This window comes from Poromitra crassiceps (genome assembly GCF_964638095.1).
Source record: "Poromitra crassiceps genome assembly, chromosome: 8".
NCBI lineage: Eukaryota > Metazoa > Chordata > Actinopteri > Beryciformes > Melamphaidae > Poromitra > Poromitra crassiceps.
The window spans coordinates 14,902,736-15,046,914 of NC_139629.1; the positions used below are offsets into that span (position 1 = coordinate 14,902,736).

Sequence of the window (144,179 nt, forward strand, 5' to 3'; positions counted from 1 at the left end):
GCCATTCCAGCTATTTAGAGTGTGCACGTGCACTGCAAAAACCAAAGCACTTGCTTTGATTCATGGATTGATGATACCATTATTTACCTTGTGGTGGTGAAACACCGTCCCCCGACGTTCAGTGTCAACCAATCAGTGTGAAGCTGACACTTTTCAGGGCCTTCGAGGTCTTCCTGAGGGTCTACAGACAGACACGCGCACACACACGCGCACACGTGCACACACACACACACACACACACACACACACACACACACACACACACACACACACACACACACACACACACACACACACAGAGGAAGACTGTGCAACGTGACTGGACTTTGGGTTTATTCAGAATATGAAGAACATCTAAGGCCATGTTCAGACTAGGAGGCCAAATCTGATTTGTGAACTTTAGTGACCTATTAATGATTCTATCCAGATTGGTTTTATGAGTCTGGACGCTCAAAGTCTGATTTGTGTCTTGTCCCAAACCAGGGGAGGTTTGGTTTTTAAAAGGAAGTTAAGATCCCAGCTGCACTCTCAAACACCAGCAAACACACATTGATGCTCAGGACTACACTTTAACACTACTTGGAATTTTATGTTTTGAATAGTAGTGTCTTTGTAGATAAATTGTTGTCTGCGCAATAGGCCAGCTATATAATTAGCTGACCAAACTATTGTTGTTTTTCTATCCTATTTTGTATCGGTTTTTACTATGTTTTTCTGTGATTTTCCTGTATTGCAATGCATTTAATATTTCTTATCATTTTTGAATATGGTATTTTACTACTGCACTTTACTGTCTACTGTTTACAATTGTTTGTAACGTAATGTGTATTGTGTTTGGACCCCAGGAAGACTAGAGGTCGACGGCTAATGGGGATCCTTTTAAATAAACAATAAACAATAAACATATGGAGGTAGTTTCCAATCTGCTTTCGACTGATGTGACTTCAGTGCGGATGCGCAGATCCACCAAATCTGATTTGAACTGACGCCCACGTCGTTACCATAGCAACCCATGCAGATAGGCTGTTTAGGTCTGGACACACAGATCCGACTTGAGAATCAGATTTGTGGCAGTGCGGACACACTCCCAAATCAGATTTGGATAACCAATCAAGATAATGATGATTACGTAATGACTTTATCAGCAAATCCGATTTGCCTGTAATGTGAACATGGCCTAAGTTAATCTGATCTGAGAAGAACTAAACAAATTCCTTACCTTCAAAGGAATCTCCCTCTGATATGTACAGTACATCATCGTCCCTGCAGTGAGATATACATTTGTCCATGCATCAAACATACAGTATAATAAACTGAACTGAAATAAAGATGTGTTTTTTTCATTGTGATACTATCATTTGGTTTTGGTCTCACCTGATTAATGCTATGTCGTCTATAAGGCCGCCATTCCCATTGTAAACACTAGAGGCTCTTATCCCCAGTTTTGAACTGGCCACAGACAGTAAATCATCCAGAGAGCCATAGACGGCCACCACCTGTATGATAAGAAAGACCAGTCCATCGCTCACATTACATCACCATTGTGCTTAACAAGCTAACTAGCCTTTAGCTGACGACGTTACTAGCCAAACTAGCCATTGTGAGGAGGCTAAAAACCAATGAGTGGAGGGTAACGGTAATAAGCTAGGAATACACACATCTTACTTCGCTGTAGCATACCTTTCCATTTGAGGACGTTCCGTTGACAAAGAGTGTGACTCTTCTCATGGCAGGATTGTATGATCAACTGAATGGTGCTATGACTTGTTTCACATTAAACAACATGCTTTGGCAACAATAGCTTCTCCTTTTCCTTCCTGACATGGATGTGCTTCCTGAACCCAAATGTCTGAAGCGAAACGTCACCGTGCAATTTGCCAATCAGCGATTTAGATTGACAGACAATAACCAATCGGCGAGCAGGATAGGCGGGACTGTTTTTTTTTTTTTACTGGGGTATGTTCAATCTGAAAACGGTGTTCGTTCGTTCTGTCTGTCTGTCTGTCTGTCTGTCTGTCTGTCTGTCTGTCTGTCTGTCTCTCTCTCTCTCTCTCTCTCTCTCTCTCTCTCTCTCTCTCTCTCTCTCTCTCTCTCTCTCTCTCTCTCTCTCTCTCTCTCTCTCTCTCTCTCTCTCTCTCTCTCTCTCTCTCTCTCTCTCTCTCTCACACTCACACACTCACACACTCACACACTCACACACTCACACACTCACACACACACGCAAACTACAAGGAAGTACAAGAAAGTAGGAAAAGTCAGAGTTCAAAATAAAACCGCCAACCGGTTTCAGCCTCGCAGGGCCTTCTTCAGGGCACGATGTAGGGAAAGTATCTGAGTTAAAAAATTAACACCTACATGCATACATATACATGCATAACATACCCGGCCTACATACTTTCCTACATGCCCTGAAGAAGGCCCTGCAAGGCTGAAACTGGTTGGTCGAATTCAATTTTTATGCGACCAGTGAGCACTCGGTGTGTCAGGTTAATTGCTCTGAAGGAACTGTAAGTATAGCATGAGCAATGTCTACAGTAAATGTGTGCAAAACATATGACTGGGCGTTGAGGGGAATGAACAACGTGAGATAGAGGAGACAGTCCTGCGGCCAGATAACGATACTCATTTGATTCTTGCGTTCTGTGTGGGAGAATGTATTCTGCGGCCAAGGCCAACTCAAAAAGATACATTCAACCTGCCCAAACTGACATCTCCACCAAACAGGCGTCGCCAAATCAACGTGACACACTTGCATAATATCCGGCAACTCCATTTGACAGGGGAGGGTCAGAAGAGGTGGAGAAGTTTATAGATAGCACTGCGGCTTCAGGCAAGTGGACTCGGGGGCCATTGGACAGTGTGTTCCTCTATCAGCTAGGCCTATCAGTTGGTAAGCCGGTAAGCCTTACAGACCAAAATTATGTTTTTTTGGTCTGTCTGTCTGTCTGTCTGTCTGTCTGTCTGATCTTTTCCTGTCTCTTCTATACCTGACCAGCAGTGTGGTATTATTTTGATGTGTTTTGTTGCTTTATGTGTTTGTGATTTTGTCATGAAAATGTGGATAGAAAGTACAGTACATCAACAATGTTTGTAACATGGATCAGTTATATAGCACATTATATGCACAAGTGTGCATGGAGTAGATTATTTGAAAATGGATAATTATGTTAGATGCATTACATGAAACATTTTGCTGTGGGGATTTGGGATCCAATCAAAAGAAATACGATTTTGACATTCCTTAGAATTTCCAGGAAGCAAAGTGGGCTGTTAACAACAACAGGTGACTTTAATCAAGTAGCCTAATGCTACTCTTGATAAAAGTAAATAGCATATCACCAGTAGCTATCCACATGTTAACAGGGGATATGGGTCTACTCTAGTTGATATTTGGAGGCTGGTGAATCCATGTGAAAGGGAATAAATACATTTTATTCTAATCGTCATAAGTTCCATTCAAGAATATACTTTTTTCTAATATCAAACTAAACTAGGTAGACTGTAAAAGTAAATGAAAATAGATAAATCACCAGTAGGCCATAAGGTGAACCAAGAAAAAGTGCCTAGAAAGTGATTTTCGTTCCCACTCCCTGGCACTACTTTTTCAATGCATTTTTTCAGAGAGAGCACCCTTATAGACTTTGTGTTAAAAGTTCTCCGCAAAATATCTGGCAGTTTTTTGTCACGGCCCATAATTGTAATGGGCCATGAATTTAAAACTTCAGTGATTGACACCAAGCAAAATAAAACATACACATGGTCAATTTGGAAAAACACAGCTGTATTACACATCAATGTTCAGTTGACACTGTAATCAGAGGAAGGAAATAAAATGGCAAATCCATGAATTATCAAATTTCACCATTGTTTCATTTACAAGAACACTTCAGAGAATGTAAAGATTACTACAATATTTTGATCATATTTGCACTGTCATGTATCAACCTACGACACAGATAGCCATGTAATTCTGGATTCTTAGGGTTAGCCCTAACCTCAGTTGACTGTTGTATGAGGTAGCCTGTCTATCAACTTATCTGCGGACATTGTCTCAACAAAAACCATCTCGCACATGTTGCGATTGCGGGGGGAGTGAAACACCAGCTGGGGAAAATCATGGGCCAGCCTCCTCTTCAATGTATCCTGTCTGCAACATAAAAATATAGTGAAAGATGATCACAAGGGTATGAATCAATATATATATATTCACACTGAAAACCAATTTTACACACATGTATCAGCTTCTACATATATACAGGTTATAAAATATGATTGCTTAAAAAATCCATGACAGGTGACTTCTAAATGGGCTTGGTAGAGACGCACTTTAGGGTCTGAACTAACCCTGTACAATTTCAAAGTAACTGGCCAAGCTGACCAATGGCAGAGTTGATGCCATATTGATATCAAAAGATTGAATTTGTAAAATCATCACCTTTGAAATATTTGTATAAGTATAATAATAATAAGTATAAAGTGCTCCTATATACAAAGTATAAAGTGCTCCTATTAGTCTAGGGAAAATAAGGTTTGACCTTAAACTAATTGCAACAGAATTTATTTTCACATTTTTATGTTTATATTGATGCCCGAAACACTATATTAAAAATCCCAGAAAATCCCATTAGTGGAAATATGTTAAAATTACATTTTTTCAAAATGGCTGCCATTATTAAAATGTTGGCCATATCTTGACTCCAACTAGACCTAGAATTACAAATTTGGTGTCTATTTCCACATTTTTGGGGGCAAGGAATCCACAGAAATGGTTGTTGAGTCTCTAAGTAGAACAGATTTTTATTTTCTCATGTAAGTATGTAGTCGTAATACAACATGTCATTTCTCACAATGTTAGCTACAACTTCGTATTTGTTAATCATACACATTTTGGGTGATACCCATTACCCTTGAGCATATTGAAGTGCTTGCCATTGAAAAAAAAAGTTTGTTGAATTTATTCCCTCACAGTGTCTCTAAAAGTGTCTGGAAATACATCAAAAATGAGCACATCTATCTATCTAAGGGAGCTAGGGCTCTGTTTGTTTGTCTGTTTGTCTGTCCGTCCCACTGATGACATCATCTCGAGCAATTGTGATGCCATCAGTGATGTCACTCGAGCAATTGTGATGTCATCAGTGATGTCATAAATCCTTTCTGGCTCACCCTATATAAGTGGAAGCAGTGCACACGCAAGCATCCAGTCCCATAAAACACCACCAGCAAGCATCCAGTCTGTCCATAAGACGAAAAAGCAGCTCCTGCTGGTATATATCAGTTGTGTGACCCCACAGACCTGCAGCGTAGGACCGAAGAGATACAAACTCCCCAGGTGGCTATTAATCACTCAGCCTCCCTCTCCATCTAACATCAACTCCACCAGTACCTCATCCACTCTACAACAGTGAGGCAACAGGCAAGTAACTACTACTTTTGTTTGTGAATATACTGATTCCTACTTGTATTGTTGTGAGATGCCTCGCAACAAAAAACGGAATCAGATGATGAAAAAGCTACATGCTGCAAAGAAACCTGAACCTGCTTTGAATCCCTTAGTTTTAGCTATGCAATGTTCTAAGCAGACTGGATGGCATGCAGCAGAAGCAGATGATAGAACGCTCATCCATAAGAGACTTGAGACTTGACTTGGACTTGTGACCAAAGACGTGAGACTTGACTTGGAGTATAGCTAAAAGACTTCAGCCTTGACTTGGGGACTCTAGCTCAAAGCCTTGAGACTTGCCCGGCCACGACCCATTGCTGTGCAGCAGCTATAATTGTTTATTTATGTTTGTTTATTGTTTATTTGCACAAAGAAAATGAATAACAACAGATAGTACCTTAGAAAGTATCTTAATTAGCTATTATTAAGCTATACCTATTAGTAAGCTATTAGCTAACTAGTAAGTGCTTATTAAGCTAGCCTACTTTGAATGGTAACACACAAAGACTGTCATTGGTAACAGACGATAAATGGCGGTCAACTTATCCATAACCTTCGGATATGGAGAATACTTAGCCTACCTGTCCACTCGTCTGCATGTTTGAGCTACAACTTGTGCTGTGCCTTGCCAAAATCAAATTGCCTCCAATGCGAAGCAGCTGCTTATGCGAGCTGCAGGGCTAGCTCAGTGAGCTGCAAGGCAGGCGAACTCGCGTAGCGTGCATGATGCCTAGTGGATTAAGATCCTACTTGATATCTTTGAGTTTTGCTATAAGTTGTACCATGTTCATGAGAATCACACACCTGTGGCATTCTCAATCCTCCCATAGGACATGGATGAAAGGCCAGGGGGTCTCTGATTTCGGATATTGATGTGTCCAACGGCTGCTATGTCACAGCTATCAGAGGTACTGGTTTGGCTCTCTGGTGTAACTCCAGCTATAATGCCCATAACATGGAATGTGTTGTGGCCATCAATGGTTCTGATGTTATGGTCCAATAAGTGGGCGGGGGGTGTGTGTGCCACGATTGTGATGTCACGATTGTCATGTATCAGTGATGTCACTCGAGCAATTGTGATGTCATCAGTGATGTCACTCGAGCAATTGTGATGTCATCAGTGATGTCACTCGAGCAATTGTGATGTCATCAGTGATGTAATAAATCCTTCTGTGGCGTTTTATGGCAGTTGGCATCCTTTATGTTGCATTACCGCCTGGCTGAGGCTTTATAAGTGGTTGGAGAAAAGTAGGGAGAAGAGCACAAGTGGTACGCTACATCATCTCCAGAGTAAGTGTTTATTGTTTATTTATGTTTGTTTATTGTTTATTTGCACAAAGAAAATGAATAACAGATAGTACAAGTATCTTAATAAGCTATAAGCTATACCTATTATAGGTAAGTGCTTATTAAGCTAGCCTACTTTGAATGGTAACAGACAATGACTGTCATTGGTAACAGACAATAAATGGCGGTCAACTTACCCATAACCTTCGGATATGGAGACTTACCTGTCCAACCGTCTGCATGTTTGAGCTACAACTTGCGCTGTGCCTTGCCGAAATCAAATTGCCTCCAATGCGAGACTCGTGAATGACATGACTATGAAGTTATGGTTTGCGATGGCTGTCTGAGGGAACAAGATGTGCATGAAAACTCACCCTTTTCCACTAACTATTAGAACATATTAGCCACACTTACATTTTATATGTTTTGTTTTGTTATGTTACAGTATGTTTGTAGGTAGAGCTTTTCCCTAGCCCCACCCCTTTCCTGACCACACCCCCTCCCACCTCCCACATACACTCCCCCCCGATACACCTGTCCATGCCCCCTACCCACCTCTCGAATCCAGACTCTCTACTGACCTTCCTATCCCTAGCAACGGACCCTTTTCCCTAGCCCCGCCCCCTCCATTGAGCCGACCCGGATCAGATCCACTCCAAAATGTAATGGATTCTTCCTTGGCCCAAGCTAGACCCTTCTACCAAGTTTCATGAAAATCGGCCCAGTAGTTTTGCCGTAATCCTCCTGCTAACAGACAAACGGTCAGACAAACGGCACCGAAAACATCACCTCCTTTGTGGAGACAATGCCAATTTTGAGAATGTTCCACTACTGGGATTTTCTGGGATTTTCAGTATGTTAAATTGGCAGGTTTCAAGAGCTGAATACAACACAAATAATTTCTGTTGCAATTTGTTTGAGGTTGGGTCATTTTTTCTCACAGATTCCCTAGACTATATATATACTTATATCTTTATAAAAGGGGCTGTCTGTTCTGTTTACATTTTTGTCCTGCTGATGATGTAATCTTATGCCATCACTGATGGTGTCATAGGCACTGATGATGTCATAGACATTGTGATGTCATCAGTGAGTGGTGTCATCAGTGATGCAAAGTTGAGCAATTGTGTGCTGCGCATGCCAGTAAAGCAGGCGAAGCCACGCAGCAGCGACCGAGCTGGCTGCGTATGTGAGCTGCAGGGCAGGCGAGGCAGTCAATTTGATCATAACAAATAAATATATACATTTCTCCAAGACAAGCGAGGGCATGACAGGGCGATGTCAGTCATTTCTTCAGTCAGTCAGTCAGTCAGTCAGTCAAGGATGAACACAGCCTTAACGAGCACCATGGGACACTACAGAATCTGTGCTTATTTTTCACTTGCAAAATATCCCGAAATGCAAAATCAATATATTTTTTATATTATATTGAATTTTTTTTGAGAAAGAAATACAAATGAAAATTTGTACTGAATAAATATTTTTTCTAGAGCTGCCAAAGAGCCACTATTTAAAATTACCTGTAGTTTGAAGCATCAAGATTTTGATGTTTCTTCACAAGATATAGAAACATCTTTCGTAGCTGGTTCATTCTCAGCACCTCTTGGTTTACGATGATCCTTTCGCGGATGATCCTCTCACAGAAGATCTTGTAGCTGGCATCGAAGGACTCATTTCTGAAAGAAAACATTAAAATGGAAAATATATATTGTTGTGTAGATTGTCTACAGACAGACAATACACAGACTAGTGTCTCAGGGATGTCAAACACATTTTAGTCCATGGGCCACATGGAACCCAATTTGGTCTCAAGTGGGCACTATAACCTTTATAAATAACACCTCCACATTTTAAGAACACATTTTCAAGGGCACCGGAAATAGTTTTGTGATTTACAGATCACGAATACTGTATGCTACTTAATATTCAAATTGATCCTGAAACCTGCCTTACACATTTGATTGAAGGATTCTCAGTGCAATGATGAGCTACACAAAGTCAGCCTATGGGCCAGATTGGACATTCTGGCAGGCTGGTTCTGGGCCCCAGGCCGTAGGTTTTATACCCCTGATGTAGATGGTCAATGCTTTACTTCTTAAATCTGCAATAATGTGAGGCAATTACTAATTGATAATGAAGGAATATAATACTCACTTTTCTACTGAGGTGTCTTGAGTAGTCCTCATCAAGAATCTGGTGTACTGTCGGTAACAATTCTTGTGGTACCGCACCTCCAAGGACACACAGTGTTTGTCTCGAATATGAAGGAGGAGTCTTCCTTCATCTTTCTTCAGCTTTCAGCAACTGACCTTTGAAAAAATACATAACAATTAGGGGCTCTTTTATTACCCTAATGGCCAAAATAATGCCCCCTATTTCCTTACCCTGTTAGTGTGATCCATATACTGTAATATAGGTATGGTAAATCCATTTACAAATCACCCGTTTTTCTTGGTCCTGGCCTAGACCGTGAAGGCCACCAGGATCCCAATAATGTTACTGTAGGCTACTTATTGACAAGATACACAGCCTAGCTGGCTCTGATTGGCTTGGCTTGTCCTGATATTCTTGCCCTAATCCTAGGAGTCTTTACTGTTTATTTGTCTGATAAAACACAACCCAGAAGAACCCAGATTTGACAACTACAATAACATTAAATGTGTTGGGTGTCAACTATTACATACTCAATTGAGAGGCATGTTTTTGCTACCATTGTGCTTTTATATAGACTATTAGATTTTATTTAATATATAGCCTGTCACACATAGCTTCGCATGTTTTCAAAGTAGCTTTCCAAGACTCTGATTGCGTGTGTGTATGTGTGTGTGTGTGTGATTGTTTTACCTACCTGCTGAAAACGTTTCAGCCTGTACCAGATGGTCCTTGTGGTGTTTGTTTGCCTTTTCTCGGCCGCATCCAAACGCTTTTTTTTTTAATCAATGAAGCGTGTGTAGCATGTTGAGTGGAACCCAGCATATTCAGGAACATTCTCAAAGTCGATTTATATGCAATGTTTATATGACTGCTATTTCTGGCTGTCCCCTTGCAAGGCAAGCCACCGTTTGGCAATGTTTCTAAATGTATCCCACCGTGTACTGTTAAAATATTTTACTCTCTCTTTCCTTACTGACACGAGATGCATATAGCATCGTTTCTTGAATTTTTTACGTAGTTTTGAATGCGCTATACTTCTTCTTCTTTAGATTTCCGGCAGACTAGGCACGGGTTGGTGCATTGCTGCCTCACACTGTTAAACTACGTCACTGCACATTACCCTATATCCTCTGATACAGGTCTGTAGCTACAAGGAAGCGAACTACTTCTCTAACACTATTTATTTGTGCCACCCACCCAACAGTGTTTTAAGGGAAAAGCTTTTAACTCCCAGTTTGCCCAGCTCAATAAATAATTCCCTCCTTTCCTCTGCATAGTGTGAAAATTGCAACAGTTACATGCTGCACAGTTTCCAATAGTCCACAATGCTCACACTTGCCATCTTTATGTTTCCCCATGATCATCAGCCCACTTGCCAGCCCACAATGCCCTAATCTAAGCCTGGTCAGTTTAATGTCATCTGACCTAGGCATGCTCACCCTGCTACCAGCTCTCACAGAATGTTGGATACTGAATAGTTTCCTCCCTTTATGATCACCCTCCCACTCCTGCTGCCACTGCCTACTAATCCTCTCGCTAATGATGCTCCGACACTCCATCTTGCCAAGTGCCACCTGCACATCTACCCGACCTCTACCCAAACTGGCCTTAGCCAGCTTATCCGCCTCCTCATTTCCCTCAACTCCTGCATGCGCTGGGACCCACAAAAAACCCACTTTACACCCCTGCCTCTCTAGTTCAGTCAGTTTCATTAAGATCTCCCCAACTATATCTACTCTAGCTCTACCCCCCTCACCTCCCCCCAAAGCCATCAAGGCAGAAAGAGAATCGGAGCACACAACAGCCTGACTGAATCCCCCCTCTTCCACCCACCACAATGCCCACAGTAAAGCGATCAGCTCTGCTGAGAATATTGAGATACCATCAGGCAGTCTCCTACTCTGACTGATTTTGGCATGAGAGACATACATACCAAAACCCACTCTTCTACTCTCAGGGTCTCTTGAGCCATCCGTATAAATGTTGATATAGTTATTCCAGTTATGATGTTCCTCCACACCTAACCGCAACACTTCCTATTCGCTTTTCCTGTATGGCCTCTCTTATTGTTAAGTCCACCTCCGCCTCTGACCACAGCCAACGAGGTACAGGTGGCCAGAACACAGGGGGCCCTACCTTTATTTTATTAAAACCCAGTTCCTCTGAGTACCCCCTTACTGTATTAATATAGCTGCACCTCTTCATCCTGCTAGCACCATTTCCAAACTCCCAGCATTCAGACAGGAAAGAAATTGAAGGAAGTGCTGTTACAGATCCTTTTAGCTTGATCCAATAATTTAGAGCTAGCTTTGCACGTCGCAGCCTCAGTGGAGCCTCCCCCGCTTCCACCAGCAGCGCCGGGACCGGCGTTGTCGGAAATGCCCCAGTGCACAGTCTCAAAGCCCTAGCCTGAACAACATCGAGCAGCCAGTGTAGATTTGGCCGCTGACCCATAAGCCAAACACCCATAATCAAAAATAGCTCTTATCATGGCCTTATAAATAATCAACATTGCACCCCTGTCTGCCGCCCAAGAACAACCAGCCAGGCACCTCATAATGTTAACTATCTTCCCACACCTACCTACCATTTTTCCCACATGCACTCCATATGTCAATCTTTCATCCATCCACACACCCAAAAACTTAAACACTCTAACCTTCTCAAGGGGCTCTCCATACATCATAAGCTCATGCCCAGCCATAGGCTTCTTCCTGCCAAAAACCACATACTTAGACTTTGCTACAGTACCGATAACCTAAAACCCCACTTATCAGCCCAAACCTTCACCATATCCAGGGCTCCCTGCATCTGCTTCATCAAATATCCAACATTGCGCCCTCTTTTCCAGATTGCTCCATCATCTGCAAAAAGAGTTCTACCAAAGCCACCCCCCACTTCATCAAACATACTATTAACCATTACATTAAAGAAGACAGGACTAATAACACTTCCCTGTAGGGTCCCATTATCTATAGTTACAGTGTCAGACAGACTCCCCCCCACTTTCACCTGTATGGTACGAGATCTCAGAAAATCTCTAATCCAGTTTAGCATCCTGCCCCGAACCCCTGCATCATACAACTGTATCACCAGCCCCTCTTTCCACAGCATGTCATAGGCCTTCTCTATGTCTAAGAATACACTTACCACTGCCTCCTTGTTCACTAAAGCTCTCTTAATGTCTCTGTCTAACACAAGAACAGCATCCATAGTTCCTCGGCCTAACCTAAACCCACTTTGGCATGGAGAAAAATACCCTCTTCGCTCTAAACTGTGCACTAACCGATCCGTAACCATTCTCTCCATGACCTTACACATAACTGCTGTAAGCGCCAGGGGCGGTTCTAGGCCTTTTTTGGGTGGGCTTCAGCCCACCCAAAAATAGTCTCAGCCCACCCAAAAAAATAGAGGCAATTTTTTTTTTTTCCCTCTCCAAATCCATGGTGGTCATTAGTAGCAGTTTCTGACTACACTCAATGCGCTGTGTGCGTGTTCCCCCCCCCTCTATGTTCTTAGGGTGGGCTGAGACAAAAATTTAGGGGGGTTCAGCCCACCCGAAAAGTTTCTAGAACCGCGGCTGCGCAGGCGCTCCCTCCTCCATCTATCTGCCTAATCCCACATCACTTCACACAGGTCACACACACAGTACAGCAGCGAAGTGGTCCTACACAGTCCACACAATCGTTCTCCCCACTCATGATCAATGAAACTGTGAGGTGAGCATTGAGCAGTCAGAGTCGTTAGTAGTTACTTAATTAGCGCATATTGATATGCAAATTAGCGCGTAACGTTGTTTCGTAGGCTAAACAAAATAACTTGTCGCTGTGCCTGCCAGACAAACAGGTGGACTGGAGGAAGCGATGTTTTTTGAGAAACATGGGCATAAGTGACAAACATATTTTCAAACGGGTCCCTTGTTATCTGAATGAAATTAAGCCCTTCAGAATCGAAACTCCTGCTTTAGTGCTTACAGTATATTATTATCTTGTCGGAATATTATTCCAGCCAATACGTTAGGAAGTTCCCTTTTGATTTAATTTTACTTTTGTTTTGCCTACAAAGCAAAATGTTACTTTACTTGAAACTCCCCTGAAGTGATTTTGGTATTATTTATGCAAGCATAATTCTACCATATAGTAACCTGTATGCAGAATATATATAGTATATATAGGGAAACAATTATTTTTTCATTGCTGTAAAACCACAGAACGGTAAAGAAGATATTGATGTGCGTAGTTCTTCATAGATCTAGTCTCTTCATTTTGATCTCAAAGTGCGCCAGTTTGATCCATTTTTACTTGAAACTGTACAAAATTTTCTTCCGGGGGGGCATGCCCCCGGACCCCCTTACGGGTTCAGTGGTCCATGACCTTTGGGTGGGCTGAGCCCACCCAAAGCTCTGATGCTAAAACCGCCCCTGGTAAGCGAAATAGGCCTGTATGATCCAGGACTACTGGCTTCCTTCCCAGGTTTCACAATCGGCACAACTACTACATGCTTCCACTCAGCCGGAATAATCCCTTCCTCCCACACTGTATTTATCAACGCTAACATCTCATCCAATGCCAAATCATCCATATGCTTAAACATCTCATATCCCAGGCCATCTCTCCCAGGCGAGGTAGTATTCCCTCGTCCTATTGCCCTCTTCAGCTCTTGCATAGAAAAAAATAGATTTATTACATCACTATTATCAAAGTTTACTTCAAGTTTATATCCTTCTTGCTCAAGCATTAATTGTCTCCTCAGCTGCCCTTCTCTACCCACATTACTTACACTGTGTACTTTCTGAAAGGTCCTGACTAGTAAATCAGCCTTCTCCCTGTTACCTACCACTTCTTTACTCCCTTCCACCAACACAGGAATGGACACTCCCCTTTTGATCCCAGCCATTCTGTGAATCATGCCCCAAACTTGCCCTACAGTTGTCTCTGTACCTACAGTATAGTGCCACAAAACCTGCGCCAACTCTCTCTCTTAGCACCTTTAATAACCTTCCTAGCCTTTGCTCGCAACCTCTTATACTCAATAACATGACTCTCAATTGGACTCCTCCTAAGCTGACGATATGCAATGTTGCGAGCCCTCACTGCCTCATTACACGCCTTATTCCACCATGGTACTATTTTCCTCGGTTTCCTACTCTCCTTAACTTGAATTGCCTTTCCAGCCGCTTCTGACACCACAAAACAAAATGACCTATTCCATTCATCCACACCACCCTCACTCATCACATTTCCCAAATCTGCCGAGAGCTCTTCTGTAAACTTATCCCAGTCTGCTTTTCCATAATTAAACCTTCTCTCAGTGTTTTCCTCTTCCACCTGCAACACTCTAACAAACCGGCTTAAAATGGGAAAATGATCACTCCCCATGGTGTAACGATCCATAAGATCCCATTCCCCACATCTAGCTAACTCAGCTGAAGCAAAAGTTAAATCTAAACATGATAAACTCCCATTGCCAACCTGAAACCTTGTTGGCCTCCCATCATTCAACACCACAAGCATATGTTTATCGAAAAAATCTTCTAATATCCCCCCATTCTTATCTTTATTTTTACTGCCCCACAAAGGATTGTGAGCATTAAAGTCCCCTGCCCACACCACTGGGGGGCGAACTTGACCCATTATATGATCTAACTTCTCCAATTCCAACTGGAGACAAGGGTTATAAAAGTTAACCAGAGAATCTTCCTGCCACACTCCATACCTCTATGGCCACACACTCCAGATCAGAATCTACATTCACATCCCTATACTGTATTCCTTCTCTAATAAACACTGCACACCCTCCCCCAGCAATATTTCGATCTTTCCTTATGCAAGCATACTATTATTAGAGTATTATAAAACTCAAAATAGGCTTTAACCACGTCTCCTGAACACATATTATCTCTGGCCTTTCTTTAAACGCATCCACAAACCTCTTTAACTCTTGTCCATTCGCTATCAAACTCCTAGCATTCCACTGGAGGATATAAAACATTATTAATAATCTAAACATCATCCACATCCTCCCTATGACTCTTTCTCTTCTGTCTTTTGAGAACACCTGGTTATGGAGAGCAGATGGATCCACCTCTCCAATTCCTAGAACCCTCTCAGCAGCCTGCACCACACATCTCACCACATCAGTTATTTTTGGCCTTCTTCATCTCACACATCACTTCCACAATGAACGCCAGGAAATTAACCCTGCTCACCACCACTGAATCCTCTGCTACACATGCAACCTGATGAGGCGCTATTACTGCCTTTTCTCTCATTTCACCTGCCTCACCACATGTTTCAGTTTTTTTAAGAGCCTCAGCATAATACACCCCTTTATTTACCTCCCTGTACTGCTGCACCCTCATAGCCTGCTTATACTGCCCACACTCTCGATTCCCAGCAATGTGCCCTCCACCACAGCTTCCACACTTCAATTTCACTTCCTTACAGTCAAAAATCTCATGTTCACCCCCACACTTCCCACACCTTCTAACTCCTCGACAAGCAGCTGCAATATGGCCATACCTCTGCTCTGACATTTAAAACACCTCAATGGTGGCCTCCTATGCAGATGAACTTTAAAGGACAGACATCCTAGAAACACTCGCAGATGCTCTTCCTGAAAAGACCACAGTGGTTGAATCACGTTTAGCTCCTTCCCTAAACACTCTAATGCGAGACGCCTCAGCGACCCTCGAACCCCCAAGCCCAACATCCCTTACTAGCTCCTCCATGCTGGTTTCAAGTGAAACCCCATATATAACCCCTTTCAAACAAACAGCCCTTCTCCCTGGGATAAAGCTTTCCACTGGCTTTTTCCCTATCGCCGACATTGCAACAGCTTTGGCACCTGTTAACTGAGCTGCAGACCTGCAAAACACCAGCAGTTTCCCATCTGCCAAGATGCTCGCATTTGGAATGTCTCCCAGCATTCCCTTCAATGCTTTAGAAAGCTTAATAGGGTAGGGTTGAAGGAACAAAACCCTGACTGCCCTTCCTTTAATTTAAAGATAACTTTAAACTCAGTCTCTTCTGCCTGGCTGTTTTCCCTTCTCATCATCTTACTAGATTTCCCCCCTTCTGCCCCTCCTTCTGAATCGCTCGAAAGCTTCCTTCCTTTCCCTTTACTTTTCATATTTTCCCCACTCCCCCCACCTTCATCATCTTCTTCCATTAACAAAACAGCAGTTCGCGTCCTTTGTTTAATAGCTATCTCTTAAATTAAACTGAAACCGTGACAGTCCGATTTCCCTCCAAAATTTCCGCTGCGACCCGTCCGGACGTGACGTCGACCCTCCAGCAGCCTGAATGGAATGCGCTCGACATTCCTCTTCTTCCCCGTTCAATGCATGGATGAGGGGGCTGCCATCTTGTCTATTTACTTTGACTCCTCGGAAAAGCGGCCACCCGATTGGTCTAGCGGGAAGCACGTGATACGGATCATTACGCCGAGCCTTGTCACTCATCAACAATGTAACTACGCGAGGGAAGGACTATTGCCGACCGCAAACGTGCCAGATTTCACGTGGAGAACTTTTTTTTCTCACACTCAGAACCAATAGATCTTTCGAATTAAGTAAAAAGTATTTAGTGCCACATGGGTCGGAACGGGATGAAACGAAAAACGGGTTCACCTTGTGGCCTACAGGTGTAGATGGTTTTCCAATTAAATATTATGAAAAATAGAAATACATTAACATAATCTCCCCTATATATTGACCATTCATTTTGACCCGTTGTATACAGAACTCAAATTATGTGCAGAAAACCATAGAAGCTCGTATTGAAAAGGGCTCTGCCCCCCCCCCCAAATAAATACAAAAATAATAATGATAATAATAAGAATTATAATTTGCTGGTTAATGTTGTCGAAGGAAACAAATGTGCCGGCTATTACAATGCATGTTTCCATCTTTACAGAACATTTTTTGAAGTTTACTATCCAGTATATCTTGATTTATTTGGTTCAGAGCAAAATACAAGTTTACCATTCTTTGCTCAGTGTCTAAATAACTGCACTGCAAGCTTAGGGAGAACTGGGCTTGTGAGGAGTGTTTCAGGGCGGGGTGTGTGTGTGCATGCGCGCGCTATACAGTATCCAACAATCTGTGAGAACTGGTAGCAGGGTGAGCATGCCTAGGTCAGATGACATTAAACTGACCAGGCTTAGATTAGGGCATTGTGGGCTGGCAAGTGGGCTGAAGATTATGGGGAAACATAAAGATGGCAAGTGTGAGCATTGTGGACTATTGGAAACTGTGCAGCATGTAACTGTTGCAATGTTCACACTATGCAGAGGAAAGGAGGGAATTATTTATTGAGCTGGGCAAACTGGGAGTTAAAAGCTTTTCCCTTAAAACACTGTTGGGTGATGGGGTGGCACAAATAAATAGTGTTAGAGAAGTAGTTCGCTTCCTTGTAGCTACAGACCTGTATCAGAGGATAATCACGTGCAAACTCTGAATAGGTTTGATGATCAGTTTTCCTCCAGGCTCTAAACCGCTGGCGATATGCCTCCGGTACCAATTCATACGCCTTCAAAACAGCCTTTTTCACCTTGATGTAATTACTAGCATCAGCAGGACTTAAAGAGGAATATGCTTCCTGTGCCTTCCCTGTTAACACACACTGAAGCATCAAAGTGCGCTCTGCATCAGGCCACATCCGTGCATTTGCAACACGCTCAAACAGTGAGAAGAAAGTATCTGGATCCTTCTCATTAAATTTTGGCAACAACCTCAAATTACTGACATGTCAGAATTAGTGGAACCCCCACTCCGACTGGACAGATCAGACAATTTGCCCTCTTTAACCAAATCCAGTTTACACCGTTCCACATCCAACCTCATTTTTTCCAGTTCCAACTTGAGTTCTATGTCTTTTTGCTGCTTCCATTCCTCATGCTGAAGCTGCATTTTCAACAACTCCCTTTGCTGCTCAAAATCTAAACCCACAGAACCCACAAGATGTTCTTTTTCTGCCATCTCAAGGATTCCAGCCTCCACTAATTTTTCCCTTAAAGTGGCTTTAATTGTATCCAATTTTACCCTTTTATCAGCTATTTCAACCTGATAGTGCTCAGCTATCTTCAACAGCTGTTCTTTTGAACACTGATCAAGCAAAAGATCACAAGGAGACTCAACAAACTCCTCAGCAGAAGCCATTCACACAACCAGACAGGCTGACAAGAGAACAAACCAACCAAATAAAAGGCTACCAACACAAAGCCAAGTAGCTAGACTTCAACAAATGTTGACCTTACTGTTGTGAACTACCAGACCAGGATAACCCAAACCACATAAGGAGAACCCCAAAACAAATATAAAATCTTCATGCAGTTTGGCGTTGGGCTTTTTGAACACTGCTCCACTAAGAGCCCTTTACACAGAGTACTAAGAACTCTGCACAGAGAAACAGGAAGGCCCCCAGCTATGCTGATAACCCCCCTGGAGCTCTGGGTGTGTCCCCGAGACCCCCCGTGGGTCTTTCTTGCTGCCCTGCACAAAAACAACAAACTAAAACAATAAACAACAAACAAACAAAACGGGGAATAACTCAGAAACTAAAGATTATCCCACCCAGCATTCACAACTGTAAATCAACATACAAACCTAGATTACTCACCAAGAGTAACACTACCAACCTGGGACCAAATGCACTCTCCTCAATCCACCACAAACCAACAACCTACAAAGAAATACACGTGTGAATCTCCCCCAACAATGCCTCAATGCAATACACAGACAGAGTAACAATTGCCACCTTACCACTCTGCAAAAGACAAAGGCATCAATACAACAAAACTAAGTTGTTAATCACAACTAATGAGCCAAACTCCACAAGATCTCATAAAGACGAGCCCCCAGATGTAACAGCCCAGGCTCAGTGGACTGTACAAATGAGGGGAGACCACACATGTTTTAAAGTCATAACAAAAAGTATTTATTATAAACTAAATTAATTAATCAAAAGATAAGATTAGATGTGTCAGTCAGTAACGTCAGTAGTGAATGCAGTGTGTGGATGAGTGAGAAGTGTAGTGTAGATGTTTGAGATGTATGAAAGTAAGATCCAAAAGAGCCTGAGCTCAAAGCAAACCAACAAGGTGGAGAGAGGAGGAGAGAGAGAATGAGAGTGAGCAGCCAGCTCAAATAGGGAGCATCCAGGTGCTCCAGATCAGCTAATCAAGCAGCCCCAGCTTCTGCCCAGCCAGGACCTGCAGACTGAAACAACCAATCAGTACAGTGAACCCACAGCACATAGTGAGGGCTGCCACAGAAGTTATGGTTTGCGATGGCTGTCTGAGGGAACAAGATGTGCATGAAAACTCACCCTTTTCCACTAACTATTAGAACATATTAGCCACACTTACATTTTTTATGTTTTGTTTTGTTTTGTTATGTTACAGTATGTTTGGTAGAGCTTTTCCCTAGCCCCACCCCTTTCCTGACCACACCCCCTCCCACCTCCCACATACACTCCCCCCCGATACACCTGTCCATGCCCCCTACCCACCTCTCGAATCCAGACTCTCTACGACCTTCCTATTCATAGCTTTCAAGGGGCGTTACGTGCTGCCGGGAACGCCCACCTGGCGGTCAAAAAAAAACTTGTTCGTTCCGTTGCCTGCGAGCACACGTCTTTGCTCTTTGCGGCCAACATTTCATCAAAGGTAAGCTCAAGTAACGTTAACGGGGTATTAATCATTATTGTAACGTTACTTGAGCTTACCTTTGATGAAATGTTGGCCGCAAAGACGTGTATACTTTGATGGTAGAAAAAAAAGCAAATTTTTTCCCCCTGCCCAGCGACTGAACCACGTCGCACAAATCCACAACCTTCTCCTTTCTTTCTCCGACGGGATTCTGTGAAAGCACAAGCCAGGCGTGTCTCCTCGTCGGTTTAGTGCAACCGATAGCACAACAGGTAGGCTATGCGGCACTTTGGCTGAACAAACAGCGTGAGTCGACTTGCAGGCAACGGAATCAACAAGTTTTTTTTTGAACGCCAGGTGGGCGTTCCCGGCAGCACGTAACGCCCCTTGAAAGCTATGAATCCCTAGCAACGGACCCTTTTCTCTAGCCCCGCCCCCTCCATTGAGCCGACCCTGATCGGATCCGCCCCAAAATGTAATGGGTTCTTCCTTGGCCCAAGCTACACCCTTCCACCAAGTTTCATGAAAATCGGCCCAGTAGTTTTGCCGTAATCCTCCTGCTAACAGACAAACGGCACCGAAAACATCACCTCCTTTGTGGAGACAATGCCAATTTTGAGAATGTTCCACTACTGGGATTTTCTGGGATTTTCAGTATGTTAAATTGGAAGGTTTCAAGAACTGAATACAACACAAATAATTTCTGTTGCAATTAGTTTAAGGTTGGGTCATTTTTCTCACAGATTCCCTAGACTACTCCCCTCTCTAGGCCATGAGGTTGAAGAGAATACTGAAGATTACTCTGGGGGTTGGTGTCCTCCTTGTCCTCATCCTCGCCACTCGGACCATCCAGATGGGACACTTCCAGATTGCCAGATGGACTGGCAGTGGGAAGACTGGTGAGGGATTATTATTTTTATTTGTATTTATCATTATCATTATTATTATTATTAGTGTTATTGTTAGTATTTGCTGCTGTTGTTATTATTATTAGTGGCCGGGCCAGCGAAGCGGCCCGGCCACTTCAAATTAATAACTCATTAACTCAAATCAACTCTCAATAACTGTCAAACTAGATTAATGATGAATAGTTTGACAGTTATTGAGAGTTGATTTGAGTTAATGAGTTATTAATTTGAGTGGACCAGTGTCACTGGTCCACACTTTAACACTCAATAACTGTCAAATGAAATGACAGACTTCAAAACAGTTTACAGTTTTCTGATATACTACTGATGTTCTAATGATACAAAGCTGGTTGAAAATGGGCGGAGTGTTCCTTTAAGGTACTTTGAAAATCAGCTTTATTGTCCATCTTTTGTAAACAATTTGCCATGACAATTTGCAGGGATGCATAGGAGTGAACACAGTATATCCGCAGCCACATTCAGACACTGTTTCACAAAGTCACCACATGAAAAAGCGTGTCCACCCTTTGCAATCAGTGCAGATATCTGATAATTTGCCAGAGTTGCATTCTGGATTAAAAAAATCGGGGGGGGGGGGGAAGATTTTTTTTTAATCCGTGGCGGGCCAAAACAAACAGAGCGCGGGCCCCGCGGGCCTCAAATTGGGCACCACTGTTATAGAGCTTGTAGGCTCTATATGCCAAGAACCACATATGTATGAGTTAATAGTGTTGTGCCTCACAAAGTGACTATATACTTATGTATTAATTAATAGTTATGTGCCACAGATATAAGTCACGACATACTTATGTATTAATTAATAGTTATGTGCCACAGATAGTAAAGTCACGACATACTTATGTATTAATTAATAGTTATGTGCCACAGATAGTAAAGTCACGACATACTTATGTATTAATTAATAGTTGTGTGCGACAGAAATTAAAGTCATGACATAATGATATCCTCACAAATCATTAGCTAATGCAGATGCTGATCATGAAATCACTTTTAGACAGTATAGCAATAAAAATGCATGCATTCCAGTCATGACTTGAGAACCAATTCAAAATATATATTTATCAGTGAAGACCATCATTGGAGTTATAAAAGCACGTTTATTTATCAAGTTTGTGAACATATCCCCAAACTCTTCCCTGGAGCAAGGACTCGCTCTCCGGTGCCCCTGAGTTTTGTCTGTACCAGCTGGGGGGAAACAGTCTCCCCTAACGGGTGAAGTGCGAGGGCCTATCCCCTCTCCTCCCCACGGCCCACGTTGCTCTCTCCATCGGGTCCTCCTCCAACTTCCAGCTCTCGTCCTTCTTCTTTTTCACTTGTGTTGCTCTTCAGTTCCCGAACCAATGTGACTGTAGCGACACGTCTCCACGCACACACAACAAACGCCACGGATCAACGGAAGCTAGCTAAGTTGCTCATGCTAAATTGCTACCGCTAGCTACCTGAAACTAACAAACCCGCTCGTTCCTCTTGCGATTGGTATCCATCCGACACTGCCACCACTGTAACCGACTCTTTAGGCTTTGCAGTTTGTACTCTTCGTAGAATAGGAACACGGAGGCTGCTGTTGATGTTGGGGCCGGTTGGGGCAAGACAAGACCACCACGTTCTGCAAACCAGCTATCTGCTAGACCACGAGAATTAAGTGTCAAGAAAGACATGGCACACGAACAATTACTTCCGTTGTCTGCCATCAAAAATAAAAGCACGCAGAGCTCAGTACTGCGTAGCTGGTTACAACATGAATTTTGACTTTTATTCTGAAAGTCTTGACCGGAAACCATATGTTTTCTCGTGGCTACCTTGACAGTGGCCTAGGCGTGCAGCCCAGGCCAGCCCCCCTACCACCACCCATCCACCACCCAGCCCAGGTGCCTCTCTCCCGGCCGCCAGACACCCAGGGTGCCAGACTGGGCAAGCCCATGGGCAAGCCTCTTTTAGGCTACTGTCAGTTTGAGTTTACCCGGTGCGCATCAATCACTCGATCAGCCTGAGCCACGAGAGGAACCTCCATAAAAACGCTAGTAACAGTAATCAGAATGATACTGATAGACTACAGCACAGCTGCTGAAATAGCCGTAGCCGGCTGGGGAGCGCATACCCCCACTGAACCCAGTTAGCGAGGCGCCCATACACACACGCTTCCCAGTCATACATAGCACCAGTGTCCACGCCAGGCCACTACCACTGACAAACTACCGTAAACAGCAGAGGCGACTCCGCTGCACCCCAAACGCCTCTCTGTTAGGGCTGTGAATCTTCACTGGCCTCCCGATTCGATTCGATTACGATTCATCTGTCAACGATTCGATTCGATTCGATTAAACGATGCATCACGATGCATCGCGATGCATCTTAAATCGATGCATCACTTTTTCCGCAATACATGATTTATTTTTTCTCACTTTCTTTTTTCTCACTGTGTGGCTACTTTTAAAATAAAAGTGCATTTGGAATTGCATTGTATTATGATCCATAATTAAAATAAACAACTGCATGTACTTACATTCTATTTTATTTGATTATAAAATTTTTTTTTTTTTTTTTTTTTTTTTTTTTTTTTTTTTTTTTAATAATCGATTTTTGATATTTGTTAATCGATGCAGAATCGTGCACGTCCGCATCGCGATGCATCGTATAATCGATTATTTTTGACACCCCTACTCTCTGTACAGCCAGCTAGGCACCGGTCTAACAAAGAGAACTCTCTTTCCCCGAAGTCGAGTATGTTTCCCATATGTAGCGCATCCCGTCTTCGTTATGCAACGGGGGAAACTCACTCGATTTCCCAGTTGCAGGTGACTGGAAGTTGATAGTGGCAATTAACACATGAATTGCGGTATTAATTAATACTAGGTGCTGATGATGAATTAATCCATGATGATATACGCATAGCCTACTTAATTAATAGTAATTCATATATGACTCAGTCTGTTCATTATACCTTTCATTAGTTGATGATGCGGTAAGCATCAATTAATGGCTTAATTCATCATGAGTTAAGCATAAATTCATGCACGTGTGCACCAGTATTGTAAAGTGTTACCACATTTACTTACTAAACAAACAAACAGACTATATTGTATAACAAGACCTCAACCACAGCCGACCACACACAGTTGAAAAACTTTGTGGCTTCCCAGTTGCTGATTCGCTCATGCCATGCACCTGTGACCCACCTATGTAGATTAATGTGAAGGTGATTACCTAGGTGCCCATGCCCTCTAGTGTACAGGTGAATCAACTACAGCAAAGTTGACCCCTGACACCAATATCCATACCACACACATGCACAACATATAGCACACATCAAAATTGGCTACATCATCTTGAAAAAGTCTGAGTTGAACAAATAGTGCAATGGGGCTTTGTAACTATTATGTCTTGGTTACACTTTCCTCTGTTGAAATTAGTGCAATTATGGAGTGTCTCTGTTCTTTGTTGTTGACTGTTTGTATGTGGTCTGTTTGTTAAGCTGGGATGTGGCTATATGCACTTTTTGCCCAAGACAAATTTCCCCCAGGGGACAATAAAGTTGATCTCATCACTCATCACTATCACTATCACTATCACTATCACTATCACTATCACTATCACTATTGCGCTCTCCATCTTCATTCGCAGAACTTCCTGGACCATATGAGATCATAATCATCATTTGGTCCAGGACGTTCTCTGAATGAACGGGAGCTCTCGGTCCAGACAAGTGAAACATTGATCATTATATGAGTGATTTTGTGATACAACGCTGGTTGAAAATCAGCAAAGTGGCCCTGTAATCCCAAATGGGCTGGGAAACCAACCTGTACAAAACGTCTTGATCTACACACATCTTTGTATGGATCTTTGTATGCTGAATTAGGCGGGAGCCCCCTGACCCCCCAGGCTGGACAGGCAGAGCCACCCAGGGCGGTGGAGCCTGCCAAGCCCAAGCCCGTGGCGCCGGCCCGGATTCCACAGAGGTAACACACAGCAGGGCTGCAACTTACAATTATTTTCATTCTCCATTAATCTGTCGATTATTTTCTCGATTAATCAATTATTTGTCTGGTCTGACTCCTTCTTGTTGTTCTCTCCTTAGGCCATGTGCTTGTGCTAACCCCTGTATTACAGACCTGTGGCTGTCAGACTGGTTTAGCCAACGTTACAATCCTCAACAAACATTCCTCCTCAACACAACCAGCAAGTTAACTGGCGATGTTTTGAAATGGTGGCTGGTAAGGAAAGCACTGACGATTAGTAATACTGTATTGTTGCAGAGAGAGCGAGAGGGAGACATCGCGCGCACGCCAATAGGGCAGGCAAGGCAGTAGCCGAGCTGTGGGCGAAGGCCGTGCAGTTGCCGAGCTGCGTAATGCAAGCTGCAGGGCGTGCGATATCGTGCACGTCCAAATTTCTTTGGGCGGGGCCCTTGCGGGCCCCACCGAGAGTCCCTTCCTCCCAGCACCCCCTGCTTAAAATGACTTCCAGCGGCCCTGTCAGTGATGTCCCTTAATAGTTTAACACCGCCCCCAAATTGTGACTAACACCGCACGCCCGCCCGCCCGCAAAAACGATGAATGAGTCATGATGATGATGAGGGCCACTTGGTTCAAATAATATATATATATATATATATATATATATATATATATATATATATATATATATATATATATATATATATATATATATATATATATATTCTTTTTTTTTTTTGTGGTCAAATAAATATTTGGGAGCAGCTGCCAGTGTGCGGACTCTATTTTTATTACCCACTTGGTTCAAATGCCTATCCTTATATAGTAGATAGGAGTTACGTATAAGACCATTGTCACATCTTGGGGAAACACAAAATGCTCAGCTTTGGAAGTTTCATCAGCTATTCAAACCTAAAGCTTATTTTGCCTGCATGTCCACGCTCCTTCCTCTTTTAATGATTATGTTGTAAGACACCAGCAGACCAGTAGAATTAACACACAGGCTTCTACAAACGGAGACTGTCGTGTCCCGATGTGTAAAACCTTGTTTGGACAATCAGTTTTCTCTGTTAAAGGAGCAAAACTATGGAACAGTCTACCTACTGAGCTGGAAACACAACACGATGTTAATGTTTTTAACAGGGGTATTAAGTCATGGTTAAAAGAGAAACAACTGTGTTCTCACACTTAATACCCTTGTAGACCTCTGGTGGTACTTTGTGTATTATGTCTGTATTGTGTGTACATTGTGTGTACTGTATTGTGTGTACATCCTTGAATATTTGTATGTATAGCTTTGCTCATGTGCTTTTATATTTGATTATGTTTATTTTCGTCCTCTGGGGTGTATTTTAGTGACTTTTTTTGTGACTTTCTTGTCAATACATTTATATGTATAGGTTTAGGATTGTGGTTTTACATTTGATTGTTTCTTTTCGGGTATGTCCTTTTGGGTTGTATTTTAATGTAAAAGTCACCTGTGGACAGGTGTTGAAAATTAACGTTCCGCTATAAACACTTAACACTGTGTATCTGGTTACTGTGCATACATGTATGTTACATCTCCAATGCTCTGTGATGTCCATATCAAATAAACTTAACCTAACCTAAGGTATATTTATAATATTATACCTTATACTGCCCCCCTCCCCCCCCCCCCCACCTCCAGTACCTCCAGTTGCCCAGAGACGAGCTGCCTATGGAGGAAGTGATATCGCAGATGTTCAGGATCATCTCCCCCCCGACCGTGGACTTCAAGCCCCTCCCCTCTCGTTGCCGTCGTTGTGCAGTGGTTGGCAACTCAGGCAACCTGCTACAGTCCAGATACGGCAGACTGATCGACTCCCATGATGTTGTGATCCGGTACACACACACACACACACACACACACACACACACACACACACACACACACACACACACACACACACACACACACACACAACACACACACACACAGAGTACCCAGTATCTAATGGTTTCTTTGTATGGGGATTTCGGTTCAATGTCTGAAATAAAGTCTGTGGTTAACAAAGGTTTATGGTGAACTTTGTGTTCAGCAAGATCATTTCACAAATGAGGACCACTTTGATGAGCTCTGAAGCGTTTTCTGAAAATCACGATTTTCCCATTTACGCTTAAATTAAAACTGGTCCTCATTTGTGAATATTATCTTGCTGAACACAAACCTTAACCTTATTTCAGGCATTTTTTTAATTATTATTTTTTCAGATTTCTCACCCATTTTCTTCCCAATGTACTTGGCCAATTTGCCCCTGCTGCCCCGGTCGCTGCTCCACCCCCTCTGCCGATCTGGGGAGAGGCGTAGCTTTGCTATCCACTTTTCTTCACCTGACAGCGGGGAGCTTCACTGGCAGGACGTAGCACGTGGGCGGATCACACTAATTCCCACCAGTTCCCTTCCGCCCCGAACAGGCACCCCCGACCCCTTATTTCAGGCTTTTAACCGAAATTCCATACAAAAATCCCATTGACGTTGAGACGAAGGGAACCGGAAGTGCATGGACTTCTGGGTTGGCCTACAAAAATACCTCTTCCCTGCGGTATTCTATTGTCTCTGATAAATATGATGATGTCACCCTCATCCTCAGTATGAACAGGGCGGTGACGCGAGGTTTTGAGGAGGATGTTGGCAATCGGACTACACATCACTTCCTGTACCCGGAGAGTGCGGTGGATCTTGAGCAGGGCGTCCGCCTCGTGCTGCTGCCCTACAAACTGAGAGACCTACGGTGGCTGACCAGTGCACTGTCCACCGGAAGCATCACAATGTAATGTATTATCTGGGAATATATCATTTATGTATATGTACATACAGAAATATATTTGGATATCTGACCCATAAATATATGTGTACGCAATATGCAGGGTTATGCTAAATATAGTACAAATAGAAGAAATTTCACACTACAAACTACAAAGCGCTGATGTCTGTGGAAAAGTCTGTGAGAGTGCATGTGTATAATAGGGTGTGTGTGAAGCCATGCATGATGAGGTTGTGTATATGAAAGTAGTAAAGTAAATAATGACAATAATTGTCAGAAATGCAAGTGGAAGAATGTGTCCTTCACTGCCAGGATTCTGGGCCAAAAACACTCATTCTGAAAGAATGGAAGTCCCCCTCTTCACCTTCTTTCCAACTGCCCAGAAACTCCGCTGTTGCATACTCCTCTACTTGTTTAATTGTTGTTATTGAGTCTATTTCTGCAAAAACTGGACTTTATGGCTGTTTAAACTAGACGAACGCTGACATTACGCCTCGGGGGCGGACAGGCAAGGAGGCGGCCATTACCGTTTTGCTAGTGACATTCCTGATTGGCCGGTTACGATGTCAGCTACGAGGCGGGTCGCTGATTGGCTCGTCCACTTTGCAGTCTCTGCAGAAAGCCCTCCCAGAATTGAGGCCAGACGGTCTGGTAGAACAAAATGAAATGCAAGTTCACGTGGCTGGCTGGTTTACCAGGCTATTGCGTTTTGGCTGTTAGCTTTGTTTTCTCCCATCTGTCGTGTCGTGCCAAAAAGAGATTGCCTGTCAGAGGTGGACAATACTCAACTGTACTACTCAAGTACAACTACTTGAGTAGTTTTTTTTTTACTTAACTTAACTAGCTTAACCTAACTACTTGTAGTTTTTTTTAAGGATTTGTACTTTCTAAGTATTTTTATAATGCTATACTTTTACTCTTACTTGAGTAATTGTAATAATAGATATTGTACTTGAGTACTTTTAAATGTGTGAGTAATAGTGATGGGCGGGTCAGGGTTTTTTAACGCCCGCACCAACCCAACCCGTCATCGGAGCCAGTCCGCCCCGCCCGCCCCGTTAAAACATCTGAAAACCCAGAACCCAACCCAACCCAGCAGCCCGCAAACAGCCAATTTAATGTAATATGTCTCTGGATTCACGATGAGCGCAGCAGAGCTCTCCAAGGTATCCAAACTCGTCTCTTCTCTCTCACAGACAGACAGACACACACACACACACACACACACACACAGAGATGGGCAGTATTTGAAATACTTGTATTTGAAATACGTATTTCAACTACTTTTTTGTATTTTGTAATTTGTATTTGGCTGGGCAGAGAAAAATGAGATGTAATTTGTATCAAGATACTTTCAGATCTTGTATTTTGTGTATTTCAAATACATAAAATACATTTTTCTTTTTATTCTCAAATTGACACATGTAAACATTGACACAGGTTTAAACTAAAGATGGAGAAATTAGTTGTACTAAAAACAACTAAGTGAACTAAACTGAAACCTGATATGAATAAACAGAGAAATTACTTGTACTAAAAAACAACTAACTGAACTGAACTGAAACATGATTTGAATAGGAGAAATTAGTTGTACTAAAAACAACTAAGTGAACTTAACTGAAACCTGATATGAATAGATGGAGAAATAAGTTGAAAAAACAACTAACTGAACTAAACTGAAACCTGATATGATTCAGAATAGATAGAGAAATAACTTGTACTGAAAAACAACTAACTGAACTAAACTGAAAGCTGATATGATTCAGAATAGATTGAGAAAGAAGTTGTATTGAAAAACTAACTAACTGAACTAAACTGAAACCTGATGTGAATAGCTGAAGAAATAAGTTGTACTGGGAAAAAAACAACTAACTGAACTATACTAAAACCTGATATGAATAGATTGAGAAATAAGTTGTACTGAAAAAAAACCTAACTGAACTAAACTGAAACCTGATTTGAATAGGAGAAATTAGTTGTACTGAAAAACAACTAACTGTCATAAACCTGATTTGAATAGATGGAGAAATTAGTTATACTGAAAAACTATAACTGAACACCAAAGTACCCTAATGAAAATCAAAAATGTATTTCTGTTGCTACAAGGATGTCTGAGCTTCACTGTGCATAATGATGGCTATGCAGATTTTGACACTAGAATGGTGTTACCACTGCTGATAGTGGAAAGTTGTATTCAGTGAGTGATTGTTCTTTAGTAATTATGTTCTAGATAGCCAGGTTGTTTTGGATTTTGTTTATGAAGCAGAAGGAGGGGAAGTCATTTTAAGGATGTAAGGATTTGAACAAGAGTCCAATTTCATGGAAGGCCTTTTTTGTTTGAGATGCAGTTTCTCATCGTTCCTCTCACCGATTCACAATTTCACAACCTTAGACAGGATGTGCATCAGGGCATTCAATTCCTGAAATGTAACCTTTTCTAGTTGTATAAATATGTTTGCACGTTAAATAAATACTGTGACGACAAGTTACTGACATGGTGGTGAATGTGAAGTTGTTTAAAGGGGACCTACTATGCCTTTTACCTATTTCAGTTATTTATATATTGTGTTATGATGTCAGATATCTATGGCTAAACATAGTCAAAGTTCCAAAACTTGAGGTTAACATGCAGAAATGCTGCCTTTAAGTCAAAAGCCCTCACAGAAGGTGATTAACAGCTGAGCTGAAGGAGAAATGAGTTCTACTGAAAAACAACTAAAACTAAAATGGAAGAACTGCAGTGTGTTAGGGAGTACACATACTGTGACAGAGGACTAAAGAGAGGATTTACTGTCTAAGGAAACCAGAAAATTTCACTTTTGAATAGCTGAAATCAGAGAATTAGGACATTTTCCTTAAAGAAATGTCTCTAAATGATTAATAGATCATCAAAATAGGCAATTAATTTAATATTTGGCAATTCATCTATGAATTGACTAATCGTTGCAGCTCTTTATAAGTTTTTATAAAATGTATTTTCATGTATTTTCAAAATACAAAATACGTATTTGTATCTCAAATACATTTTCAGACAGGTATTTTGTATTTGTATTGTGATACATTTTTTGAGCAAGTATTTGTAATTTGTATCAAAATACTTTATGATGTATTTTCGCCCATCTCTGCACACACACACACACACACACACACACACACACACACATGGCCGTAGCTAGCTATGAGGACGGGGAGGTCCGGACCTCCCCTAATATTTCAGAGAAAAAAATAAAACAATCTGCATGGAAAAGCATGAAAAACACGGGATCTCTTTTATTTTGAAACGAAAGGCAGGTCAGGCAGGAAGTCATCTGACGCCGCGTCCGCGGTAACTTGATTCTGAGAGAGCAGCAGCATGGTGGTGAGTGATGACTCTCTGTCTGCCTGGCGAGATAATTGAAGGTGAGCGAGTGAACGACAGACAGTGAGTGACACTGACAGATTTTTTAGCAACAACCAAGAAAGTAAGTGTCTAGTCTGTCTCTTAAGTAATGTTACCTGTGTGACACGTTGGGATGCTACTGGCTAATCATGCATGATGCCAATTGCCAAGCTCCCGAAGTCAGGTATGCAGGTGGCTATATGCATGGTTTCAGTTTCATGACCCAATAAGTAACAAAAAGAGGTGGTGTAAAGTTAAAAACAACATAATATATTTTATTTTATTTTTCAATCGTTCCTATCAGGAATAAATAAATGTCCCTCTGTATGTTTTTTTTTATTATCGATGATGACTTTGTGTGTTGTGTACGGCTTGGGTTGTGTACCTGTGTTTGTAGGTGTCATTTTGATATGAATTTGGCTAAAACAGTTTGTGTTTGTTAGTTACAATTATGTTGACAGGAGAGCTGAGCAGGTGGTGACATGAAAGAGAATATACTGAATAATGACATCACAACAGTATAATCCTAATGTTGATTTAAAATGATATATTACTCTAAATATGGCTAAAAAAGGGGGAAAAAAACCCTCAAATTTTTTTCGGTGGCGCCCCGCCTCCCCTTGCTGGACCTCCCCTATTTCGGAACCCTGGCTGCCAGTGCGAGACTGGACAACAGTTTTTGTAGAAAAGGCTCCAAAGTTGGAGTGTAAATATTATTGCCAGGTGTTTTATATGTAGCCTATGTATGTCTGATTATGTCTAATCTGTTATTGCTTTTATAATTTGATAGGCTGAGCCGACCCACGTGACGGGCTTTTGATCTTGCTTAATTGGCATCACGAGTTGTACAAATTACAGTAGTGTGAGCCTGTCAGTCCAGCGCAGTCAATTTGGGTCGTCGTCGTCAAAGTTGGGCAGTCATTTCGTCTGTATTTTCATCACAAGTCAAGTTGTGCGTGCATGAAAAGTGAGTACTTGCCCGTGGTGTTGCTTTTTCGTTGTGTTGATGCTGTTATGTGTTTGATATGAGGGGAAAGTGGGAGTTTTGGTGCGCGTCATCGGACCACCGGTCAGCGCTGATCATGGCCGGTTCGTGCACACTAATTGGCGGTCCTCCCGTCCTCTCGCCTGACAGTCCCCCGGCGACGCAGCACGTCGGTTGAGTGTGTCGTGTCGAGTCCTCGGCATGTTCTTATGTTGTATTGTTCATTGCCTGTTGTTGCTATTGTGTGGAGTGATGTTCTGTGATGGAGCGAGCCTCCCGAGGTTATTACTGATGCCTGCGTTATATCGAGGTTAAGCTCGAATAGTTAACTGCAACAGGAAGTGTGGGTTTTCAGAATAAAGGTCTCACCAGTAAAACGGGAGATATAAGGACCAGTAGCTAATGTGTTTGTGGAAACCTATTAATAAGTCAATGTTGTTTATTCTGGCTCTGTAGTAATAAGGGGAGTAATAGTATTTTATGCAGATGGGGATATTAACTCATTGAGTGCCAGCCACTTTTGGAGAACGGACGCTCCCAGTGCCAGAGTTTCAGAGCGTTTTCAGTGATTTCTCGAGGCCCACAGAATATTGTGTGATATTACTATGTAAACACCGAACACGCACAAAGAACCATGAGACTCTCTTCTATCATATGCAAAAAAAAGTTTATTGATACCATTTTCCATTCTTTAGTTATGAGCCGGAGAAGATAGGTTGTTTTGAGCAAAAAGACACGTTTCAATTTAGAATCTGAGATATTCAGCCTTTTGTCAAAGGAAGCATTTCAAGCACATCATTGACTCTGAAGCTAATATTTTCTGATGTAATGACACCTCAAAAATAATTTCCTTCAATAAAAGAAAAACAAAGGAATTTTGTTTGGCCAAATAATATTTTTTAGCTGCAACCAGCAGCGCTGGCCCCTGCGTGCGCAGGCCCTACACCTTCTTGCTGGTCTTGATTTACTGCTGGTGGGCATCAGATAGCCTATTCTAGCTTGTTTGCCTGTCTCTGTGCATCGAGCCTGCTGCTGCCTGGGTCTGTTTACTGTCAATGGTTGTATGCTGTAGTGCCCTGCGTGCCCCACCCCCCTCCTCCTCCTCCTCCGTGGTGGGAGGAGTGTCTCTCTGGGGCTCTGCTGCGAGTGCGTTTGCTCTGCGTGTGCTCTGCACTGAAAAGTCCGCTGCACCCCGCTTTTTCACAGCCTGTCGCCGGGTCCCAGCTGAGAATAATGTAACTTTTCAGAAAGACACTGGTGTCGGCAACTAAATCATATGGAGGGGCTATCGCAGCGGACACGGATGGGGCTCAATTGTGGCAGCAGATGACTGCTGTTCACAGGCACAGCTAACGTTATGCTTCATGCATATCGATGCGATTTCCGTTTCCCCATTACTTCTTCTCTCTTTTTTCCTCGCCTTTCTCTAATCTGGAGAGCACTGTCGCCACCTAATGGGTCCCTAAAATAGCTTTTACACATTCAACAGCCACCATACTTTCACAGGAGATGGATCTGGCTTTGATGCACGTCCCACTGTCAAAAAACGCAATTGACGAACATACTCGTCCTTGGCACTCTACGTTACTAAACCAATTGACGAACATACTCGTCCATGGCACTCAATGAGTTAATGGGATTTATTTATATTTGGTATCACTCATTGTATTTTTTGTTATTCTTTCTTTATAGAAAACCACAACTGTTCACAACTGTTCAAAGATATCCCTGACTCACCACCAATATCTGTTGTTGCAAATACCAGTAAAGAAGGACTGAAACAGCATTCTCTCTCAGCTCTTTCTTAATCATACCCGGAGGCTTTAAGTGGTGTCCTGGCCGGCACCCCGGCGTGAACTTGGTTACCAAAACCCTGACTAGCACCTATAGTCCCTTGTTCTCTCCACTACAGTTTTACTGCTCTGGATGTGTTGCGCGGCGGCATGCTTTCATGTCGTCGAGTTCTTTCTGCTTCGTCGGCTACACACTCTGCTATTATCGATCTTTCCTCAATTAATCCAAGGTCTCAAAATGGAGGTAGCAGGTAGAGGAGGTAGGCTACAGAAACACTTCTTATTCCTTTCCATTTCTTTTAATTACCTCATGCGCTCCCAATTGGTCACGTAGCCTACTCACGTTGCAGTAAAATTGACAAATAGATCACAGTCGAGTCCACACAGAAAATCTGCGGTGGCATTATTTTTATGGACACTTCAAATAATAATTGCAGCGAATAATCCTTCCAAAATGTTTGTTCTGAGAGCACATAGGCTACCTCATTTGAAGCGTTTCTTTACTAGTGCAGCAGGTGCACTGCTGACTGATTGTGTGCACCTGTGTGAGAGAGTTCACATCTTAATAAAGGGTTACTCTGCGCCAGGAATGTTGTTGTTGGTTGTTATGGCAACCATGTGACGTGAACGTCATTGCCTTTCTGTTATGCTATTGGTCGTGTAACCATGTGTCTGAGTTGTTGGTCGGCCATTTTGCCTGTCTGTATTCCCTCCGTGTTTGTCTTTCACTAAACACAGTTACTGCTGCACACAGTTGCATTTTGTGATTCATTGATAAGTATCCACCTAAACTGGCGTGGTGGCAGCGTTTACCATACTCACGTGGAAACCCGAAGACGGATTACACTCGGAGTTCAGTGGATATTCCTTCACTCTGTGGATTTTATTCTACTGTCAGAACGCGACTGGATTAAGTGAGCAGTATGGCGAGTTCACACAGAGCCCCGAAGCAGTGGTGCTTAACCAAAATTGAGACTGTGAATTCCTTTGAAAACTGGCGTCAGAATCTTCTGTATACGCTGGCGCTCGACCAGGAGTTTGCCCCGTTCCTGATTGACGGTGTGGTTTGGGAGAAGAAGTCTAGAGCATCTCCACACAGGGGCTTCACTAATGATGGTGAGGCCGTCGCCGCTGCACGGCGCCGCACAAGGGAACAGAAGGTGAGCATGTTGGAGCTAATGCTGGGACAAATAGCCAATTATTGTCCCGTGATCTCCCGTCACAGCATAGTGAGGAACTCCACATCCATTGACATTATATGGCAGTCTATCCGCCTGCACTATGGCTTTCAGTGCACAGGTGCCCATTTCATTGACTTTGCTGCTATTAAGTTGGAGCCTAATGAGAGACCAGAGGATTTGTATCAGCGTCTAATGGCCTTCATGGAGGACAATTTACTGAGCAAAGATGCTGGCATCAGCCACATGGGGGCTACTGTGACTGAGGATGAGGAGTTAGCACCCTCTTTGGAGAACTTTGTTGTGCTCACGTGGCTCCGCCTCATACATGCTGAGTTACCAAAACTCATCAAACAGCGATACGGCACGGAGCTGCGGTCCCGCACGTTAGCATCCATTAAGCCGGAAATCTCACAGGCTCTTGGATCGTTACTGGATGAACTGCAGACCTCAGAGGATGCCAGGGCTATGCGTGCGGCCGTGTCTGTGCTCCCTAAGTCAAAGCAAGCGTATCCCGCCTGGCAGGCGTATCCCGCCCGGACGAGGAAGTCGTGCCCCCTCTGTAAGGGAGCTGGGAGGCCAGATGATCACTTCCTCAGTAAATGCTCATTCCTGCCCCCCCAAGACAGAGTGTATATGGCAAAGACACGCCAGGTGGTGGGTGAGCACGGCGAGGCAGACAGCGAGTCAGATGATGGCGCTGCCGGTGAAGCAACGGTGTCCACTGCAGTACAGCGTGTGCTCATTAAACAGTCCCCATACCTCGACGCCTTCCACGATCACCTTCCTGTGCGGCTCACCATTGACAGTGGTGCAACGGGGAACATGATGAAGGCCTCATACGCAACCCGACTGGGTATCACCGTTACAGGCAGCACACAGTCGGCTCATCAGGCAGATGGCTCATCCCTGTTGAAGGTATTGGGGGAGACACAGACATATTTTCAAAGAGATGGTCACAAGCTCTACTTTGAGGGGATTATCGTGGAGGATCTCGATTCTGACATTCTCGCTGGGATTCCGTTTATGGAAAAGAATGACGTCTCCATCAGGCCAGCCAAACACCAGGTCTGCTTGGGGGATGACGTCTACCACTACGGCACCTACTGCACACCTATGGACAGACATGCAGTGCGACGTGCACATGTGCTTCATGCACCAACTAAATCTATTGTGTGGCCGGGAGAATACATTGAGCTGGATTTGCCACCAGAACTGTGTGAAGTGGACAGTGAGCTGGCCGTTGAGCCACGTGTTGATGCCTTATGTGACCAGGCAGGCGCCCACCAATGGCCTGCTCCGGCCTTGCTACGGGGCGTGGCAGGAAAGATCCGTGTTCCTAACCTTACGGATGGGCCGCAACTGGTCCAGAAGAGTCATCATTTGTGTCGTGTCCGTGCCACGTATGTCCCCTCACACACTGGCGACACACTGTCGGCAGATCCGCCCAAGCCTGCCCCTACAATTAAGTCTGCCCTTCCCTCAGACCTTGTGACCTTGGACCCTGACAACATAATGCCATCTGACATCAAGGACAAGTTTCGTGCCCTGCACAGAGAGTTTGATGAGGTGTTTGACCCCCAGTTTAAGGGTTATAATGGCGCTATGGGCCCATTTCAAGCCAAGGTGAATATGGGGCCTGTCCAACCCCCACAGTGCAAGGGCAGGGTCCCACAGTACTCCAGAGGTCAGTTACAGGAACTCCAGGCACAGTTTGACATCTTGGAGGGGATGGGCGTCTTCAGGAAGCCTGAGGATGTAGGCGTCTCAGTGGAATACGTCAATCCTTCATTCCTTATAAAAAAGCCCACAGGTGGCTTCCGCCTTGTCACGGCGTTTGCGGATGTTGGCCGGTATAGTAAGCCTCAGCCCTCCCTGATGCCCGACGTCGACTCCACCCTGCGCTTGATAGCTCAGTGGAAATATGTCGTCGCTACGGACCTCACCAAAGCCTTTTACCAGATACCCCTGTCCAGAGACTCATGGAAATACTGTGGGGTTGTCACGCCTTTCAAGGGTGTTCGTGTGTATGTGCGGAGTGCTATGGGCATGCCGGGGTCCGAGACTGCATTGGAGGAGATGACATGCAGGGTGTTTGGAGATCTTCTTGAGCAGGGCCATGTGGCGAAGGTAGCAGACGATCTGTACTGCGGAGCTGACACTCTGGAGGAGCTGCTAGCTGTCTGGAGGAGGGTTCTCTCTGCCCTGCAGCGCTGCAGCTTGAACCTCTCTGCCACAAAGACCACTATAGCTCCTGTGCAGACCTCTATATTGGGCTGGGTCTGGTGTCAGGGAACCATCCAGGCCAGCCCTCACAGTGTGTCTGTTCTGGCTGCATGTCCCCCTCCGAAAACTGTGACTGGTCTGCGCTCATTCATCGGTGCGTACAAGGTGCTCGCTCGTGTACTCAAGAACTGTGCTACCATGCTTGCCCCGCTTGACGATGTGGTTGCTGGGCGCGAGTCGAAGGACATGATCCAGTGGTCAGACGAGCTACTAGGTGCTCAGAAGGCCTTGTCATCAACTCATGCTGTCACCTTGCCACGGCCTGCGGACCAGCTGTGGATTGTTACCGATGGTGCAGTCAGAGAGCCTGGCTTGGGAGCAACACTGTACATCACCTGCAAGGACACAGTGAAGGTGGCTAGCTACTTTAGCGCGAAGTTGCGCAAGAACCAGAACTCATGGCTGCCCTGTGAGGTCGAGGCGTTATAGCAGCGGCAGTGAAACACTTTGCTCCCTACATAATCCAATCTTCTCAGAGGGCTTGTGTTTTGACGGACAGCAAGCCCTGCGTCCAGGCCTTTGAGAAGCTGTGCAGGGGAGAATTTTCAGCAAGCCCTCGTGTCACCTCCTTCTTGTCTACAGCCAGCCGGTTCCAGGTGCTAATCCGTCATGTGGCGGGGGCGGCTATCCTGTCATCTGACTTTGCTAGCCGCAACGCACCAGAGTGTGACAACCCGACCTGCCAGGTCTGTACCTTCATCCGCACCACCGCTGACTCAGTTGTACGCCAGGTGACTGCCGCGGATGTCATGTCCGGGGCCCAGAAGTTGCCCTTCACTAACAGGGCTGCGTGGCTGGCTCTACAGTCAGAGTGCTCTGATCTCAGGCGGACCTGTGCTCATCTCCGCCAAGGCACTCGCCCGTCCAAAAGACTGACTAGCATTCGTGATGTGAAGCGTTACCTGAACATCACCACGGTGGCCAGGGACGGCCTCCTGGTCGTGCGTCGCCACACCCCGCTTGCTGCCTCAACGGACTGCATTGTGGTACCTAGGTTCTCCCTTGATGGCCTGCTCACCTCCCTTCATATCAAACTTGACCATCCTACTGCCACCCAGTTGAAGACTGTTGTGCAGCGCTACTTCTATGCGCTAGACATGGATGCTGCCATTCAGCGTGTCACCAATGGCTGCCATCAGTGTGCAGCTTTGAGGAAGGCTCCTGTGTTCGTGAGTGACCAGTCTACGGGCGATCCGCCGGAAGTGGTTGGGGCCGCTTTTGCCGCTGATGTGTTCAGGCGGGACCGCCAGTGCGTCCTGGTTGTTCGTGAGTGTGTTACGTCATTCACACTGTCTTCTCTCATCGAGGACGAGCGCCGTGAGACACTGAGAGACACTTTGATCCGTCTATGCCTGGGCCTGTGCCCCCTCGATGGCCTGTTTGCAGTGATCAGGACTGATCCAGCCCCCGGGTTTGCTGCGGTGGCGGGGGATGAGGCCCTCGCGAGACATAGGCTGGCTGTCGAGGTGGGGAATGCCAAAAATGTCAATAAGAACCCAGTTGCTGAAAAGGCTGTTCAGGAGCTGCAAAGTGAGATTCTTCATCTCGAGCCGAATTGCAGAGCTGTGACCCCCCTGCTGCTCCGTCGCCACGGCCCGCTTGAACAGCCGCGTGAGGTCACGTGGGTTGTCTGCCCGTGAGATGCTGATTCAGCGTGACCAATTTTCCCACAGGCAGTTGCCCGTTGACGACCAAGATCTCATAATGAGGCAGCACTCACAACGTGTCGCTAATCACCCATACAGTGTAAGGTCGAAGGTGCCCTCTGGTCGTGCGGCTGTGCCACCCGACCTCCACCCTGATGACCTTGTGTACCTTTATGGGGACCGGAACAAGTCAAGAGCTCATGACAGATACTTGGTCACTGCTGTCGAGGGAGCCTGGTGCAATATCCGGAAGTTCACGGGTACTCAACTTCGTCGCACCTCCTACAGGGTCAGATTGAGTGACTGCTACAGGGTGGAGGATCCCCCTGCTGGCTCGGATCCACTCGACGATTGCCTTGCGTCTGATGAGGACCCGGACATGGTCCTGACATACCGCCAGCCATACGTGAGCCGCCTCCGATGCCGAGCCCGTCTTATGCTGATATGGACCTGGCGAGTGGGGCGGTGCCTCCCACTTGGCCGGGGGAAGAGTCCCATGGCTCGCTTGTCCCTGCCCCTGCCCCGGGTGCTACTCCTCGGCGCTCAGGGCGCCAACGGCAGTTGTCGAAGAGACTGGAGGGGTTTGAACTTTATTAGACAGATGTTTTGTGGGGGTGACGTACATGTGTTGGACATTGTGCATTATTGGACCGAAGTTTGGTGGTGGGACGGTATTGCATTGCCCTGGTCGTGGTGTGTGGTTTGCTAAAGGGTTGGGGAGGGGGAGTTTATTTTGGTAAAAAAGAGGGTAGCGCCAGGAATGTTGTTGTTGGTTGTTATGGCAACCATGTGACGTGAACGTCATTGCCTTTCTGTTATGCTATTGGTCGTGTAACCATGTGTCTGAGTTGTTGGTCGGCCATTTTGCCTGTCTGTATTCCCTCCGTGTTTGTCTTTCACTAAACACAGTTACTGCTGCACACAGTTGCGTTTTGTGATTCATTGATAAGTATCCACCTAAACTGGCGCTGCGTCTTTCACTGCTCTAACTAAATTATATTATAATGTTGCTTTGTCACGTTCTGAGCCTGCCCGCGATATTTTCATAATTTGCCAACCCAGACCGCCTGCGGGACGGGCCAGCCCGCGGGACCCGGCGGGTTCTGGGTGACCCACGCATCACTAGTGAGTAAACAAGTAAATTAAAATGTTTGTTTTGCACACCGCACTATAGCACCGCCACCGTAGCATTGGTACTGCTCGCTAACAGGTCCAGAATCACTTCCGCATTTAGGGCGCCCAAACTGGTGGCTCATGCTCAAGACTGGCCAATTGAATTAGACCGGTGTAGACGATCAAATTGTAATGATCCCCATGGTCGGATTACTTCAGAAATCTCTGTTTCATTTGACACTGCTGAGCTCGAGCTCCTCTGAGCATCGCTGGCTGCATCTGAACCATGTTCAGTATGAAAGACAAGACAGACAAAGACAGGGACAGCTTGGAACACTGGTAACGTGCTGGATGGGTGAAATATATTTGGGCACACGCCCACAATGCCCATCTTTCAAATGCTGCCTTCAGGGGCAGCGCAGAAATGAGGCACTTCTCTACAGAGGGCTATTCTGCGTTCATGGACAAGAGAGCTTGGCAAAATAGCACGTATCTACAGAGGCAAAACGGCAGGGGCGGAAGCCCCCTTTGATGTCTGTGTGCACGTGCCTGCTCTGGATAGAACGTAGCCAAGCAAGTAGCTGTACATTTTGGGAACACAATGTCTCATACAAATATATAGACATATTCACCTTATTCTTTGCCCACACATGGACGCTTCCGCATTACGTCATTTCGTAATAGTATTTCCGTTTTAGACTTGCCAAAAACCTCGCTGGCAAGATGGCCGCCCACACTCCCCTCCTAAACTGGCAGAATTACTCCCCCCATAAACTAGCATATCTTGGCCAATAAGTATGTAACATACAAAATAAAACAACCCGTAATATCTTAATTTTATGTAGAATGCAGAGGACATGTAACTGTTTAGCTAAACTTGCATTCCAGGAATATTGTGCTCTAAAGATGACGTTAGTGGCTCGAGACTGTTTCGTCCTTAAACCCACATGTTTTGCGCCAGCGTAACCTATGTGGGATCGAAATAACGCATCCGAGATAGAAAACATTATAATATAGCCACGTTATAAATGACAAACTAACGCTGGTGATCCATATGGAAACAGTACAAACATAACTAACTAGCGGCTAATATTAGCCACAGTAGGCAACTAGCGCTGAACCGGAAGAACAAATACGTTTGCGTCGAACGCGGAAGAGATAAAAAGTGGGCGTGGTGAATAGATAAGACCCTTAGTGAAGACTGGGCAGGTCCTGTTGTAACTGAGATCTCTGTAAATGTGTTTTTAAGACAGCTACTGTAAATGTCAGTTACATCTATGATGCTGCAGCACAGGAAACTGAACTGCTGCTTTGATAATTAGTGTTAATTTTGTTTATTTTTGGCCCGTGTGTGGTGAGAACACACAGGGCCTTAGATTCCCGTCTGTCGGGAATGACTTTGCTGGCCTATTTACTGGCCTATTTGGCCGCTGGTCCTTCACCTCTCTGCAGTCCGGTAGGTGGCGGTAATACACCGAAGCTGAAATGCATGCTGAATGGTGTAGGCAGGAAGCTCACAGACCAATGCATGCGCTGTAAATCATCACACGTGATGCTGCTCAGCCAATCAACAAGCAAATCGATTCTGCCCGTGGCTTCCCTGTGCTGCTGCGAGAGGACACACTTCTTGTATTCGTTTGCTCTATTCGCTCACAGAACACAGCTGGCAACACTGCTCGGCTCCGAGGAGGATTTTGTTTTGAACCCTGGATGCGCAAATGAGCACTATTGTCTAGCGCTATCCACCTTATTTTTGAATGCCCCACTGTAAAAAATAATTGTGCGTACAAGGTCCGGTTTAACGTGACTTATTGTTGCAGCTTGCCATTTCCTAAATGGTATTCTACTTGATTTGAAAAGATGGCCACCTACACTCAGTATGTTGTACCCTGGCTGAATTGAACATAACTTGGTCAATAAGTATGTAACATACAAAATAAAACAACCCGTAATATCTTAATTTTATGTAGAATGCAGAGGACATGTAACTAGTTAAACTTGCATTCCAGGAATATTGTGCTCTTAACACGTTCACTGCCAATGACGTGTTGATACGTCAAAAAAAATCCAACGGTTGACTGCCAATGACGTGTTGATACGTCAAAAAAAAAAAAAAAAAAATTGACGGTGGGACGTTGATCTAACCCTTTTACATCTCTTATATAAATATTGAAGCCACCGAACGTGTACAACCCATTCCACCGACCCACTAAGTGGCGACAGTGCTCTCCAGACTAGAAAAAGCCGAGCCAAAACTGCAGGGGAACGCGCGATGAAACCATTCTCATACTGTAAAATGGATTGGCGAAAACGCTTTCGCTTTCGCGCTGATTGCTGGCGGTGGGGGATTGCAAATTTGCATAATAGATTATGGGTGCAACACACTTTGAAACACGCAGCATAAATAAGACCAGAATCGCAAAAGAAACCCCGTTTCTTGGGGTTTCTCAACCGAAACCCCAAGAAACGAGCGAGCCCATCCTCGCCCAGCGGCCGCCAGCAGACAGGAGCAGCAGCAGCAGCAGCAGCAGAAACGAGCTTGTGACACGCCCGCTGCAGCCAAGAAGAACACACACGGAGGGAGGAGTTTGAAGTAGAGGGGGGTTTCCTGCTGTTATGGAGGAAATTACTGTTCAAAACTATTGTTTAGATGTCTGACGTCTTACTGATGCCAAAAATGAATGGTTAAAGTGACTGTTCTATCGAATTTCACAAAAAGCTATTTATCTCAGCTTAAATTTTCAGACGCTGAAACCATGCTGTATTCAAGTGCTAATGCCTACATAACTACTAACTCTACAAACTAACTCTTTTAGACAGAGAAAGCACACATTCTATTAGTTCTTTTGAGATATTTTGTGTTCACAAAATCTTAGCAGAAAAGAATCCTCGGGTCTTGAAAGATGAGCCAGAATCCTCAAAAAAACCCTCTGGCAGAAGCTACCTACAGTAAAAAAAAAATGGCTGGCAGTGAATGTGTTAAGATGACGTTAGTGGCTCGAGTCTGTTTCGTCCTGAAACCCACATAGGTTGTGCCAGGCGTAACCTATGTGCGATTCGAAATAACGCATCCGAGATAGAAAACGTTATGAATATAGCCACGTTATAAACAACAAACTAACGCTGGTGATCCGTATGGAAACAGTGTTAATCGAAATGGTTAAAAGTTATATCAATTTGGTAATTCAGTGGCGTTTTACTGCCATGTAACATAACTAACTAGCGGCTAATATTAGCCACAGCAGGCGATTACCTAGCCTAGGTAAACCCAGCCCCCACGTGACCTGCTCTCTCAGTTCCCAGTCACTAGCCTTGTGACTGTAAGCAGGGTGAGCCTGAGAGCAGGTCACTGGGGGCTGGGTTTACCCAGGCTAGCGATTACCCATGAATGCATTGCGCTCTTAAAGGGATATTTATCAACGATATTATTATTATATAGAGCTTATATATATATTATATATTATTATATAGATATTATAGAGCAGACAGGGGCAAATGAAAAATGCTTATTTTCCACATTAAACTCATAAACTAAGCATTTCAATGAAGCTATACAATAAAAATGATGTTTTATCCATCTCTCCATCTCAATCCTCTCCCTCTTCCCACTCAAATTAGCAGCACACGGGCCTATGCCAGGTTTCGACCTGGCCTTGTTTTATTTAGTCTTTGTCCTGTGTCAAATATTTAGTCAGCCTCATCCTGTTTTTGTTTAGTCAAGTTTTAGTCGACTAAAAGTCTGGTCTTAGTCTTGGGGGAAAACGTTCAACGAACATTTTTCATCATAGTTTTCCCCAACGAAATTACCACTACGTCACACAGGCCCTCTGAGACCCATTTCATGCCATCTTTAACAAAAATATTCATTCTGTTCGCTGTGTGTGTGTGTGTGTGTGTGTGTGTGTGTGTGTGTGTGTGTGTGTGTGTGTGTGTGTGTGTGTGTGTGTGTGTGTGTGTGTGTGTTCTCAGGACCTACCAAAAAGTTCGAGCCAGAGTGAAGGCTGATAAAGACAAGGTAGGCTTCCTACAGAATATGCATTATTATAGTTTTTATTTATTTATTCATTTTAGATTAGATTTATTTTGAACATGGTGGGAAAAAACCCCATAAAGAATAAAAGGAATATAGGCAAGAAAATGTGAAGCAAGAATAGTCAATTAGAATTCACAGCATAGAGTATACAGCAAATTCTCAAGCAATTTACATTTGTATATCATGCCCGAAAAGGAGTAGGAAGAAGTAAATACTTATCATGTCCTACCCCTTGTTTTATATCATAGGCTTAATCTGAAAGTAGAATAATTATAATGTAATAACATGTTATACTACTGTAATAATATATATGAGATGTGCATACTCAAATTGTTTCTATAATATTATCACATACTATAGAGTTGCACCTAATTTGTAGCATACTATATAAACATACTTACACACATAGGTACACACACACACACACACACACACACACACACACACACACACACACACACTAGAGCTGGGCTCGGGCTGAATTTTCCTTACCGAACCCGACCGAGCCCGTCACATTATTAGCCGAGCCCGGCCCGGCCCGACAGGTGTCAATTGATAATCTGTCCGAGCCCTGCCCGAACCCCCTCCGTGATTTTTTTTCCCCCTGGGAGCGCAGCGAGCGCATAATTCAATGAGTCTGTCCAGCCTATAAACAGCCCTATATAATCCCAAACCAAAATCAGTCCTCGTAATTCAAAGCAGTCAATGATTAATACGTAATGTACAAAGCAAAGCACCAAACAGCCTAATTCGTGCGTGCCGTGCACTGCCCACACAGTCCCACATCGCTGAAAGAAGTACTGCACGGTGTCGGCGACACCAGCCTACATGCAGCTGACTCCGGGCAGAGCAGCAGAGTGCATGTCTGGGCGTGTTTCATTCGATGCCTTCAGGTGCTTTCATTAACGTAGTAAATTAGCTCAGGAGCTGATGATAGATATATTTGAAGGCAAAAACAAGTGACTGATTACGTGACCGAGCCCGGCCCGAGCCCGAACGCGACTTCAATGTTTCTGTCCGAACCCGGCCCGTAAGTCGGGCCGGGTTCGGGTTCCGAGTCCGACGGGCCGGGTAGCCCTGCTCTAACACACACACACACAGTCCCACATACACATTTACAAACAATCACAATTGAATCGAACATAGTTACGTTATAAAATCCATTCTGTATCTATTTAATATCAAATCCGTTTGAATTGATTAAGTGATCTACATGACATCAATTCCTCAGTTATTCCACAGATTAACTCCTTTAGTGCTAATACAGTGATATTTTGTATTTGTCCTGACCAGTTGTTTTTTGAACAACCAGGTTCCTCTTAAGTCATGATGACTTTCTCTTATTTGAAACAACTTTTGGATACTGTTAGGTAGTAATTGGTTACATTACGTAACGTTTTGAGCCTGATGAATGTGGTTACAGCCAGCAGGCAGCGAGTTTAGCTAATGTAGCTAACAGCTAGCTGGCTACTAGTTAGCATGCCAGCTTGACTCAGAATTGAATTGTCATACATGTACGTTTAAGCATGTTGTGTCCAGGTTGTAAAAAAGGACACAGGACTGGAATGATCACCTGTGTGTGTGTGTGTGTGTGTGTGTGTGTGTGTGTGTGTGTGTGTGTGTGTGTGTGTGTGTGTGTGTGTGTGTGTGTGTGTGTGTGTGTGTGTGTGTGTGTGTGTGTGTGTGTGTGTGTGTGTGTGTGTGTGTGTGTGTGTGTGTGTAGATTCTGGTCGTGAACCCGGTGTTTCTTAAGTACGTTCATGACCATTGGAATGAGCATCACGGCACCTACCCGTCCACCGGCATGTTGGCCCTGATATTCTCCCTGCACATGTGTGACCAGGTGTGTGGTCATACTATGGTATGACATGGTATAGCATGTTAAAGGATAATAAGAAAATCATGTTCGGTTTGATAATTTATCATAGTACTATATAATGTAATATAATCCACTATGATGAAATATGTTAATAGTATGATGGAGTAAGATGTAATATGATTGTAGTGTCATGTAGTATAACACCTTGGTCCCACCAGGCCCGTCTGCGCAGCGTTCCAGCTACGTTGCGTTCTTTGCTCCGTCTCGTAACGGACAAGCCCGTCTTTTATTGTCACACGAACACCACAATACATGCATGCGGCCACAACACACTCATGCTGACGGGGGCCAGTGAAAAGTGTCCTCTGCATTTAACCCATCCAGGCATGTCCTTTCCTCCGAGGGGCAGGCCAGGAGCAGTGGTCGCTTTCTCGTACAGCGCCCGGGGACCAACTTCGGATGTTGTCGTCACTGGTCGGATGACGATGACGATCTGATCTTCTGCATGTTTTTAGTGGGGGGGTTATATACGGAGGAACCCCCTGGGGGGTACGGGGAGAACATGCAAACTCCACACAGAGAGAAAGGCCCTTACGACGAGATAACCCACCTGGGCAGTAGGCACTGAAGATATGGGGGGGAACACAACCACAGCGCTCAGTGTCCCAGGCGAGAATCGAACTCAGGACCTTCTAACTGTGGAGGCGACAGCGCTACCGACTGCGCCACCGTACCCCGTACCCCACCGTACCCCTCTGCACATCGGCATGTCCCACCGCACACGTTTCAGAAGTGGAGCGCTTTCGAGCGCTGCCTGCAGCTGGATGCAAGATCGCGCGGGATTTACGAGATCGCGCGATACTGTGTGTACAACAGGGTGGATGTAAAGAGCACAACACACAAGCAACACAGTCTCTCGTTGACTTGCTTTTGATTTGGTAATTTTCCCTTGATTTGTGTGCTCCTACCATGGTAGACTGAAATTATTTATTTATTTGTCATAGCCCTACTGTGCCTGTTAGCAGGAGGAGAACTCTTGCATTTCTTGTCTACTTGAAAGACTATAGAGGGAGGGGGGGAGAAGGAGTCGGTATTGGGTCTGCACACAGTGTTTTATTATGAAAATCGACCGGATTCTCGTGCAGTTGCTGTGTCTGACATCCGGCCTGAACGATCTGCTGTGCAGCTTGACACAGCTTCCATGCGTCATCCGTGAAAAATAGAACTGCCGCATATCTTTAGCGGAGCCTAGCTGGTGGGATCACACGCGTTGATTCAAATGCCCGCGAGCAGCTCCGACGACCGCGTCGGAGCCGGAACGCGTACGTGACGTTCCAGGTGGGATCGAGCTGTAAGTATGTGAAATTTTTTTCAATTGTTGGCTGTAAAAATAATAAAATAAAGAGCGGGGCAGGTTGCACAAAACAACTTGAGTTAAGATTTTAAGGTGTCCACAAAATAAAATCGGTTGGACAAAACTGACTATGACTATGATGACTATCTGACTTGCCCTGATAACACTTCGCTGTTACTCTGATGACTCCCTGACTTGCCCTGATAACACTTCCCAGTTACTCTGACTCCCTGACTCGCCCTGATAACACTTCCAGTTACTCTGACTCCCTGACTCGCCCTGATAACACTTCACAGTTACTCTGACTCCCTGACTCGCCCTGATAACACTTCACAGTTACTCTGACTCCCTGACTCGCCCTGATAACACTTCACAGTTACTCTGACTCCCTGACTCGCCCTGATAACACTTCACAGTTACTCTGACTCCCTGACTCGCCCTGATAACACTTCACAGTTACTCTGACTCCCTGACTCACTCTGATAACACTTCACAGTTACTCTGACTCCCTGACTCGCCCTGATAACACTTCACAGTTACTCTGACTCCCTGACTCGCCCTGATAACACTTCACAGTTACTCTGACTCCCTGACTCGCCCTGATAACACTTCACAGTTACTCTGACTCCCTGACTCGCCCTGATAACACTTCACAGTTACTCTGACTCCCTAACTCGCCCTGATAACACTTCCCAGTTACTCTGACTCCCTGACTCGCCCTGATAACACTTCCCAGTTACTCTGACTCCCTAACTCGCCCTGATAACACTTCACAGTTACTCTGATGACTCCCTGACTCGCCCTGATAACACTTCACAGTTACTCTGATGACTCCCTGACTCGCCCTGATAACACTTGTTATTCTGATGACTCCCTGACTCACTCTGATAACACTTCACAGTTACTCTGATGACTCCCTAACTCGCCCTGATAACACTTGTTATTCTGATGACTCCCTGACTCGCCCTGATAACACTTACCAGTTACTATGATGACTCCCTAACTCGCCCTGATGACACTTCCCAGTTACTCTGATTACTCCCTGACTCGCCCTGATAACACTTCCCAGTTACTCTGACTCCCTGACTCGCCCTGATAACACTTCCCAGTTACTCTGATGACTCCCTGACTCGCCCTGATAACACTTCACAGTTACTCTGATGACTCCCTGACTCGCCCTGATAACACTTCCCAGTTACTCTGATGACTCCCTGACTCACCCTGATAACACTTCACAGTTACTCTGATGACTCCCTGACTCGCCCTGATAACACTTGTTATTCTGATGACTCCCTGACTCACTCTGATAACACTTCACAGTTACTCTGATGACTCCCTGACTCGCCCTGATAACACTTCCCAGTTACTATGATGACTCCCTAACTCGCCCTGATGACACTTCCCAGTTACTCTGATGACTCCCTAACTCGCCCTGATAACACTTCCCAGTTACTCTGATGACTCCCTGACTCGCCCTGATAACACTTGTTATTCTGATGACTCCCTGACTCACTCTATTAACACTTCACAGTTACTCTGATGACTCCCTGACTCGCCCTGACAACACTTGTTATTCTGATGACTCCCTGACTCGCCCTGATAACACTTCCCAGTTACTATGATGACTCCCTAACTCGCCCTGATGACACTTCCCAGTTACTCTGATGACTCCCTAACTCGCCCTGATGACACTTCCCAGTTACTCTGATGACTCCCTGACTCGCCCTGATAACACTTCCCCCTGATAACACTTCCCAGTTACTCTGATGACTCCCTAACTCGCCCTGATAACACTTCCCAGTTACTCTGATGACTCCCTGACTCACCCTGATAACACTTCACAGTTACTCTGATGACTCCCTGACTCGCCCTGATAACACTTCCCAGTTACTCTGATGACTCCCTGACTCACCCTGATAACACTTCACAGTTACTCTGATGACTCCCTGACTCGCCCTGATAACACTTCCCAGTTACTCTGATGACTCCCTGACTCACCCTGATAACACTTCACAGTTACTCTGATGACTCCCTGACTCGCCCTGATAACACTTGTTATTCTGATGACTCCCTGACTCACTCTGATAACACTTCACAGTTACTCTGATGACTCCCTGACTCGCCCTGATAACACTTCCCAGTTACTATGATGACTCCCTAACTCGCCCTGATGACACTTCCCAGTTACTCTGATGACTCCCTAACTCGCCCTGATAACACTTCCCAGTTACTCTGATGACTCCCTAACTCGCCCTGATAACACTTGTTATTCTGATGACTCCCTGACTCACTCTATTAACACTTCACAGTTACTCTGATGACTCCCTGACTCGCCCTGACAACACTTGTTATTCTGATGACTCCCTGACTCGCCCTGATAACACTTCCCAGTTACTATGATGACTCCCTAACTCGCCCTGATGACACTTCCCAGTTACTCTGATGACTCCCTAACTCGCCCTGATGACACTTCCCAGTTACTCTGATGACTCCCTGACTCGCCCTGATAACACTTCCCCCTGATAACACTTCCCAGTTACTCTGATGACTCCCTAACTCGCCCTGATAACACTTCCCAGTTACTCTGATGACTCCCTGACTCGCCCTGATAACACTTCCCCCTGATAACACTTCCCAGTTACTCTGATGACTCCCTGACTCGCCCTGATAACACTTCCCAGTTACTCTGATGACTCCCTGACTCACCCTGATAACACTTCACAGTTACTCTGATGACTCCCTGACTCGCCCTGATAACACTTCCCAGTTACTCTGATGACTCCCTGACTCACCCTGATAACACTTCCCAGTTACTATGATGACTCCCTGACTCGCCCTGATAACACTTGTTATTCTGATGACTCCCTGACTCACTCTGATAACACTTCCCCCTGATAACACTTCCCAGTTACTCTGATGACTCCCTAACTCGCCCTGATAACACTTCCCAGTTACTCTGATGACTCCCTGACTCACCCTGATAACACTTCACAGTTACTCTGATGACTCCCTGACTCGCCCTGATAACACTTCCCAGTTACTCTGATGACTCCCTGACTCACCCTGGTAACACTTCCCAGTTACTATGATGACTCCCTGACTCGCCCTGATAACACTTGTTATTCTGATGACTCCCTGACTCACTCTGATAACACTTCCCCCTGATAACACTTCCCAGTTACTCTGATGACTCCCTGACTCGCCCTGATAACACTTCCCAGTTACTCTGATGACTCCCTGACTCACCCTGATAACACTTCCCAGTTACTCTGATGACTCCCTGACTCGCCCTGATAACACTTCCCAGTTAGAATCCCTGACTCGCCCTGATAACACTTCAGTTATTCTGATGACTCCCTGACTCGCCCTGAAAGACCTGGAAGAGTAGAGATTCAGAAAAGACACGGTCACAGAGACAACACAAGCCCTGGCAGAGGTAGTTGGGGCCATCATATGTGTCACTACATGTTAGAGGTATGAAGTTCTAGTATATCACATTATATATTAACATTATACAGTATGTTATATAGTATATCCTGTCTATGTGTGCAGGTGTCAGTGTTTGGCTATGGCGCCAACCAGCATGGGGTCTGGCATCACTACTTCGAGGACATCTCCTACGGCGGTAGAGTGATTGTGAAGCCCGCCACTCGCAGTAACCACCCTGCCAAATTTGAATTCCAAGTCATCGAGCGGCTGGCCAATGAGGGCAAGATCAGCCTGCACCTCTGACAGGCCTGCTGAACTACTGACAAGCCTACAAGCCTACTGACTGACCAACTGACAAGGCTACTGACTGACCAACTGACAGGCCTACTGACTGACTAACTGACAGGGCTACTGACTAACCAGCTGACAGGCCTACTAACTGAACAACTGACAGGCCTACTGACTGACCAACTGACAGGCCTACCGACTGACAGGCCTACTGACTGACCAACTGACAGACCTAATAACTGACCAACTGAGTGACCAACTGACAGGCCTACTGAGTGACCAACTGACAGGTCTACTGACCAACTGACATGCCTACTGAGTGAACAACTGACTGACCAACTGACTGACTCACTGACAGGCCTACTGACGGACCAAATAACAGGCCTACTGACTGACTGGCCAACTGACAGACCTACTGACCCAGACTGTCCACTTAACGAAGGAGGCCAAGATCCAACTACACCTCTGACATGATAATAGATGTACAGATTGAAAATGGAAAGATGCGACGGCACTGACTTCTTGACTGACTGTTTTGTTTGGCGGAGCCTGGGAGGGTGTCATACAGACGTTTATATTTTGTATTTCTTCATTCTATTTATCGATTCTTCCATTTATTTTAATCTAATGTATCACCAGCCACACTGATGTTTCCATCCAGACAAACTGGGGATTCGAACAGTAAATAGGACAAGCTGTTTGCCCTTTGGGCACTCTCGCTGCCTGAAAATGATAGTGTGTAAAATTCTAACAGTTTAGTCTCAAATGTGGAGATTTTGAACAGAATCCTTCACACTCCACCTCAAAAGCCATATACATTGGTTAAAATGAGGGGTACAGTAAGTGCAGTTATTGCAGAAATAGACTCGATAACAGTTAAACAAGAACAGGAGGATGCAAGAGCGGAGTTTCTTGGCCGTTCTTCCAGGTGGATTTAGATTGAAGGACTGGCTACTTCCACCCACTGAAATGACCACGGAGGAAACACAATGTGAGGTCACGGATCCACATGCTTAACCAGGCTAGGAGGCAGTGGGTGGGAGGAGCCTCTGTTGATCCAGATGCTTAACCAGGCTAGGAGGCAGTGGGTGGGAGGAGCTTCTGTTGATCCAGATGCTTAACCAGGCTAGGAGGCAGTGGGTGGGAGGAGCCTCTGTTGATCCACATGCTTAACCAGGCTAGGAGGCAGTGGGTGGGAGGAGCCAGGCTAGGAGGCAGTGGGTGGGAGGAGCCTCACGGATCCAGATGCTTAACCAGGCTAGGAGGCAGTGGGTGGGAGGAGCCTCACGGATCCAGATGCTTAACCAGGCTAGGAGGCAGTGGGTGGGAGGAGCCTCTGTTGTTTCTCTGTGCCAGTTTTCCATTCTGATCCACAAAGGTCCAATAGTCTGCAGCCAGGTATTCCCTCCAACCAACCAGAAGAGCAGCGGTGCCAGATTAATTCCTAGCAATATAAAGGCCTTTTTCAATGAGAACATGGTCAAATATAAGGATGACTCTGGTCCTTAAGCAGCTTGGCTACAGTAAAAGATTGATAACTAAAACCAGTAACATTAGCTTCGGTTGGATTCAGAATGTTAGAATCAATAGGGTCATCTGGACCTACACTCGATAAGCTCCAACTCCATCAATTAGACTGTAAACAGTACACGCGTCACATGGAAGCAGAAGTCTTGACGCAGACGTCCATGATACAGCGGAAACCCAGAGATATCGGCCGTCTGTCCAAGAGTCTTATTAGTCGTCAGACTGATCGACTCTGGGTGTCCAGATTGACAAATCACTGATGACTGACATTGAATCTGTTGTGTTTTTCAGTCATATGTTGTTTGCTTGCTGCCTTAAGTGTTAAGGACTGCATTGAACACATAATTGTAGAAAAAAAGATTTGAGTTAAGCAGACAGGTTTGTCAGAACTGTTCAGTAGACAAGTCCTGAGAAAAACTGAGACTGTAATCTCAGATTGTCGTCACCTATTGCACCTTGAGTTCCTCACCCTTCCCTGTGGTAAATGTTTTTGACTCCCAAAGAGTGTTATTTTATGTGATTGTATCATGTATTGTACAGATGTTACTCATTTAGTTTTGCAGTACTGCCTCAGTGGAAAAGACCATATCAGCCAGGTCTGTAAGAAGATCACAAAATCCCTTGGAATTATTAGAAGGATTTGTGGACTTCTTAATTTCTCCTGTCTTTTAACTTTATATTAGTCTAATATTCCCATACCTTTCATACTGTAATATTGTTTGGGCTAGTACCTTCCCCACTCATTTGCATAAACTTCTATTGCTACAAAAACGTTTTGTTAGACTAGCAACATTTTCAAAGCCGTATGCTGAAACTGCCACGCTCTTTTGTAAATGTGGTGTGATGTCAATTTTTGATATCAACATTTTTCAAACCTGCATTTTCATTTTCAAATTGAAGTACATGAGTACTGACTTACCAGAAAATTGTAAATAATTTTTCATCTGTAATTCACAAATTCATTCTTATCCTACTAGACAAAGCAATAACCTTAATATACCATTGTATCGTACATCCAGAGGTCAATTTTCGTTAAAATATCATGGAGCCAAAATATGGAATTCAAACTTACATTTATTGACTGTTTCTCTATCCCTGTCTGTGTACAAAAAGAAACTAAAAGGTTTTCTAATGTCTGGTACATTTGGCACTGAGTGAGCTATGGCATTTCTGAGAGAGGTCTAAACCTCATTCTCATTTTTATTTCTCTTTTTATTCCTATTTTTTCTATTTCTTTCACTAATCTGAGTTATCATTGTATTGTAATGTTTGTTCAATGTTAATTGAGTAACTTGTATTATTATGTTTTTCTCTTGAGGTGAGATCTTTATATAAACCCGTAGTGGGTTTCTATCTCACCTGCACATGTTTTTTTCTCCAATGTTGTAAACATTTTTTATTTTGTTTCTGTTTTCCTTTAATGTGCAAATAAACATAAACATAAACAAGTGGTAAAAGTCGGGGCTTTTCAAAAAAAAAAATTGAGGGGGGGGGGGGGCGTCCATACGGGGTTGTGCTTCGGGGGGAACGGGCACTACACTAGTAATACATAAATACAGACTGGTTATTTGGCCCAGTGTTATGAAAACATATACACAGGCATACACTCAGTCAGACTGCCCTTGAGAAACCCCAATCCCACTCTTGTATGCGGCTGACAGCATCCGCGTGGTCATCACTTTTAGCTGTTTGCATTTCAAGAATTCAGAGATTGTTTTCTGTTCCTTCTGCCTCTTCATTTTTGCACGTAATCAGGCCAATCTAATGCTGCCGTTTAGCCCACTGCTTTCTTTATAAAACCCTTGCTATGCACGACACGCACACACGCAATGTCATTGACATTGATAAACAATATTATGCAGGTGATGATTGGTTGATGTCAAATCACATCGCAGTTGTCAGTGGAATGGGTGAGAGTGACATGTTTGGCTTCATTTGGTTTGAAGTACAAGTTTTGAGAGAGAGAAAAAAACGCTGGCTTTTATTCATAAACATATATCAGCCTCCAAAGTTACAGCCCCCCTGACCCAGGTGGTTCCGGTGGAAGCTATTGAAATAAAATGTGAATTTTCAATAAAAATATGACTAAAATACAAAGCACTAAAATCCAACAGAAAGAGGTGTGTCCTATTTGTCCAGCGTCATTACACACTACAAATGTCCATCACTTCAATAAAAGGGTGGATTTTTCTAATTCCATGACTTTTCCAGATCTGGAAAATGAGTGAACTTTCCAGATTTTCCATGACCATATTTTTTGACGATTATTTTTTACACTGAACATTATTTTTACACTATTATTAGAGCAGTAAACTGGATGCAAACACATTACCGTAATCTTAATCTATAAAAACATGAATCCACTGACACCACAGTCCATGCATTTTGAAGCCTGGTTGACATCACACCATCTAAAATGTGCTATAACATCTCTATTGCTGGTTGAAACTTCAAAGATTTAGACATCATTTGACATGAAAGCTCCACTTCACAGCATGACTGATGCATTGAAATGAACTGATCTCTTTAATGGGAGGCAATTATTACAGATGACGCATTACAAACATGTAGGACAATCATTAAAAGGATCAACATTAGTGGCACATTGGTTTTTGAGGAATTATCAGCATCCCACCACATTTCTGTACACATCTAACATCAGATGGTAAATTCAAGTTTCTGCCATTTTCAAAAATAATTAAGTTACTGTAAACATTTTTTAGAACCTACAATACAGCACCAATCCACAGAAAGCTGTCAATACATTTAAACAAGAACATCATCAGATATCTATGGAAGAGGGTACGGGCCAGAAGAACATTTATTGTCCCCCACCAAAGGGAGGGATCGGTCGCCGTCCGTCACACTGTAATGTTGACTATGTGCCACTAGGGGGCGACACTGACAATGAATGAGACTGACCCAAGGATGGAACTACATCACTGGTGGGGGACAACAGGTTCACTATTTGCCTGTTTGAGTTCTGAGTTTAAAGTCAGAATTCTGATAATAGTCAGAACCATTGACTGTTTCAACCCCCCCCCCCTCCCTTCCAAAAAAGAAATAAAAATAATTGTATGTGGGCCTAACCCTCTTCCATAAATATCCACCTTTAATTTTTCAAAAACTTTCAAAAAGGCCCTTTTGCACCATGAACGCCATCCAACACAATAAAAGATCTCCGGTAGCAGCAGGGGTCGCCGAAACACGTCTCTGTTGATGCCCGACAGACAGTGACGTGCACAGCGACGCAAACCTATAACGCGCATTTAAATACTGTAAGATGTCTGTAACTCGTGATAAAACGCCGGCGATAGACAGTCGGCATGTTATACGGCTGGCGCGCGAGTGGGGTAAAACCGCAGATATATCTCAATGGGCCGACTCACCAAAGGACGGTGCTACGGCTCTAAACTACAGGTTTGGGGGTTCTAGAGCAGAACACAAGACGTCTGCTCAGATGCGCGTTTACTGCGGTGGTTGAATCCCCGATCGTGTCTGCCTGGGCTGGGCTATCAGCTAAATTCTAACTTTGCTGAATGGATAGAACGGGGGGATTTACCCCACCCTGACCACGCCCCCAGCCAGGCTGAGCCAGCTAACCCAGCGTCTATGACGAGACGTGGCCTCAACCTATAGTTTAGGACTTGAACCTGAGTCGACAGCTCTCGTCCCACATGGTGCGGTGGCTGTAGGGGGGGCGGTCGGCGTGGGGGCTGGGCCGGGCCACGGTGGAGAAGGGCCGGGTGTTGATGGAGAGGTGAGGCATGGTCGTCCTCACCAAGCGCAGGCCGCCGTCTGTCAGCAGCCCAAACACATCCAGCAGCCTCAGGCCAGGGAGCAGAGCGCTGACATCACTGAGGACCAGAGAGGGAGGGGGGACATGAGCACAGTACAAACACACACTTGGGAGCGCTTCAAAAGGTATGAATCTGGGATCGAACATAATTTCTGATTTAGAAAAAAGGTCCAGAGTGCTCGGAAGTCCAAAAACGGTGTGGTGAAGGTGCTCTATGGTGAGGATCACAAAGGTTCAAAAAAGAAGAAAGGTCCAAGGCACTCTTCTGGCAGAAAGTAAAAAGCCTTTATTTACTATAGATGGCTATATCATTTAGGAAGTTTTAAAAACATAGCTAGTGCATGTTAAAAGAGCTGGGACAAGACCCACGCGTAGCGGCACAAACAGCCTTCTTCAGGGTATAATTTCTGATTTGCAGGAATCAGCCAGTCTGTGCCGGGCAACTCAAACTTCCTTTTCAGTAGATCAAAGGATGTAAAATGACCATCTATGTATAGGTCTTTGATGGAAGCCAGACCCTTATCACTACAGGCATGGTAGTTTCTATCTGACCAAGGAGATAAAAAAAAGAGTGATTGAAACAAATTGGTGTGAACAAAAACATTTGGTAAACAGAATTCTCCTAACTTGGTTTAGAATTCTGATAGTTTTTCATAACAAAACCTACATTTTGTAAAGTCCCGGGCCTCTCTAGCTTAGAAAATAATGTGGTTGGTAGAGAGGAGTTGGCAATAGAGCTGGCCTCCATTTTCAGACACAGGGGGGCGCCCCGGGAGTTAAGTTGCCAGGGGTCCCTTGCTGCCAAAACATTAGAGCTCTAACATTGGCAGCCCAGTTATTAGCCTATATATTGAGAGTGTAGGGGGTAAGCCATTACAAAAGTACCATATTACATGTAATATATTACTTTTAGCAGTAAGTCAGTAATATAACTTATTACCAATATGATTTCAGTAATATTATACCAGTTACTCTGTCAAGTAACACAAGTTACAAATTGAGTAAAATATTTTTTTTAATCAAAGCACATACCGTATTTAAATAAAGATACAATCATTTCCTAATCAATTTGGCATCTTCTGTCAACACCAGTAGCCTGTACTACGAAGCTAGTTTAATGCCTTATCCGAGTAAGTTTGAGTTTAAACCTGGTTTAGCCGTACTACAAAGCAAGTTAACTTTCAATCACCATGGCAACTGACGCTGCAAAGCTAACCTGGTCGCGACCAGGTTAGCTTCAGAGGATAAGATCAAAATCCATGAGAGACCCATATAATATCGGCTCTCTGGAGTCACTCACCATTCATAAGATCGCCATATGAAAAATAGATTGCAGTCATAGAACAAGCAAAACATTCGTGGCTCTGTAGGCTACATAATTAAATTAAGCCTACTTACCACTTTATGTCTTAACAGCTCAACGATGCGTGGAGAAATATGATCACTATTAATCACCGCGGCGCATATCATGAACGGACCCTCAAATGGAGTGAGGGTGATATTCTCCTACATGCCAGAAAAGCCTATACATATAATATAGATATTAGTTTAAATATGGGATAGCCCCAATACTAAATATGCAGGCTATTCTTGCATCTTTCAGCTGGAACTGTGTCCTGTAGGCTGTATGCCAATATATGAGCAAAAATAGGCTAGTTTTTATCAATGATAACTATGCCCGCATCGTCTCAATTCAGTTCAGCAGTTTTCTCTTTTATAGTAGGCTATTAGGCTTTATTAGGCTTTATTAGGGATGTCAATTTTCGGTTAATTTCACTTTCGATTAACCGACGCTAATAATCGATTAACCTATCGGTTAATTCATAATTTTTTAATATTAAAAAAAAAAAAAAAAAAAAAAAATTTTTTTTTTTTTTTTTGTCTATTTACTCAATGAACTCATGCCCAAACAAGGCGTGTCTATTTAGATGCTGAAATGTTAATGCTTTTTGTGTTAGAATTTCTAACACAAAAAGCATTAACAAGCATTAACAAAAAGCATCAACATTTCAACACAAATTCTTTTTGTGTTAGAATTTCTAACACAAAAAGCATTAACATTTCAGCATCTAAATAGACACGCCTTGTTTGGGCATGAGCTCATTGAGTAAATAGACCAAAAAAAAAAAAAAAAAAAAAAAAAAAAAAAAATTTATATTAACTGATAGACCGACAGCAATAACCGAACAACGACGTTAGCGACGGTTAATCGATTAACGGTTAACCGTTGACATCCCTAGGCTTTATACTAGGCTATTTTATATATGAATTATTCGATCAGTGGAACCACACACATGAGTGATAGAGATCATTATTCATTGAGCATGCGTTTCTAAATCTATGGTCTAAATAGGCTTACAGATTGTGGAAATGTATAGACTGAGATTACACTTTTACATTTTTTGCTGCTGCCTGTATCAATGCAGCTGTATCAGACAGAAATCGCTGATCAAAGTAAATCAAATGACTGATGTGAATACAAGCTGCTGCTTTAGACAGCCCTTCAGCAGACTATCCAACGCAGATTTTCATTCTGACATTAAATCGCGGATACATTAAATATCCGCAAAAATCTCTGATCACACTGTGGCTGCGCTGAATGAGGAAATGGGTGTGGAAATGGGTGTGGGCGTGGATCAACTCAGCTGTTCATAATGTGATTGGCTAGCGCACCTCTTTCGCGTGGACGCGCGCCTGTGCACGAGCGAAAAACGTGCGCGTGCACAGGCAGATCCCAGCTTCAGTTATCGACTACAAAACCAGCGTCGTAGTATCCTTAAACTAGATAGCTTTGATCCTGTTCAGTCAAACCAGATCAAAGGGACTTATCGCGGATCTGTTAAACTAGCTTCGTAGTACAGGGTCCAGTATTGCTGTATTGTAATAATATGCCATAAAGGTTTATTGGAATTTTGGGGAGAGCAGAAAAAAAAAAATATATATATATATATATATATATATATATATATATATAATTATTATTTATTTATTTTGCAATTCTTTTTCTGGCCTGGCGGGCCCGTCAGGCCTGTAGAATGGTAGGGAAAACACTGCAAGAATACAAACACTGCGACCAAATCATGTGCTGTGTGACCAACTGACAAAAAGTTGCACCCGTGCTACAACTGGAAAACGTAGTGAAAGACTTACGCGATGGCAGCTGGGTGGATCTGGTAGCAGCGGCTCAGGGACAGGTGCAGCAGCTTCTTCAGCTGGCCGAGGACGGGCAAACTGTCAGCCATCAGGAGAGCACTGTCACTGTAACACACAACAATACACACACTGTCACTGCAACACACGAACAGTCACTGCAACATACACACTGTCACTGTAACATACAACAACACACACAGTCACTGCAACATACACACTGTCACTGTAACATACAACAACACACACACACAGTCACTGCAACATACAACAACACACACAGTCACTGCAACATACACACTGTCACTGTAACATACAACAACACACAGTCACTGTAACATACAACACACACAGTCACTGCAACATACACACTGTCACTGTAACATACAACAACACACACACACACAGTCACTGCAACATACAACAACACACACACAGTCACTGCAACATACACACTGTCACTGTAACATACAACACACAGTCACTGCAACATACACACTGTCACTGTAACATACAACACACAGTCACTGCAACATACACACTGTCACTGTAACATACAACACACAGTCACTGCAACATACACACTGTCACTGTAACATACAACATACAACACACACACACACACACACACACACACACACACACTAGGGATGCACCGATCCACATTTTTTCACTTCCGATCCGATTCCGATACCTGAATTTGGATATCTGCCGATACAGATATTATGCCGATACCAATATGTTTGTACAGTATATGTGGAATATGTACAGTATAGGATAGTTTTTTGCAAACAGCAGACAAAATTAAGAAAATATACAAGGCAAAGAAGGATACTATATGGGCAAATTACGGCCAGCTGTGCGGCCCGCGCTGGAATTGCAAAAAAAAAATCGGATCCGATCCGATTCGTGAATTAGTGCCAATATCGGCACCCGATACAGATATTGGATCGGCCCCATCCCTAACATACACACACACACACTAGGGATGGGCATCGAATTTCGAATAATCGTTGTTATTATCAAGGTCGACTTTTATTATTGAAATTCGAAATTCGTTTATTGTTTTTTTTTTTTGTGTGTGAAATTTTGCATTGTCTCCCCTGATTCTAAGTACCGTAAATTCCGGACTATAAGACGCACCGGTCTATAAGCCGCGGGACCAAAATTGACTATTTTTTTCTTCTATAAGCCGCACCGGTCTATAAGCCGCGGGTGTTTTGATGTTTAATTACCATATGAAAGGGTTCGTGCACAGAGAGGAATGTCGGGAAAGCGATGGCTGTTTGGGGAAGCTCCCATTTATTAACATTTCAACAAAACAAAACAAAAGTCAGGTCACTAATCCCCAGACAAAATCACACAACAATAGGCTATATATGCAGCAAACCTGTAACCAGAGAAGTCAAGTCACTAATCCTCGTCTTCCTCTTCTTCCTGCGTACTGAAACCACCAAAGTCCTCATCTTCAGTGTCGGAAACGAACAGGTTCAGGGTGGCTTCATCAACCACTCTCCTCTCTCCTTCATTGTCACTCAAAACCAACGAACTCCTCTTCATCACTGTCGGCATCGAACAGCCTCTGAAGCCTCTGACGGCCCTCAGCGCCAGCTGTGGCGGCGTCATCCTCTTCATCCCGCAGCAGTCCAGCGTTTTGGAACCCGTTGGTGATTGTGGATGTTTTCACACTCCTATAATATTCCGTGCTGAGACAGTTCCTCCTGCTGCACCGTCCAACGCCTCACCATTGACTCATCGATGCCCAGGTTACGCGCGGCTGCTCTGTTTCCCTCTTTTAATGCGAGATTGACTGCTTTCAACTTGAAAGCTGCGTCGTGTGAATTTCTGCGTACCTTCCCCATGGTAAGTGAGAGTGTTGCTTCTACTGCTCGTTCTCATGCTGTCGAGAACGAGCAAAGCTTTTTTTTGGTGAAAGAATCCTCCAGGGCGCTTCTTGTTAACAGTCCGAGTGAGTGGCAGGTCGAACGTCAAAGGCACTTCATCCATATTTATGATCTGCTCCGGTTCGATGGAATATTCCTTGATCTTCCTTTGTGTGAATTCGCCGAAGTTTGTGATTTTCTCCTGGTAGTCGGGGGAGGGAGTTGATGGCCGAGTGGCCGTTTGCTTACCGTAATTACCATATGTAAGTGGTCACGCACAGAGGGGATTGTCGGGAAAGAGATGGCTGTTTGAGGAAGCTCCCATTTACCGTATTACCGTAACATTTCAACAAAACAACATAACACAACACCACCGTTGTTTATTTTTACAGTGCACACAGTGTCCGCGGTGTGGTGAAAAGAGGGCAAGAGAGGAAATTAAAACAGAAGTGGATTTATAGTTAGAAAGAGTGCTAAAAAAGAGAGATTTTATTTGTATTTTTTTTTTTTTTCTGAAAAAATCCATAGATAAGACGCACCGTTATATAAGCCGCAGGGGCCAAAAAACGGGAAAAAAGCCGCGGCTTATAGTCCGGAATTTACGGTATAGTCGAATCGCTTGGTTTGAGAAAGTAAAACAATTTTTATAAGCAACCTCTCCCTCTTCATGGGATTTCATCCGCCATTCATTTTTCCATAAACCTTGCTTAAAATGCTTATAAAAATTGTTTTCCTTGCTCAAACCAAGCGATTCAACTATACTTAGAATCAGGGGAGACAATGCAACATTTCACTCACAAAAAAAAAAAAAAAAAAATTTTTTTTTTACATTTTTAATTTTTTTTACATTTAATTTTTATTTTCGAATTTCGATTAAAAGTCGACTTTGGCCAGCGAATTTCGAATAGTGTTTTTGCTAGAAATGCCCATCCCTAACACACACACACACAGTCACTGTAACATACAACAACACACACACACACACAGTCACTGTAACATACAACAACATACACACTGTAACACACAACAACACACACACTGTCACACACAACAACACAGTCACTGTAACACACAACACACACACTGTCACTGTAACACACAACAACACACACACTGTCACTGTAACACACAACAACACACACACTGTCACTGCAGCACACACATTGACAGAAAATGTACAGTCAATTTAAGGCAATGTGTGATCTTAATTTCCCTGACCAATGAGGAATGGTAAAAATGAGCACTGCCAGTTGAGTGTGCGATCTGCGTGCGAGGCAGCTGCATGCGCTGGAAATACTGGAAATGAGTGCAAAGCGTGCTCTGTTTCTAGTAACCAATAAAGTTGCATCTTATGAATGTTACCATGACGACTTCTCGCTCAGTTTGTCAGACAAACTTAATCTCAATGGCAAAAATGTCATGAGGCACTCCAAACAGGAACTCACCTTAAATCCAGAGTTTCAACATTAGGACATCTGGCCACCAGCACCTTCACATCTGGACAGAGACAATGCTGATAAATAGGGATGCACGATATATCGGCAATCATATCGGTATCGGCCGATGTTAGTCATTTTTTAACATATCGGTCATATCGGTATCGGTCAGATGTTGCAATGTTAATATCGGTTATCATTATCAGCCAAATTCTTCACATTGATATGAAATAATGCAGTAAATCTATGATTTATGGGCTTTTCCAAAGGCTTTGCAAATAAAGAAATGCATAACTTTTTCAAATTCAGTGTTAACATGTGTTTTTCAGTATGTACAAAATGTGATGATCATAAAAATTTGGTTTTATACAGATCATATCGACATCGGTAAATATCGGTTATCGGCCATAACAGCAATGTTAATATCGGTTATCGGCATCGGCCAAAATTTTCATATCGGTGCATCCCTACTGATAAATGATCAATCAACAGACACAAAGGCAGTCTACACACTCAATACATCATGTGATCTACTGCATGCTTACTTCTACCACATGGCTGTGCCACACTGAAGCCCCATGGGTGTTGCACCGATTTTCATGATGGCCGTTGGGAGCCATAACATAGTTTTTGTTTTTATTTGAACTCAAATTTTGTTAGATTGGATTTATTTTTCGAAAATGGTGAAAAACTAAACAAAGGTAAAGAATAGAGACACTGCGGAGCGCGTCATCATTCAGAAACCACGGCCAAACGGGGTTTTCCATGACTGTGGGAACCCTGACATGATCACTGATTGACAGGTGTTTTGTCTCCCATGTGGTTGCAGATGGCCAAAAGGGGTTGCACCAAAGAATAACGTGATTCTACATGGCATATTACTATTATATTGTCCCTAGAGGTGAATATATTTTGTCAGTAACCTGGAACTAGTTTAGACTGTAAATACGACTAATGCATAAGCACACCCTACAATGATGAACACATTTCCACATCACCATGAAGAATACAAGATATATGAATCCTGAAGTGATTTTATACCAAACGCTCACCTTCTAGAGTGAGGCCCTGTCTGTAGCCGCTGAGGTTGAGGTGCGTCACACTGCTGTGGAGATTAGCCACCACGTCCTTAACATGGTCGTTACTGAATTCACACCACGAGAGGTTCAAATGCTGTAGCCTGCAAGAGACAAGACAGTCACACCATGAGATGATCAACTGCTGCATCCTGCAAGAGACAAAGCAAACAGTCACACCACAAGTGTAATAATGCCAAACAGAAATGGGGAGTGACCTTGAGAGGGATGCGATCATGTGACCCAGAGCGCGGGCGGAGAAACCGGAGCAGCCGCTCAGGTTCAGCTGCTGCAGGGCCAGGTTGTTGGCTAGAGACCTGTGGGACACACACACACTTAGTTACAGAGCTCCCAACACAACACACACACACTTAGTTACAGAGCTCACAACACAACACACACACTTAGTTACAGAGCTCACAACACAACACACACACACACACTTAGTTACAGAGCTCACAACACAACACACACACACTTAGTTACAGAGCTCACAACACAACACACACACACTTAGTTACAGAGCTCACAACACAACACACACACACTTAGTTACAGAGCTCACAACACAACACACACACACATATATAACAAGCCTAGGAATAGAGTGCACGTAGCGCGCAAGATGCCTACTATATATATATATATATATATATATATATATATATATATATATATATATATATATATATATATATATATATATATTAAAAAAAGGGAGCTAGGGCTCCATTTGTTTGCCTGTAATGCACCACTGTTTCCATTTGAATAAACATTTTTCTACGTTTTATATAAGTTAAGGTCCAGGCAGACTCACCCGAGGATGTGGTGGGATAGCTGCAGGCCCTCCAGGCTGAGGCAGTGCAGCCTGGTGCAGTGGCACAGCATGGCCTGCAGGGTGCAAGCTGTTACTGTGCAGCTGGAAAGGTCCATCTGAACCACCCGCAGCCTACACACAGAGAGAGAGAGAGAGAGAGACAGAGCACCAAACACAGGAGAGGAGGGGGGGGGGGGGGGGGAGAGCACCACAGACACAGGGAGAACACAGGGGTTTTTGAAGCGTAAATGCGATTTTAAAAAATCGTGAACATATATTATTATTTTCATTAATTCACTCAACTCATACAAAATCAGCTTCAAAGTATTAGTTATTAATATTAGTCCTTAAATCCTCCTCTTAATCTTGACTCCTCACTTTCTAATTGAATGTCTTTTTGGACACACACACCGTCGTTGTCGCCCCCCGCCGGCCATTCGAAATAATGCAATTTCCGGGTTAGCCTCAAAGAAGGAGCCCAATATTCTGCCACAAGGTTTCCTCCATCTAAGAGCCCCCCATTGGGAGAATAAAGACGGGCTTGTCCACCCTGTGTTTATTGTTTGCATCAGTGGTGTAAGTAGTCCAGACTCACCTTGCGCCTGCAAACTGCAGCTGTTGGATGGAGGCTCGGGGGCATCGCAGCCTCCGCACCCCAGCTGGCAGCAGCTGCTCCAGGGCAGGAGCGGTGTCGCTCAAGCCCTCCAGATCAACACTGTGCCACAGAGACTCGTCAAACCTGCGAGGCACACAGGCAGCTGCACACTAGTGGACAAACTTCAAGAAACAGCTATTTTGTCCTCTCACCTGTAGTGCTAGTTATCCATCTAGATCGCTCTTGTGTGAATTGCTGGGTTTGGGAGCTATTGGCCGTAGAGATGTCTACCTTCTCTCCAATACAATGGAACTGGATCGGCAGTGGTGCTCAAAGCGTCAAAAAACAGCTATGTCCCTTTCCAGAAATCATGACCCGGTTACTCAAGATAATCCACAGATCTTGTTGTGAGCAGTTCCTTGTCAGGAACTATTTTCTATTTTCGCCCCGAACTACTTCCACTAGCTAGCTACTTCTCTAGCTCCAGTTTCATGTAGGAACTAGCTAGCAAAATACTGTAGTTCCTACATGAAACTGCTCACAACAAGGTCTGTTGAAGGCAGACATCTCTAGTCCGATATCTCCCAAACTCAGGCAGGTAACACAAAACGCTCTAGAAAATAAGGCTGTCCCAAACGACTTATTTTTCTTCTTCGATTAATCTAAGCATGTTATGAGGAGCTGTATGGAAATGCAACTTGAGCCTATTTTAATACAACTCAAATTGTGCCGAGAGGGACCTGGTGAATAATATACGGACCTGGCAGATTTTAATTTGTCTGACTTTGATTATAACGGTAAAAGTCCGACAATTACCGGATAATGCAAATGATGGCAGTGCAGTAATAACTGGTGCAGTGTAGTAAGGAAGTCAAAGCTCACACTAAACGATGCCACCGCTTGCAGAGCAAAGACATGGTGAGGAGGTCTTTCAGAGGGAGGCAGAAGAGGACCCGGAGCAGCAGTTCGTCTGGCAGATGGTCCCACGACAGGCCTGACAGGGAAAACACCAAGGACACAATCAGCAAGAAAATACAGTATAGTACATTCAATAGACTGCCACTGCTAAAAGGGACAGTTCATCTCTACGACCATTATCTCCAAACCCCAAAACCATCTATATGGATAAAATAGTATTTTACTCTTTACTGTAGTGCTATTTATCCATCTGTAGTCTACAGGTAAGAGGAACAATATGTATTTTTGATTTTGTGGTGAACTGTCCCTTTAAAAGAGGTCCCCCAACCATGATCATTTGGTTCATAGTCGATACCTGATACGGCCTGTGTCTTCCTCCTGGAGCGCCTGGCCAGCACAAACTGCGCCCCCTGGTTCTCCTTGTCCTTGCAGTCCAGTCTCTGGTGCTTGTGTGTGGGGGACCCGTGCTGGATGAACTCAGTGGGGGTGCTCTCTGTGGCCAGGCTCTCCCCCAGGCCGCAGCCCCGCGACTGACGCTTCATGCTCCCGGCCTGGGACCACATCATCATGGAGCCCTGGAGACTGTGGAGTGCCATGCAGGGCAGCTCCTGTAGCGGCCGGCTGGGTGGAGGAGACACAGACAAAACAAGCTTCAGACACACAATATTCTTTCAAATTCAAGGACCTTCAAAGACTCGTTACAGCACTATTTTTCTGTGCATAACACAGGGTTGCCACTCCTTTGTAATGATCCATTTCAAGCACTTTTTAAGGACAAATTATTTCCAAATTACAGACCAATAATTCACAGATGTTCACACAAGTCTTGTAAGTCCTCTAATGCGGCTGGGGGGGCGGCTGTAGCTCAGGAGGTAGAGCGGGTTGTCCACCAATCGCTTTGGATAAAAGAGGTCGGTGGTTCGATTCCCGTCTGTCTCCTCCAGTCTGCATGTCGAAGTGTCCTTGGGCAAAGATACTGAACCCCAAATTGCTCCTGATGGTGTGCCAGCAGCCTGCGTGGTAATGTAGCCTGCCGCCATCGGTGTATGAATGGGTGAATCTACCTACTGATTGTAAAGCGCTTTGGATAAAATCGCTATATAAATGCAGGCCATTTACCATTTAATGCAAATGTGCTTCCAGTCATGCTAACACATCAGAATGAATCACAACACTTAACATAAACTCAAAGCAGTCTTGACCAGCAATGACCCAGCGCAGAGATTGTAGGCTAAATTCAAGCACTTTTAAGGGCCTCTTTAGAAATCCCAGCACTTTCAAGTACACAAATTATTTTTATTTTCAAAATTCAAGCACTTAAGAAACATTGCCCTAAACCGGCCGGCATTTCATATCACAGGTCTATGCTTTGACTTACATCCTGTATCATTTTGTTTATGTAACGTTATCTTATTTATTTCAAGCTCATAACATTTTCCAGGTATTACATTTTTGAAAAGTTAATTTCAAGGACCTTGTATGAACCCTGCAATATACGAAATATGAAATGATCTGCTCCCTCCCTTCAAAACAATAAGGCAGTTTAGATGGATACGATGATAGCTCACCAGCCAGCTCAGCTGTGAGCTGTGCCCTCGCCCTGCCCGCCATATTGACGCAGCCGCTCCAGACGTAACCGCGCAATTTCTAATAAGTGTAAAAAGATGTTTCAGTTCGACCTCTATCAACACATGCGTACATCACAGCGCTGCTATGCGATTGCCGCGTTTATTCTGTAGTTTACTACAATCTACTCTACACTGCAGGGGGAAGGAGGACACGTTTAAATGAGGTACAGGCCAGAGGAAAGCGCGGAATCTGCTGCTGTCGAGTTGACATGAATCCGCCACGTACTCGCAAATCATTATCCAAGTTAACTTTATTATAGACGGGCTGTAATCTGGATTAACGTGAACATTACTTGACTATGTAACATTAGATCAAATTGATATTCTAGACAGATTAGGTTAGTTGGTGGATTGCAACACAACAGAGGTCTGTGGCAGCGTGTTGTCCCATATCAACATACATTGCACTTTCTATCTAAATTCTCTCCAGGTAACAGACAAACAAATCCAAAACCAGAACGTGACGTAACGTTACCTTTCTTGTGGCATCTCCTCCAGTGCAGCGCAGGATTAAAGCAAATTAATGTAAATACAAATTAATGAAACGAGAGAGCTGCAAGCGGGACTCTTTAAACTCAGCGCTTTGCTCTGTGGACGTCCTGTACGTAACGTGACGTCATACTGGCGCATGCGTGCCTGCTGCGCATTCTCTTCTTCGTGAGTTGTCTCCATGCACGTGGTGCATTACCGCCCCCAAGTGGGCTGGAGTGTGCAACAGGACATTATGCAGAAAATAACTCGAGATTATTTTAAAGTGTAGCATTGCTCCATAAAAGCTATGGTGCAATGTGCAAATTTAGGATGGATTTGGATAAAACATACACTATTTACAGTCCATAAACTCCAGTAGAAAGACCCTCCATCATTCAGGCTCATCCAGTATTAAAGAACTTCACAGAAAAACAATGCTGATTTATTGTGCACATTAACTCACATATCCAAAAACTGTCAAGTTTTGCAGATATTCATTTAGTTTGACAGTTATTGAGGATTCATTTGAGTTAAATTGTGGATATACATTAGCATTATAATGGCAGCATAAGCCACTTTCACCACTGATTCCAATGACCGCTGAGAACTGGACCCGGACCAGATGGCTGCCATATCATAGCATTCCAGGATGGACTTCTCTATATGACATCTATGTATCCATCATAAACTCAGACAAAAGATACTATGCATGTACAGTACTGTGCAAAACATCTAGCAGCCATGTTTATCAACTGTAGCAGTTTGTTTTCTGCATTTTCAATTCAGTATTTTTAAAAGCTGACTAAACGTAGCCTATGCATATCCATAAAGCATGCTCATATAGGATCTGAGACTGAGATGAATAAAGATCTCGACTATGTGTAAGACAAAAGTACTGTTAAGTCACTGCAAAATACAAACAAATGACCATGAAAACAATACACATACTTTTATTAAATTACACAGCTCATTTGAGGCTACAGGGTGAGGTTATGAGAAACTTCCTGCTGTCTTTCACCACTGACACAATCATATTTCACAAGCAGAAGACACTCAATATACTGTGTGTTATCTATCCATATATATATATATATATATATATATATATATATATATATATCCCTCTCTCTCACAGTTGCATCCAGTCTCGTCGTGAATCTTTGGTCTAAACTGGGCTTAAAGAAACCACAAAATATTCACATTTAAGAAGCTGGAACTGGAGAGAATTTTATTGTTTTCTTAAAAATGTGTCTAAATGATTGATTATAAAAAAAAATAGGTGGTGCCAATTTGGGTTTATGCATTACATTTGATGTAAATTTGAATTCAGGGCCACTTAAATAGAATATAATTGAGTGCAAATCTGTAATTAGATCCTTACTAATTCATTGAAATCACTTTTAAATGAATCTGATGCGAACACAAGTGTTAGGTGTAAGAATATGTACACGTGTAGGGATGTAACAATAGCGTTTGAAGGCACACAAGCGATATCTGTAACAGGAGATGTTGCACAATATGCACAGCGCCGCACGCCACTACAAATAGGTTCTTAAGGGAAGACCCTTGTGTAAATGTTCTCATAATTTCTGTTTCAGTTCAATAAAGCAATATTTTTCTACAAAGCAAAATAGTTTATTTTTCCGATGGGCCATAGTATGTTTAATTGTGAAATACCATATTTTGGTAGATACCGTACCATACGGTGACATTTCATATCGTTACATCCCTAATGCTGTGTATGAAGTGCTCTGTCAAATATTCATGAAGTAAATTGTCATATACTCACAAGCGTAAGTACAAACTGTGCAAAATGGCTTTCATTACAAAAAGTTCACTTAAAAAACTTCTAATAATTTCAGATTGTTCCACATGATAGGTAAAAACCTAAGCAAATGCCTATCTGAAGTCAACACACTGACGCACATTTCTCTGCGGTTTCCTGTATAAATGTCAATCTTCATCTTCATCAAATATGGATGATGTGCGGTGGCCTTCTGTCAACCGAGGAAAACCTTATTTAAAGCACAGCACTTGACTGAAGCACAGACTATTTCTACTGGTTCAATCAAGTCACACTGGGCAGTTCATTCATGTAAACACATTTGGCTTCAAGTAAAGACTTAAGACTGATGAGTTAGTGTTGTAAGGCTCTGGGTAGTCGCACGTGGTCAGACCCACCATCGGCGTCAGCAAGCTTCCAGCGACGGAGGGTCTGAATCACAAGTCTCTGAATCACAAGAGACTTCCGGGCGCTCCGTCCAGATGCTGGGGGTGAAATCTGGTTGGCTGGGCTGTGACGGAAGTTACGTTGTACAGCGCGTCTTACAGCGAGCCTCCCATATTACAGTCCGGCAAGGAAACGCGTTCAGTGGAACGCCATGAAGCACCGTGAAGAGACTGAACTGAGAAGCGATAAAAGGAGCGACTAAAAAGTAGCGATAGGCTGTCTTGCAGGAAGAATGAGTGGGCAAGATCAACGGCAGCCAAAGTTAGCAGTTTTAGTCAGCATGGTGGTGCGTTTGAGCCATTTCAATGAATAAAGTTGATGTTTTCACCCGGGGTCTATTAAGCTGTTGCACACATTCCGTTCCGAATGCACCGCCCACGAGGTCTGTGGTTGGTCAATTCATATGTCTGTCACGCATTTTTTGCATTAACCACTTTTGAGAGTTGTGTTCCAGACGCAGAGATCATCTACGGCTGGCACTGTGAGACTAGGCTCTGGGTGGAGCGGCAGGCCTGTGGAAGCCCTGCCGCCATCCTGGCCTAAACTAGCTGATCCTGGCCTAAACTAAGCTGGATCCTGGCCTAAACTAAGCTGGATCCTGGCCTAAACTAAGCTGGATCCTGGTCTAATCTAGCTGATGCTAGTTTTGAGTTGATGGAGCGCACGAGGCTCAAACTCAGATTCCAGTAGGCTAAAGTACTTTTTTATTCAAGCACTTTCCAGACCCATGGCAACCCTGGTCCAATATGCAAGTACCACAAGAAACTGATCCATCCCGGGAGAAATGGGCATTTCTTCCCTTGAGGAAGATGTTTACATATAAATAAGCACAGAAGCCAGACATGACTTAACCCCTTCAAACCTACACCTTCCCAAAGCGTGCTCGGTCTACTTGGCGGAGGAGGGGTGCAGGTGTTTGAGCACCCCTCCCACGAGGTGCAAGCTGCCGGTGATGAGGACGTGCACCTCCGTGGCATCACGGAGCGGGGAGGCTTTGGCCGTGACGCTGGCTTTGACCGGGATGACTCTGTTGGCCGGGTGGGACAGAACAGAGTCCCTTCCCTGGCTGATCCACTGGAGGGCACTGAGGATGCAGGGGAAGACCAGCGTGTCCTTGTGTCTGTGGGGCTGTCTGAGCGGGAGGCTGATGAGGCCGGGCTCCTCCCCCAGGCTGGTGTGCTGACGCCAGCTGCTCTCGTTGTCCAGGCAGCGTGTCAGCATGTGCTCCACGGACACGTTAAAGTTCTGCTGGTCTGAGAGGGGAGAAATTAGATCATAGTGTTACTAGTGCCTACCAGACACTAGGAGGCCATTTACACCTGGCGCTAACATGCGTTTTCTGTGATCAGATTGCAATCAGATTGTGTTTTATCACTTGAAACGATTTGAAGAAGGATTGCCATCTGATTGGCCAAACCACCTCCGGAGGTGGTCAGGGTTGCATTGTGTACACATTGAACACAAGTGTAAATGCAATGTGTCCTCTCAATCTGGATACAGCAACTTTATGCGGATTGAGAGGACAATCATTTCTGCAATCAGATTGCAGAAAACGCATGTTAACGCCAGGTGTAAATGGAATCAGGCTGAAGTGATAAAATACAATCTGCTTGCAATCTGATGGCAGAAAACGCATGTTAACGCCAGGTGTAAATGGAATCAGGCTGAAGTGATAAAATACAATCTGCTTGCAATCTGATGGCAGAAAACGCATGTTAACGCCAGGTGTAAATGGCCTCTAGAAAACTTTGAAAAGACTGAATGAATATCAAGCTACTACCAGACAGGTTAGATGCAATCATCTCACCTGCATTACATGATGCAATGGCTTCAGTGATGTTGGGACAGAACACCGCAAAGTCAAAATGGCATGGCTGAGAAAGGGAACATCATAAAATGGATACTTAAAGAGCAACTTCAAGTGACAATTCTTGTCTTAAGGTAATATATGTACTGTGAGGTTTCTACATTTTCTCCAGCTCCTATGGTACAACAGTGATTTGACCTACTCAGACAATGGTATATTTCTGTTCATTGCTGAAAGCGGTTTCATACTCACCACCAGTAGTTTAAGCATGGCCGCTGAGTCTCTCTCGCCTGTGGCATTGAAGAGCAAAACTCTGGCCACAGGTCCACTACAACAGAGACACAAGTTCAGTATGGGGGGAGGGGCGGGGGCGGGGGGTTGTTAAATGCATTTCTTTTTTCTTTTTGCAGTGCACCTGAATGCAACATGCAAGATACCCACTGAATAAGTGTCCAAATGTTCATGTCATTCTGGCCAATACTCTACTTCTGTTATAGCATTTCAGTCTGGAATATGGAATATCTTTCAATAATCTTTATGACTAAAAAGCTAAAAGTAATCTCATGTGTAAGAAATTACTGTTCTACATTGAGGAAGTTTGAAGTAAAAATTTAAATAATTAACATTGGTTTTGGATTTATTTAGCTTCAAGAGTGCATTTTTGTTCTTGTGTGACCCTCAACACAGGCTTTGAGGATCCCAGGCCACTTACTGATACTTAAATTAACCCACTCATATTCTGGTTTATTTTAAGAAAAACATTTTGGCTAGTGGAAATTCTAATTGGCTGGTAAGTGGCAACTGACTTGGCTGTTCTTTCATGCTGCGCTGCAGTGTCTCTGAACCAGTGCACACAGGCCTGCATGCTGCGGGTGGTGTGAGCTCCATCCAGGAAGTAGGTGAGCGCACCATGTCTCAGTGTCTGGGTCCTTCCAGGCCACTCGGTGTCTGCCAGCCCTGCCAGACGCCAAAGACAAATATATTGGCCCATTTAGCATCATACCAAAAAATGAAACAAGATGCAAACGGTATATTTATTCAAACCCTGATTCACAAATACCTCAGTGACCACTAGAGTCTTGGCTCTAAATGTATTACAGATTACAGAGATTACAGCGTTATTATGGAACCCACCGCGGTTCCGGCAAAACCACGCAATGTGCCCGCCTACGCAGCAGTCAAGTGGTTTGAAGCCTGGTGTTGAGTGTGCCTTCTTCAGGACTCACCTTTCACCATGACAGGGCTGGGTTTGAAGCCTGGTGTTGAGTGTGCCTTCTTCAGGACTCACCTTTCACCATGACAGGGCTGGGTTTGAAGCCTGGTGTTGAGTGTGCGTTCTTCAGGACTCACCTTTCACCATGACAGGGCTGGGTTTGAAGCTGGTGGCCTGAGGCAATGCTGCACGCTCAACATTGGTGGAGGGAAAACTTTTGTCTGTGGGGAGAAGATGATGACACTAACTGGGTTTCCATCCACCTCTGGATATTCGCATTTACCCAAAATGCAAATATAAACTTGAATGGAAACACCAGAAATTCGAATAAAGGTCGAAATATCGCATAAATGTTTTTACGCTTGGAGGGGGTGGATTTATCAGCGTATCGACACTAGGAAGATGCGAACTTTTGCAATGGAAACAGATTTTGCGAATTAACGATGACGTACCAGATGTGACTTCACTTCCGCTTCATGCTACTCCAGGGGGAAATGGTGGCGATTAGCACCAGGCAGTCTGAATGAAATTGAATGTAACGTTCGCAATTCTATGTATTAAATTCAAAAAAACGACCCTCAACATTTGGGAAGGCTAAGCCACACAACTAGTTCGTTATAATCTAACATCATGCTTTGAAGGCGACTTTACGACGATGAGGACGGTGATCATCACCATCACCGGGTGATGACTCAATCAAAGCAGGTCTCCGCTGATAGAGATCTCTTACAGGCACACAGGCACATTACGCCTCCTCCTGACGAGAAGCGCCACCGACTGCTCAACCTGCCGACTCCCAAAACTCGCTAAACAAAACTGAATGGAAACATGCATAAATTCACATTTTATTTTGCGGATTTTCACAAAATTCGCTTGAATTATGCGATACATTTGGATGGAAACCCAGTTACTGCCTTATTTGGCCCAATATCCAACTAAAGAGTCCAGTTTACTTCAGTCATTCTCATGGTTTTGTATGTTATGTGTTTACAGGACAGTCGGCTTGTTACCGTTGCCTCTTGTCAAATTGGAAAAGGCAAAGCAGGTTGCCATGGTGATTCCAATCTTCAATTGTTCCGGTAGGCGTGCGAGGGCGCCCCATAGTTTGTCAAGTCATTTCTACCCTCCCCCTTCATCTGAGGTGCGAGTGTAACTTGATTTGGAGTGACACTTAATAATAATAATAATTATTATTATTATAGCTGCTGCGCAGCAATGGGTCGTGGCCGGGCAAGTCTCAAGACTTTGAGCTAGAGTCCAAGTCAAGTCTCAAGTCTTTTAGCTATAGCCCAAGTAAAGTCTCACGTCTTTGGTCACAAGTCCAAGTCAAGTCTCACGTCTCTTATGGATGAGCGTTCTATCATCTGCTGCATGCCATCCACTCTGCTTAGAACACTGCATAGCTCAAACTAAGGGATTCAAAGCATGTAGGCTACTGTATTATCCACACTCTTATCTATTAGCATACAGCATCAGCATTGATTAGTTGACATTATTATTAATAGACTTTCCTTAATGTTAATAATACACACACAAAAACACGAAACAGGAAAAATGCGTGCAGGTTGGCAGGTCTGCGTTCCCGTCTTACCTGGCAGGCAACGTCTGTGCAGCCAGCTGTGGCTCAGCTGGAGGGCCAGGGAGGCGTTGGAGCGCTGGTGCTGCCCGGCCAGGCCCAGACGCAGAGGCCCACAGTCCACCTGGTACTCCTCAAGCTCGGGACACACCCACAGGGGGCACTGCAACAACAGGGGGCGCTTTGGAATTAAGAAAAGGCTACCCAACAAAATAATCCCCTGACTGAAAACAGTGCATGCGTCTGCATGGTTACTCACCCTGATCTCTTTGGCCCTCTCTTTCAGCACAGCCAGTGGACCCTCTGGCTGCTTGACTGTGAAGGCAGGGACCCCAGGCTGAAAACACATGTACATTAGTGCTGTACGATGAATCCAATCGCAATCGCGATGTCAGCACTTGCGATTACATAACCGCAACATCTGTTACACGCGACGCAGCACACACACGTTTCTCTGCCATCACACTGGACATCAACACTAGCGGGAGACTTCTCCCATGCACTCCCGCAAATAAAGTTGCGTTCACACCGACCTATTAAAGTTTTTCGCTGGCCTCGAGTTTACATACAAAGTCAATGCAAACGAGCGATTGAGCGTATATTCGCCCGGGAGAAAAATCGCTGGGCGTCCGAGCGACAGAGACAGAGCGATAGGGAGAAAATTCGCTCGTCGCCCGAGATGAAATATCCCAACTCGAGCGAAAATACGCTGGCATCAGTCGCTCGCCGTTTAACGCTGATTGGCTGCCGTGTGAGAGCGAGTCAAGGATCACACTGGCTTGGAACAAACCACTGGTTTGTTGTGTGGCAACAAACCGCATTGACAGCTGATTGACAGGCTGACAGCTGACATGAAGTGAAGTCTGTACTACCGGTATAGAGCTCACATTAGGAGCACGCTGATAGAATTAGCTTGTAAACAACTACGGTGGCTCGTAGTGGACAAACATCATGACATTGCGTAACGTTACAGCCCCCAGATGTCCGGCAATTATTGTGCCTGTTGACGAGCCATTTAAACACAGCGACAGAGCGATTCCAAAGGGTTGAATCGAGCGACGGAGAGAAAAATAAATATCTCGGTGTGAACACAGTAATATTATGCGCAGCAAGGTTCACAGTCGCAGTCGACGCCATCTTGAAGTGTTGTTTAGAAAGGATCAACCCAGTTTATGAAAAATAATTAAAAATGTTTATCAGCGTCGCTGACTTTCAAAACCCTAGCGCGATTGACTGCAAGACTGTCCGGTGACGGTGGGTGAGTTTGAAATGTCGGTGCGATACTTGTCAATTGCTTCTTGGACGACCATTTTGTGGCTTGAGGGGATAATTGTGAACCCAGACTGCTGGTCTTTCAAAGAACGCTGTATTCAGGTCGTATGAGCTGAATTAAAAGCGCTCCTGAAAAGGGCTAGGTGTACCCAGGCTAGCAACATGCATCAATAAGGCTATTCGTTTATTTAGGTGCCATTATTGTGAAGGTTTTAACCAGAAGTTTCCGTTTTATTCTGGCTCACTTGACGCTGCTGGGAGACGCGAGTCGTTATCACAAACGCTGTGTATAAACGCGAAATCAAAGGCAAGAATCCAATGAGTTTGCCGTTTTATGGAGAGACCGTTGTCATCTAAACATGGCCTCAGCAAGCGAAACAGACTTTTATTTATTTGTTTATTTTTCAACAACACTGCACCACGTGACGACTAGTCGACGTCAACTCGACTTTGATAGAAAAGTTTCGCTGAAAAAAAAGCAGGAGTCGTGTAACCCCTACTAGTTATTCTGAAGATCAGAAGGGCTCCAATGTCTCTCCAGGAAGTCCAAATGTAAATATGAACAAATCAGACACGTGTGGTTTGTACAGCAAACACACCTTGAAGATGCCACCTTTTTGCCAAGCAATCTTTTCAATGGTGTCCCCGAGAATCTGAGTGTGGTCGATGCCCAGAGAGGAGATACCACACACCCACGGCCTCCTGCCAGTGACAGAGGAACAAAAGAACTACTGTTAGAAGGGCTGAACAATAAGCTGCTTTTGACAAAAATGATTTACAAAGTTAATCTGATGAAGCAATTGTGTGAAACACATTGTTCGCTCCTTCTTGCCTTTTTAATGGAATCTATGAATTAAGAGAAGTGCCAATCCTGATATCCTGGTGTGCACTGGATTATAAATGTTATTATAGGCCATGCTTAAATGCAACACAAGTTTATTTTATTTTTAATCGTAAAGGGGAAATTAAGGCTTTTACGGTACTAGCACAATATGACAATATATCTGTGCGGAGCAAAGTTTTTTTATACAATAAATCAAATCCATTCTTTCACAGACGCTCGCTAATCTAGAGACCAAGTCGAATCTGCAGTAATTTGAGGACAAGTCCACCAAGAACCAAGAACATTACCAAGAACATAAAGGCCAGTAAATCTAACGAACACTGTGAGGCCGTTACAAAACGTTACAGCTCTGTATCAGAGTGCACATTGAAAGGATTCTTACCTTATAATGTTAGTGCAGTCGTACGCTCCACCAATCCCAACCTCAATGACAGCTAAATCTACCTGAATCACAGGAAGACAAAACAGTTATATATATATATAGACAATCAATGACAGGCTGCCCCCCGCTGTAATGGCCGCATCGATAAAAGCTGCCAGACCAGCGTTTGAACAGTGCTATGGAGCTGTGTTAAGAACCTGACGTGAGATTGTTGCTTCCTGGTTTTGTTAGACAATCGTGGTCGTTCCTGTACGACTTTGGACGTGCTGTAGTATTTCACAAGGTGAGTAAGACAGCCATTTATCACATGACGGTGAAAACACGGATTGACGTCCAATCACGTCAATGGCGCGGAACCCTAACCCTAAGACGCCAATGGTGGGGAATTAATTAATACCATGTCTGAACATAGGCTATGTGAGGGGGAGAGGAGGTAGGGGTGATGGGGCGTTCAAATCACAACACAACACACAGAGGCAACACAAGCCTGCCAATGTACCTTCTCCTGAAGAAACACGTGGAAGGCCAAGATGGTGAGGAAACGGAAGTAGGCGGGCATCGTCCCCCCGTGGGCATCCTGAGGACGTCAAGGTTACAAAGTGGCAGTCAGCTTTTCATCAAACAATTAAGGCAACCAAGCTAGCCTGTTAAAACTATCCTGAACGTGTGTGACAGGTGTCAGAGGGCACTCTGTCTCATGCTTCTGCCCTTCACGGACAGGATTCTGGGCCAAAATATTTGACTGGTACTCTAAAGGCCTACAAAATAACCGTTCCGCCGGAGGCAGAACTCGCCATCTTTGGCTGCTCGGAGTCCTCTCTGAACTTCCCTACAGCTGTGCCAAACAACTCATTCTCCTCACCTCCTTTTCAATTGTGGTTGATGGACATGATCTCTGTTATACGGGTGGAGAGGCTCAGGTTCCTGAGAACCAACTCACTTTGAAAATTTGAGCAACTGAGCTGCTCAAAATATTGAAGCGATCACGAGCGACACAGAGTGCGAGTAATTTCAACACTGTCACATGAGGCACATGCTCCGTCTAATGACAGCAGGTCACACGCTTTCACTAGACTCACTGTCAATCTGCACAACCTGGTGCACAGACATGAGACGAGACGGCAGTGGCAAGTTAAATTCAGGCCATTCATGAAAAGAATAATGTTTGAGGATCAAGTAAGATGTCAGTGAAATTACCATTCGGAATGGCTGGCGTTTGATTTTTTTACTAGAAAAAAATGATTCAATTGAACCATGCATTGTGACGTGACCGACCTTTGTTTCATCCAGCCGGCCATAAACCTGCCAGAAATACTTTGTGAAGAGCTCTTTCCCAATGGGCTGTCCGTTGATTCGAATCCTCTCCCTTACTTGTACCAAATGTGGCGAACTGCAAAACAAGGATAAATTAAAAAAAAAGAGGATAAAAACAGTCACTAAGGTACATGATTGCTCAGACAATAATCCTATAGAGCCCCGACTGCTGACCAGAGCCCAGCTGAGCGTACAGATGTAATGACAAATGTCCATTCAGTCGGTTTGCATAAAATCAACCCGGTTGAAGCTCCGAGCCGAACCGGACTGGCAACACCGGAAATCGACCCAACTCTATTGCACACATACTACCGTACAAATAATAATGCAGTTTTACCTGTAAAATCCTGTACGGAAGCCGTAACTTCTCAAAATTTGCTCTGTAAAAGCACATGTTGACCCCTGAAAGATTGACATCGACAACAAATTCTTAGGAGCTGCTGGGACAATTCAGATCAGATCACAATAGCAAGTAACACTTTAATCATACGCTTTATTCAGATCACAATAGCACTTGACACTTTAAAGGTATACTATGCTACCATTTCATTAAAAAGATTTGTATCCTTAAAGTTTCCCTCAAAAACATGAATTCTGACACACACAATACTGTGGCAGTGTGTTTATGTGGACAGACGCAGCCCGGTGTGTCTTTTCGTGGTTGGACATTGTTTTGTTGTGTTCTGTGTTTATGTGGTCGAGTGAGTTTGACAATACACAGGAGAGAGAGCGCCAGAAAACGAAAGGAGGGATTTTTTTTTTAATATATTTTCACAGCGTTGTTATAAAAGCACAAATAAACACACGTTTCGAGGTATGAGCTCCAAACAGCTCGCAAAATCCTCTGGGAAGGAGCTCCATTTCCTGGTTTAGTCCGCTCTGCTGAGCCGATCCACTCTCAGAACATCTTAGCGATGCTATTGGCTGGGCTGTTGTGCTGTGAGCGATGTTATTGGCTGGGCGCTAAACGCCCCCACATAGGAGCTCTACAATGCATCTGCCTAAAAACATCCCGGCCACAGCCAAACAAATGTAAACAGCACCAAAATCAGGCAGGGGGCAGCATCTGTCCATAAACACACTGTCACAGTATTGTGTGGGTCAGAATTGATGTTTTTGAGGGGAAACTTTTCTATATGTATATCTAAAAAAGAAAAAATATAAAAAAAAATTAATGAAATAGTTCCATAGTATACCTTTAATCTTAATTCAGATCACAATAGCACTTAACACTTTAATCATATACTTGCATAACACTATTTGCTAACAATACACACAGGCTACTTGTGTGTCCAGGCCACTCACCTTGCCCTTTGTTCCCGTCACATGAATGATATTGAGGTGATCCAGCTCCTCAACCTTTGGCACACACACACACACACACACACACACACACACACACACACACACACACACACACACACGATAAGACTAAAGACAATAACAACTCAATCTATCACAGCGGTGACTAGCTTAAAATAGCTGAGCCTTGAACAAACATGACAGGTAACATAAGGCCGTTATTATGTCCACATTTTTCTGCATCTTTTTGGTGTGGAAAAAGTGCTGCTTTCCGCGCTTTCAAGTTCAAGTTCAAGTAGTTTATTGTCATATGTATAATACAATGTATAATACAATGAAATTCTTTATGCTTTGAGCACCCTCAGCCTTACATACACAAGGACATGGTCACAAAGACCGACAGAAAAAGGGTGTAGACCTACATAACTATGTAGGCTACACGTGATACAGACATGTCTGTACACAGTACGTGCAGACATAACACAAACCACAATACAATACAGTACAGTAATGGTGCACAACAAAGTGACAGTGCGTTGCAGTGTGTGTGAGTCAACTGTTCAGCAGCCTGACTGCCTGAGGGAAAAAGCTGTTACTGAGACGGGTGGTGTGTGATTTGATGCTCCGGTAGCGTTTTTTGGAAGGGAGGAGTGAGAACAGGGTATGAGCGGGGTGGCTGGTGTCTCCACGAGGAGAAATAAAAGTGGACGATAACGTCACCTGCTGCTAACTCGCTAACCAGCTGGTTAGTTCTTCTAGAAGACAATACAGTGTTGTGGAACAAGAAAATATAGATATTTACAATACATGTCCGGTATCCATAGTGCCTTTAAGATCGGTGTAGAGCCATGATTTTCGCATCGGCCGGCCGATTAATTTTAAAATAATCGGCATCGGCCGCTGCCTGCGCTCACAAGGCCGATTATTACAAATGATGATGTGGATGTCTGAGTGGGGCATCCACTGGGGCACAATCAGGGTCATGGTAGAATACACAAGATTAGCTAAGAACTGATGTATTTGAGTAGAAATAAAAACGCTATGTTGTGGACGCCGCTTCCCGTTGCTTTTAATGAGAAAATGTCACTGGTGCTAAGGAAGAAAAAAAAGTTGTGTGGATGCCGCTTCCCGTTGCTTTTAATGAGAAAACGGCGCTGGCGCTCAAAAAATAAACGCTATGTGGACAGTGGACAGACACAGCCTAACAGACTCACTGTGAGGCCGGCTCTCTCCAGGAAGGCCCTCATGGCCTGGAGCTGGAGCTGAGGGTGCCCACGCTCACGCCGCACCTGCTCCAAGGCGCTGGCGTTGGTCTGCAGAGTGTTCAGAGTGCAAACTGCATCCTGTGTCCAAAGCAAAGGTGATTACAGCATGCTTCACCTACAACATGGCTGCAGAAAGACTTGGTATTGCAATAGAAGAGTAGAGTGCACGCACATCCAAGACTATTTCAACAGGTGCTGGAAGAAATACGCGTATAGAAAAAGAAAAGGAAATAGAAATAGAACACACTATAACAGACATTTGGCATATTACAATGCACCACAACCCTAACATTAACAAGACAAGCACTGTCACCATTTTCATTTACATGCATTTGCATGTGTAACCGAATTAATGTGAGTCCTCGTGAGTCCCGAGTGTAGTGAGCAAGTTGGTTAAACTCACTACTACTCCCCCAGTATTAAGGCACAAAATCAGCTCCGCCAAGGGAGCTAGCTCTCTTGGTGTAGTGATTAGCGTGTGCGCTTTGGAAGCAGGTGGTCGGTGGTTCGAATCCACCCCTGGGCAAGCCCTTAACATGGGTTGCTGCAATTACCATCAACACAATGCTGTTACACATGTTCAGAAAACATGACAGATTGCATTGCTGGTAACTAGTTTGCCAGTGGACATCGATGATAGAATAATAATATGATCATGGTCGATGGCGACCATCATAAATACTATACTACTACTGTACTATAAATACATGTTCCAGATGTCATTGGAATTCTGTTGCTAGGGAGCCTAACATATTTCCTGTCAGCTAATTGTATTAGCAAAACACTGCAACAAGAAATAAACTAGTATGGACCTGCTTCGATTTAGAATAAATGTCAAGTTGAAACTGAACTGAGCAGGCGCGATCACTTTGACAGCTGCTGCTAAACATTACGTTGTCCTGACTTGGCTTCAAGTTCTAAGATAACTGGACTTCAGAAACTTTGGTTTACGCCAGTTTACTTTTATTATACAGCCTATGTAGTTTACCCAACTGTTAACGTAACTAGCTCTCAGTTCACGTGTAAACACGGACAGATAACGTGCCAGGAGAAACTGGCTTCACGTGTGATGTGACTGATAGATGTCAGCTTCTGATCATGCAACAGCCACTAACTTAGCACACATGAATAGCACTTGACTTGACAGCAGACACCAGCAGCCAACCTGCCGACTAACTGCAGTTTGTGCAGCAACATGTGTGTCCCAGTCCGCCATGTTTCTACCAATCTGGAAACCACTCACTCAGGAGTTCTAAATGTTAGCTATAAACTTGTCAAAACTAGCACCAGAGGCTAGCTAGCTAGCATCCCGTGCGGCGTGCAGGCAGTCAGCCTGTTCGTGTACTGTACCTGGTACTCCATGCCTGGTGTCTGCGGCTTGGTCTCGGTGCTGGAGGTCTTGGTGCTGTATGTAGTGTAGGTGAAGGCTCGGAGCCGCGCGGAAAACACGGAGCGCCGCTGCCACACGCGCGCCAAGCACACCATCATGGGGGATCGTCCTGTTAACGGGAAGGCACATCCAAATATGGGTGGTTCTTGTTGTCACAAACGTGATGACGTCACGCCACACCCCCTCAAGGGTTGGGCCAGAAACCTTTGATTTGATTGATTTGATTTGAAAATGTATTTCGAACAATAAAAAATAAAAAATAAAACAATACATAAAAAAAACAAGATTAAAAAAAGACAGAAGCATCTCAGTAAAAAAGATTTAAAAAAAATACACAAACTGTCGAGAAATAATAATCACTGCTCGAAAAGGGGCAGAAAAGGGCCTACCCCCAACTTTATCCCATAGGCCAGACCAGGGGTCCCCAATTACTTTTCACCAAGGGCCACACAATTTGGGGCATGCCATTTGAAGGCATGTTTAGAGGAATAACTCATTTTAAATGAACAGTTGTGATGTCATTATTGTCTTAACCACCAATATTTGATAATTTTCTCACTCACTCCTATGTCATCACCTGCTCTCCCTGCAGGGCTTGAAATTAACTTTTTTGACCACCTGCCATTGCTGCCAATATGGCTGCTAGATTTTAAAGTTACCAGACAATTAGAATTTCCACTGGCCAAAATGTTTTTTCTTGAAATAAACCAGAATATGAGTGGGTTAATATAAGCATAAGTATCAGTAAGTGGCCCGGGATTCTCAAAGCCTGTGTTGAGGGTCATACGAACAAAAATGCACTCTTGAAGCAAAAAAAAAATCCAAAACCAACAAGTTAATTATTTTTACTTCAATGTAGAACAGTCATTTCTTACACATGAGATTACTTTTAGCCTTTTAGTCATAAAGATTATTGAAAGATATTCCATATTCCAGAGTGAAATGTTATAACAGAAGTGGAGTATTGGCCAGAATGACATGAACATTTGGACACTTATTCAGCGGGTATCTTGCATGTTGCCAGCCAATTAGAATTTCCACTAGCCAAAATGTTTTTCTTGAAATAAATGAGACTAGGAGTGGGTTTAATGTAAGCATAAGTATCAGTAAGTGGTCGGGATTCTCAAAGCCTGTGTTGAGGGTCACACAAGAACACAAATGCACTCTTGAAGCTAAATAAAACCAAACCAACCAAAACCAATGAGTTATTTAAATTTTTACTTCAATGTAGCACAGTAATTTCTTACACGAGATTACTTTTAGCTTTTTAGTCATAGATTATTGAAAGATATTCCATATTCTAGACTGAAATGTCATAACAGAAGTGGAGTATAATAATTTAGCGACCTACTGAATCATGAGTGACCTATGTGTTGTAGAACAAGCAAGGCTTACCAGATGGCAAATATACAATAGTCTGTCTCACATTAGTTCCGGTAACGTGTGAGTAGTTGGGTTCCATCCACCTGATTTTAAGCTAATTTTAAATTTGCGCATAAAGAAACTGAGTGGAAACGCTGCAAAATGGGAAAAAGACTCCAAATATCGCAAAAACTTTTTCACGCTTGGGGGAGGTGGAAAAGCCCCACAAATCCAATATCAGCGGGCTCTAATATTTAATAGGATATACTGCCATCTACTGGTGGGACTTCAATGTTGCATACACTCCAGAATAGTCTCATGTTCCATCTACAGGGCATATACCCACAACAGTGACGTTTTCCTCTGGCTTCAGTCAAGTTTATTTTCCTCTCAGATGTAGAATACAAAAATAGTCAACACAATTATGATCAAACAAAGGAAATAACGTTTTCAAATAAGAAAGTTTGTGGTAAAAATGCCTGTGACTTGACCGGGAATCGAACTCCAGTCCTCAGATCAGAAGGCAAGCACATTACCCATTAAGCCAGATGCCGAAGCACACACTGAACTGAACCCCTAACCTTGAACCATTTTTTACTTGCCTAACCTTAACCATAACAACAAACATCCTTAAAGCAAAAAAAAATAAATGCAATGAAACATGTTTGAAGAGTTGTATGGTGCTCTGTTCTGTGTCGTGGCTTTCTGACAGAAAGGCTTCAGGGCTAACTTCTCCGATGTGGGAAACCCTTGCAAGGTGCAGTATTTTTCAAAGAATCATTGTAGGTACTTCGGCCAAAAGAGGTGGAAAATATCTGCATATCAAAAGTCCCATGTCCTGCATCCCTAGTTTCAGACACACATACAAGCCACCAAGCAAGAATAGGCTATTGAAATAGTCCTCAGTCCAAGCTCTAGTAGAACACTGTGAGAGCAGCAAAACAGCGTGAGGCAGGAACAGACGTCCCTCCCCACCTGTCTGAGGAGACCACAGCGTGAGGCAGGAACAGACGTCCCTCCCCACCTGTCTGAGGAGACCACAGCGTGAGGCAGGAACAGACGTCCCCTCCCCACCTGTCTGAGGAGACCACAGCGTGAGGCAGGAACAGACGTCCCCTCCCCACCTGTCTGAGGAGACCACGGCTCACGTCTTTCCTTCACCTTCACCTATCCCATAACCCCCGGAGGGTCGTTGGGGCACCACAGACGATCTGTTGACAAGCTCTCTCCATTCGTCTTTCCTTATGGCTCATTTATGCTCCATTTTCCTACCAAAATAAACATGTCCGTTTCAAACGATGGAACCGTCAGTGCCCACATACTTCCATGGATCTTTCACCTCGTTATGATAAGCAATACACCCACTAGTGGGCAGTAGAGAGTCAAATGTGTGAGTGTGTGGTACTGCTCCGTTTCGTCCGTATCCGTAAGCTTTCAGAAAACGTGCAGCATTACGCATGAAATGAAGGCAGAGTACAGACACAAGGCTCCGTCTGTATCCATATTTAACGTTGAGCATAACAGTGTACCGCAGGGATGACATTTTTGTAGGCTTACTCAGAAGTCCATGCACTTCCTGGTTCCTACGTGTACAAGTCGCTGGGATTTTTGTATGGGAAGTTCACAATTTCAAAAACTGTTGCTAACCACAGAGCTTATTTCAAGCATTTAACCAAAAGCCCCATACAAAAATCCTATTGACTTTTCATGTAGGAACGTCCGGCTCTTCTGGACTCATTCCTGCGGTACTCTATTGAGAGCCTTTCCTGCTCCTGGGGCTAAAACACACGGTCAAACTCGGTCTGACTGGTGGTGGCCGGGTTTCTGTTCTGATTGGGCTGCTGCTGCTGGGGCATGTGGCCTCTGCGTCGGGGTGGGGCCAGGTACTCGAACATGGAGGTGTTGTGGGTGGAGAGCATGTTCTTCAGGTCGGAGGGCATGGGGTCGGACCAGAAAAAGTCGTGGTTGAGCGCGTCGTCGCTGTCCGTGCGCTGCGACGGGTCCAGAACCAGCAGCTTGTCAATCAGGTCCAGGGCGTACGGGTCTTTGACGTAGGCTTTCAGACGGTCCTTCACTTTACGCTTCTGCCCTTTAGGCAACTCCATTTTCTGGTACAGCTCGTACTTCTTGTCCACACCGGGCCACACCTTGCAGAAGGAAGACACGGTTTACATTTATATAAGAATTGACACAAATTAGGGATGAGTATAAATTAAAAACTAGAACGACCGCAAAGCGGACTTATGCCTCCGCCATTAGTTCATTCTTGAGTCCAAATCGCCATTTGAGGCAAATTGGAAGAAATGGCACTCCTGTGATGTTGCATTACAGAGCTTGGAAATTGGGTGTGTGAGGTCACAGTGACCTTGAACTTTGACCACCAAAATGTAATCAGTTCATCCTTGAGTCCAAGTGGACGCTTGAGGCAAATTCGAAGAAATTCCATCAAGACATTCCTGAGATATCGCGTTAACAAGCTTGAAAATGGCATTCGAGAGGTCACAATGACCTTGACCTTTGATAACCAAAATGGAATGAGTTCATCCTTGCGGCCAAGTCGATGTTTGAGCCAAATCAGAAGAAATTCTATCAAGCCATTCTTGAGATATTGCATTAACCAACTTGGGAATGGCATTCGTGAGGTCACAGTGACCTTGAAGTTTGACCACCAAAATGTAATCAGTTCATCCTTGAGGCCAAGTTAATGTTTGAGGCAAATTTGATGAAATTCCATCAAGCCGTTCTTGAGATATCGCTTTAACGAACTTGGGAATGGCATTCGTGAGGTCACAGTGACCTTGACCTTTGACCACGGAAATCTAATCAGTTCATCCTTGAGTCCAAGTCGATGTTTGAGACAATTTTGATTAAATTCCGTCAAGGCATTCCTGAGATATCGCGCTCCGGGCTGGCTATCGCCGGCGGGGGCATAAAAAAGATCTGCTCGATCCAGACCCAAATCTCGGGTGACACCACAGTTGAGCAATTGCAAATGCGGAAAGGTGCAGCAGCCGCTTCCATCTTACCTCAGCGGTGATGGAGCCGCACAGCTGGCTGATGAGCGTGAGCTGGTGCTGCTCCGTGTTGCCCTGCATGATGGGACTCCTGGTCCACATCTCTGCCATGATACAGCCCGCCCCCCACAGGTCGATGGGGGGGCCGTAGTCTCGCTCGCCTGACAAAAAAATATACAACAGGCTTCATCACATGTTTTCATGGATGAAATTTCAAAACTTTTCCGGGATAAATAATAATAATACATTTTATTTGATGGCGCCTTTCACGACACTCAAGGTCACCTTACAACAACAGAACACATAATAAAACGATAAATCAGCAAGCATACAACATGATACACAATAGTAATATAATAAACAACAATGAACAGTAATAAAACATCAGTAAAACAGCAATTATGGTCAGTTAATGGGATTAGAGAGAATAGGCCAGTTGAAAGAGATGTATTTTGAATTCAGTAATGGAGTCCAGTATACGAATATGGGGATGAAGGGAGTTCCGAAGTTTGGGTGCAGCATGGGAGAAGGACCTGGCAGCCATTGTGGTGAGTTTGATTATAGAATTTGTAGTGAGGCGTTGACTCTGAATCAATAGCAGAAATTAGTTAATTCATTTTTCCTGCATAGAGTACCGCAGGGATGATGTATTTGTCTTAGGTTTATCCAGAAATCGCCGCCATTTTGGCTCGTCAGTGGAAAAGTCTATGGGGTTTTAGAATGGGGATTTCACTTACGGTAAATGCATCAAATAAGGTCTGTGGTTAACAAAAGTTTATGGGAGCACAAATTTGGGTTCAGCAGGATAATCTTCACAAACGTTAATCACATTTATGCCTTTAGAAGCATAAAGGTGACATACACAAAGCTTTTTGTTGACAGTAGATCTCAGGACATTTGATTTTGTTATTTTATTACATTCTTTATTTAGTGTAAATGGTCAGCAATTATACTGAACATACAGTAAATGTTGGCTACTGATGTTTATTTAGCTATTCTATTTTAATTCTTTATTTGATCAGTCTTCAGTTCCAGAATGAGTTGATGGTGACTGAGCCAGGCTACATGTGAAGTGGTCTCTTACCTAGCAGCAGCTCTGGCGGTCTGTACCACAGTGTGACCACACGGTTGGTGTAGCGATTGCCCTGGCTGTTTTTAGCCAGGCTGAAGGCTCGAGCCAAGCCGAAGTCAGCCAGCTTCAGCACACCGTCTCTGGTGATCAGCACGTTGGCTGCCTTCATATCTCTGTGGAGGATCTGGTCCAAGAGAAGAGAGGGGCACAAGTCATTTACTCTACTTTTTTTATTTTATTTTACATTTTCAGAACATGAAAAACAAGAACAGGTAAAAAAAAAGACAAAAACAAACAAACATATATACATACATACAACATTACAATGTTACAAAGTGGTGCTACCAGTCACGTAAAACGCTTATGTTCAAGATTCAAGATTTTTATTGTCACTCCGTAGTACAAGTATCACGTGTGAAATTCTTGTGCTGTGGACTCCGTTTACAACATAGTACAAATATAACAGGGCATATGAGTGCAAAAACAACAAGAGACACAACAAGCAATAAGGCAGTAGAGTGATAAGACAAGTCAGAGACAGTGGCATATTCACTGCACATAGGTGCACATGTCATGTGCATACTTTAAGACATGCTTAAACATTTTAAATTCGACGTATGCTTACAAAACAAAAACAAAAAATACTGTGCATCCACTACAAGTGGTCCAAAAGAAATTGGCCGGGTAAGTCAATTGTCATTTTTAGCCTCATCAAAATAGGTCAGGAACGGGTCACAGATAACTAAAACTTTCCTCAATGAATTGGTCTGAAAAGAAGGTGGATTCCTTCAGAATTAGTTTCTTGGCAACAGTCATCCCGTGTCAGAGATTGCTGCACGGCCGTTGGGAGGAGAGGATGTTGTGACTTAACATACCCAAATTCAAAGCACTTCATGCACCTTATTTGTCGTCCTTTTGAGATCATCCCAAAAAAGAAGGATAAGACATCACTCACGTCCACGTCTTTGGGGCCACTTCTACTGAACGTGAGTGATGTCTTATCCTTCTTTTTTTAGGGTCCTTGATGTCAAGGAAATAGAGAGCCGCAGGGATGACGTATTTTTGTAGGCAGAATGCGGAAGTCCCGAACTTCCTGGTTCTTCACTGTTTCTATGGGACTTTTGAATGGGTTTTTGCCGCGATGCTTCAAATACAGTCTCTGGGCAACGCAAGATTAATCTAACGCGAACCAGAGTTCCGTCGGATAATCTTCACACATGAGGACCACTTTCATGAGTTTTGTAGCGTAAATGCGAGCCCTAGAAGTAAAATGCTCAAGCTAAGCTAATCCAGAACTACACACTGTCGCATAGGCTTCCACGTCACGTCAGCACTCAACCTGGACTGTTGTTGATGTGTGCACTGATTACCCCGGGCTGAATGGGGCTGAACCAGGTGAGGGAAAGATAATGTCCGTGTTCGCCCTTTGAAGTGGTGACGTTATTGACGTATATATCCCCATCGACTCAAAAGTGTAGTCTCATTTAGCCGTTTGCTAGCTAGCCGTCATTTTAACGGCACGTAAAAGCTTCAAAACTCGTAAAAGTGGTCCTCGTGTGTGAAGATGATATTACTAAACACTGGTTCGCGTTTGATTAAGCCAGCGTTGCTCAGAGAGATTATTAGAAGCATCGCGCCAAAAACCCATTCAAAACTCCCATAGGCGAAAACTGTGAAGAACCAGGACTGTTAGCATCAATGATTTCCGGACTCGTTACTGCGGCTCTCTATGGGGGGTCACTGTGGAGGTAAGGCCTCACCTTGTTTCTGTGGATGTAGTACAGTCCGTTGAGCAGCATCTGCATCACCTTCTTGATCTCGGCTAAGGTGAATTTGACGTTGGCGTTGCTCAGTAGCCCGGCCAAGTCGTGCTCACAGAAGTCAAACACCAGGTAGATACTGCCTTTGTATCTGTTGAACTGAGTGGCTGGTGGAGGAGAGGGGAGAGAAGAGGGAGAGAGGGGAGAGGGAGAAAGGAGACAGGAACAAAGGAAGGAATTACACTGGTGAGAAATGTACATATTCACAAGTGGAAAGTATTTAAACATGATAAGAAATTAGCACTAACCACCAGCCAAATGCTGGTAAAATGACACACAAATGAAGCGAGTGCTGTAGCAGAGGCAGGCACAGACCGGAGAGTTGGACACCAACCTTTGGTTCTGCAGATCTCAATCAGGTTGACCACATTCTCATGTTTGAGCAACTGGAGGATCTTGATCTCTCTCAGAGCTGTGATCGGGAACTGGAACAAAACAGCCACAAGGCAAACTATGAGTGACTACACAGAGAAACGTGTGGCCGCATAACAGACAACATTAAGTTAGTATAAGTAGGGATCTGTATCGAGCACCGCACCGGTATTATTTGGTACCGGTTCCTGATTGGTCGGTACCAGGAGTATTGATAACGACGTTCAGTGCTGCTATCGTTTTTTTTTACCGTCTCTAACAATGACAAAGCAGCGCCAGGTGTTTGATGTTGCGTGTTTACACTCCTTTCTAGCCGCGACACACTGTCCTGTCACTACGCTTGCGGCAGGTTTAAAAGATCAGTATTTGGAAGAAAACTTGTTTTATAATAGGAGGCATTGTGTTGCTGAGTCACACAACAGAGTGTGATAAAGCGAGTGGCTGCCCTGTGATCATTCAGAGAAATCTCCGCCTCGCGTTGCACAAACGTCACGGTGCTTAGATGAATTACCTAGTTTCTGACAGTCACAGAATATTACATGGACTTCACTTTGCCAACTCTGAATACAGAACAACAAACAGCGACGGTGTTCACTTGACCTGTAACGTTACGTTTAATAACTTGCAGCTAATGCTACATCCTGAGCCATCCCCTCAGCAGATAAAGTTGGTCCACAAACTCCACGTAACGTGACTCCATCGCGCTGGTTTGTTTAATAATCCTTTGAAAACGGGTGTGATTTATCCAGACTCGATGAAGAAAACCTTTTGTAGCTAAATGAAAATATGCCCCAAGTAAAGAGATGTATTGCGGGCAACTGTGAGTGTCAAGTTTCATTGACGTGCGCAATGCATTCTGGGTTTTGTAGTATGATTCCCCCTTAACACATTCAGTGCCACAGCGCTTCAGTAAAATTGTCTGGAGCCTGTGCCAGATTCACTTCCATTCAGTTGAAAACAGCTATAGAATTTTTTCTATTATGGCTATATTAACGGGGCTGGACTTTAATGAAACATTGAACACTCCTGCTTCTTCCAAAGAAGAAATTTTGTTTCTAGACAGTTCCATTATGAAATTACAGCCTCTCAAAAAAGTGCACTTTCAAGGGTTTTCTGTCGTTTTTTTTTACTTTCCAAGATATGGCCCCTTTTATGAATACCTTTTGCACTCTAATTTCGAGCACATTCACTGACTCTGGCTGGTGTTTTCTGATGTGGTGGCGTGTGGTGTGGTTTCTGTGAAGCCTGTGTGCCACACACCCCTCTCCCCCCCCCCCCCCCCCCTCCCCCCTCCCCCCTCTCCCCTCTCCACCTCTGAGCTGCGGGCTCCTCCCACACGCACAGAGTTTGTTTTCTCGTTTTTGCCCCGGACAGATCCCAGCGCCCATCAAGAAGGAAATGATGCGCGCTGGCAAACGCGACTGAACGAAAAGGCTTGGCCGTTCGGCTTCGGATGCTGGCTTTCTAGGAAATCGTGTGGAGATAGATAGAAGCATAAGAGCTCAGTTGTGAGCGCGGATGCAGCCGAGCCCACTGTCCGCTGTAGACAGAGCAATATATACGGCTCTGGCAGAAAGCATGCATCGGTTTCCACTTTCTCCGCTGTCTCCTGTACAAAGTAAAGGATCTGAGGTGGGTGGAGCAGCTCCTGTGACGATGTTTAAGGTGGCGCCGTGTGATCCCTTGAAGGGATTCATGCTCACTGGCTAGGTACGACCTTAAACAGCAGAATTATGGAATAATATGAATTATGATTTTAGGACGTCCACAGACGTCCTTGGCACTCCTCGTTACTTTTTTTTAGGACGTCCACAGACGTCCTTGGCACTGAATGTGTTAAGAGTGACATGGGGAAAACTACAGCCATTTTCTCTGGTCAAAGGGCTCAAATTAAAAAATAATAATTGCATATTTCTACCAGAGGGGGCCTAGTTTTAATAAATCACCATATTCACAGCGGTGAAATAGGCCTTCTCAGGAATTTAACTTGTAATAAATTAATCTAAGTTAAATAATTTCAATTACTTGACTTGCCCCACACTAATGAAAAAACAATTATTTGCTTTATTATTTGTTGAGTGCTGACGTGACGTGGAAGCCTATGCGACAATGTGTAGTTCTGGATTAGCTTAGCTCAAGCTTTTTACTTCTAGGGCTCGCATTTACGCTACAAAACTCATGAAAGTGGTCCTAATGTGTGAAGATTATCAGACGGAACTCTGGTTCGCGTTTGATTAATCTTGCGTTGCCCAGAGACCGTATTTGAAGCATCGCGGCAAAAACCCATTCAAAAATCCCATAGACAGAAATAGTGAAGAACCAGGAAGTACGGGACTTCCGCGTTCTGACTACAAAAATACATCATCCCTGCGGCTCTCTATTGTGATTGGTTACAGCTGCTTTATGTCCTGCTTTACCACCTCAAAATGGTTGCTGTGAAAAGGGGTTATTTCTTTTTTAAAGCGTCCAATACTGATTTTTGTTTGTTGGTGTGTAGAAACTTAAAGCAAAGTCTAATTTTGAGAAAGCACACAGGCGTACTCATGCACAAAGACTGTGTGCACTTTCACACGAGCATCTCTGAATGGTCTCTTACTCCTTCTTTCTCATTTTCCATCAAAACCTTCTTCAGGGCCACCTTCTTCAGAGTCGTTCTGTGCTTTGCTTTGAACACTTCCCTGTAGAAGACAATGGACAGCATTAGAACACAAGAGACTCCCGTGAATAAAATAAAGGTTAAAACACAAAAGATTGGCGAGCTCTTAAGCTAAATATGTCTGTAAATATCATTACATTATGACTGAGTAGCAGATTTTGAGCATCCACATTTAGAGAAAAGAAGAAAGTATGAGGGGCATACGCCATACGCTTATGCAGGCCTATGTGTGAACATCCCCTACAGAGCAGATTACCCCTGCTCTATCCAATGGTGTGTACTGAAAGGTAAACATTGTGGTAATCTTGGGTTCAATACTTACCGCTTCCAAATTGTTGCATAAAATCCACTTTTCTGTCTTTGAAAAACCAAAAATCACTCATCTGGAGCAACCGGAAGTGTAGGGGGCATTAGTGAGTAAACAGGGAGTCGTATTTCCGGGTTGCTCCAGATGACTGATTTTCGGTTTTTCAAAGACAGAAAAGTGGATTTTATGCAACAATTTGGAAGCGGCAACTATATCTATTTAAAAGAAGAGGATGTTTGGCCATCGGATAGTGTCTTCACGTCAAGTTTTTGGCTCAGGTAAGGGTTCATTTTTATATCTAGACGTGAGAGCGGCACGATTGTTTGATTGGAAATGCGTCGATGGTCGCATAGCGGGGTAAGGTGAACAGATAACCCACATGCACAGATCAGCATAACACACAGAGACAGTCAGACATAAACAAGTATAGTAGGACATAAATCCAGCCCGTTACAATATTGAGGTCATTGAGTCTATGAGCTCTATGATTTAGGTTACTTACGGTAACGTTATGTGATGCGATAGAGATGAGAGGATGTCGTTAGCTAACTAACTATTCCTCGCTGTCAACTATGCTAATGTTAGCTAGCCTAGCTACAGTGAACCCCGACCTGCTAGTTGCACCAACACATAACACGCATTCAAGTTTTCAACCAGCTCCTCACCCAAACGTGCCCTGGCCTATCTTGGCCAGTTTCTCGTACTTGGAGAACTCGTCGCAGAAAGGAAACTCCACTCCGTCGTAGTATTTGGACATGATGGCGGCCTCCCGGTCGGGCCTAAACACAAGACACTTGTGAGACTTCATTCGACCCCAAGACATTTGCGTGAAACAACGGCTGTATACAGAACAGGTGACTAAATGATTACATGAACGAAAACACACACGCTTGATAAATATATAGTGTAATGTTCTTACTTTTCAGCCCCACCGGTGGCGTTGGCGTTACTGCTAGTTTTCTCTCGCTGCATCGTTCTTCTTCCTTCTTCTTCTTCTTCTTGTTATTCCTCTTCTTCTAGTGTTTTATGGCGGTTGGCAAACAGCTTTTGGTGCATTACCGCCACCTACTGATTTTTTTTTGTTTCAACAATGCAGTTATTTAAAGCAGTGGTTCTCAAATGTTTTCACATGAAGGACCCCTAAACCGACAAAGATTAGACCATGGACCCACATTTGATAGGATTTTGTCCCACGGTCCCCCATATGATAATAAGATTGATGCTTTTAGATGTTTTATTACAGAAAGTGTATAAAACCCATGACCAAAATAGTAATTGTGTTGAATGAATGGAATGGAATTATAGCACAAATATATTACCCCCCTTTTGGCTGGGGACCCCCTGGAACCCCCTCAAGGACACCAGGGGGTCCCCGGACCCCATTTGAGAACCACTGATTTAAAGAGCGTGCGTGGTGCAGGTAACACAAATATTATATAATTTATAGTTAGGACTCAAGATTCTTATGAAAATACCCCAAAAAACTAAAAGAAAATTAAAACATGCCCCCAGGGCAGAAATATGGAGGAAAAAAAGAGCCATCTGGGCCGATAACACCTGTGACGTCTTACTGTAATAATAAGGAAACATCGAGCATCGAAATCTCTGAAATTCCCATTCATAAATATGACATGGAAGGGCCGTTCATGTGCTCACAACTCGTAAATACGATGTATGTAAGAGCGCATGAACGCACGATGTAATGAAACAGAGAGCCTTAATTAGCCCATTCTACTGTCTCTGCAGCAATGACAACATTTGACCATCAACAGTGGGTTTGTAGACTCATTTGTCTATATGCATCTGTTAAGTGCACATAATAGCCTATGTCACCTGGATCAGCTCATGCCTGTGATGCCGGTGTCAAACTGCAGGTCTAATGCAGATGATGGATTGCTCTTTTAGTTCCAGAGCTACTCTGCTGTCAGCTCTACTGAAAGGGCTGGGGGTGGTGGGGGACGACAACAGCTAACATAAATTAGAAGCGCTCCGGTGGACAGATGGGCCTCTGCCTGCATGCAAATACAGAGCCAAAGTCACACCTACTTCCTGCTTCAGCACAGGAAGTAGGGGGGGGGGGGGGGGGGGGGGGGATTGTGCCATTAGCCTTTTTCACCTCAGCCATTTTGTGTCTAAAAGGCAGGAAGTTACACAGGTGCAAGCAAAACATTAACGAGGGCCCCCGGCACTGGAACATCTAAATCGATTGGAAGTTGGACACCCTCATTAATGATTGCTGGCACCTGTGTTACTTCCTGCCTTTTAGACACAAATTAGCTGCTGGTAAAAAAGGCCCATGAAGTACACATATGAGGTTTGTCAATTGAAAAGATAACTTTGCATGTCAAGAAAGCCATCTTTTGTCGTAAAACTGCAACGTAACATTTAGTTTTGTATGAAACCGCTCAATCAACTACATTTCTCATCTCACACATTATATGTCACACCAACACAGCCTGGCGGGAGAGATGTCACTTATGCAACTGGTTGTGTGTAGTCTTTCTGATTAACTTATAGTGCAACAGTTTTACAACAAACTGTGACTTTATTGACTTGCAAAGTTATCTTTTACATTGACAAAATATGTGTCCCTAATGGCACAATTCAAACCGGATAAAAAAAAAAGATTGTCTCTCAGCCGTTCACCACCACTCATATTTTTTCAAACGCTGGTGCATGTTGGCCCCGATCGGAAGGTGCGGGACTTTAGCTGTCTTTAGACTTCCAGAGGCCTAGACCACGAAGCAAGATTAGTAGCTTAGCGAGGTAACTTCAGGTTTAACCCTGGGTTTGCTGTGCTACTATGACGCTAGTTCACTTCTTACTGAGATAGATTTCCATGGCAACTTATGCTGCATGGCTAACCTGGTCCAGAGCAGGTTAAGTTCCAAGGATAAGATTAAACCTTAAAAGGCACCGCCCACCCACCGTGCGTGCGTGCGTGTGTGCGTGCGTGCGTGCGTGTGTATTCTCAGATTTGGCTCAGAGAGACACTGTCTCATCACATGTGGACTAAATTGGTTCTGACCATGATATAAAAAGGGTTGAGAATCACTACTTTTAGAGTCCTAATAACTTTGCCAGTATAAACACAAACAGCAAGGTGTCACTCGTGTTTGCAGGAAACACAGCTAATTCAACACAGCATCCAATTCCAAATGCTATTTTGAGACAAGATAATGAAATTGATTTCACACTATATTTGGCCAGGGGGTGTTTTTCCAGCATGGAAAGCCTTTCTTGACATATCCCACGCACGTCGTTCCATCCTGACAAATTCACTTTTGGCCGGCAGGCGAGAGAGACTCTCTCCATGTCTTTCCCCTCTCTTCCCCCCCCTTCCCCTCCATCCTAGCCCTTGGCAGCTGTATGTGGCTGATGGCATCCAGCGCGGGGGGCACCACGCACGAAAAGGGTCCTGTCACTCACTGGAGGCGGCCATATGCGTGCCTGCGTGAGCTTCGTGCCAGCGGCGGCCCGCCTCTGCCAGAAGACATTAGGGAAGCAGCAGGGTGTCATTAAGGCGGCGCGATGATTGATTAAGTGCAAATCGTGAGCATAAGACCTACACTGCAAAAACAATCTCCATCTTGACAAGTCATAATGCTTTATGACTACACATAAACACGCATCATTCTGATGCACTATATCAACAGTCACAAAACATTACAGGTGTGACTTATAGTGAATTATAAGTTCGGGTGTCAGTCTTATTATAGATACTCTTGACTATTATAAACTAGAGGGTGACTGATGGCCTTCATAATACCAGCCTGGCCTCCAACTGGATATGACCCACGACGTCGTTTGTACAAGCAGCTGAATACGACCTGAAATCACGTTTTTCGACTCTAGCGGTCGTGTGAATAACAGCCCGGTCTCAGAGTTTGGCGAAAATATGACCTCGAGTCGTGCGGGATTTGAACCAGAGTGAGCCAGACAAATGGGCTCAGCAAGACGATTTTAAGTATTCCAAAAGTATTTAGAACTGAACTTACTTAAAGAGCCAGAAAGACTGAGCGGCCTCCTGCCCGGCCCGACGCTTTCCATGTTTGCACACAACCAACCAAACGCTTTAAAGAGCCAGAAAGACTGGGCGGCCACCTGCCAGTGGGGACATGGCTTTTGTCCCCAATTGTACCCACTGTCCCCAATCTTTAGTTGGGTGTGTGTCCCCAATTTTGACTTCACACACACACACACACACACACACACACACACACACACACACACACACACACACACACACACACACACACACACACACACACACACAAAGAGCACTCCAGGAATTTGACAGCTCCAGAGTGTCTGCTGTCTGATTGATGAGCTGCGTCCCCCGTGTTTTTCCATCCACAGCAGTGGGAGTTTAAGTGCCTCAAACAAAACAGGCCCATGGCTGACTCCTCTCCCCTGCTTTCATCACTCAGCTCTCCACAGGACTCCACAGACAGAGGCAGAGAGGGGAGGGATGGGAGGAACGGAGGGAGGGGAGGAACGGAGGGATGGGAGGAACGGAGGGATGGGACCCTAAAAAAAGGGTAAGAAATCACTCACATCACGTTAGAATTTTGCATTGGGGCCAATGCTATTCAAGTGAATGGGGCGGGCAGGGTAAAATCCCACTATAAAACATCGTATCTGCGTCATTTTCTTTGCCTTTGATTGAAACATTGTAACATGTTTAGTTGTGGGATTTCACACATGACATGACATTTATCCTTTAAAAGTACAGATTTCAGTACCCAACCCTGCTGTAGATACAGGTGGAGGTTCACCCGTGTCGGCTCCAGTCTCACCGCTGCACTTCCTCTGGAACACTGCAGAAAGACGTCCAGCCAGGTGAAGCCGCCATCAGTTAACGTATGGCTGCCATTAGCTCCCAGCAGCTCGCTCTCTCTCCTTCTCCCTCTCTCTCCCTCTCTCCTTTGCCCCCTCTCGCTCTCTCCCTCTCTCTTTACTGCTCTTTCTCTCTCTCCTTTTCTCTCTCGCTCACTCTCTCAGAGGATGACATCCGCCCTGAGGAGTGAAATGAAGCAGAGGGGAAAATGGCTGGAGGGCCACTAATGGCCTGATGTGGCCCCTGACTGTGTTCATTTCAGAGCAACCCGAGTTCATCCTCTCCCTACTGAGCGGCTAATGCAATTACACCCCCGCATCTGCAGGGGGCTCCCTCTGTCTCCACCCCGCTCCCTACGTGACTTCATAGCATTTGTGTGAGGGTGTACGAGTCCATATGCACGTGCGTGCGTGTGTGTGTGTGTGTGTGTGTGTGTGTGTGCGTCATAGTGTGTGCAGAGGGAGAGTTAGGCATTGGGATTGGTACACTGCAAAAAAAACATCAATTTTAATGAGTCGTTTAATCTCATATTCAGCCTTAAAATCTTATTTTTCTTAAACCCAAGAGAAAAATTGTGCCACTACAGATTACTGAATACATGTCCTACCTAAAATGTCACTTGTAACAGATTGCTCAAATTAAAGCGTTGGGTTGGTTGTGTGCAAACATGGAAAGCGCCGGGCCGGGCAGGAGTGCTGCCTGCACTCACTGGATCTGTCTCTCCCTGCTGCCTGCACTCACTAGATCTGTCTCTCCCTGCTGCCTGCACTCACTAGATCTGTCTCTCCCTGCTGCCTGCACTCACTAGATCTGTCTCTCCCTGCTGCCTGCATTCACTAGATCTGTCTCTCCCTGCTGCCTGCACTCACTGGATCTGTCCCACACTGGGTCTGTTTGGGAGACTGAATCTACTTTTATATTGCAATACTAATTTGAATGTAAAACAAAGATAGACCTGCAAAATGACTAAGGACCCAGGACTGCTTTGTAAAAGCAGGATGTGGGTGTGTGTGAGTGTGTGTGACATGTACATACGTGTGTGTGTGTGTGTGACGTGTGCATGCATGTGTATGTGTGTGTGTGTGAGACGTGTGCATGCATGTGTGTGTGTGTGTGAGACGTGTGCATGCATGCGTGTGTGTGTGTGTGTGTGTGTCTGATAGAGTTGGCTGCGTCAACAAATGACTCCTGCTATTCTGAGCAGCAGCAGCAGTGTGTGCTCATTAAAACATTCCCCAAACTGCCCCTGCCCCTCCATAAAGTGCCCTTGCCTTTATTTTAAGGTGTCTAATTAGGTTCCTGGGCTTGTTGGCTTAACGCCCCGGCTTCTATGTCAACTTAATGAGGCAATTAGGGATATTAGCGATATTGTATCTGGACTATCAGGAGATTTGAGGGGGCAGCAGGCGGAGCAGCGAGAGGGCAGGAGTGTAGGGTTACAGACATGTTGGTGCAGGCTCCAGGAAGGGCCTTGTGTTTTAAAAAAAAGTTTGGGAGGGAAACACCAGCCCAGTCCAGGCTGTGTGACATTGATATGAATCTGTTCTATCACCACACGGTCATCTTGGCAGGAAAATAACAGCTGAATCCTTCCAAAATGTTTGTTTTGAGAGCATATAACTCAAAGTGTTTCTTTACTGCCAGGCTTTGCCTCTGCGCCCGTGCGTAATCCTCCAATATCAATCACAGCACGTCTTCTTTGTCACACTCACAGCCTTGTCTGTCTGTCTGTGTGTGCGTGTGTGTGCATGCATGTGTGTGTGTGTGTGTGAGAGAGTTCACGTCTTTAATAAGGCGTTAGTCGGCCTGTTTCGCTGCTGTAAGTTATTTAATAAAGCTGCTTTGCAATGTTTTCCTAATTTGTCAACCCAGACCACCCGTGGGGCAGGCCAGCCTGCAGGACCCAGCGGGTTCTGGGTAGCCTGCGCATCAGGCCGCCTGAGCTATTTAGCCAATAAGTAGGCTATGTAACATACAAAATAACTCGTCAATGCCAGATTTAGAGGAATATCTCATTTTAAATTAACAGACTGAGCAGGTGTAACCATAAGGCTATTTTCCAAAATGCTCAGCCTCCTGGAAAGATCCATAATCATCAGACTAAGTACATTGCCACTGCCCAGGCTCAATGGACTTGACAAAAAAGGGAGACCACATGTTTCAAAGCAATGTAACACAATGTTTATTTTGGCTGGTATTGCCTTTTCAGAAGGTAGAAATCTTTCCTCTAGAGCAGGGGTTCCCAACCTTTTTTGTGCCAAGGACTGGTAGATACATGGGAAAGAAAGTTGCGGACCAGTTGTCAATTTTAATGGTTTTGGTTATATATATTTACTCACCAGGTGGCGACAAAGGGTAAATAACAGCCTTTTGTGTTGTACTGTATGTAGCCTATACAGTATTTATGTTTTTGTTTTAACTACAAACATGCATAAACGTAAACTTGAAACTATGTTTCAACTACCATACACAGCCTATAATATTATAGCCTATGTTTATTTTTTATTTTTTTTACCTCTCAAAAATCAGTTACAATGGGCATGACGCTTCTGCACTGTACAGCGCTGTATTTACATGATATTGTGTTTGTACACATTCTGATATTGAAATGTGACCGGTAGGTTTCAGATTTGTCCGGTAAAATACATTATTTTGCGGTGTGGAGCAGTGCGGGCTGCTTGTTCTGCACCAAATCGAGTGGGACAGTTGCGGCACATTGCTGCCTCTCACAGTTGGATGGTCTCACTCTAGACCTGGTTCTTCTTCTTCTTCTTTCACGTTTCCAGTGTTTCTCACACCTCCTCAATCTTGCTGTTGTGCCTCGATCATCTCCATGTTCCTCCGCTCCTCATCCCTCCTGAGCAACTGAGTGAAGGGGTCCTCTGTGAAGAGAGATTTCAGCCCAGGGGGAGAAGCTGGTTCTGGTTCACTCCCTCAAGAGTTATTATACTCTATAACATTTGGCCCTATGTGGTCTTATGTATACAATTGTTGATGTCACCAGTGGTGTAAATCAAGCTCAATGATGATGTCATCAGTGATATCACTCAAGCAATTGTGATGTCACCAGTGAGTGATGTCATCAGTTCTACTGCTACTACTGCTAGTCTGCTACCACTACTACTACACATATTACTACTGCTACTACTAGTAGTTACTATTACTAGTAGTTAGTAGTAGTTAGTATTACTACTACTACTACTACTACTACTACTACTACTGCTGCTGCTGCTACTAATACTACCACCACTACTACTAATAATACGATTACTGCTACTACTACTACTACTTCTGATTGGACCCCGTCATCGTGGCTATATTTAATGTTGTTATTACTAATTATTACACTGTTAAAATGGGAATGTTTTTTCTTCCTTCTGAAAAATACTTTTTTTGAGATATGAGGTTTCCACCTGATAGTGACGATGTGTGTGTCTATGTATATGTTATCAGTCTTCTGGGTGACACAGGCCGGGTGCCAAGCTGGTTCTCAGTAGGCCCGCCAGGAATACAGACTTTCATTAGCACTCTGTAATTAGGAACAGATGCAATTTACAGCATGGAGCTCAACTCACACACTGACAAGCACACTGCAAACCTACACACACACACACGTCATAGAACAAACCTACACACACATGACCAACACGCACACACACACACACACACCGAGCGACACACAACAATCCTACAGACATACACACCGACCAACATAGACAAAATGACTAATTGATTAATCAAAAATAATCTACAGATTAATCGATAATGAAAATAATCCTGAGTTGCAGCCCTACTCAGCATTGGTAAGGTGTCCCACACAAACATCTCTTTGTCCCACATTAGTTTGCTGGCATCTGGGCACCCTAGCCCTGGCTCATACAGCGTGCTCAGCTGTCCTCTACTAACACACTGGTGGAAAAGACTTAGAAGGACAGATCGACAGAACAAAATATATTTGTGTCAATTTCCCTGCGTCCTTCAGTATGTCCTTTCCTCGGTCAGTCCCCTGCTACCAAGCTGCACACACACACAGTTTTGGTCCATATGTGAACTTGATTAGATTGAACCAGGCTCCCCATGTCCGCTGCCCCTTCTCTCTCGTCACTCTGCCCTCTTTTCACACTCCCCCCCTCACAACCTCTATATGCACTGTAGAAATAAGCCTACGTTTGAGCCAAGGGGGTAGCTCAGTTCATGAAAAATGGAGCCAATGCGGAAGTGCCTTAAATCTGCATTATTTCTTATGGCCTGCAGGGGGCAACGCCACTGGCTGCAAAAACAAGTGCGATTGTATAGAAGTCAATGGGAAAGTAGTCTCGCTTGCCAGCCTCCTCTCTCCTTCAGTCCGAGGAGTCTGGCGCCGCAGGTCTCCATAGTGGGATTGCGATGGGCGGCGCTTGGCGGCAGTGCCCTTGGAAATAGTTTCAAACAATCCAACTTGCCGTTTTCAGCGTGTAGCAACGAGCTAGCGTGTAGGTTTCTGCCGTTAGCTTGCTAGCTAGTTAGCGGCAGGGGACTATTTACAGCAACACACAGGGAGGAGGGAGCGGAAGCCAGTCTGATTGACATGGTGCCAATGACATGGAGCCAATGACGGATTGACAGGAAATCCGGCAGCGTCTGAAACCGACGCCTCCAATGGGAGAGCAGAGTAGAGCAGGGGAGGGTTTATCCCAGTTATGGAGACCTGCAGCGCCAGACTCAGAGGAGGCTGGCCAGCGAGACTAATGGGAAAGTGACCCAACTTCTCACTTGATTTATAACCTCAATAAACATTTTCCTAATGAGTTTATGGTCTCAATCGCATCTAAAATACACGTCTTCTTCAATAAAGCATGATGTTCATTTTGTAAATTATGGCCCATTTAGAGTCAAATAGATCAGAATCAGAATCCCTTTTATTGCCACAATATGCAAGATCATCACCCACCATCATTGCTGTTCTTTACAGGAGAGGCTCAACAAAAAACACTGGACTCAGGGCCTGTGTCCACCTAGCGTCTTTTCCTCAGGTCCAGCGTCTTTTTTCAGTTGTTTCCAATGGGGGGAGCGCGTATGCGAGCGCACACGGACGTCTATAGAAAGTGTGCAGCGCCCAGCGTCTATTTTCAGCGTTTTTGTGCGCCCAACTCCCAGCGCTTCCAGCTGAAAATATTTTAACTTTTCAGAAAGACGCTGGTGTCGGCTGCTCCTTTTCTGGTAACTAATCATATGGAAAAACTATCGCAACAGAGACAGAACGGCTCAATTGTGGGAGCAGATTGGCTAGACACTTAATATTTGAGTGTTGTGCCTACTGCTTTTAATAGCGTAGCCTACCTGTGTTGTTAGCTTGCTAGCTGTCAGCTATACTTGCAGACTGCTTCCTTGTATATTGTGCGCTGGGATCAGCGTTCCCCAGCGCACTCCCAGCGTTTAACGTCGGAAAAAGACGCTAGGTGGACACAGGCCCTAAGGCTGCTTTCTCACTGGGAACGATTGCTTTCGTTCCGTTCCGCCCCCCAGGCACGATTGTCCCCCCTCCCCTCTCCCCCGCTGGTCAGCTTTCACATTACAACATTTCTTCCGCACTCGGGAACGGAACAGAGTGCACTTGCGTCATCAACTATGCCTGGAGTGTATCCTCGCCCGTGTGTTGTCTATGAGGTTCGGAAAGGTTGACGTTCACATTTGCTCGCGTCTGTGGACAGTTCACACTTAACAAGCGAGCGCCAATTTGTGCTTGGAGCGCATAGTGTGAATTCAGCATTAGGGTTCGGGTCTCCAAGGTAAGAAGACCTTCCGGGGGTCTTCCTACCTTGGAGACCCCTCAAAGCCTACACCAGCTCCAGAGTCGTTCCATAATACGGCCAAGGTGCGACAGATGGTTTAACGGTGCGGTGCGGTGTATCATATCACAAGTCTACCAGCGTGCGTTCTATCTACATGGCCGGAGTGAGAGCGGGCTGTGAAGGCAGAGTGTGTGTAAATGTATTTCCCCCTCTAGACCCACAGGGATGGGAAGATGACATTCTGTTGTTCCTATACAAGACCTACTCTTACCCATGGACGTAGCCTACCGTTGTTTTTGGACTCCTGTGTTGAAGCACATCCATGGTTGAAGTGGCCTGTGTGTCACTTGATTCTTGGGCTCCTTGTGCAGCTCACGCGCGACGGCACGAGACGAGGGGTTTCCCAGAGCCGCAGCTCCGCCTGCTATTGGTTCGTGATTGGCAAGCTGTGCGATCACTGGACAGGCGAACCTGTAACCCTGACCTGTCAATCACTCCCAAAACATAGTCTTTTCTATTATCTATTTCCCAGTGATGATGTCATCAGTGATGTCAATTTCAAACCCTTGCTACCATTCCAACGTTAACAAAAACGTTAAATGTGACGCACAGTTGAAATGTAGTCTTTGGAAACGCTGTGACCATGACTGGGGATCGAACATGGCCCCCGACCACAACACCCTTACTGCCCACCATACTATTTCAATAGCAGACTCTATGACGTGTAGAACGTTGATATATATGACAATGTTTTTCTGACAACCATACACTGCTCTATCCCAAGCTTTGGACGCATTTGTAAAGCCCTCCGACATTGTATCAGATATGAATGCATTGGAATACGTAAAGGTGTGTGTTTGGGTGTGTGCGAGAGGTGTTTATCTGTTTGAATGTGTGTGCGAGTGAGTGTGTTTGTGGGTCTTTGTCGAGAAAAGTGCTCTAGTTATTACGATTCTTCTCATCATTATTACAGAATTACGAGAATGATTGAGAAGTTGTGGTGTAGAAATCATGCAGGGACCGTCGATGTTGCTAATTCATTTACAGATTTAATTAGATGGATGGAACCTTTGCTGTTAGTAAAACAGGGAGGGAGAGAATGTTGCCAGCACTACAGGACTTTTTAATTACAACTCAACATCCCCGCTTGCTGACGTCTGGGGAACCAGTTAATTAAAATCCTCATTATTTTACTTTTAATTAGTTCCCCCCTCTTTTGTTTCCTTGCGCCATATGGCAATGTTCCGTGGTCAAATCAACTTAATTGAGCTAATTAAGTTGATCAGTTTAATTATTCAAAGCGCTCTGATTGGATGAAATTGCTATCCCAACCACCCCCTCCACCCCGCTTCTCACCCATAAAAAAACCTGCCTCCCGCTCCCATCTTACCCAGTTAAGCTCACAGCATACAGTATCTATTTCATATTGGTCACTGATGGGTGAGCTTATCACTGCAGTGCATGCATGTATGGACATAAGCACTTATCAGATATATACCCAGTACCAATACAAGCCAATTACCACTTAACATCAGGTATATATGCCGGGCGGCTTTAGCTCAGGAGGTAGAGTGCGTCGGCCAATGACGCAAGGGTTGGCGGTTCGATCCCCACTCCCTCCCAGCTGCTGTCGTTGTGTCCTTGGGCAAGACACTTAACCCTCCTTGCCTCGTATGATTGGTATGAATGTAGACATGAATGATGGTGGTCGGAGGGGCCGTTGAGCGCCGATGTGTGGCTGCCACGCTTTCGAACCTCGAAGAATAATGATTCTGTGAAGCGCTTTGAGCACTTGGAAAGGCGCTATATAAATCCAATCATTATTATTATTATTATTATTATATATACCCAGTACCAATAAAAGCCAATTACCACTTAACATCAGGTACGCTATATACCCAGTACCTAGTTCTAACTATTACTGAAACCGGTGGCCGTTAAGAGTAACTGCAGGCAGCGTGTGAACGAGCTGGCGCGCAGGCACCATGATGGCACGCGCACAAGCAGCTGCCTGGCAACATTGTGTTGGTTGCTTTGTAACGTTAACTCATAAAAGTCACTTGAAAACGGCAACCTGGACAATTTATCGGTCGGATCAGCCTCAAGATGCCCAAAAACGATTCTGGATGAATCATTGGACGTTGCTGTGGCATGTTTGGTCGTGTTTTGGCTTGCATTGGCTGTGGGGAAATGGATAAGGATATTCACGTTAGCGTGAGCCAGGAACTACCCTGCTTCCCCTGTATTATACGGTACCGTCTAATGCCTGGAGTTGACCAAACTGAACAGTCAAACAATGTTCCAGCATAACAGTAACGTTATGCTTATAACACCGCCATCAAAACGTTCATATTTTCAATGTGCAGCTAATTGGACTAACCCTATGAGAGTTCTATGGGAACATTAATTTGAAAAGTCACAGCTGGCTGCCCTCCGTCCCTCCTTCACCTTTCACTTTTAAAAGCACTGACAAGGTTCTGCGCAGCCTCGACTTGGAGCCTTGCCGCCGCCGAGCGGCGACGGCGAGACTGTGCATACTCGAACGTAACTCGGCGCGTTGGCTGCGGTACACGTCCAAAACACTAGGTGGCTTGTGGTACACTTATGTCCGTTACATATGACGTTATCGTGTCGTTTACCAAGAACTTGCAATCATGTCGGTGGGGGGACATTTTATTGTCCCTCTATTTCCAAACTCATTTCAGTGAGCCTGCAGAAGACTTTGCTAGATTAGAGACAAGCACTGTTAAATGAGGAAATGGCATTTCCTCATTCCTCACAATAAGTACATCAGGGGATATGTGCGCGGCCCAAGGCAACGGCCAATCACAGCTCTCGTGCTGGTCACGTCACGTCCGCGTTGACGCCGCGGAGTCACATTTTCGAGGAGCTGCACGCCCCCTACGCCGAGAGGACGCCCAGCTGCGGCGACCCCCTCGGCGCAGTCAGCGCCGCCGATTTCGCTCGAGCATAATTTGCGCTTTAGCCTTTAATTTCTCTCTGTAGAACCACAAAACAACACGTGGGGAGAGACGTCCTAAAAATAGAAGGGCAGGAGAAGGCAGGGCGATTTTCGTGCCAAATGTACCTATAAAAAGACTGCTTTAATTACCGTAGCTTGTTAAAAAACAGCTTCAAAGTGAAAGCTCTGCCAAAAAGCAATCATGGAAAACCAGCGGAGAAGAGCAAAAAATAGGTCAAATTTTAAAGTTTGAGTAGTTGGAGAAAGGAGGAGAACATTTTCATGACATATATAGTGCCAAAGTCACGCCCTCTTCCGGTTTACGCATAGAAACCAAGGGATTTCATCCACCATTTATTTTTCCACAGACATTTCGTAAAATCCTTATAAAAAGAGTTTTGCTTGGTCAAACCAATTGATTCAGCTATAGAGTACCGCAGGGATGACATATTTGTGTAGGCTTAACCAGAAATCGCCGCCATGTTGGTTCATGAGGGGAAAATGCTATGGGATTTTAGAATGGGTATTTCGGTTAAATGCGTGAAATGTGTGGTAAACAAAAGTTTATGGGAGTGGTAAGGTAATTTGTGCTCAGCAGGATAATCTTCACAAACGAGGACCACTTTTATGACTTTTGAAACAGACTAAACAGCTATAGAATCTTTAACTTGCCCTTCCCCCGGCCTAGACTAAACAGCTATAGAGTCTTTAACTTGCCCTTCCCCCGGCCTAGACTAAACAGCTATAGAGTCTTTAACTTGCCCTTCCCCCGGCCTAGACTAAACAGCTATAGAGTCTTTAACTTGCCCTTCCCCCGGCCTAGACTAAACAGCTATAGAGTCTTTAACCGCTGAGGGTTTATTCCAGGCACTTGCGTATCAGAATGCCGCGTTATGCGTGATGCGTCATTCTGGACACGGAAGGGAACAGATGTTGCTCGAGGCGGCTGCGGGGGCAGCTGTTACTGTTTATTTCTTTCTGTATGCACACATGCACGGAGAATCACATCGAGAGCCTTAACGACTTGCAGCTAGCGGGGGCAGAGTTTCTGCAGGCAGAGAAACGGAAGATATTTCTCCATATGGAAACCATATAGAGAAGGTAAGCACTGTCCATCTGCTTATATTACCCAGATTATAATGATACAAAGTGGGTTGAAAATCGGCAAAGCCTTCCTTGCCCTTTCCCCCAGACTAAACACTAGTCTTTAACTTGCCCTTTCAACCCAGACTAAACACTAGTCTTTAACTTGCCCTTTCCCCCAGACTAAACCCTAGTCTTTAACTTGCCCTTTCCCCCAGAGTAAACACTAGTCTTTAACTTGCCCTTTCCCCCAGACTAATCACTAGTCTTAACTTGCCCTTTCCCCCAGACTAAACACTAGTCTTTAACTTGCCCTTCCCCCCAGACTAAACACTAGGGTCTTTAACTTGCCCTTCCCCCAGACTAAACACTAGTCTTTAACTTGCCCTTCCCCCCAGACTAAACACTAGTCTTTAACTTGCCCTTCCCCCCAGACTAAACACTAGTCTTTAACTTGCCCTTCCCCCCAGACTAAACACTAGTCTTTAACTTGCCCTTCCCCCCAGACTAAACACTAGTCTTTAACTTGCCCTTTCCCCAGACTAAACACTAGGGTCTTTAACTTGCCCTTTCCCCCAGACTAAACACTAGTCTTTAACTTGCCCTTTCCCCAGACTAAACACTAGGGTCTTTAACTTGCCCTTTCCCCCAGACTAAACACTAGTCTTTAACTTGCCCTTTCCCCCAGACTAAACACTAGTCTTTAACTTGCCCTTTCCCCCAGACTAAACACTAGTCTTTAACTTGCCCTTCCCCCCAGACTAAACACTAGTCTTTAACTTGCCCTTTCCCCCAGACTAAACACTAGTCTTTAACTTGCCCTTTCCCCCAGACTAAACACTAGTCTTTAACTTGCCCTTCCCCCCAGACTAAACACTAGTCTTTAACTTGCCCTTCCCCCCAGACTAAACACTAGTCTTTAACTTGCCCTTTCCCCCAGACTAAACACTAGTCTTTAACTTGCCCTTCCCCCCAGACTAAACACTAGTCTTTAACTTGCCCTTCCCCCCAGACTAAACACTAGTCTTTAACTTGCCCTTCCCCCAGACTAAACACTAGTCTTTAACTTGCCCTTTCCCCCAGACTAAACTGCTATAGAGAGCGCAGGCTGCTGCCTGCCTGGTGCCCACAGGAAAGCACCCCCCTTTTAATTAGACGGTCTCACAGATTAGACCTCATTAGGATCCAATACTGGAGCGGAGCTAAAGCCCGAGCTCCCGGCGCCTCCCACTTTAATTGCTTCTGTAACGGGCCCATCTCAGGCCTTTTCAAACCCCATTCCGGTGGCTAATCAGCCGTGTTTGTCTGAGAGCCCTGAGTATTTGTCTTTAAATGTACATGTTACTTTTGGGTATTAAACGGCTATTTGTAACACTCCACTAGCCAACTACATTCAATCACATGCGTGTTACATAGCAAACATAAGTGACTGGAAAGACACTCATTATTACATATGAAACATAATGGACTGGCAAAATGTATGATTAGATTTATTTTGAGACTTATTTTCTCTCCATATAGATGTTTTAGACCAATAAAATTAAGCCTTGTTTGAGGAAAAAACATACAAAAAGGCAACACAGAAGACATTACTGAACCATATAGCACACACAATACAATAGGATAGGATAAAAAAAGATGTATGTACACTTCTTACTTTTTATCATCCCGTTCTCCCTAGACTCTCTCATAAGATACTTGGCTTCAACTTGACAAACATCAAGCGTTAATAAACATTGAGCTGCAAATAAACACAGAGTACTGTACACATACCTCACTGCCGCCAAATCATTATCGTCGTGTTCGAACTCTCGCTGGCAGAATCATCTTTCCAAACACAATTACAAATACATAGTGTATCTGATCCAACCCTAAATATATTCGTCATCCCTGGAACTACTGTAGCACCATCACCTGAAAAACAAGACAAAACAACAAACAACCAAACAAATCCAGATAAAGTACATTGAAATAAAGTACAAAGAAATGCCTCCGGTTGTTGTACAAAAGAATCTGGGGACTAATGAATATACTGAAGTCTTGGTAACACTTTCTTTGAAGGTCATATCTATAATGCACTATGAGCACAATCATAAGACATTATAATGCACATAAAACTCTTTATAAATGTTTATAATCATGCATGGCATCTTATATAACAAGGTCTTTAAGTATTATAAAGTGACAGCACTATAAGGTCATTAGCAATTGTATGATACTATAACACAGTTATGAGGACTTATGAGCAGTATTTTCTGAACCCATTGTGTACGACTGATTTAATGAGACAATTTTTTTAAATTTGCGTGTCAAATAAGACAGAAGTGCTAATAAACAGTATTTACAACTCAACTATTGAAGGGCAGAGCAGCCATCTTGGATTTTTGAGGGGGGGGGGGTGGTGAGGCACAGTTCATGACCTTTGAACCGTGAAGTCCTCAGCTCCCAGTTTAAATGGAATGCAGCATTATAATACAATATATCTGCCACTTATAATACTTTATAAACCTTGTTATAAGTTGTCATGCATAATTACAAACATTCATAAAGACTTTTATAAAGCCTTATAAATGCATTATAATGTCTTACGGATGTGCTTATAATGCATTATAGACATGACCATCATAGAAAGCGTACCCAAAGTCTTTCATTCATTACACAGAGAAATACTCTGAGTGTCTGTATTGATGTCCCCCCAAAGCTGGTTCAAGGAGAGTGGAAGGAAACATCCCATGTCCCATGGTCTCACACTCCCCCCCACCCCCAAAAAAGAAAAAAAAAAAAAAAAAAAAGAAAAAGCCATGTGTGCACATACGTATGTGTGCACATACGTGTGTGTGTATGTGTGTGTGTGTGTGTGTTTGTGTGCGTGTGTGAGCGTGTGTGTGTGTGTGGTCTCTGTGTGAGTTTTGGACGATGTCTCCGGAGTCGTTCCCGCTGAGTGGGAGCAGGTCCTGAGTGCTGCCTCCTGCTCTGTTCCCTCAACAGCCCTGGCTGGGTAAAGGTAAAGGATAATTCCATTGGAATCGCTGGAATGGGACGAAAAGTAAAAAAAAAACTGTTTTGCCCTGGATGATGCCAGTCCTTCCTTATTGCCACGGTTGAGAATAGACATCAGTCTAGAGTATAAATAAATTCCAAGCGTCTTCAGCGTCCTCGTCGCTCCAGTGAAGCGGTGTATGTTCAGATCTCGACTCCTCACAGTCTGACTGAAGACATATCTGGAGTTTGAATGATAGGAGAAAGCCAGGACGAAAACCAGGAGTGAGAGGAGATGAAGATCTGACCCTCAGAGCAGAGGAGCAGCCTCAGAGGGGGAAGGGGGAGGTGGGGGGGGGGGGGCGATTAAGGCACAGTTATTTGTCCCATCCTCTTCCTCAGCAGACCTGAAAACACACAAGGAGAATGGAAGCTGTCAATAAGAGTACCACAGGAATGAGCCCGAAGACTTGCCTAAGACCCGGATGTTAGTACTTCCTGGTCCCCTCGTCGGGAAGTCAATGGGAATTTTGTATGGGGATTTTGGTCTGGTTTGGTCTGGTCTGGTCAGGTCAACTCAAGTCAAGTCAAGTCTATTTGTATAGCCCTAATTCAGGTCTGCCCTGTCCTAAACTACTCTAATCTAATCTAATCTAATCTTAGATTACAACATATTTCGGGTCTGTTTTAACTTAGAAATCAGGGAGGTCACTCAGGTCACGTCTACCCAGACAATTATATCACTTTCAAACAGTTACATTTCTGTATAAATCATTACAATATGCTCCCGTGAGGTGGGGATGCGTTTAGCTGCTGCCAGGCGAGAGTGTAAAACTAGGCATAACACCTGGACAAATGCGCAAGGCGGACCACTATCTTTCCTGCCTTAAGGCACGTGCAAACAGGTGCGCAAATAGGGGATATCGCCTGTACCAAGATAGGGCCCCATGTCTGCTGTGTCCATCACATCACATCTCAGCCCTCTCACCTTCTGGTCAGACATCATGCCTGCTGTAGGGTGAGCACTGAGCAGGCCTCTTACCTTCTGGTCAGACATCATGCCTGCTGTGGGGTGAGCACTGAGCAGCCCTCTCACCTTCTGGTCAGACATCATGCCTGCTGTGGGGTGAGCACTGAGCAGCCCTCTTACCTTCTGGTCAGACATCATGCCTGCTGTGGGGTGAGCACTGAGCAGCCCTCTCACCTTCTGGTCAGACATCATGCCTGCTGTGGGGTGAGCACTGAGCAGCCCTCTCACCTTCTGGTCAGACATCATGCCTGCTGTGGGGTGAGCACTGAGCAGGCCTCTCACCTTCTGGTCAGACATCATGCCTGCTGTGGGGTGAGCACTGAGCAGCCCTCTTACCTTCTGGTCAGACATCATGCCTGCTGTGGGGTGAGCACTGAGCAGCCCTCTTACCTTCTGGTCAGACATCATGCCTGCTGTGGGGTGAGCACTGAGCAGCCCTCTTACCTTCTGGTCAGACATCATGCCTGCTGTGGGGTGAGCACTGAGCAGCCCTCTCACCTTCTGGTCAGACATCATGCCTGCTGTGGGGTGAGCACTGAGCAGCCCTCTCACCTTCTGGTCAGACATCATGCCTGCTGTGGGGTGAGCACTGAGCAGGCCTCTCACCTTCTGGTCAGACATCATGCCTGCTGTGGGGTGAGCACTGAGCAGGCCTCCCCCCGGTCGGTCGTGTTCGCAGAAGATTGTCCCGTTGATGTAGTGGAAGCGATCGCCAGGTACCAAGCGGTTCCGACAGGTGGCACAGCTAAAACACTATAGAAAATAGAAAGACAGACATCCATTAGGGTCATCTATACCTGATATACTGCATTATGTTTTGGTCTTACCACCCATTCACTGAGGTTATCACTTACCATTCAAAACAAAATAAATTTTCAGTTTTGAATAACTTCAATACTAGGCATCGAGCGCGCGTAGTCGCCCGTAGCTCGTAGCCTATTGTGTATTGCCGTGCACAGGTGTGTGTGTGTGTGTGTGTGTGTTGCTCACTAAATGTTATTGCATCAGTGATGTCACAATGCCTCCTTGTGTGTGTCTGTGTGCCCCATTATGATATCACTGATGACATCATCAGTGTGTGTGTGTGTGTGTGTGTGTGTGTGCCCCCCTATGACATCACTGATCATTCTTGTCACAATGCCTCCTTGTGTGTGGGTGTGTGTGACATCACTGATCAGTCTTGTCACGATGCCTCGTTGTGTGTGCGCCCTTATGACATCACTTTTGACATCATCGCTGATGACATCATCACTGATGACATCACATCATTAGCGAATTAGCCTAATTAATATCGGGTTATACGTGAGAGCCACTATCGTTTGTCTGGTATGCTTGTTCAGTCTGACCAAGCGGTCTTCTTGCCACATCCAAGAAACTGCGTGGGAACGGCCCATCGATGGCAGCACTCCAGTCCTGAAGCATGAATGGAACAGTGGCTTCCTAAAAAACAAGGTGAACAAAAAGGAGCTCTTCTCATTCACAGCATTCAGCACACAGAGATCTCCAAGACTGACATGGGCGGAAAGCTCCTTCTGACTGCCCGCTTCAAGACCGTTCTCTCCAACAAGCATTGTGATCTCACAAAACTGCTGGGGCAACAGCTGTGCAACCATTCCCAGGCACCAGGATCCTCCTGCTCTGGCAAGCAGGGTCATACACCAGTCCATGTTTGCATGGTAGACAGCGATCCGGCTTTTCGAGATCGAGGTGGTTAACAAAAATGTATGGGAGCGGTAATTTGGGTTCAGCAGGATAATCTGACCCCAATCTGGTGTTGCTGTCATCAATGTACACGTCGCTGGTCCACAGACAGCTGGTCCACAGACAGCTGGTCCACAGACAGCTGGTCCACAGACAGCCCGCATCCACCATCTGTGTGAGTATGGTCAGATGAGGCATGCGAGGAGCTGCTTTGAATGCACTGACTGGTCACTTTTCTATGACGAGGACAATAATGTGGACAATATTGCTGACTGTGTCTCTGATTACCGTAAATTCCGCACTATAAGCCGCACCGGAGTATAAGCCGCACCTGCAAAGTTGACTGTTTTTTACATATATAAACCGCACCGGACTATAAGCCGCGGGTGTTTTAATGTTTTTTTTTTTTTTTTTTTTTTATTGTGTTTTAATGTTTAATTACCATATGTAAGGGTTCATGCACAGAGGGGATTGTTGGGAAAGAGATGGCTGTTTGAGGAAGCTCCCATTTATTAACATTTCAACAAAACAACATAACACAACACCACCTGTGTTGTGTTATGTTATGTTATGTTATGTTGTTAAAAGAGGGCAAGAGAGGAAATTAAAACAGAAGTGGATTTATAGTTAGAAAGAGTGCTAAAAAAGAGAGATTTTTTTTTTTTTTTTTTGAAAAAATCCATAGATAAGCCGCACCGTTATATAAGCCGCAGGGGCCAAAAAAGGCCAAAAAACGGGAAAAAAGCCGCGGCTTATAGTCCGGAATTTACGGTATATTAATTTCTGTGTTGATACGATTTTGATGGTAGTGTTTTAAATTGATCACACCAGTGTGTGTAACTGATCCTCTGTCAGACATAAACATATAATAGCTGTGTATATTGTTTTGGTGGAAATAATCCGTTTTGAGAAGCGAGAACATGGTTTTGAGTGCTGTGTGTCATTTTGCAAGAGATTCGTGGAGTTTTGACAAAGTGGTTAACTCTTTTCACTTTTGTGTGTAGTGTTTTGACAAATTGAGCCACAGTTTCTGGAAATGTGTTTACACGTTTGGGAAACTGTAATTGCCCAGCCCCAGAGCCGTGTAGATAGAAGAGTCCCGACATCTCCATTCACTCCAATGGACCAGTTTTTTTATTCTAAAGAGTTCCAGGAAGTAAGGTCCTGGATTAAGCAGCGCTGTCGAGTTGCAGCAAAATAGACAGTTTGTGTTGTACTCTGAAAGGGTTTTCCCCCCTTGAATCAAATTGTACATTATCAGCTTTATTTTAGCATGCAAAAGTAGCGCGAGACCCATTCCTGGCTATTCATTGGCTAATGAGTCTCGCATTTTGGTCCTCCGCTGACGGCACTCTCTCTCTAGAGCAGCGTTTCTCAACTGGTGGGTCACGACCTTTGGGTCGCAGGGCCGTTTTGATTGGGTCGCGGACATTGGCCATTTTTTTTTTTTTTTTTTTCATATTTCATTTGAGTTAAATTCAGATTATTGAAACTGGATTAGCCTGACCAGTTTTACTTGTTTAACAAGCTGAAGCATATGCTCTGCCTGTAATTCAAGAGAAGTCTGCCTTTTAATTTAATATTTAATTTGAGTTAAATTCAGATTATTGAAACTGGATTAGCATGGCCCCAGTTTAATTAAAAGTTATGACCAGTTTAACTAAAAAGCATATAGCCTGCCTGTGATTCAAGAAAAGTCTGCCTTTTTATTTCATATTAGTTAAATTCAGACTATTGAAACTGGATTAGCATGACCAGGTTAACTTGTTTTATTATTATTATTATTATTAACTTGTTTAAAAACATATAAGCATGTAATTCAAGATAAGTCTGCCTTTTATTTCATATTTCATACAGTTCAAATAAGACTTTCTGAGCATGACCAATTTGACTTGTTTAAATTTAAAAACATATAGGCCTGTAATTCAAGTCTGCCTTATTTCAATTGGTTTTTAGCCCTAGTTGCACTTCTATTGCACTTTTTTGTTCATTTGAGGTTTATAACAGTGCACGAAGGCATTGTGTATTAAATTAATGTGCTATTTTTTGTGCAATAAATTTGAGTGGTTTAAAAAAAAATCTGAAATTTGGGTCGCGACTTCATGACAAGGAAAATAGTGGGTCCTGAGGCTACACCAGTTGAGAACCACTGCTCTAGAGGACACTACCCAGCACTATACGGTGATGTGAATGGTGGTGTCATGTGACAGCATGGTCATGTGACAGCATGGTCAGACTCACCTTAAGGTGGTACACATTGCCTTGTGCCCGCATCACCATTTCACTAGCAGGGATAGACTGTCCACAGGCGCTGCACGCGCCACTGTGTCCGAACAGCCTGGAGGCACAAACATCAACAGCTCATTAACCAGGCCTGTGCAATGAAACTGGGAGGAAACCCACACGAACACGGGGAGCACATGCAAACTCCACACAGAAAGGACCTGGGATGGACCGGGGTTCGAACCCGGGACCTTCTTGGTGTGAGGCCGCAGCACTAACCACACTTAGCCACCGTGCATTAAGAATAATTATGCACTTTATTTTTTATTTCAGTGTTTTCAGTAACAGTGTGCAACTGTGCAAATTTGTGAATACTGTTATAATTGGAATTCATTTTTTTAATTAAAAAGTTCTGACTCAATTTGTCCACTGAGTTATTAATATAATGTGATGTACATGTTATTACACTACCTGGGTGGTACAAAGCAAGTTGTATTTTCAGCTCTATTTTAAAATTTTCTGTAAATTATGTAGAGTATTGCAATATATTGCAATATGTATCGTATCTAAATATAGGGGTGTGCCACATCGTAATTGTTATCGATATATTGTTACAATTCAAAAATTAATATTGTCATATTGTGATAATGGCAATATTCCGAGTTGTCGCACAGCAACGACAAGCATGGCTGAAAGCTGCTCCATGGGGGAGGAGTTACTTCCAAAAATGGGAGTGGCTTCAGTCGTATGGAAGTGGTTTGGTTACAAAATAGCATGTACAACAAACCACAGTAATATTTTAAGGCATATTTGAATATTTGAAGGCAAACTGTTACGTTTTAGCTCACATACAAAAATATAACAGTTATTTTGTTGCAATTGTAGTATATCCTTGAAATTAATAATCAAATATTTTTTAGCATTTTGTCATATTGTCGAGAAATACCCTCAAATATCATGATAGGTTCTCCTGTAGGTTCTCCCTGTACATCTATCAAATACATCTGCAAAATGTGTCCGTTTCTCACGAGGGAAATGACACAACTCCTGGTCCTGGCACTTGTCCTCTCCCATCTCCACTACTGCAACGTTCTTCTGGCTGGGCCACCTGCCTCTTCCATCAGACCCAGTGTTTCCCATACATAAAGGAATTTGTGGCGGGCCGCCACAATAATATTTTGACCGCCACAATAAGATGTTGACAAAAAAATTTTTTTTTTTTTTTTTACAGTGCACCTGAACGCAACATGCAAGATATCCGCTGAATAAGTGTCCAATAAATGTTCATGTCATTCTGGCCAATACTTCTGTTATAGCATTTCAGTCTGGAATATCTTTCAATAATCTATGATTTAGCTGCTAAATTGTCAAATACCGCCATCTGCTCGCTACCCAGGCACTTATGTATGTACTTAACCTAACTAACTTAACCTAACTATCCGGTGTGCACAACACTGTCAGCCTAAACTCCGGCTGACACCCCAAAAACCTACAATCCGCTACAGAAAAATGTATATTGTTTGTTTATTAACTGGCCCCTCGCCTTCTATCATTTCATGAAAGTGGCAAAGCAAGTTGAGTATCCCTGACCTATAGGGAGAAATTTAGTTTGTCATTGTAAACCCACAGCACAGTAATGATGACATGTTCTTCATAGATCTAGCCTTTTAATTTTGCTCTTAAGCTTTCTCAAAGTACACCAAATTCATGCATTTTACTTTAAAATGTTTAAAAAAAATTGGCGGGGGGGCATGCCCCCGCACCCCCCTAGGGGGTCTGCGGTCCCCCATCCCAAATTCTCAAAATCCTGTGGGAAACACTGAGACCGTTACAGCTCATTCAGAACGCTGCAGCCCGTCTGGTGTTCAACCAACCTACATTCTCTCACGTCACTCCCCTCTTCCAGTCCCTTGCTGGCTTCGCATTGTGGCACGCATCAAATTCAAGACACTGGTCCTCGCCTACAGGGCAATACACCAGACTGCTCCTCCCTATCTGCAATCCATGGTCAGGTTCCAAACCTCACACCGCGTAAGGTCAGGTCAGCTCACCGCGTGTGAGCTGACCTGAAGGGGGCGTGTGTGAGCTGACCTGAAGGGGGCGTGTGTGAGGTGACCTGAAGGGGGCGTGTGTGAGGTGACCTGAAGGGGGCGTGTGTGAGGTGAGCTCACCTGAGGTAGTCGTCCTTGCAGAGGATCATGCCTTGCTTGCTGTAGCAGGTGGAGCTGTGCTCGCCCAGCCGGGCGTGGCAGCAGGAGCAGCGGAGGCAGTGGGTGTGCCAGTATCGCTCCATAGAGAAGAGCAGAAAGCGGTCCGCAATACGCCCGCCACACCCGGCGCACGCCCTGCCCAAAGCCCCGCTCCCAGAGCCCAGCACCGCCTCCACCCGGCTGTTCACCATCACCGCCCCCTACAGAGAAGAAGAGAGAAGAGCATGGGTGAATGACCAGCGATTAATGCAGAAAACAGGAAACTCCAATGGACCAGGTTCTACAGCGGCGCTGGCCCAGAGGCCCCGCTGGGCTCATAAGATGGAAAGGTGGCACCATGGTCTAAAAGGTTTGCACTTGTTTACCGCAATGGCAACGGATTGCAGCCTCGCAGCAGTTCCCAGAATGAAGGTTCTGGATTGAGCAGTGCTGTAGAGTTGTAGCAGAATGGACCGTTTGTGATGTACTTTGAAAGGGTAGTAAGACATTTAAAGAATCAAATTGTATATTATCAGCTTTTTTCCCAGATCGGATCGCATCGTGATCAAACATGATTCCCACCCCTATAAGCAATGTGAGTTTAATTAATAGTGACTTTATAGGAGGGGAGGAGGGAGAGTGAGGGAGAGGAGTCTCCTCTCTCTGCATGTATGGGAGTTATTGTATATGGCTATTGCGGTGGGCACGAAATAACTCTTGTAACGGTTTTTTCTGCATGGAAGCTGACAGAGCCTCTCTGTTGTCCAGCCAGTACGTTGTGTAGGGGGTGTGTCGTGTTGTGTAGGGGTGTGTCGTGTCGTCCATTTTTTTTTTTTTCTTCTATAGGTCAGTGTTCATGTGGGACGCTCTGTATTAGACCCACCCCCACCACCCCTAGTAGAAACAGCATTTCACATGTGCAATCAGGCCATATCTACATTATCTCAAGCCCCCATTTTTCCATTACAAAATGGAAGTAATTTCGTGCACAGCTGGCAATAATATAGCTTTAGAATCACACTAAGTAGAACCATATCAGCGTGTGCTCTCAGCGGTGAGTCAGCAACACTGCCTTTTCACCTGCTTCCACGGTTTATAATAGAGAGCCGCAGGGATGACGTATTTTTGTAGTCAGAACGCGGAAGTCCCGGACTTCCTGGTTCTTTACTGTTTCTGTCTATGGGATTTTTGAATGGGTTTTTGCCGCGATGCTTCAAATACGGTCTCTGGGCAATGCAAGATTAATCAAACACGAACCAGAGTTCAGTCGGATAATCTTCACACATGAGGACCACTTTCATGAGTTTTGTAGCGTAAATGCGAGCCCTAGAAGTAAAAAGCTTGAGCTAAGCTAATCCAGAACTACACACTGTCGCATAGGCTTCCACGTCACGTCAGCACTCAACCTGGACTGTTGTTGATGTGTGCACTGATTACCCCAGGCTGAACGGGCTGAACCAGGTGAGGGAAAGAGAATTTCCGTGTTCGTCCTTTGAAGTGGTGACGTTATTGACGTATATATTAGGGATGCACGATATATCGGCAATCATATCGGTATCGGCCAGTATCGGCCGATTTTTTTACATATCGGTCATATCGGTATCGGTCAGATGTTGCAATGTTAATATCGGTTATCATTATCAGCCAAATTCTTCACATTGATATGAAATAATGCAGTAAATCTATGATTTATGGGCTTTTCCAAAGGCTTTGCAAATAAAGAAATGCATAACTTTTTCAAATTCAGTGTTAACATGTGTTTTTCAGTATGTACAAAATGTGATGATCATAAAAATGTGGTTTTATACAGATCATATCGACATCGGTAAATATCGGTTATCGGCCATAACAGCAATGTTAATATCGGTTATCGGCATCGGCCAAAATTTTCATATCGGTGCATCCCTAGTATATATCCCCATCGACTCCAACAGTGTAGTCTCATTTAGCCGTTTGCTAGCTAGCCGCCCTTTTAACGGCACGTAAAAGCTTCAAAACTCATAAAAGTGGTCCTCGTGTGTGAAGATGATATTACTAAACACTGGTTCGCGTTTGATTAAGCCAGCGTTGCCCAGAGAGATTATTAGAAGGATCGCGCCAAAAACCCATTCAAAACTCCCATAGGCGAAAACAGTGAAGAACCAGGACTGTTAGCATCGATGATTTCCGGACTCGTTCCTGCGGCTCTCTATTAGGGCCAACAACGACAAATAATTACAGGGGCAGATTTTCACTTTCCAATTTGTCCTCTGGAGCGTCTTATTTCAGCAAGGGCATGTTTGACTTTAGCAAGACCCCTCCCACAAGATGATTTGAGTTTGCTGCTGGTCCTAGTCTGCAGTTAAGTAGGCTGCCCCAGAGCCATTTAGATAGAATAGTCCCGACATCTCCATTCACCCCAATGGACCAGTTTTTTACTCTCAAGAGTTCCAGGAAGTAAGGTCCTGGATGAAGCAGCACTGTTGAGTTGCAGCAAAATAGACAGTTTGTAAATGGTAAATGGTAAATGGCCTGCATTTATATAGCGCTTTTATCCAAAGCGCTTTACAGTCAGTAGGTACATTCACCCATTCGTACATCTATGGCGGCAGGCTACCACGCAGGGTGCTGGCACACCATCAGAAGCAATTTGGGGTTCAGTATCTTGCCCAAGGACACTTCGACATGCAAACTGGAGGAGGTGGGAATCAAACCACCGACCTCTTTTATCCAAAGCGATTAGTGGACGACCCGCTCTACCTCCTGAGCTACAGTGTTGTACTCTGAAAGGGTTTTTTCCCCCTTGAATCAAATTGTACATTATCAGCTTTATTTTAGCATGCAAAAGTAGCGCGAGAGACCCATTCCTGGCTGTTCATTGGCTAATGAGTCTCGCATTTTGGTCCTCCGCTGACGCCACTCTCTCTCTAGAGGACACTAGGCTGCCCCAATAGCCTTCTCTGTCTCTGCACAGGAGACACCTGGCTCCAATCAAGTGGAGGAGAGCATGTAAGAAGCCCTGGGCTAAGAGCCTCATGCAGGGCAGCTAGCTCGGCTCATATTGATGGGTGATTCATGAATGAGTTTTTCATCTTGAATGAAGGGAGTACGTTTCTTTAATCCACAAATGAAACATCGTTAAAATGTCAGTGAACAGCAGTATTTTACAATAGAGCCAGACCGATATATCCGCTATAGGGGTAGTGACTGTGACTCACAAGTCATATTTCTAGTTCTTATTATGTGTTTGTAAGTTTATCTGGCTATAGGGGTAGTAGTCTCTCCCCAGCCTCAAATATTACATTGAATCACTGCGCTCCGCATCCTACATAAATGAGTCTGTGCCACTTCACAGTCACTTCTGGGGTTTGAGGGCGGGTCTGAAACTGAATGAGTGACAGGTCGTAGCACCAATGAGAGAGCGGTTCGAAAAATGGGCTGGGCCTCCCCTGTCGTCTGATCGTAAAGGCGTTACTGATTGGGGAAGACTGAATCCACCACTGGCCAATCACTGGCCAAGTGAACGGTTCACTTCCGACCCCAACTGGCTGAGGGGAAAGTGTCCCGGACCCAGAGAGAGATCTGCAGCATGCAGTAACGTAGTGTATCAGCGTCGATCAATCATCGATTTTTCGATTATTGGTGCCCATCCCTAGCCTGGAGTGGAATACGCTGGACATATTGCCTGCCAATAAATAAACCGTTGTCAATTCATGATATTTATAATCTCTTAATTCTAATTATACAATGCGTGTAAGAATAGTAAATAAATAAATAAATAATTCAGCGATTGGTGATCGGCCCCAAAACTCCTGATGGGAGGACCACCCTTAAACTCCTGATGGGAGGACCACCCTTAAACTCCTGATGGGAGGACCACCCTTAAGGTGCTCTTATACTCGAGCAAAGCTCCGTGGGGGTGGGGCCCCGCGAGTCTCCGTGAGTCACCGTGTAGACCTCGCGCTGGGGGTGATGCCATTATACTCAGAAAGTGATCAGCATGTATTGTACAATGGTGAGAACAGCCCGTGAAAAGTCTCAATGAAACGCTGTGCAGTACTGAGTGCGCTTTCACTCTCAAACGACCGCACATCAGCACATGAAGGACTCACCAAACTTGTTTTTACTGAAAGCCATTTTTACTTCTCAGCCCTGATAGCCTACTACTCTGTGCTGCTTTTAATCTCTCTCAATAATGCTCTCAACACAACACATTTACTTGGTGAAATGACTAAAAACGAACAGTTGCAAATCTAAGTTTATAGCCTACCACATGGGTCAAGAAATGTGGCGAAAACACAGCTCAGTGTTCAGGGCTCAGTGGCTCGAAAGCGGACATGTTTGGAGAGAAGCCGTGCGCTGCTCACGCTGTGAGGAAAAAAATGTCGCACCGCGCGAGTGCCCGACGGAGCTAGCGAATAACCACGCCCAACAAATTTACGTAATTTGACGCGCCCGCCCCTCGCTCCACCCACGCGCCCTTCACGGCAGGGTGAGCATAATTCCCCCTTTAGACTCCTGATAGGAGGACAACCCTTAAACTCCTGATGGGAGGACCACCCTTAAACTCCTGATGGGAGGACCACCCTTAAACTCCTGATGGGAGGACCACCCTTAAACTCCTGATGGGAGGACCACCCTTAAACTCCTGATGGGAGGACCACCGTTAGCCTCCAACCTTGTCAAATAAAGTGAGTGGAATTTCTGGTTGAATCCGAGAAGTCAACGTGTCTCCCTCTGTCTTTGGCTTGTCGTTATCAGCACGCATGTCATGTGACCAAGAACGGCCGCGCCTTTTTCTTCTCTTTCAAGATTGAGGAAGACGATAGAATGCAAACATGTCCTCCTTCCTGCAATATGTCAACAAGTCAGGGCCTCCGGCCCTTTTGCCAGCGGTTGCCTGACAAACCAGTTTGGCTGCTCCATGTCTGAACAGATCACTGAAATGCCATGTGCACATGTGCAGGGCTCCAGACTGCGACCAAGATGGTCGCATATGCAACCTTTTTTCTTGAGGGTGCAAGTAAAAAATGTCACCGGGTCGCATTGGTGCGAGTGCATGATAATCCCCCCCCCCCTCCCACCACTCCAGGCACGATTATGTTAGTACGTTAATGGTTGTGGTTAATAAAAAGTGACTTTCTGGGCTCAGTTGGTCGGTCTCTCTCTCCTTCCCTCTCTCTCCCTTGCCTGCCTGCTCACTGAATGAAGCGCGCCAAACAATTTTGTCTCTGTGTTCCAAAGATGCAGACATGATGAAGCGGTAATATAGTTGATTATTTTACACACACAAAAAGCGTCAAGAAGAGCAGACAAAGGAGGCTGCTGGAGATGAGGTTGGTGGAGGAGGAGAAGAAGAAGAACCCATGAGAATCTCAGATTCTGAGAGTGATGAAGGCTGCAGTGAGAGCGCAGGTGACATGGCGAAAGAGGAGAAAAAGTGCTCCTTTCAACGACAATGGCTAGTACCCTTTTCTTTACAGATTCACTGTCCTCTGCTTCAGGCCAATCAGCTTCTTTAGTTTTGACTGAACCATCTGACTTGATGCAGATCACACACAAAAATCCCTTCAACACTTTGTCCCACTTTGAAACTCTATTCACCTTATGTAGCCACGCCCATTTGACCCGGTACTGTGGTCGTGTGACGACTTCCGGCAAAAGAAAAAGAAAAAGAAAATGGCTGGCTGCTCCAATATCATCTAACTCTGAATTAACTAATAATTTAGCCAATTGTATGCAACATACCAAATAAAAGCAAACGGCAATGTCTAAGAATGCAATGCCATGTAACTGGCTCGTTAATTCTTGCATTCCAGGGAATTACGTTAACGTCTGCGGGTCTTATAGACGTAAGTGGCTCGAGCTGCACTCGGAGGAGAGAAAACCATCTGAAGCTTTCATTGTCGACGATAACGTTATCTGACCTGGCTAACAGTGGATACTCCGCTTGCTTGCTGTGTACCGAGCTCAAAGTCTTAGGCTACGTTCTTTGTTTTACCCCCTGCACTGTCCGCTACAAAAACAACTCTCTTCATTTGACGTTCTTTTATATTTCGCACCGTGACCGCCGTAAGTGTTAAAACAACCCGGAAGAATTTGGCCCACCTCTGCGTCTGAACCAGTGGGCAACAGAATTAGGGAATGTATGAGGCCAGTCCTGAAATTCCATCAATTCGAAAGTCCGCAGGGGGGCGCACGTCAGGTCCGGAAGTGACGACACGTACATTGGCTCCAATGTAAAAATGAGCCGACTTCTCTCTCGTTCTGTGTCTTAAATAAACATTTTCCGAATGAGCTTATGGTCTGAATAAACAATTTCAAGTCTTTTTCATGCTCTCCTGGGCTCCGTTTTCTAAATTATGGTCCCATTTCGAGTAAAAGAGCCGATAAAAATTGTAACTTTGGGGGCGGGATTTTCCTTGATTGACACCAGCCACAGGAAACCAGATGATCCCAACCAGTTGCCAAGGCAGGCTAGCTAGCTAGCTAGCAACGTAGCCAGAGATTAAAAGTAAAATACCAATAACAGCGTTACCTTTATGATCTTTTAATGATTTTAGTAGACACACGTAACAGTATAGATCCCCGTTATGAGGTATGTTGATCAAAAGAACACCTAAACGCTATATCGAAATCGGGTTTTAGTGGACGGGCAGCGACCATACAAGTTGGGGCTTCAGAGCTGATCTGCGGCTAACTAGCTAGCAACGTAGCCAGAGATTAAAAGTAAAGGTCTGTTGATCAAAAGAACACCTAACGCTATATCGTTATGTAATGTGACTTGTGACATTATCACATTTCAATAAATATAACGTTTTTGCACATTTGAATGCTGCTGGTCGTTTGTTTAATGCTGTATATATTGGACATTTAAAGCTGATACACAATGAGGTAATTCCGCAAAGCTCAGTTAAAATTATAACGTGTAACACCAATGGAAGGATGGGTAGCATTAGCTAACGTCATCCAGGCTATAAACGTAAGGCTATTATAAAGTTATGAAACGCTGATTCAGACATTACAATAATATGACATAATATGAGCCAGTTAGCCTAGCTAGAGAGAGTAATTTCAGACCACCAGATATCACCATATTTCATTTCAATAAATATAAAGCATTCGTTGATTGAAGCAGACTCAGACTGCTGGTCGGTTAAGTTTCTCCGTCGTCCTGTCCTCTGGTCCAATCTTCGGTTCATAGTTTGTGTTCACTCGACATCAACAATCTTATACATGATAATATACAACAAGGCTATCTTTGTTGACAATGTTTATTGACAAAAGCATTAAAACAAGCAAATATAACAATATTCTCCGTTCACTGGCAGATACTAGCTACAATTGTTCAAAGCAAATCTCTCATGTCAGCATTTGGCTTGTGTGTTATTGCAATTTCCTATGTTGAAACAACTGATCAGCAGTAACGTGTAGTTTAGCGGTAATCTCAGGAGAACAGAATATTATAGCTTTGATCTTCACAAATCATGATCCTCTGTTGTGTAGTTTAGCGTTAATCTCAGGAGAACAGAATATTATAGCTTTGATCTTCACAAATCATGATCCTCTGTTGTGTAGTTTAGCGTTAATCTCAGGAGAACAGAATATTATAGCTTTGATCTTCACAAATCATGATCCTCTGTTGTGCGTGTCCCATCTGGTACTGGACGGCGGCTACCCCTGGAAGAAACGAATTAGACACTGTTAATCACTGTATAACGTTAACGTTTGCTTACCCAACACTACGTGCGATTGGTAAATACTGTAAATGCAGAGGTGGATAAACTATCCAGAGGAGTTGAACCCTTGTTCCCCCTCATCTAACGTTAGCTAGATATATAACGCTATAGCTGGTAGATCATATGAGTATGCTTTGAGTCTGCCTCATCTCAAAGAGGTAACCTAGGTAAACAGAACTGCGTTTGTTTTCAGTCTACGTCCGAATCTGTGCAGCATGCAATACTGTTACGTTGTATAACGTTAACTTATGCTACTCGAGTCTAACGTCCTCCTGTAATGACAAATGGACATGTAGCTAGCGTTAATGTCATGCTATGCAATTAGCGTTACATTAGAAAATAAGATTACCTCGATTTTGTGGAAGATGCAAGCGGGAGGCTGGTGACGCCGCGCGAGGTCTGGAGGAAATAATACTCTGGTTTTTCTTCGGGCTACTGTATTCACTGTGAGAGCAATGGAGCAAGGCTAGCAATAGCAACTAACGTTAGCAACATTTGTTAGCCAAGCTAACGGCTAGCAGGGAAAATAACATGAACAAGATGGATGCCGTGGCGGAGGAAACCCTCCCCCGAGTCCCGTCCACGCTCACGCCCTTTCCTGTTTTCCCGGCTCCAGGTTTGAACAGATTTCCCACAATGCAACAGGAAAATCCATTCATCCAATCAAACGAAATCAAACAATATCGGGAAATCAGCTTCATTTTGCCGTGTCAAAAACATATAGCTAAGGTGGTCCATTATATTTACTGTCAATGGTCTGAACATAAGGTGAATAGCATTTAGACCTTTCCTTCTGTCTGACTGTGTCCCTTCCCTCACATTAGAGGCTGCTAGCCTCCATTTTTAAACATCAAAGACTACAGGCGTCAACTAGGGATGGGGCCGATCCGATCCAATATTGGTATCGGGTGCCGATATTGGCACTAATTCACGGATCGGAATCGTTGCGGCCCGCAATTCCAGCGCGGGCCGCACAAGGGGCGCTGGCCGTAATTTGCCCATGTATAATAGTATCCTTCTTTGCCTTGTATATTTTCTTAATTTTGTCTGCTTTTTGCAAGGTATATTTAAAAAAAATAATTATTGGCCAATTCTTTGCCTATACAGTATATTCAAGAAAAATATTGGTATCGGCATAATATCGGTATCGGCAGATATCCAAATTCAGGTATCGGAATCGGATCGGAAGTGAAAAAAGTGGATTGGTGCATCCCTAGCGTCAACATTGGGATGTCCATCAAGTCACCCCATTCAAATCCCCACTGCTTTGATTGATAAGATTCTCTCTCTCTCTCTCATTGACTTTTGATACTACATGAATTATCACCCAAAACAAGTGCCTACTTAGTTCTGCTCTGCTAATAGCCTGATGGATGGCCCCGTCGTTAAAAACAGCAGCTAATGAGGGGAAACATCGTTCCATTGCAGTCCGGACAGACTGATGGATCGTGTGCACTTTCAGGTCAACTCAGCAAATCATGGTTTGTTTGCCACAAGGCCAACACAGTTTCATGCTGTCTCATGTTATTGTCTGCTGCATCATGTTATCGTCTGCTGTCTCATGTTATTGTCTGCTGTCTCATGTTATTGTCTGCTGCATCATGTTATTGTCTGCTGTCTCATGTTATTGTCTGCTGTCTCATGTTATTGTCTGCTGTCTCATGTTATTGTCTGCTGCATCATGTTATTGTCTGCTGTCTCATGTTATTGTCTGCTGTCTCATGTTATTGTCTGCTGTCTCATGTTATTGTCTGCTGCATCATGTTATTGTCTGCTGTCTCATGTTATTGTCTGCTGTCTCATGTTATTGTCTGCTGCATCATGTTATTGTCTGCTGTCTCATGTTATTGTCTGCTGTCTCATGTTATTGTCTGCTGTCTCATGTTATTGTCTGCTGCATCATGTTATTGTCTGCTGTCTCATGTTATTGTCTGCTGTCTCATGTTATTGTCTGCTGCATCATGTTATTGTCTGCTGCATCATGTTATTGTCTGCTGCATCATGTTATTGTCTGCTGTCTCATGTTATTGTCTGCTGCATCATGTTATTGTCTGCTGCATCATGTTATTGTCTGCTGCATCATGTTATTGTCTGCTGCATCATGTTATTGTCTGCTGTCTCATGTTATTGTCTGCTGTCTCATGTTATTGTCTGCTGCATCATGTTATTGTCTGCTGCATCATGTTATTGTCTGCTGCATCATGTTATTGTCTGCTGTATCATGTTATTGTCTGCTGCATCATGTTATTGTCTGCTGCATCATGTTATTGTCTGCTGCATCATGTTATTGTCTGCTGCATCATGTTATTGTCTGCTGCATCATGTTATTGTCTGCTGCATCATGTTATTGTCTGCTGTCTCATGTTATCGTCTGGTGTCTCATGTTATCGTCTGCTGTCTCATGTTATTGTCTGCTGCATCATGTTATTGTCTGCTGCATCATGTTATTGTCTGCTTCATCATGTTATTGTCTGCTGCATCAGGTTATTGTCTGCTGCATCATGTTATTGTCTGCTGTCTCATGTTATTGTCTGCTGCATCATGTTATTGTCTGCTGCATCATGTTATTGTCTGCTGCATCATGTTATTGTCTGCTGTCTCATGTTATTGTCTGCTGCATCATGTTATTGTCTGCTGCATCATGTTATTGTCTGCTGCATCATGTTATTGTCTGCTGCATCATGTTATTGTCTGCTGTCTCATGTTATCGTCTGCTGCATCATGTTATTGTCTGCTGTCTCATGTTATCGTCTGCTGTCTCATGTTATTGTCTGCTGTCTCATGTTATTGTCTGCTGTCTCATGTTATTGTCTGCTGCATCATGTTGTCTGCTGCATCATGTTATTGTCTGCTTCATCATGTTATTGTCTGCTGCATCATGTTATTGTCTGCTGTCTCATGTTATTGTCTGCTGCATCATGTTATTGTCTGCTGTCTCATGTTATTGTCTGCTGTCTCATGTTATTATCTGCTGCATCATGTTATCGTCTGCTGCATCATGTTATCGTCTGCTGTCTCATGTTATTGTCTGCTGTCTCATGTTATTATCTGCTGCATCATGTTATTGTCTGCTGCATCATGTTATCGTCTGCTGTCTCATGTTATTGTCTGCTGTCTCATGTTATTGTCTGCTGCATCATGTTATCGTCTGCTGTCTCATGTTATCGTCTGCTGTCTCATGTTATTGTCTGCTGCTAGCATATTGGGGAGCAGTTAGGCTAATGGGGGAGCAGTTGCCATAAGCGTCAAAGATTACTTCCATGGGTTTGCATTGAGTTTAGTCGGAAAGCCCAAGTCGTTTCATGGGTCGCTCAAGGGTACCATGTTAGTAGCAAGTGACGCACAAGGGACGGGACAAAGTGTCAATATGCTACGCGCTCGGAGTGAGAACGGGTTGTCTCATGTTATTGTCTAGCCTGGTAAACCAGCCGGTCACGTGAACTCAAATTTTATTTTTTATTAATAAAAACAGGTCATTAACACATTGAGTGCCACAGCGCTTCAGTAAAATTGTCTGCAGCCTGTGCCAGATTCACTTCCATTCAGATGAAAACAGCTATAGATTTTTTTCTATTAGGGCTATATTGAAACGGCTGGACTTTAATGAAACGTTGAACACTCCTGCTTCTTCCAAAGAAGAAATTTTGTTTCTAGACAGTTCCATTATGAAATGACACCCTCTGAAAAAAGTGCACTTTCAAGGGTTTTCTGTCGTTTTTTTTTACTTTCCAAGATATAGTCACTTTTATGAATACCTTTTGCACTCTAATTTCGAGCACATTCACTGACTCTGGCTGGTGTTTTCTGATGTGGTGGCGTGGTGTGGTTTCTGTGCAGCCTGCTCCCCCCACCCCCCTCCCCCCCCCCCCCCCTCCACCCCCGAGCTGCGGGCTCCTCCCCACACGCACAGAGTCTGTTTCACAGACTCCGTTTTTGCCCCGGACAGATCCCAGCGCGCAACAAGGAAGTGCCAAACGCGACTGAACGAAAAGGGCTTGGCCGTTCGGCTTCGGGTGCTGGCTTTCTGGCAGGGAATCATGTGGAGAAACAGATAGATAGAAGATAGATATAAGCAGAAGAGCTCAGTTGTGGGCACGGATGCAGCCGAGCCAACTGTCCGCTCCGCTGCAGACAGAGCAATCAATACGGCTCTGGCTGAAGCATGCATCGGTTTCCACTTTGATCACGTCTTTCCCTGCTGTCTCCTGTACAAAGTAAAGGATCTGAGGTGGGTGGCGCAGCTCCCGTGACGATGTTTAAGGTGGCGCCGTGTGATCCCTTGAAGGGATTCATGCTCACTGGCTAGGTACGACCTTAAACAGCAGAATTATGGAATAATATGAATTATGATTTTAGGACGTGCACAGACGTCCTTGGCACTCCTCGTTACTTTTTTTTAGGACGTGCACAGACGTCCTTGGCACTCAATGTGTTAAAAATGATCAATAATTATTGATATCGACTGATATGAAATATTTTGTATCGATATACTTTTTAGCTATATCGCCCAGCCCTAGCTTATATATAGGCTAAAGAAAATAAATGGTCTCTTTTGTAATAATTATGCTTAAGACTTAATTATTTATTTAATGATTTGACCTGCTCTGTGCCCTAGAAAGGATTCTAATCTAGGACCTCGATTATAACAAATCCAGTCCTTTTTACCAGTATATCTGCAATCTGACGGCAATCACTATTTGGCACAACCCGTTTATAATGAACAAACAGAGAAGCCCAGCTCATAGCAGCAAGGTGCACCACAGCACCATTCAGACTGCAGTAGCAGACAAAAACGGTCAGTCGGCATTATTTTGTTATAGGCGATTCTCTCTAAATAATGTGCTGTGGGCCATCACAGCGGCACTTTCATTAAACCGCTTCTCGTTGTAATTAACACCAAGGGCACAGATCCCATAGGTGCTCTGTGCAGTAGAGAATAGAGATGCAGTCAAATTACCAAAAGATCTCCCTCCGCTGGCGGAAAGCCATGCAAAGAAATGTCTCATCTCTCTATACTAATTCCAGGAATCTCTGCTTGTCTGTCTGTCTGCCTGCCTGCCTGTCATTCAGTCAGTCAGTCTGTCTGTCTGTGTCGCCCTGTTTCTCTGCCTGCCTGCCTGCTTGTCTGGCTGCCTACCTGTCTGCCTTTCTTTTCTGTATACTGCAAAGCGGAGGACCCATGTTATTGACCAAACACTCTATATCAGTGATGGCTGTTGGAAAGTAGAGCTATTTAAGATTTTATTTTCTTATTTTAACCTTTAATAGATTCCCCCCCATTCATTTTCATGAACATGAACAATCATTGGTTGATTGGTTGAATACCATCGAATTTCCTTCTGTCTGAAGCTTTTGTTTTTGTTTTTATGACAACCCCCTCCAATCCAAATTGTAATGGGCTGAAGTAGCTACACGGTCTCTGGAGCATTCGAAGATTTGGAAGAGACAGACTGGCTTGAGAGAGCCAACAGAACGGGCGAACGGGCACTGCACTATAGTATCCATAACTTACAGTGAAGATGAGGGGAAGCCACAGGACATGCTAAATCTGACTGCTGCAAGCAACAAAAACAAACACCAGATAGAAGCAATGGGAGAGCAGCGGGCATTAACTTTCAGTAGCTTCTTTAGTTTTTGCCTGTTTAAGCCCACACACATGTTTGTTTTGGTGTGTCATGGCTGTCTACTCTGTCCTTGTTTGGATATGTTTGAAGAGATTCCACGTGTTCAATGCTTTACCCATGGCACATGAATCAAACTGCCAATGGCAGTTGTTGGATAATGTTTGGTTGGTGTGCCATGGGTTCAGCTGAACACATGCAGCACGCAGGGTAGCCATGCATTCCGCTCACCTGGAAGACGTCAGGAAGTGACAGTCCGTTTCTGCTGGTGTGTCCGGGCGGGAGCTAAATCAGTGCAGTTTGGGCGGGTTGCGCCTCCTTTCCTGGTTGCTGCTCTGCTCCTGGAGCTGGTTCACACCGACCTCCTCCCACAGCTCACCCAGGCTGTGCGGCTCCTCTGTCGGATCAGTCCCTGTTCACAGCCGCTCCTCTTCTCCAGCGCACAGAGCATCCAGGCGGCGTCGGCTGTTTGTGGGAAGCGGGGGCGGGGCTTCTTTTTTTTTTTTTTTTTTTTTTTTTTTTTGGGGGTGGGGGGGGCGGGGCTTCTTCCAAGTCAACTCGCTCCTCTTCTGACGTCAGGAAGGGGCGTGGCTCTTGCCAGGATGATGGATGGCTGCGGAAGTTTTGGAGGAAAAGTTTTGCCTCGTTGCCAAAGTCACGCACTCTTCCGGTATCGGTATACGCATACAACATTCATTTTTCCATAGACATTTCGTAAAATGCTTGGGCTATAAAAATAGTTTTACTTGGTCAAACCAACTTCCAAGCAATAAGCTTTATAGTCTAGGGAAAATCAGGTTTGACCTTAAACTAATTGCAACAGAATTTATTTTCACATTTTTATGTTTATATTGATGCCTGAAACACTATAGTAAAAAATCCCAGAAAATCCCATTAGTGGAAGTATGTTAAAATGACATTTCTTCAAAATGGCTGCCATTATTAAAATTTTGGCCATATCTTGATTCCAACTAGACCTAGAATTACAAATCTGGTGTCTATTTCCACATTTTTGGGGGCAAGGAATCCGCAGAAATGGTTGTTGAGTCTCTAAGTAGAAGATATCTTTATTTTCTCATGTAGAAGTATGTAGTTGTAATACAACATGGCATTTCTCACAATGTTGGCTACAACTTCGTATTTGTTAATCATACACATTTTGGGTGCTACACTACCCTTGAGGATATTGAAGTGCTTGCCATTGAAAAAAAAAAGTTTGTTGTTTCATATTTCCAATTAAAAATGTGTTACGGTAATGAATTTATTCCCTCACAGTGTCTCTAAAAGTGTCTGGAAATACATAAAAAATGAGCAAATCTATCTATCTGGGGAGCTAGGGCTCTGTTTGTTTGTCTGTTTGTCTGTCTGTCCCACTGATGACATCATCAGTGATGTCATAAATTCACTCACTCACACACACACACACACACACAGTCTCAGTGATGATGTCATCAGTGATGTCATAAATTGTGACATCATCAGTGATGTCATAAGAGGTTGTGATGTCATCAGTGATGTCATAAAAGCAGTTGTGACATCATCAGTGATGTCATAAGAGCAAAATCAAGTCCCAGGGGCAGACACTGAAAGAAGTGGGAGTCTGGCTTCAGTCTTCAGCCATGGACAGCTGTATGTTGCCAGCTCCAGGACAGGTGATCCAGCATCCCTGAAGTATGCCATCAAGGAGCAGCCAGGGCGAGGCCGCGTAGCGGCCAACCTGCTTATGCGAGCTGCAGGGCCAGCTCGGCAAGCTGCAAGGCAGTCGAGCTCGCGTAACGCGCAAGATGCCTAGTGGGTATAATTTCAATTTGAATGGTGAAATTAGATCCTACTTGATATCTTCTTGATATCTTTGAGTTTTGCTATGCGTTGTACCATGTTCATGAGAATCACCCACCTGTGGCATTCTCAATCCTCCCATAGGACATGGATGAAAGGCCAGGGGTCTCTGATTTCCACATGTGGATATTGATGTGTCCAACTGCTGCTATGATGTCACAGCTATCAAAGGTATTGGTTTGGCTCTCTGGTGTAACTCCAGCTATAAGGCCCATACCATGTCATGTGTTGTGGCCATCAATGGTTCTGATGTTATGGTCAAGATTATCAGCAATGTACTGAATGAAGTGGCCTTCAACATTGCCAGGGAGGTATGTTCCTTGAGAAGCAGCTGCACTTGACTCAACTTTTTCACCTCCTGATATGAGGAACAGAATCCAAGGTTGCCAAGTGTTTCCACCAAAAATCTAGATCCAAATTGGTGATGCATTTGTAAGTCCTATCTGTAATGACGTGATGAGAACCCTTGCCCTTCCTGCCCGCATGTCCTGTCCTATTGCAGCTATGTTTAACTCACAGTTCTTGCCAGCAAACACTTATTTGAGGAGCACCTCCTCCACTTAGCACCTTCATCACACCACTGCCACAGTCAAGCCAAACCACCAGAGCCACCAAATGAGGAGACTGCACAATTCCTTTCAGACGTAGCACTTTCAGCCAGTCAACTTTCTCAGTTAAGGCATCCCATGACTGGAATTCATTACCACAATACATCCGTAACTGCTCCTCCTACAGCTCATTCTCCACCCATTTGAAAACTTGGCTCATTAGCAATCAATTATGTAGCCACTAATTCCGATGACTGCCTGTTTTTGTGTGTGTGTGTGTGTGTGTGTGTGTGTGTGTGTGTGTGTGTGTGACATGTATGCAATATTTCAGATGATTGTATTTATTCTGTGTATGTGACATGTGTACCTTTGTATTTCTTGTATCTGTGATCCAGGGGCTACAGATGAAAACTAGCCTTTTTGGTTAATTCTGGCATGTTTTTCTGATATGCATTGTCCCTGTCAAATAAACTAATAGAAGGAGAAGCAGAAGGGCTTCCATGTTTCCTTTGGCAGATGATATATTTTGAGGGATAATGCATCTCTGGGAATCTTGATGTCAGTCTTTACCAATCTGGCAGCGGTTTTCACAAGACACACTTTTTCTTCATCAACATCACTATTGTCCTTCGTAGATGTATGCAAAAATGCATTCAAAATATTTGAGGCCTTCGGCTTCAATATAACCACTTCTGGTTTGCCATTGATTTCTGTAATGATTATTTGATCACCACTTCAAAGTATTGTTCAATTTTCACAGTTAGGTCTCCAAGTGCAATTTGCTCATCATCATTCTGTTCTAAATAGCTGTCTGCTCTTTTTCTTTGGACAACCATGTTCTTCATCAAAGGTCTGAGGTATTTGTTTTTTGGTACAGATAGATGGCATCTGCAGCATGAAGATCTTGGGCAAATGAATCCTGAAGGTCTTCTTCCTCTGTGGTGTTTTATGGCAGTTGGCATCCTTTATGTTGCATTACCGCCTCCTTCTGAATTTATCCATCCACTGTTTCCCTACATTCTGTAAAACTTGATCCCCTCTCCTCTTCTGTTGGTCTTTCCTGAAAGTATTTTTCTTCTTCTTCTAATGGCTTTCTGGCAGACTGATGCCTTGCGGTGGTCCTAACAGGAAACATAAGTGGGCGGACGCCGTGTGTGCCACGATTGTGATGTCACGATTGTCATGTATCAGTGATGTCATCAGTGATGTCACTTGAGCATTTGTGATATCATCAGTGATGTCACTCGAGCAATTGTGATGTTATCAGTGATGTCACTTGAGCAATTGGGATGTCATCAGTGATGAAATAAATCCTTCTTCTGTGGTGTTTTATGGCAGTTGGCATCCTTTATGTTGCATTCCCGCCTGGCTGAGTGAGGCTTTATAAGTGGTGGGAGTATAAGTAGGGAGAAGAGCACAAGTGGGAGATCATCTCCAGAGTAAGTGTTTATTGTTTATTTATTTTTGTTTATTGTTTATTTGCACAAAGAATGTCAAGAAATCATTCGCCATCATCCGAAAAAAATACAGCTCCCAGGCGAGCCAGAAGTTTTCGCTATAGAATCAAAAGGTTATGTGTGAGATCTTACTTTATTATATTAAATGTTACAATTGCAAACCGTATAATAGTTATTTAGGCCTACTTAGCCTATTGTGCAGGCATATGAATGTGTATTTTTTCTTGACATTCTAAATTTCTTCACCTTGTTTCCTCTGATTAATATTTAAATTCAAATACATGTCATTCTTGTGTTACAATGAACTGAATTAGTTCCCTGTAAATAACCCTGTGACATCTTATCAAATGGGGGTCTGTGCCTCTGTGGCCACATTTGTCAGTTTTTTAGGGTCTGTGACGTGAAGAAGTTTGAGAACAACAGAGTTAGAGGGCTGCTTTTACCAAGCAGCTAATTAGAATCAGGAGAGACATTGAAGTCAAAGCAAAACTAAAAAAATATGGCAGATTAAAAAAATCCATTATGTTTTTGTAGCCTATGTTTTGGTCCAAGTGAAATGTTATAGACTCCCCTGATTCTAAATATAGTTGAATTGCTTGGTTTGACCAAGTAAGACTATTTTCATAAGCATTTTACGAAATGTCAATGGAACAATAACCTGCTATCATCTCTGTGCTGATGGGGTGTCATTTTTTATTAGATTTGTTAGCTCACTGTGTTAATATTGAAAACTAGATATAACTAAATATAAACAGAGTTGTGATGACAAAAACTATGAGGAAATCTATTGACATTTTAAAAACTAGACGTAATTCATGTTAGGGAGGGACGAATTGGGAAGAGATCCAATCAGAAGAGAAGAAGAAGAAGATGTTAAACATTAAAATGTATAGTGTCTGTATTGGACGTTCATACCTTAATACCATTCCATATAGCCTAGATCTTTCCAATGAGTTTGGAAATTCTAGAGAAACATTTACATAATGCATTACACTTTAACTAAGCCTGTTAGATTTTAGATCTAAAATCTAAATCTATGGTAGATTTAGTCGAGTAAAATCTTATGATATTTAGTCAACTAGACTAAAGCGAAAACATTTCAGATGACTAAGACTAAATGGCATTTTATTGAAAAGACTATGACTAAAACGAAATGAAACTTTGTTGTCAAAATTATCATTTCCATATGGAGGCATGTATTATTTTCTGCCTTGCAAGGTAGGGGCTGCATGTAGCTATTTTGTGATTTCTGACAAACATTTGTGCAGTGTGATGGTGACCCCTTGTGGACAAATCGCTAATGCACCCAATGCAATTCCTCATAACCAAATACTGTAAGCACTGCACAAATGGTCAGCTATTTTCATTACCTGTGCTTAACTATAGAGAATTGCACAGTTGCCATCAATTGTAATCAGGGGTGTAGTGTTTTTACAAAGGAACTCAGGCGGAGAAAAGTGTTATCGATATGTGAGCATCTTAGAACAACTCATTTGATTGAGAGGATATGAGGATGTTATTTTTATTATTACTTTTTTATTTTATTTTCATTTTGTAAATACTAGAGTCGTAGAGTGAGAGTCTAGACAGTGCTAGATTCTGATCCACACTCCATACCAGTTGGTGGCGGTAATGCACCAATTCGTTGTTTGCCAACCGCGAATAAATCTGAAAAAAAGAAGAAGAATGAGTGGGCGTGAATCAGCTGACAACTGTGTGTTTGTGTGGAATGGTTTGTGTGCATGTTTATAACGGGAATACATCGCTGAATCTTCATGTAACTTTACACCAAAAGGAGGCAGAGGAACTCATCTGACAGCCTGTTTGACCTGCTCCTGACCGCTGACTCGCTCGGTACGGTGTTATCAGCATAATTCACCTTGTTTACGGAACTCCCCTCTTTTGATGGGGTCACCTGCGTACAGGACTGAAGGCCAGTGACAACGCCTGCTAACTGTACTAACCGCTAGCCGGACATATTGTAGCTGTTATTGGATCGCTGTTGCTATTGCTATTATCCATGCTTTAACATTATGCTGGCAGAATGATAGCTAACGTAAAAGTTACACAGCGTGTAAATGCGCAGAGTGTAATCATGTCTAGTCTAGATTTGTGATGTAGCCCAAGAACTGTCATGGCTAGGTTGTTCCATTGCGACATCAGCGCACAGCAAATCCGCGATCTGATTGGCTGTCATGGTTATGATGAACGTTCTGCTGTTGTCCCATTGGCGCAAGGATGAGTTTTTCAGGCCAAAATGGCGGCAGTGCTGTTATGAAAAACGCCTCGTAATGTCAGTCAGCTCTTGGTACCTATATTCTTGGATGTAGCGCTGACTGTATTTGCTAACGTTAACCTTCCTTCCCTACAGGAATGCCTCTGTTCTTTAGAAAGAGAAAACCCAGCGAGGACTCCAAGAAGAGGCTGGAGTATCAGCTGTGTTTGGTAAGATATCGTGTGTGTGTGTGTGTGTGTGTGTGTGTGTGTGTGTGTGTGTGTGTGTGTGTGTGTGTGTGTGTGTGTGTGTGTGTGTGTGTGTGTGTGTGTGTGTGTGTGTGTGTGTGTGAGAGAGTGTGACACACTAAGGTAAACTGACTGTAAATGGTGGTTGTTTGGCAGTCTAAGGAGGCAGGTGCTGATGACATCCTGGACATCTCTGCTTGTGAACTGTTAGAGGTAAGTGATAGCTTTTTTTTTCTCCCCCTACATCAAAAGTACCACTTATAAAAAATAAAAAAAAATGTTACCCAGGAAAGCAGGAGGTGATCGGCTTTTAAACTTTTAGATTGCATCCCAACTCTTTCAATTTCTCCATGCCCCCAACCCACCACCCCCAACATTTATATCGCGTGCGGTTCACAGCTGCTGCATTAATCACCTGGGTCACTTCGAGGGCTGCTCTATCGGCTAAACTGAACGGCTTGGTCACTTTTAGACCCAAGAAAAAGCCAGTAGTTTGTGGATATTAGTGGCTTTTTGGGCCAATCTAATAGCGTTTTTTTTCTTATTATTATTTTTTTTAACATCAAAAGTACCTATAAACATTTGTTCTGTTACCCAGGAAAGCAGCAGGGGGTGATCGACTTTTAAACTTTTAGATCGCATCTCAACCTGTTCAGTTTCTCCACGGCAGCAGGCTCTCTTCCCCCCTCCCTCCTCCCTGATAACAGATAGGTTGAGTCTAGTGTGGGCTGTCTTCAGCCAATACATCAAAACAGATGTAATCTCATTGTGTGCCCTGTCTATAAATATCTTTGGCTGTCCATCGGCATGTAAACCTGTATGCATTCATGGGTGCACAGGGGTGGGGTGCATCTCTTTTCAAAGATATATGTAAATACCTTCATTCAAGATGACTTCCTTGACTTGTGGCCCCTGCTTTTGATCTCAAGATGGCTCATTATTAATCTTTTTGACTGTTAAATTCCATCCTGTATCACTGTGATTCTCATTTCTGGGACACGACCACACTTGAATTCCAGGTGCCCCCACTTGGGGACCACTGGTATAGGGCCAGTGTCTTGACCTGTGGTGTGTGGATGTTGACTTGTACAGAATACAGATGTAGCCATCGTTTGTGTAACACCTTATATAATATATTGATGTTGTGTGGAAACTCCTCCCAACAGGTTCCCTCCTGTGCACTTTCCATCTGCAAGGTGCTGCAGAAGAAGGTGAGGACAAAGCAGAGCCAGAATGTGCACCTTTCAGGTTGATCACGTTTTCTGTGATCAGATTGCAATCGGATAGTGCTTGACCACATTAATCTGATTGCATTTACACCTGGTATTAATGTGTCTCCGGTGTCCACATTGCGATCCGATTGCGATCTGTTCGGGCAAGCTCCATAGAGTAGAGCGGCAGAAATACAGTGGTGACTGTTGCTGTATGTGGTTTGAGATGACCCATTGCATGTGGTTTAAATTTGCCAATCATGACAAACAAATCCCTTCAGATGTTTGCTGAACCTTGCAAGGATTGATGGAATTTATATTTGTATTAACACGTTCACTGCCAATGGCGAGTTGACTCGTCAAACACAATCCAACGGTTCACTGCCAATGACGAGTTGAGACGTCAAAAAATATATATTTTTTTTGACGGTGCTACGTGGATCAATGCCCCCCACGTCTCCTATAAAAATATTGGAGGTATTGAATGTGTATAATCTATTTTACCGACCAACTAAGTGGCGACAGTGCTCTCCCGACAGAGAGAAAGCCAACCAAAAACAGCCGCGGGAGGAAGCCATTCTCAAGGAAATGGCTTGGCGAAAACGCTTTCGATTTCACACACACACACACACACACACACACACACACACACACACACACACACACACACACACACACACACACACACACATAGGGCTGCCAACATTCCATCCCAGCAATACGGGACGGTCGGACCAACGGGGGGGGGGGGGGGGACAGACAGACAGGTCGCAATATATATGCCTCTTCCCTTAAAAACGGGACAAGTGGCGTCTCTTTTGACCCAAATACGGGATGTCCCGGCTAATACGGGACTGTTGGCAACCCTACACACACACACACACACACACACACACACACACACACACACACTCGAGTACCTTTGAGCATAAATAAGACCAGAATCGCAAAAGCTTCATCAAAGCTCTCAACCGACACCCCAAGAAACGAACGAGCCCGTTTTACAGTAATCCAGACTCGCCCGAGAGCGGCCGCGCCGCCAGCAGCAGCAGCACAGACGAGCAGCAGCAGCAGCAGCAGAGCGGAGTACGCCTCAAGATTGGAAGAAGGGGATCGCGAAGGAATTTCTCTCCCGTGTCTAACCCCCCCCTCGCCTCTCCTCTCCTCTTCCCCGCTCCTGCGATTCCCCTCTCTTTTTTTGGGATCTGTGAGGCAACAGAAACTCGCCTGTGACAAAACACTGCAAAGCCACCAGAGACACACCTAAGGAGGGAGGAGTTTGGAGACACACACACACACACACACACACACACACACACACACACACACACACACACACAAACACAATGCAGTATACAGACTTGCCCAAGGGCACCCATAATCACAGGCACGTGAGGTGGTTCTAAAAATCCATTTATCTCAAAACTCTCTGAAAATCTCTGAAACCATGCTGTACTCAACGGCTAATATCTACATAACTACTAACTCTACAAACTAACTCTTTTAGACAGAGAAAGCACACATTCTATTAGTACTTTTGTGAACTTTGTGTTCACAAAGTCCAAGCAGAAAAGAATCCTCGGCTCTTGTAAAATGAGCCAGAATCCTCAAAAAAACCCTCTGGCAGAAGCTAACTACAGTATTGAAAAACGGCTGGCAGTGAATGTGTTAATACTAATAATCACACATTCTGCATGTATGTTTATGTGTGCCCAGGTTAAGCAGTCCACAACCAATCATATCTCTGTCCTTTCTTGTTCACCTAGGTCCTCATCCTCCACAGCAATGATCTGAAGTCTCTGCTGCCCAAAGGATTTGATATCCGGGCTCTAGGCACTTTAAAGGTAGGCTCATCCAGACACAATGGGATAATGCCAGGGTGAGAAATTAACAATTTGAGGTAATGCTTCCCTTACGATTATTTATACCTTCTGTACCTTTGTACACATCACTAACCTGTGAAACAGGAGAAATATGTATAATGATGAAGCAGAGGGAATATGCTGCTGTTCGTCTGGTCGGTCTTGCTGCCCCAGAATGGCAAGTTTACGACTGCACCCTGAAGTCCTGTGCTGCCCTCTACTGCCTTGGTGGACTTAGATAAATCACTGTTAGCTGAATACCAATTACTCAAAGATAAAACCAAATTCAAAATAGCATATTAGATTAAATTTAACAGAAAATGTGACCACATTATTTCATGTGGGTTACATTGTCTCTCTCACTGTTATCTCCTCCTGACTGTCCCCCAAGGTGTTGTCTCTCTCTGTTAACCCCTCCTGTCTGTCCCCCAAGGTGTTGTCTCTCTCACTGTTAATCCCTCCTGTCTGTCCCCCAAGGTGTTGTCTCTCTCACTGTTAATCCCTCCTGTCTGTCCCCCAAGGTGTTGTCTCTCTCACTGTTAATCCCTCCTGTCTGTCCCTCAAAGTGTTGTCTCTCTCTGTTAATCCCTCCTGTCTGTCCCCCAAGGTGTTGTCTCTCTCACTGTTAATCCCTCCTGTCTGTCCCCCAAAGTGTTGTCTCTCTCACTGTTAATCCCTCCTGTCTGCTCCCAAGGTGTTGTCTCTCTCACTGTTAATCCCTCCTGTCTGTCCCCCAAGGTGTTGTCTCTCTCTGTTAATCCCTCCTGTCTGTCCCCCAAGGTGTTGTCTCTCTCACTGTTAATCCCTCCTGTCTGCTCCCAAGGTGTTGTCTCTCTCTGTTAACCCCTCCTGTCTGTGCCCCAAGGTGTTGTCTCTCTCTGTTAATCCCTCCTGTCTGCTCCCAAGGTGTTGTCTCTCTCACTGTTAACCCCCCCTGTCTGTCCCCCAAGCTGTTGTCTCTCTCACCATTAAACTCTCCTGTCTGTCCCCCAAGGTGTTGTCTCTCTCACTGTTAATCCCTCCTGTCTGCTCCCAAGGTGTTATCTCTCTCTGTTAACCCCTCCTGTCTGTCCCCCAAGGTGTTGTCTCTCTCTGTTAATCCCTCCTGTCTGCTCCCAAGGTGTTGTCTCTCTCACTGTTAATCCCTCCTGTCTGCTCCCAAGGTGTTGTCTCTCTCACTGTTAATCCCTCCTGTCTGTCCCCCAAGCTGTTGTCTCTCTCACCATTAAACTCTCCTGTCTGTCCCCCAAGGTGTTGGATCTGCATGAGAATAAGCTCACCTCCCTCCCAGAGGACATTGGGACACTGGCGTCACTGCAGGTAAAAAACACAGATGAGGAAAAGGAAAAGAATGCCACTGATCAGCCGCGTGCGGGCGGCCATGTTGTTTCCAGTCAGCAGTGTTGGGAGGGTTAGGCTGTGGCAGAAAATGGACAGAATTATAAAATTGATAGATGTATGTCTGTTACATGTACAAGTAACCTAATTGTACAGCAGGTGGCGATAAGCATCTTGAAGGTGTCAGCGACCCGCCTATAAACTGAGAGAAGAAGAAAGCTAAGAAAGAAGTTAGCTAGCTCTTAGCTCTGTGCGCTACGTTACTTATGTGGCAATAAAATGCCACTGAATGACCTGATTGATGTAATGGTCGGCCAGTTTGAGTCATGCTGTTTCCATGAAGCCCACCAGCTTTGATATCTGTTGGCTAGTTGTTGATATTTATAATGGTAAAATAACATTACGTTATATCGATGCAGACAACCCGCTCAGTGAAATGGCTGAGTTCTGAGAACGCCTCCTCGACTCTGATTGGCTAAACGAACGGTGACTATCCGACCATCGGTCCATCTGATACGTCCATCCAGAAAAAAGTTCAGCCCTCTTGAACTGTCCATCAAAACGTATGAAAATTTGCTGGATACGTAATGTATACTTCATCAGTAGAGCCCGACTGATACTGGATTTTTGAGGCCGATGCTGATACCGATATTAGGGAGTAAAAAAATTCCGATATCGATATATCGGCCGATATTCTTTTTTCTCTTCTTTTTTTTCTTCTTTTTTTTAAATCAAATTTTTATCCCCCATTAGTGCTAATTTTTAATTTATTTATCCTGGTTGCTGCTCCACCCTCTGTCGATCTGGGGAGAGCCGAAAACTGGCTCCATGCTTCCTCCGAGACATGGGCAGTTAGCCAGCCGCTTCTTTTCACCTGACAGGGGAAGCTTCACCGGTAGGACATAGCAATGTGGGAGGATCACGCTATTCCAACGAGTTCCCCTCCCTCTGAACAGGCGCCCTTAATGACCAGAGGAGGCACCAAATCAGCAACCCTCAAATATCAAACACTTGACAAAGATATGAGTTGACATGAATTGAAATATGTAATGTAGGCAGGATATTTTACAGCTTATTAATAAACTCAATGCAATGAAACTGTAAACTTAACTAGGAATTTAATAATTATAAATAACTAGAAATACAAAAACACAATAGAACAAATAGTTAAGAAAAAATATCAAATATACACATGCTGTCTGTAACAAAAATAAATAAAAATCTGCAATATCGGCGCACCATATCGGCCGATATGATATATATCGGTAATCGGCCAATATCGGCCGATAATATCGGCAAACCGATATATCGGTCGGGCTCTATTCATCAGTGCTCCACGGACAGATGGACCGATGTCTTGAAAATGAATGGAAGTGAACAGAGAAATGAACGCAGATGGACAGGCCCCACGGATCAGTGTGGCCACCCCCTAACTTTTAAAATGTATTCCACTACAGAATACATGCCCCTAAAATGTGATTGGTAAAATATTCCATAGATTACTGACTTTTGGTATAGCGTTACCTCAAAATCGTCTTGTGGAGGCCGTTTGTCTGGGTCACTAGTCTGTACCATGCACACTGATATAATGTTGTGACCTTCAGCATGTTTGTAAGTAAAATGTTCTTTATATTTCTATATCAAAAATACATTCCTGACAGAGTCCTGGCTGTGTGTCTCCTCTGACATTGCCATTCTCTTGTGGTGTGTGGCAGATGCACGCAGACACACACAATTTTTTTTTATCTGTTGCCTCATGAATTTTAGAGCAAACAAAACAAATAAAGTAGCCCCTCAAGTCATTCTTTTTAAAGACCGTAACTGTATTCAGAATACCACCGATTTAAACTGTAACTGTAACAGAATACACTTACTCATATTTTGTATTTTAAATACATGTATTCTGTTGCTATGGTTACTCCCCAACCCTGCCCGTCAGGTCCTGAATCTGGAGAGGAACCACCTCAAGGCCCTGCCCCACTCCATCGGAGACCTACGGCTTCTGCAGACACTCAATGTCAAGGGTATGCTGCTTGCTGTGTGTGTGTTTATTTATTTGTTTATTAAAATGATGCCCATTAGCTGACACCTAGACGACAGCTAGTCTTCCTGGGGTCCAAGACAACAATACACATTACATGACAAGCAATGAAGTACAATACAAAAACATAAAGGGGACGGCTGGGAAGGGGTAAAAATGTTTTTTGCAGTGTATGTTTTTATTTATTTAATTTATTTTTTATTTTTTGCAGTGTACTGAGTGCACTATACTTGATAGCTGATAATTATAAATAAAAGCTATTTGCAGCATTGTAACTTACTGAAGTGAAATGAGACTCAA

At 44.1% G+C, this 144,179-nt stretch overlaps 6 protein-coding genes and 1 pseudogene across 8 annotated transcripts in view; 2 read left to right on the forward strand and 5 right to left on the reverse strand.

The window, feature by feature from the left end:
• LOC310781682 (BTB/POZ domain-containing protein KCTD9-like) overlaps positions 1–1,820 on the reverse strand; it is a 7,120-nt pseudogene extending 5,300 nt beyond the window's left edge. The window contains exons 1-4 of the transcript in view: positions 1,681–1,820; positions 1,375–1,496; positions 1,220–1,263; positions 88–181 (exon numbers count right to left, since the gene is read on the reverse strand). The product of the transcript in view is annotated as a BTB/POZ domain-containing protein KCTD9-like (transcript). The remainder of the gene's footprint in view (positions 1–87; positions 182–1,219; positions 1,264–1,374; positions 1,497–1,680) is intronic.
• Positions 1,821–20,303: 18,483 nt separating this feature from the next.
• LOC310780491 (CMP-N-acetylneuraminate-beta-galactosamide-alpha-2,3-sialyltransferase 1-like) lies at positions 20,304–50,520 on the forward strand (the record flags this gene model as incomplete). The annotated part of the gene is made up of 8 exons (XM_083641065.1): positions 20,304–20,430; positions 24,320–24,419; positions 24,539–24,674; positions 26,086–26,279; positions 27,029–27,208; positions 43,552–43,597; positions 45,339–45,458; positions 50,341–50,520. 8 exons carry the CDS (start codon positions 20,304–20,306, stop codon positions 50,518–50,520), a joined length of 1,083 nt encoding a protein of 360 aa, XP_083497191.1.
• A 5,152-nt stretch (positions 50,521–55,672) lies between these two features.
• skp2 (S-phase kinase-associated protein 2, E3 ubiquitin protein ligase) lies at positions 55,673–67,317 on the reverse strand (the record flags this gene model as incomplete). The annotated part of the gene is made up of 10 exons (XM_083641068.1): positions 55,673–55,889; positions 58,982–59,089; positions 62,310–62,361; positions 63,353–63,480; positions 63,595–63,693; positions 64,194–64,325; positions 64,789–64,932; positions 65,671–65,782; positions 66,062–66,327; positions 67,262–67,317. 10 exons carry the CDS (start codon positions 67,315–67,317, stop codon positions 55,673–55,675), a joined length of 1,314 nt encoding a protein of 437 aa, XP_083497194.1.
• Positions 67,318–68,932: 1,615 nt separating this feature from the next.
• Positions 68,933–82,498, reverse strand: fpgs (folylpolyglutamate synthase; the record flags this gene model as incomplete). The annotated part of the gene is made up of 15 exons (XM_083640952.1): positions 68,933–71,288; positions 71,843–71,909; positions 72,095–72,170; positions 72,649–72,799; positions 73,193–73,276; positions 74,647–74,794; positions 74,891–74,968; positions 76,503–76,605; positions 77,130–77,191; positions 77,629–77,706; positions 78,405–78,519; positions 78,781–78,845; positions 79,749–79,802; positions 80,960–81,088; positions 82,361–82,498. 15 exons carry the CDS (start codon positions 82,496–82,498, stop codon positions 70,924–70,926), a joined length of 1,713 nt encoding a protein of 570 aa, XP_083497078.1. The 3' UTR covers positions 68,933–70,923.
• A 731-nt stretch (positions 82,499–83,229) lies between these two features.
• On the reverse strand, positions 83,230–94,019 carry cdk9 (cyclin-dependent kinase 9 (CDC2-related kinase)). Its single transcript, XM_083641521.1, has 8 exons — positions 93,923–94,019; positions 93,669–93,782; positions 92,637–92,718; positions 90,003–90,093; positions 89,609–89,775; positions 87,861–88,032; positions 86,789–86,937; positions 83,230–85,909 (listed from the first exon to the last, which is right to left on the reverse strand). The coding sequence occupies exons 1-8, from the start codon at positions 93,973–93,975 to the stop codon at positions 85,541–85,543; spliced, it is 1,197 nt and encodes a 398-aa protein (XP_083497647.1). The 5' UTR covers positions 93,976–94,019; the 3' UTR covers positions 83,230–85,540.
• A 15,120-nt stretch (positions 94,020–109,139) lies between these two features.
• LOC310781769 (LIM domain transcription factor LMO4-B-like) lies at positions 109,140–131,544 on the reverse strand. Its single transcript, XM_083642392.1, has 5 exons — positions 131,352–131,544; positions 117,764–118,002; positions 115,611–115,707; positions 112,275–112,421; positions 109,140–111,045 (listed from the first exon to the last, which is right to left on the reverse strand). Exons 2-5 carry the CDS (start codon positions 117,991–117,993, stop codon positions 111,037–111,039), a joined length of 483 nt encoding a protein of 160 aa, XP_083498518.1. The 5' UTR covers positions 117,994–118,002; positions 131,352–131,544; the 3' UTR covers positions 109,140–111,036.
• Positions 131,545–136,687: 5,143 nt separating this feature from the next.
• The window catches only part of lrsam1 (leucine rich repeat and sterile alpha motif containing 1), a 30,958-nt gene continuing 23,466 nt past the window's right edge, over positions 136,688–144,179 (forward strand). For both annotated transcript variants that reach the window (XM_083641900.1, XM_083641901.1), the window contains exons 1-7: positions 136,688–136,818; positions 137,336–137,409; positions 137,584–137,640; positions 138,594–138,638; positions 140,405–140,482; positions 141,752–141,820; positions 143,778–143,862. In XM_083641900.1, the coding sequence (XP_083498026.1) occupies positions 137,338–137,409; positions 137,584–137,640; positions 138,594–138,638; positions 140,405–140,482; positions 141,752–141,820; positions 143,778–143,862 (406 nt within the window). In that variant the 5' untranslated portion in view covers positions 136,688–136,818; positions 137,336–137,337. The remainder of the gene's footprint in view (positions 136,819–137,335; positions 137,410–137,583; positions 137,641–138,593; positions 138,639–140,404; positions 140,483–141,751; positions 141,821–143,777; positions 143,863–144,179) is intronic.

Coding starts and splice junctions, on each gene's coding strand:
- cdk9 (XM_083641521.1), bottom strand. CDS start 93,975: ATGCAGCGAGAGAAAACTAGCAGTAACGCCAACGCCACCGGTGGGGCT. Junction 88,033..89,608: donor ACTACATCCACAGAAACAAG/GTGAGGCCTTAC, acceptor CTCTTGGACCAG/ATCCTCCACAGAGATATGAA. Junction 85,910..86,788: donor GCGGCTCCATCACCGCTGAG/GTAAGATGGAAG, acceptor TCCTTCTGCAAG/GTGTGGCCCGGTGTGGACAA.
- LOC310781769 (XM_083642392.1), bottom strand. CDS start 117,993: ATGGTGAACAGCCGGGTGGAGGCGGTGCTGGGCTCTGGGAGCGGGGCT. Junction 115,708..117,763: donor TGCAAGGACGACTACCTCAG/GTGAGCTCACCT, acceptor TTGTGCCTCCAG/GCTGTTCGGACACAGTGGCG. Junction 112,422..115,610: donor GCAATGTGTACCACCTTAAG/GTGAGTCTGACC, acceptor TATTTTCTATAG/TGTTTTAGCTGTGCCACCTG.